A 118,826-nucleotide genomic window follows, 5' to 3' on the forward strand; every position below is an offset into this window, starting at 1 on the left:
AATCTGGGCACAAGTCAGGCAGCCACTGCCGCTGCAGCATGACTCACTCGACGGAGTTCAGTGCTACCAACTGAACCACTCTCGGGCTCTAAAGGAGACCCCCAGCCGGTCTCCGGCCCAAATGCGTCCGGCTACTAAAACCGTAGACCGTACTCTAACGACCAGAAGTACCTCCCTGTGCGCGTTAACCAACAACCCCCTCGCTACCGATGGTCTTGCGTTTCAGAACCAACACATCAACGATGCTCTCGCCAAACAGGGGGCGCTGTCAGGGGCACCCTGGTCCTTTGACCCCACCCAGCTTGCTGAGCCCCACCCGTTGTCAGTGAATGCTATTACGCGCTCTCGTGCGGCTGCCGAGACCGACGCCCCAACGTCCTCGCAGGTCATCGCACCGGTAAAACCCGCTTTCATCGACAATGACCCAATAACGTTAAAAGTCTCCTCTGACTTTGCCTCCACACCCAGCCATCTGTTCGCTGCCCGTCGCTCATTACAGATAGTCAAGGGCACCTTGGTCCATGGTTCTGCAGACTCCCAAACGCATGCGTTCGTTGTCCCACAGAACCAAAGGGGGGTGATACTGGCACATGCCCATGACGCACCCTGCGCCGGACACAGAGGAGTCAAGGCCACAATGACAGCTCTACAACAGATTGCATACTGGCCACACATGAAAAAGGACGTATCAGACTACATAAAAGGATGTCTAGTCTGTTGTCAGTTCCAACCTTCAAATCCAATACACCGAGCACCTTTACAAAAGAGAGGAATCACTTTTCCTTGGTCCGACCTCCAAATCGACTGGGTCGGACCCCTAACCAAGTCCACCAGAGGAAACAAATATTTCCTCACAGTGACATGCGCGTTCACAAAATGGGTCGAGTGTCTACCGGCACCAAGAGATACTGCAATGATGACAGCATTTCTGCTCATCAACCACATCTTTTCGAGGTTCGGCTTACCGACTCGTATCAGCTCCGACAGAGGAACTCATTTCACCGCTAACACGATGAAACAACTCTGGCAAATCCTTGGGGTCAAAGCCAACTTTCACATTAGCTACCACCCTCAGTCCTCGGGACAGGTGGAACGGTCCAATCGCACAGTGGTAGAAATCTTAAAGAAAAAAAAAAAAAAAGAAATATGTGTCTGCCAACCAAAAGGACTGGGACGTCAAACTTCCCCGATTTCTAATGGCGATCAGGGCAACACCCAGTAAATCAACCGGCGTCCCACCATTTGAAATGATGACGGGCAGGCAAATGACTTTACCCACACACCTTCTGTACCAACCAGGACAAGCTAACATCGCTACCGCTTACACCACTCACCAATACATGACTGATCTTGAGAACCACCGCCGAGCTACGTTCGCGTTCGCTCAAAAACACCTCAAAGAGAGCGCGAAGGGCCGTAAAACCTACTAGGACCAAAAAGCCTCACAAGAGGAACTACAGGTGGGAGACCGCGTCTGGTATTATAGCTTTGCTCCGCCCGCCGGCAAAAATGATCACCATGTAACCAAACTGGTGAAGAAATTTCTTCCCAAATGGACAGGACCCTACCTGGTCACCGATAAACTGTCTCCAGTGGTGTACCAAATAAAGATTCCGAGCACAAAAACCGAACCAAAGCTCAAATGGGTTCACCGAAACCAGATTAAGCTACACCAAAACCAACAGACAAGCTGTCAACCGCGAGCTGAATAAACCCTACAAGCCGAGAGATAGCATCCCTAATTAACGTACCAGTCGTCACGTTCAATAACATCTACCACCTCAAGGACGACATAAACTAAGAACTAGGAACTAGAATCCACTACGCTATCTGGTCCCACCGAGGACACACCTGAGGGTCAGGACTTAACCGTGCTGGTTGATCCGTAAACTTCCAATCAGCCATCCCATTGATCAGGCCCCAAACATTAGCATATCTAACACCCTGCTACCGAGACCACCAACTCGTCTCATTATATAGGCACAGGCCTAATTTAGTTAGAGCAAAAGAAAGCCCTTCTTTTTCTCTCATTTAGTTTAAGCTCCCTTAGGGATTTATTTTTGTGTGTTTAGATTTGATTCTTTTATACCCTGCATGCTTTGTCTTTGTCTTATTGATGTGCACCAGGAGTAACTGACCGATACCACGCTATCTATGTGTTTATGTGTACACTTTTATGTTACCCCATCCTGCTGATCCCAAATTACATGTTCGCACCGAGCATTGTTGAGGGACACATAGTAACATATAGTACACACACCTAGTCTGCCTCCCTGGCCCACGGGCGCCCACTGCCAAGCGGCGCCCCAAAATCGACTCCATGGTCGCCCAACTCCTACCTCCATGGTCCACGGGCATTAACACCAGGCAATGCTCCAACACCAGCCACCAAGGGCTTCAGTCTTCAACTCCCAGGGGCTCCAGTCTTCAACCTCCAGGGGCTCCAGTCTTCAACCTCCAGGGGCTCCAGTCTTCAACCTCCGGGGCTCCAGCCTCAACCACCAAGGGCTCTAGCTTCAAACTCCCAGCGTTGCTTCCAGTATTGACTTCCTGGCAATGCTGCTCGTCTCAACGTCAAGGTGAGAGTGATTTCCCTACCTGACAGGGGAAAACACCTCCAATTGCCAACAAAGTACGTTGGACTTTTATCACTCCTGAACTTTCGCCAAGGTGTGTGAGGACCTCAACACACCTTTACCTGTTTCCAGTTTTCCTCAACTTGAAGGTTTGTTCCCTCTTTTGTTTCCTCAAAAGAACTATTTGATAAGAGCTTCAAAGCATTGAAACCTTATCAACAGGGGGATTATGTAGGGAACTAAACCACATCAAGCGTAAGGACCCCCTTCCTAGCAGGAATTAACCAAGGAGCCTGTTTCTTTATCACGACCTGTTTACACAACAACTGCCCCCGCAACTTTGAGATGCATAGGTAACCCCACTATGTGGCCTTTGAACTCAATAACGGAGCCGCAAAGACTGACCCAACTCTTTGAAGTATTCAGTACGAACTCTTTTGTTTACGACTCCCCACAGGGGGATCTTCTCCCCCTTCCTGTCCGAACAAAGGAACAGGAGAATCCAAGAACAGTTTGTCTCCTGTATCACCTCTCTGCTACATTACGATCAGGGAAACAGTCAGTCAATGTTTACATGCTAAGTTTTCAAACTCTGGGCTCCGACCCCCTGCAGATGTTGCCACCTCCCGAACCCACACCACTGGTTTAGGACGTTGGAATAACCCTAGCTCTCCTGCTCAAATGAGAACAAAAAACATGTGCTTGGCTGGAAAGTCACAAAAGAAAGGATTATTGTTACGGGTTCCTGCAGAAATTGAAATTGCAAATATTGTCTGTTTGATCCTACTCGTTTCATGTAATTCATTAACCAACAGAATGCTATTTTAAAGTGTTTATCATTTAAAAGTGCTTAAAAATACCAGAAAACATCACAAAAGTTAGTTTGAGGTATCTACTGCAACCATATACAGGTAAAAGCCAGTAAATTAGAATATTTAGAAAAACTTGATTTATTTCAGTAATTGCATTCAAAAGGTGTAACTTGTACATTATATTTATTCATTGCACACAGACTGATGCATTCAAATGTTTATTTCATTTAATTTTGATGATTTGAAGTGGCAACAAATGAAAATCCAAAATTCCGTGTGTCACAAAATTAGAATATTGTGTTAGGGTTAAATTTTGAAGATACCTGGTGCCACAAACTAATCAGCTGATTAACTCAAAACACCTGCAAAGGGCTTTAAATGGTCTCTCAGTCCAGTTCTGAAGCCTACACAAACATGGGGAAGACTTCAGATTTGACAGCTGTCCAAAAGGCGACCATCGACACATTGCACAAGGAGGGAAAGACACAAAAGGTTATTGCTGAAGAGGCTGGCTGTTCTCAGAGCTCTGTGTCCAAACACATTAATGGAGAGGCAAAGGGAAGGAACAACTGTGGTCAGAAAAAGTGTACAAGCAATAGGGATCACCGCGCCCTGGTCAGGATTGTGAAAAAAAACCCATTCAAGAATGTGGGGGAGATTCACAAGGAGTGGACAGCTGCTGGAGTCAGTGCTTCAAGATCCACCACCAAGAGACGCTTGAAAGACATGGGTTTCAACTGCCGCATACCTCGTGTCAAGCCACTGTTGACCAAGAAACAGCGCGAAAAGCGTCTCACCTGGGCTAAGGAAAAAAAGAGCTGGACTGCTGCTGAGTGGTCCAAAGTCATGTTTTCTGACGAAAGCAAATTTTGCATTTCCTTTGGAAATCGAGGTCCCAGAGTCTGGAGGAGGACAGGAGAGGCACAGGATCCACGTTGCCTGAAGTCTAGTGTAAAGTTTCCACCATCAGTGATGGTTTGGGGTGCCATGTCATCTGCTGGTGTCGGTCCACTCTGTTTCCTGAGATCCAGGGTCAACGCAGCCGTATACCAGCAAGTTTTAGAGCACTTCATGCTTCCTGCTGCTGACCTGCTCTATGGAGATGGAGATTTCAAGTTCCAACAGGACTTGGCGCCTGCACACAGCGCAAAATCTACCCGTGCCTGGTTTACGGACCATGGTATTTCTGTTCTAAATTGGCCAGCCAACTCCCCTGACCTTAGCCCCATAGAAAATCTGTGGGGTATTGTGAAAAGGAAGATGCAGAATGCCAGACCCAAAAACGCAGAAGAGTTGAAGGCCACTATCAGGGCAACCTGGGCTCTCATAACACCCGAGCAGTGCCAGAAACTCATGGACTCCATGCCACGCCGCATTAACGCAGTAATTGAGGCAAAAGGAGCTCCAACCAAGTATTGAGTATTGTACATGCTCATATTTTTCATTTTCATACTTTTCAGTTGGCCAACATTTCTAAAAATCCCTTTTTTGTATCAGCCTTAAGTAATATTCTAATTTTGTGACACACGGAATTTTGGATTTTCATTTGTTGCCACTTCAAATCATCAAAATTAAATGAAATAAACATTTGAATGCATCAGTCTGTGTGCAATGAATAAATATAATGTACAAGTTACACCTTTTGAATGCAATTACTGAAATAAATCAAGTTTTTCTAAATATTCTAATTTACTGGCTTTTACCTGTAGTTAAGAAGAGGCATAACATGATTTTTGACATTTATGTTTATGAGTAATTACAAGTAAAATTCATTAACCGGTTCCTAAAGTGTTCCTAGGATATTTTCCAGTCGTGTTTGGTATCAAACTCTTTCGTAATACATGATATTTCAAGATATGATGTTGAAAAGATGTTTTGAAATATGTGGAATTAATTATTAGGCCTCCTCCATGAACCGCCACCTTAACGTGATGGAGGGGTTTGAGTACCCGAATGATCCTGGGAGCTATGTTGTCGGGGGCTTAATGTCCCTGGTAGGGTCTCCCAAGGCAAACAGGTCCCAGGTGACAGGTCCGACTAAGAGAGGTTCAATAGCCTAATATGAAAGATAAAAATCAAAGGCAGTTCACGTCGCCCAGATTGGCGCTACCGGGGCCCCACCTTGGAGCCAGGCCCGGGGTTGGGGCTCGAGTGCGAGCGCCTGGTGGCCGGGGCTTTGCCCACGGGCCCCGGCCGGGCAGAGCCCGAAAGGACGACGTGGGCCCACCCTCCCGTAGGCCCACCACCCGCAGGAGGGATTATATGAGGCCGGTGCAGTGTGGATCGGGCAGTCGTCCAGGGCGGGGGCCTTGGCGATCTGATCCCCGACTACAGAAGCTAGCGTTAGGGACGTGGAATGTCACCTCTCTGGCGGGGAAGGAGCCTGAGCTTGTGTGCGAGGTGGAGAAGTTCGGACTAAATATAGTCGGTCTCACCTCGACACATAACAAGGGCTCTGGAACCAGCCTTCTCGACAGGGGTTGGACTCTCTTCTACTCTGGAGTAGCCAATGGTGAGAGGCGCCGGGCCGGGGTGGCTATACTTCTTGCCCCCCGACTTAGTGCCTGTACGTTGGAGTTTACCCCGGTAGACGAGAGGGTAGCCTCCCTCCGCCTTCGGGTGGGGGGACGGATCATGACTGTTGTTTGTGCCTATGGGCCAAACAGCAGCTCGGAGTATCCACCCTTCTTGGATTCCTTAGAGGGAGTACTGGAGAGTGCTCCTTCTGGGGATTCCCTCGTTCTACTGGGGGACTTCAACGCTCACGTTGGCAGCGACAGTGAGACCTGGAGGGGCGTGATTGGGAGGAACGGCCCCCCTGATCGGAACCCGAGCGGTGTTTTGTTGTTGGACTTCTGTGCTCGCCACAGATTGTCCATAACAAACACCATGTTCAAGCATAAGGGTGTCCATATGTGCACTTGGCACCAGGACACCCTAGGCCGCAGTTCGATGATCGACTTCGTAGTCGTGTCATCGGACTTGCGGCCGCATGTCTTGGACACTCAGGTAAAGAGAGGGGCGGAGCTGTCAACTGATCAACACCTGGTGGTGAGTTGGCTCCGATGGCGGGGGAGGATGCCGGTTAGACCTGGCAGACCCAAACGTATAGTGAGGGTCTGCTGGGAACGCCTGGCAGAGTCTCCCGTCAGAAGGAGCTTCAACTCCCACCTCCGGGAAAACTTCAACCATGTCTCGGAGGAGGCGGGGGACATTGAGTCCGAGTGGGCCATGTTCCGTGCCTCTGTTGCTGAGGCGGCTGATCGGTGCTGTGGCCGCAATGTAGTCGGTGCCTGTCGTGGCGGCAATACCCGAACCCGTTGGTGGACACCGGGGGTGAGGGATGCCGTCAAGCTGAAGAAGGAGTCCTACCGGGCCTTTTTGGCCTGTGGGACTCCGGAGGCAGCAGACAGGTACCAACGGGCCAAGCGGAGTGCAGCCACGGCGGTCGCCGAGGCAAAAGCCCGGACATGGGAGGAGTTTGGTGAGGCCATGGAGAACGACTTCCGGACGGCTTCGAAGAGATTCTGGACCACTATCCGGCGTCTCAGGACGGGGAAGCAGTGCACCGTCAACACTATGTATGGTGCGGATGGTGCGCTGCTGACCTCGACTCGAGACGTTGTGGATCGGTGGGGGGAATACTTCGAAGACCTCCTCAATCCCACCGACACGCCTTCCAATCAGGAAGCAGGGCCCAGGGACCCGAGAGTGGGCTCTCCTATCTCTGGGGCTGAGGTTGCCGAGGTGGTTAAAAAGCTCCTCGGTGGCAGGGCTCCGGGGGTGGATGAGATCTGCCCGGAGTTCCTCAAGGCCCTGGATGTTGTGGGGCTGTCATGGCTGACACGACTCTGCAATATCGCGTGGACATCAGGGGCAGTGCCTCTGGATTGGCAGACCGGGGTGGTGGTCCCCCTTTTTAAGAAGGGGGGCCGGAGGGTGTGTTCCAGTTATAGAGGGATCACACTCCTCAGCCTCCCCGGTAAGGTCTATTCAGGGGTACTGGAGAGGAGGGTCCGCCGGATAGTTGAACCTCGGATTCAGGAGGAGCAATGTGGTTTTCGTCCTGGCCGTGGAACTGTGGACCAGCTCTACACCCTCAGCAGGGTCCTTGAGGGGTCATGGGAATTTGCCCAACCAGTCCACATGTGTTTTGTGGACCTGGAAAAGGCATTTGACCGTGTCCCTCAGGGATTCCTGTGGGGGGTCCTCCGGGAGTATGGGGTATCGAACCTCCTGATAGGAGCTGTTCGTTCCCTGTATGACCGGAGTCAGAGTCTGGTCCGCATTGCCGGCAGTAAGTCGAAATCGTTTCCGGTGAGGGTTGGACTCCGCCAGGGCTGCCCTCTGTCACCGATTCTGTTCATAACTTTTATGGACAGAATTTCTAGGCGCAGTCAGGGCGTTGAGGGGGTCCGGTTCGGGGGCCTCAGTATTGCATCACTGCTTTTTGCAGATGATGTGGTCCTGTTGGCTCCAACATACCGTGACCTTCAACTCTCACTGGATCGGTTCGCAGCCGAGTGTGAAGCGGCCGGAATGAGAATCAGCACCTCCAAATCCGAGTCCATGGTTCTCGACCGGAAAAAGGTGGAGTGCCTTCTCCGGGTTGGAGATGAGGTTCTGCCCCAGGTGGAGGAGTTCAAGTACCTCGGGGTCTTGTTCACGAGTGAGGGAAGGATGGAGCTAGAGATCGACAGGCGGATTGGTGCGGCATCTGCAGTGATGCAGAGTCTGCACCAGTCCGTCATTGTGAAAAGGGAGCTGAGCCAAAAAGCAAAGCTCTCGATTTACAGGTCGGTCTACGTTCCAACCCTCACCTATGGTCATGAACTTTGGGTCATGACCGAAAGAACAAGATCACGGGTACAAGCGGCCGAAATGAGTTTCCTCCGTAGGGTGGCTGGGCTCTCCCTTAGAGATAGGGTGAGAAGCTCAGTCATTCGGGAGGGGCTCAAAGTAGAGTCGCTGCTCCTCCGCATCGAGAAGAGCCAGATGAGGTGGCTCGGGCACGTAATTAGGATGCCCCCTGAACACCTCCCTAGTGAGGCGTTCAGGGCACATCCCTCCGGAAAGAGGCCCCGGGGAAGACCCAGGACACGCTGGAGAGACTATGTCTCTCGGCTGGCCTGGGAACGTCTCGGGGTCCCCCCGGAAGAGCTGGAGGAAGTGGCTGGGGAGAGGGAAGTCTGGGCCTCCCTACTGAGAATGCTGCCCCCGCGACCCGGAAACGGCTAAGCGGGAGAAGATGGATGGATGGATGGATGGATAATTATTAGGCATTCTTTTATGTTTAGGTACTTCCTTTGTTGTCTGTCATTCCACTCACATACACACACTTGAGACACCCACAAGCTAAAAGCAGAGACATTGACCAATCACCGATATGATCTCAGAATGATCAACCAAGACACCTCCTCCAAGAGGCGTCTCCAAATTCTTTTTAAAAAAGGATGCGCTGCTCGAAAACTTCAGTTTTTGGGACGCTGGCGTTTCAATACTCAACGCGTTTCCCTTCCCACCTTTTCATTTATTTCATTTTATTTTTAGTTGAAACAGTTAGATTTTTGGAATGAACAGCTGCTTGGTTCGGACAAATCCAGCCTCTAGTGACGTGCGTAACAGCCGAAAGGAAGCCCGGCCTGCGACCCATTGGGGTAAGCCACGAGCCATCCTCTAACCCAGTTGCGAAGGCTAAAACCGCCTGGATCGGCTGAAGGGGCTAATCTGTTGAAATGCAACATAACTCAACGGTGGCACGTCCTGCTGCATTGCTTCAAACAGCACCTCCAGGTCCAACCCTGACATCATCTTCAAGGTACCTGAATAAATTTCATCAGCAACTTCATCCACAATAGATCACATCCATACTTCCATAACTACAAACTTACACACACAACATGTTCCACACAGTTCATCTCATTCATGTTTGTTCGTCTCCCCTGTCCGTCCTCCTCTCTTTGTTATGAGCTCTCTTTATGATTTTATTCTTTGATTTTATGATCTTATTATTCGAATATGTATCCTGCATTTTTATTCAATATTTAGTAGACTAGCATCCTCCTAGACTAGTGATTTCACTTTATTACATATAACCCTCACTTTTATTAGCCTAGAAATGCATTTTATCGTGATTTAATTATCCCATTTCAATTGATATTTTGACTGTGTTAATTGTTGACTTTGGAATAAAAGGTTAAACATAATCTTTGATTCCTCTGATTCATTAAAGCTGTGATGATGGTGTAGATTTGCCGTGATGAGATCCTTTCTTATAAACTAGGTAAACTGGCAAAGGCAGCGTCACAAATCTTCCCTGAATGAACCTATTCAGGGATTTAAACTTCTTTTTAAGCACAATATTGATGACTCAGGTCCTCACAGGTAAAAATATGTAAAGCTTATTAAAGGGAAACATGTCTGAGAAGGCCTTAAGTCAGGGGTCACCAACCTTTCTGAAACTGTGAGCTACTCCATTGGTATTGAAGAGTCTGAAGGGCTACTAGTTAGAAAAGCACTTCTTAAATACTAAATATTCACTGTTTCACTTTAATTACAGGGTAAAATAATAAGGAAGATTAGCAATAACTTAACTTTCTCCTAATTCATGCAATTGTTTCATTACATTTCATCCAAATGTATCATCTTCCTATTTTAACAGCCACTTAATAACAACTTTTACCTAATCGTATGGCATGTAACATTTGTAAAATGTAACAATTGTTATTTTATGAAAATCAAAATGAGTTTGAATCCTGGAAAGTAAATCAGATTTTAAATGGAGCTCATTGGTGACTAGAGCTCCTGAGGGAACCTCACATGATCCATACAGGCTCCCTGGTACCCACGGGCCCCGTGTTGGTGACCACTGCCATAAGTCTTTTAAATAATCAGGTTAATCTTACTGCTGTGATCTAAACCTGTAAATGAGGTGTAATGTGTCTTAGCTTCCACAGCTTTCATTCACTTTCACACCAGTGTAGGTTTCCCTAAGTTTACATTATTTCTGTACTTCCCTGCTTTCATAATTATTTATGTATAATATATATCATCAGAGTCCAAATCCTTTATATTGTCACTAAGCACATGCCACATACACACAATGACATTGTGGTTGGACGGCTCAGCTTCCAGGAAATGAAATACACAATTTAGAAAAAAATAAAAAGACAGTAGGAAAAAAAAAGTCAGAAATAGTCATAAAGTATGAAGACAATATTTAAATATAAACCTTTCAAAAGGTAGAAGCAGTACAGCCAAGATGGCTTTGTACTGAGTGTGCAGAGCAAAGTGTGTGTGTGTGTGTGTGTGTGTGTGGGTGAAAATAGTTTAGAAATACTAATTGACTTCTCCAAGCTCAATGTCGTTTGCTTGGTGTTCCTCGTTGGTTGTCATCACAGACATGTAGAATCTTCTGAACATGGAGCACCGATGTGACACAATATATGTTGGTTAATTCTAAGAAAAACAAATGCAAGTATTTTGATGTCTCAACATGATGAAAAATTTACCTGATTTCCTTTCTCTTGCATAGACACACCAGAGCAACAAAGGCAATGACCCCCACCACAAGTCCAATGGGCAAGAGGATCTTAAGTAGGAGATGGTTTCCTGAAAACAAGTTTTCCAGGTAAATACCACGAGGTAAATACTTGATGAACCACATATTAGAAAAGTTATTTTTGCTCAAATGCAGCAACTTTAAGTATAAATGTCGTCGATCAGAATCTTTATGTGTTCCAGTCTATGACTCAGTTGTCACCACTACCACTTAATGACCTCTAACATGAACTGCGTTAAATATCCAACATTTCTTGAAAACAAAAAAATGAAAGATTTGGTTGAAAATCAACTTTTCTTTTTAGGTTTATTTTGTATTTGTGGTTTTTTGTTTTGTTTTTGTATTTGTATTTTTAAATGAACCTCAATTTAAAACAATACACAACCAACAGTGAATAATAAAGCTTTGTTAGTAATTTGTGTAAAAAATATCTTTCGTCATTCATATCATAGCCTCAAACACATGTAATATTCATTTATGAGTCATCGTCATTTCGGAGATTTCAGCCAATCAGCGTTTGCATATGATGATGTCGTCACCTCAGGATTACTCTTGTTATTATATATCTGACACTCAGGTAAAACATTAGTTTTGTCATGTTATGACTATGTAATGTCATCAGACAATGAAATGAAACATCTTCAAACACACCCAGCTAATCTGGAACGCTTTATTTTCACTGTGGCTGGAGTCAGTTCAGCTCATTCATAACAATGTACTGGTTCATTTAAATCACTATAATTTAACCATTACAATACAACTGGTTGTTAATGATTTACAACATGACTGCTCAGGTTGCTTAGTTGAATTAAACTATTGTGATTAAACCAAGATGTTTCTGATCAACACTGTTCAGCCAATCAGGCAACAGTTTTTAACTTCAATTAACCCTTTAAAGTCAGATTTTTACTGGTGAACTGGTTGGATATAAAATCATAATGAGAAAAATACTCATTAGGTTGGTGGTAGTAATTTTTCATCATTTCTGCATATTTAAACATTAATTTTTGGATTTGTGTGGTCCTTATTTTCAAGATAAACCACAGAGTAATCAAAGGGTATGATCATCTGATCTTCATCCCATTCTCAAAAGTTAAAAACCACTCTTCCATTTTATCAAAATGTAATGTAAAGATGGAAAAAACAAGACTTTCATTACTCTTTCCTTACTTTGATGCACAGTGGAGGGAGTGGGTTTGGGGCTTTGATCCACAGTGGAGGGAGTGGGTTTGATGCTTTGATCCACAGTGGAGGGAGTGGGTTTGATGCTTTGATCCACAGTGGAGGGAGTTGTTTCACTACAGCTGACTGTAAAAGAAAAGACCATTTTGATATTTAAATTGTGAGGAGCAAACGTTCACTTCAGCAGAATAAACTGTAACAAAGGCAGAAAAGCAAAGAAGAGCCAAATACTCACTGTTACAGTGTACTACAGTTTCATTCCCCTAAGACACAAGACAACAGAATATAATGTTAGCAGGTGAGAAACCTTTCACACAGCTCTTTGTTTTACTGAATAATAAATACCTTTGAGATGGAGAACAACGTGATCCTAATATATGTAAAACACATCGTGGTTGTGATTCCTTTGATGGTATGATTTCTCACGTAAGGGAGTTTTTTTCCGTTCAGGTTGGCGATAACAAAGTCCTGAAATAAAGGTAAACACTAAGTGTTAAACATGTCATATAACAAATTAACTTCATCTCTTAATAATACAATCTATCATAATCTATGATGATATTAAATAGAATTTTAATCACAAAACAATGTTTCTAAAGGTGTATGTGCTGCGTTCAGTGCCAGCTATTTTCAGAATTTCTACCCCCCCCCCCCCCCCCCCCCCCTCTGTGCCAGCCGTTTTTGAGCATTTTTACTGATTTTTAAAGACCCACAGAATATTTTGTAATACGACAATCTGAATTCTGACACCAAATTCTGAAAGACTAATTACATCTGCAGTTGAAGAGGCAAATACGACAAAAAATATGTTCTGAAAAAATCTATTAGTGACTTTGAAGCATTTTTTTTTTGGTTTTATGGACACCTCGACATTGGTTTCCTTCTATAAAACTACAAAAACACTGAGATGGCTAAATTATTATTATTTTGCTATCTGGGTCAGAGTTGAATGGATTTCTTACTGTATTTTGGCCTTCCTCCAAGTCTCTCCCCCCCCGTCATTCCCCACACACGCAACTTCTCCCTCCTCCGAGTGTCAATGCTTACCCTGTTTTTTGATCATTTTATCTCACCATCGCTACACACTCCAATAGTCCACTTAGTTCTACACATGCTCTGGTTGGGTGTGCGCTGCTGTGAACTTCAGCATCAACTCTCGTAGCGCCATTTTCTGTCTTGTAAACTCCTTTCCTCTCTCTCTAAGTTCTGCCCAACACGGATGATCTGTCATTCAAAGGTGCACTGCTGCCACCTACATGTCACCTATTGTTTTGCTATCTGGCTGACAGGCTTACTGTATTTTGTATCTACAAACAGCACGCAGACAGCAAAATCCCGAATGTCGAGACGAAATGGTGAACAATGGCAGTGTTTTTGGCTGTACCAATCGGTCAAAGAGTGAGACACATTTGGAATTTTATAGATTGCAAAAATCACAACAAATCAGAGAGAACAATCTCACAAGTTATCAGAGGAAAGGAGGCGCTTGTGGCGAGCAAAGCTAAACCAGGATCTATGAGGTTGTTTGTAGACCTGCTGCTTTATCTCCAAAATGTCGACTTCCGGGCTGATGACACGCCATGAAAACCCTCTATTGATGAGGGACCTCCACCAGGGTGTATTGTAGTAATCTCCATGATTAAACGCAAATGACGAGTTTTCTCGTCAATGGCACTGAGTGAGTTAAGGATTCATAATCTCCTTTTCTGAGACACACATTCACTATTGTTTGAAATTAAATGCATGACTTACGTTTTCAAGTTCCCATGACACGTCCCAGTTGGTGGGTTGGGCAGCCAAAAACCCCTCTGGGTCTAACAACGGGTACTGTGTGAGACCATCCATCTGATAGGGATGGCAAGATGGTGGCTGTTTACATTGTACTACTATTATAAATAGTAGAGAAAGACAACCTGCAAATAAAGGCACACGGTACATTTGTGTGTTAGGCAGTGTTGGGTACGTTACTTTAAAAAAGTAATTACTTACAGTTACTCACTACTTGATCCAATAAGTAACTGAGTTAGTAATCGAATTACTCTATAATAAAAGTAACTCATTACCAAGGAAAGTAACTATTTGTGTTACTGTTGCTAAAAAAGTTGCTATATGTCAAATAATTCAGATTTTTTGTGAGGTGCTTCATTAAATTTGAGTTGCTTACAACGAATGTGGACAAAGTCTTCTCTCCTGGATATAATGAACACTTCACATGTACGTTCTTGTTTTTGACCACAATTAATTTAAAGTAGTGTTTGTATCGCCACCTTAAAAATGCCAACTTTTCATCGGATTGCTCAACGCTCGCCATCTCTGCTGCGTCATCAAATCTGTAGTGGTTGTGTGTTTTTACACATGTGCTGGCACATGTGTAAAAACACTGGCTCTGATTGGCTACCATGAAACATGACACCGCCTTAGCCAATCATCATCGCCCACCTTATTTTAAACCCACCTCCTCACTACAGCTGCGTATGAAGCCAGGGGTGCTTTTGGATCACAGTTTATTCAATAAACACCCAACCATCGCTCCGGAAAACCTAATTAGATCTGACGCTAAAATCTCAGTTATTAATCTAACAGAACGTGAAACTGTGTCTCATCCTGCTGCTCTTTAGGAAGATAAACTCTGTGTCTCATTTTACAACGTATTTACACCAGTTCTTAGTTTTTTTTTTTTTTTTTTTTTGCCAGAACGTCTTCATTCATCCTTTCTCTTCTGAGTTGTTTCTGGGTTTTTGCCGCTGTCAGCACTAATCTCGCGAGAGCTGCCACCAAGCCAGGCCATTTCAGGTGGAAGTTATCGCGAGGCTAGTGACGCCGTTCACTTTAGTAAAGCATCTTTGAATTATTATTAAAATACGGGATATTTACGGGAAAATAATAATACGGGAAGATCGCGGGAAAGAGGGGAAAATACGGGAGTTTCCCGGCCAAAGCGGGATACTTGACAGGTATGCTTTAGAATGTCTTGTGTGTTGTGTTCCAGAGTGTTAATAACAACTTTTAACTAATCGTATGACATGTAACATTTGTAAAATGTTATTTTATGAAAACCTATTCAGGGATTTAAACTTCTTTTTAGGCACAATAACACACACGCGCACGCACACGCACACGCACACGCACACGCACGCACACACACACACACACACACACACACACACACACACACACACACACACACACACAATGACGTTTGAATGAAACCCGAACACAAGAGCGTTTATTTCCTTCTTGTTAATCAACTAAAACTCATTTTTAATAAATATACTCACAGCAAGTGGCGAAGTTCATGTCTTTGCACAGTTGTAAGAACCAAATGTGTCCGTCAGAAAAGTCCAATAATATATGTTTGCACAGCCGGAGCAGCGAGAAACCAGCTCAACAAAATACAACCACTAACCTCCACCGTCGCACACGTTTTGTTTCATTCCGCCCCATAAAGCTTATATATACACATTGGTCTACGTCACGGGGGGCGTGACTGGAGGAAAACAGCAAATCAAAATCAGAATCAGAATCAGAATATTCCATTATTGATCCCAGGGGGAAATTGCTTTTGTTACAGCCACAGAACACATCACAAATGAAAGAAAAAAACGTTAACAAAGACAAAAGAAAGAATAAACAATAAATAAGTGTAGAATTAAGTAAAAGTACTGTTAAAAATAGGGATCAGAAACACACACATTACAGTGGTAAAAAAAAGTAGGATAGATAATAATAATAATAATAATAATAATAATAATAATAATAATAATAATAATAATAATAATAATAATAATAAGAATGGACATAAAATAAAGTTTTATAGGATTCCAGCGGACACAAAATACGTCACAATGTTTAAAAACAATCAAATGTAATACTTTATTTATCTCAGGGGGAAATTACTTACTTACTTTTGTGATTTTATCATCAATTAAATACTTCTATGAGTTAAGTAATCCCCTCCATAGAACATAAAACCTTTAAATAGCATTAAATACCATTAAATAGCCTAAATGCCAAATATAGTTGTTGAACTGACATTGATTTCACTGTATGGATATTAATATTCATACAATAACTGAGTTAGGGATTTCACACTGAATCTTAACACATTGTAACACAATCAATGGATACCGTGAACATGTTGATATAAGCTGGGCGTCCTGACAACTGGTGACGTAATAAATTTAAGAATGTGATTGTAATAAGATCTCTGGAACCTTTTGATGGAACTCTTACGTCATGTTTGAGTGAATGCTGCCACCTTGTGTCATCATTTTTATAAAGTTTATTTAAAAAGGAAAAAGATACTCAGCATTAAGGTTGTTGACAGTAGCAGATTTGCATGTTCTCACTGAGAGTTCTTGGAGTTTAGCTTCACTGAACATGTGTTTGGGTTTTCTTTGATGTTATCATCACCCACAGGAAACCAAAACATGCTGTGCTGCTATTTGCAGTAGTTTTTAGGGTCTAATGATGGTCTTAACACAAATTCGGTTTTTTTTTGAAATTTTTGAAAAAATATGCCTAACTATAGCCTTACTTTTGATTTTGGGTGATTTTTGTTTTTTGTCATTTTTTGTGCCTTACTGCTTTCTTTGCCCTGTTTAAGTATGTGCATTATATTTGCAGTAGTTTTTAGGGTCTAATGCTGGTCTTAACTCAATTTTTTTTTTTTTTAATTTTTTGAAAAATATGCCTTACGATATACTTACTTTCAATTTTGGGTGATTTTTGTTTTTTGTCATTTTTTGTGCGTTACAGCTTTCTTAGCCCTGTTTAGGTATGTGCATTCAATTTGCAGTAGTTTTTAGAGTCTAAAAACTACTGCAATAGTGGTCCTAACTCAATTTTAATTCTTTCAAATTTTTGAAAAAATATGCCTTGCTATATCCTTACTTTTGATTTTGGGTGATTTTTGTTTTTTGTCATTTTTTTTCCCCTTAGTGCTTTCTTAGCCCTGTTTAGGTATGTGCGTTCAATTTGCAGTAATTTTTAGGGTCTAATGGTGGTCTTACCTCAATTTTATTTTTGAAAATTTTGAAAAATATGCCTTCGATTTTGGGTGATTTTTGTTTTTTGTCATTTTTTTCCCCTTAGTGCTTTCTTAGCCCTGTTTAAGTATGTGCATTATTTTTGCAGTAGATTTAAGGGTCTAAAGATGATCCTAACACAATTTTATTTTTTTGAAATTTTTGAAAAAATAATCCTTGCTATAGCCTTACTTTTGATTTTAGGTGATTTTAGTTTTTGTCATTTTTTGTGCCTTACTGTTTTCTTAGCCCTGTTTAAGTATGTGCATTTTTATTTGCAGTCGTTTTACGGGTCTAATGATGGTCTTAACTCAAGTTTTTTTTGCATTTTTTTTGAAATTTTTTGAAAAAAATATGCCTTTCTAGATTGATTTTGGGCGATTTTTGTTTTTTGTCATTTTTTGTGCCTTACTGCTTTCTTAGCCTTGTTTAGGTATGTGCATTATATTTGCAGTAGTTTTAAGGGTCTAATGATGGTCCTAAATCAATTTTACTTTTTTGAAATTTTTGGGAAAAAAAGCCTTGCTATAGCCTTACTTTTGATTTTGGGTGATTTTTGTTTTTTGTCATTTTTTATCCCAAAGTGCTTTCTTAGCCCTGTTTAGGCATGTGCGTTCAATTTGCAGTAGTTTTTAGGGTCTAATGATGGTCCTAAATCAATTTTACTTTTTTGAAATTTTTGGGAAAAAAAGCCTTGCTATAGCCTTACTTTTGATTTTGGGTGATTTTTGTTTTTTGTCATTTTTCGTGCCTTACTGTTTTCTTAGCCCTGTTTAAGTATGTGCATTATATTTGTGGTAGTTTTAAGGGTCTAATGATGGTCCTAACTCAATTTTATTTTTTTGAAATTTTTGAAAAATATGAAATATAAAAAACGGAGGTATGGTTACAGTTAGGCATAAAAATATTTTATTTTTATTTTATTTTTAAGTAAGGCTATGGTAAGGCATAACAATAAAAACATTTGGATTTTTTTTTACCTCCAATTTTTGGTATTCATAATATTTTCACCATTTTTATGCCTAACTATAGCCTTACCTAAAAAAAAATATTTTTCAAAATGTTTATGTTTTCAAGCCGAGAAAAAAAATATATTTTTTTTCCACAAAGGCATCTGTATAAAATAGAAAAATGTGTCAAAATGTTCATTTATTTAAATAAAATAACACAAATAAATTCAATTCAAAATAAAAAATCTCTAGCTCTAAGTAAAGCTACATTTATAAACTCATGAAATAACTGGCATTTAATGTTGTTTTTACACACATGTAAAGATACTGCAAAAGCATGTAAAGTGTTCCATATGTAGTATCTTTACACAGAGGTGTATAAAGTACTGAAAGTCATAGACTACTTGAGTAAAAGTAAAAAATCTCTTGTAAAAAAACAACTTAAGTAATAATAATAAAATACACCAATGACAATATGACTTGAGTAGGTCTCAAATTAGCTGTTATGTTATTTACTTAACAATCAAAAGTACTGTCTTTCAAAGTAACGTGTACCTTTAAATTCCTACAAAAAAAATAAATAATAAAATATTTATTGACCTTTTTTATTAGAACATCATTATATCAACAGCAATGATTTCTTTGGGTATGGTTTTGACATCACGCGTATGTATTAAGGCAGTTTATATAACTGCGTCTTCAACTACATCAAGTAAAATGTAAACGAACAGAACATTTGTTTTTCACATTTTCAATTATTTTCTTGTAAAATCCAGAAATACTGTAACAAATTGGTAATGGTTTTGAATACAAGGTGGAGCTGCAGGTCTAACTCTTCACCTTTGCCTTTATTCTTGTAACTTCCTCCACTTACTGTAATATCTTTTAATGAGTAGAGCTCAAAAGTGTTAGTTACCAAATAAATTCACATTTGAATTAAACCTGAAATTGAATCAAATGTAGCAGTGACTGTGTTAAAACATGACAAGCTGATAATCAGATTAAGCTTTGATTGAAGAGAAATATACATTACCACAGAGTTTAACGTTATACAACCACTTAAACTAATGGGACACTAACAATACGAACAATAAAAAACAGCTTGTTATACAAAAATAAATTAAATTGAGTTAAAAAAAAAACAAGTGACCACAAGTATTTAGATTTTCTTTCCACCCCCTAGAAGTGTCCAATAACAGAAGGTCCTTAATGTGAACATTTATTTTATATCAACAAAGAGATCAAAATGATCTTGTGAACTGATTTTGTCATCATCTTATTTAATGAACCAGATGTAAACACAGATAAGGAATTGTTAAACATGCTACTGTATGACATCATTCAGGCGTGGTCACCTCAAAGAGCAACTTATCAAAGCAGCGTACACACTTTGTTGAAGCCTTTTGTTTATCCGTCACCGCTTGTAATGTTACATCATTCTGCTGAATATTAATATCCATTCACAATATTTTCTGTCTTCTATTGGATCCAGGAGTGATTTATCCAAGATGTGTAAAGTTTGACCTACAGCAGCTTTTTTGTCCCGTGTACCCCCTTTGCATGTTTGTCAAATCATGTGTAGCCCCTCTTCATATCATAAGTACCCTCACCATAATTTTATTTGTGGAACAGCGGGCTCTCTTAAAACCCTAAATGTGTCTACAAATTCAAAACAATGAGTGGAATTTAGTTAAACTACTACTTTTATGTAATTACATCCTTAGTAATTTAATTTAATTTTTTTTTTTAACAAATTCAACACAAACAGGATTATTTTACGCTGCAGAGGCCATTTTGTCACACTTCTGACAATAGAAGACAATAACTATGTTTTACAAAAGAAACTGTATTTACTTGTTTGTGCATGTGTGTGATTCGGGCCTGTGTGTGTGAGAAGCATGTCCCTAAAATAATAACAGAGTGTAACATAATTTCCCTTCAGGGATTAATAAAGTAATTAAAATAAATTTAAAAAAAAAATTACATTTCCTTGTTATTTTTAAATTAATTGTTAAATCTTTCCGAGTACGTCGTGCAATGTGCTCCTGTACCCCCAGGGTTACACGTACCCCTGTTTGGGAACCACTGACCTACAGTAAACAGACTGTCAGTAGAAGGATCCCACACCACAAAGATTGTACCTTATGAATGAACTTAACACTCTGTCTGCCAGGCTTGGTTTCAAAACCATAAACGTGGTTTAAATATAATCTGCCAAGGTGTGAATTGACTTCAGGAGTGATTATAGTCATTTAAGTCTGAGCGTACACAGTCAAAGCATGTGGATCTGATTCATTATGAAATAAAAAAGGGTAGAAATATAAACAAATACCAAAGCAAAGTTTTTAACCCTGTGCAAAACACTGACAGATCAACAAACTGTTGTTGTAAGTAACCCTAATGATAAAAAAAATCACTCCAAACATGTGTTTCCAGTTACATGAAGCTGTTTTAGTTACAATAGATGATGATGACACAAACAAAGCTACTACTTGCGTGTTTTTACATTGTTGAATGTTGCATCATGCCCTAAAGGCACTGGTTCCTGACCTTTTTTGGATCGTGACCCCATTTTGACCCACTTCTTTTTCTACGATTAATTTTTGATCATGTTTTTACAAATACTGTATTTGTTACAAATACTGCATTTTATTTGAATGAGATTTATATTTGACAAAGTGAACAGATGGAATCCATTGTTTTAAGATTGTTTTAAATTGAAAAAGAATAATATTTAAAACCTTTCAAGAATGTATTTTTATTCATTAATTTTATGTTTTTTTAATCAATTACTAGACATTTCATGCGACCCTATTTAAACTCCCAACCCTGAGGTTGAAAACCACTGCCCTAAGGTGTTTTGATTGGCTCAGGCCTGTCACACCATGCTTGATACTTCTTGTCTCGTGTTAATATTTTAAAAAGGAAGTCATCAAAGCAGCCTGACTCATCATCACACGTGCCTTCATCTGATATACACACCACTCTGGTAGTTTATTTACATCCTGTTGCATCAGCCTACAGTGAAGACTGAGACAGCAGAAGTTCATTATTCCTGTATGGGGGGGGGGGACTGACCTATCCTTACCATTCATCAACTCAGGCCACCTTCCCTTGGCCACCTCAATAGGCTTAGAAAGATCAGCAGATAATAAACCCCACCCTTGTTTCCATGGGAACATACAAGTTTAAGTGCAATAATTTTTACCTCAGACTAATGACTAATGTTTTATGTTAGTGTTTAGACAAAAACAGAGGAAACTGATTGTAGGAAATCAAAGCTGAAATGCAGCCTGGAGTAAACATTGTAAGATTTAACCCACAGTAACACCTGTTTATGAAAGGAGGAGTGAGTAAAATACATAACACAACTTGTGTTAGCTTTCTGTTAGCATCTCTTATGATAACAGATCCTCAATCAGCTGCAAAATACACTAAAAATGTCTCCAGCATCTAATTTATTTTGTTGGACTTTCTAATCAAACGGGAATGAAATGGGATGAAAAAAGTGAAAAAATGTGTTGTGACATAATGGAAAACACCTCTGGTTAAGCATTTTACCTTTTACTTCTTATTGTTCAGTGTGGTCTGAACCATAAGGATTCCTCTCATGTCATTAGGTCCACATATTAGTTTAATGTTTTTATTGTTGATTTTTAAACCCTGTTTAACGTTTTAATGCTCTTATTGACTTCTAAACTGTTTAATGCTTTCTGATGCACATTCATTTGCTTTGCAACTTATTAGATATTTAATTATAGGTTTATTTTATTTTTCATACTTGCACATAGAAACTAAATCTGAACAAAAAGCCAGATAGATTTGTCCTACAGTAACCCCAAGTGAGGCAGAAAGACTCGGACAACAGGAAGTTTTATTATGACTAAGAAACAAACGTGGACACATGAATAATGTTAAGCCTTTTAAGGACTGTCACTGCTGGGTTACGTTAGGAAGTTTTCTTTATGATACAATCAAATCTAACGTGATGTGGGACAACGTACAAAAACCTTTAAATCTATGACTATGTTTGAACATGGTTAGAAATAACACACTTTGTGTTTAACTATTCAAATCTGTAATTTCTCAGCATTTAAACTTGTGTAAAAGTTTTACAAAATACCAACTGGTGTTAGATCTGATACTGCTAATGTGTACATACCTGTACATGTGACAATAAATTATAATCTAATAACCTTTAATCCTTAGAAAACTTCTTTTCATTTCTTAAGTGAGTGTTTTGGTAATTTGACTTCAGATTAAGTAGTGGCATCAGGTTATATTTCAAGTAGCGTTCACAGAGCTAAAAATAAATAAATAAAGTGCAGGTAACATTTACTCTAAAACTGTCAGACCACAGGAGAACTAACCCAACCCTGTTTCCATGAGAACACAAGATAAACAACTGCTGTTTTCAGGCATCCATTTTATTGAAAAGTTACAGGTAATCAAAGTGAAACCAAAGACAAGATCTGTGTTACAAAAGTCTTTATCATAAATATTTTTTGCAACATCTATGTATGTAATTATACATTTATACTTTTGCTTAATTGTGACCACCACCAGCCCTCCATAAGGAAGGATAAACTAGACTTTATTAGAAGGAAAAAAAAAAACTTATAAATAAGTAGGACACTGCAAACCACACTATATGATGACTCATCATCTTATCTACACAGAGTTGACCATGTATTCACTACACATATACTGTGTGAGTAAATATATATATATATATTATATATAGTTTACATACTTTTAAATAGGGATGTCCCAATTACCATTTTTGGCTCCTGGTCTGATTTTCATAAGCTTACGGTGCACCCGCTGCTTGTAAGAGTAACAATACTTTTATCTTCAAATACCTCTAATATTGGGTCAATAAAATCAACCCCAATCCAATCAGGACATCCCTACTTTAAAGGCTTTATCTCAATTATATATAAAGTTTATTTATTCATTAAAATGTAGTTTACACAACTCTCCGTTTCTAGCACAGGAAACCTTTCCATTACCACTTTGCTAATATTAGCTAGCTCTTGGCTAGCATGACTCAATGACTGATGAGATCCTTTCTTATAAACTAGGTAAACTGGCAAAGGCAACATCACAAATCTTCCCTGAATGAACCTATTCAGGGATTTAAACTTCTTTTTAAGCACAATATTGATGACTCAGGTCCTCACAGGTAAAAATATGTAAAGCTTGTTAAAGGGAAACATGTCTGAGAAGGCCTTAAGTCAGGGGTCACCAACCTTTCTGAAACTGTGAGCTACTCCATTGGTATTGAAGAGTCTGAAGGGCTACTAGTTAGAAAAGCACTTCTTAAATACTAAATATTCACTGTTTCACTTTAATTAGAGGGTAAGATAATAAGGAAGATTAGCAATAACTTAACTTTCTCCTAATTTATGCAATTGTTTCATTACATTTCATCCAAATGTATCATCTTCCTATTTTAACAGCCACTTAATAACAACTTTTACCTAATCGTATGACATGTAACATTTGTAAAATGTAACAATTGTTATTTTATGAAAATCAAAATGAGTTTGAATCCTGGAAAGTAAATCAGATTTTAAATGGAGCTCATTGGTGACTAGAGCTCCTGAGGGAACCTCACATGATCCATACGGGCTCCCTGGTGCCCACGGGCCCTGTGTTGGTGACCACTGCCATAAGTATTTTAAACAATCAGGTTAATCTTACTGCTGTGATCTAAACCTGTAAATGGGGTGTAATGTGTCTTAGCTTCCACAGCTTTCATTCACTTTCACACCAGTGCAGGTTTCCCTAAGGGGAGTTTAAAAAGTCAGTAAGAAAAGGTCAGAAATAGTCAAAGTATGAACACAATATTTAAATATAAACATTTCAAAAGGTAAAAGCAGTGTGCTGTGTGTGTAATTGTGTGAGGTGATAATAAGTCTATATATTACTATAGATGCATGTACAGTATTGTATCTAAAAAAAAAAAGCCATTTTAAATGTTTTTTTGTTTTTTTTTAAAATGGGCCAAAATATTTTAGAAATACTCATTCCTAATTCACTTCTCCAAGCTCAATGTCGTTTGCTTGGTGTTCCTCGTTGGTTGTCTTCACCAACGTGTAGAATCTGAACATGGAGCATCTATGTGACACAATATATGTTGGTTAATTCTAAGAAAAATAAATGCAAGTATTTTCATGTCCCAACATGATGAAAAATGTACCTGATTTTCTTTCCCTTGCATAGACACATCAGAGCAACAAAGGCAATGACCAGCACCACAAGTCCAATGGGCAAGAGGAGAAATAGACGGTTTCCTGAAAACCAGTTTTCCAGGTAAATACCACGAGGTAAATACTTGATGAACCACATATTAGAAAAGTTATTTTTGCTCAAATGCAGCAACTTTAAGTATAAATGTAGTCGATCAGAATCTTTATGTGTTCCAGTCTATGACTCAGTTGTCACCACTACCACTTAATTACCTCTAACATGAACTGCGTTAAATATCCAACATTTCTTGAAAACAAAAAAAATGAAAGATGTGGTTGAAAATCAACTTTTTAGATTTATTTTGTTTTTGTGTTTTTTTGTTTTGTTTTTGTATTTTTAAATGAACCTCAATTTAAAACAATACACAACCAACAGTGAATAATAAAGCTTTGTTAGTAATTTGTGTAAGAAATGTCTTTCGTCATTCATATCATAGCCTCAAACACATGTAATATTCATTTATATGTGTCATCGTCATTTTGGAGATTTCAGCCAATCAGCGTTTGCATATGATGATGTCGTCACCTCAGGATTACTCTTGTTATTATATATCTGACACTCAGGTAAAACATTAGTTTTGTCATGTTATGACTATGTAATGTCATCAGACAATGAAATGAAACATCTTCAAACACACCCAGCTAATCTGGAACGCTTTATTTTCACTATGGCTGGAGTCAGTTCAGCTCATTCATAACAATGTACTGGTTATGACGGCTGCATTTTAACCATTACAATTAATGCTGTCAATAGATTACAAATTTTGTGCGATTAATTAACTATGCCCTGTGATTAATTCATCTAATCTTTTTTAATCTCACATAAAAATTGCTGAGAAACATCCTAAACTTGAGGTATTTTCATTTAACTAACATTATTGTGGAAGATTCAAACATTTATGTATAACAAAGTGGCTTTATAAAGTAATGTATTGTTTGTTTTAACAGACTTGAACCATTTCCATTCATCTGTATGTGAGACCAGACCCAGGAGCTGCTGACACCTTTAGTTTAGACCAGAGGTCTGCAACCTGTGGCTCCGGAGCCTAATGTGGCTCTTTGACTCTTTTGCAATGGCTCCCAAAAGCTTTAAAAAACTATTGAAATAGTTTTTTTTTTTTTTTTTTACAGATGCTATTAATGATTAATGACATAAAATCAAGATATAACAATTTGTTAACCTAAAATAAGTCACGTTGTGCAATGACTCAGCACCTTCCTACTTAATCTCCTGCCACATCTACAGACCATCAACTGTCTCAATACAATACAATTTAAATGTTTTAAAATATTAAATAAAATGCTCAGGAGCGTTCTCAAAGGTTTTTTTTTTTTTTTTTTAAATCAAAATTTGATGTAAAGATGAAAAAAAGAGACTTTCATTACTCTTTCCTTACTTTGATCCACAGTGGAGGGAGTGGGTTTGATGCTTTGATCCACAGTGGAGGGAGTTGTTTCACTACAGCTGACTGTAAAAGAAAAGACAATTTTGATATTTAAATTGTGAGGAGAAATCGTTCACTTCAGCAATATAAACTGTAACAAAGGCAGAAATGCAAAGAAGAGCCAAATACTCACTGTTACAGTGTACTTCATATAGAATCCCCTAAGACACCAGACAACAGAATATAATGTTAACAGGTGAGAAACATTTCACACATCTCATTGTTTTACTGAATAATAAATATTAAATACCTTTAAGTTGCAGGTGCACGTGATGCCAATATATGTGAAACACATCGTGGTTGTGAGTCCATTGATGGTATGATTTCTCACGTAAGGGAGTTTGTTTCCATTCAGGTTGGCGATGTTAGTGCCCTGAAATAAAGGTAAACACTATCAGTGTTAAACATGTCATATAACATATTAACTTAATCTCTTAATAATACAATCTATCATAATTTATGATGATATTAAATAGAATTTTAATCACGGAACAATGTTTCTAAAGGTGTATGTGATGCATATTAATGATTCATAATCAACATTTCTAAGACATACATTCATCATTTTTTAAATTAAATATATAACTTACGTTTTCAAGTTCGTATGAAACATCACAGTCGGTGGGTGGGGCATTCAAAACCTGATCTGGGTCTGACAACAGGTAGTGTGTGAGACCATCCTTCTGATAGGGACGGCAAGATGGTGGCTGTGTACATTGTATTACTATTATACATAGTAGAGAAAGATAACCTGTAAATAAAGGCACACGGTACATTTGTATGTTAGGTCTATGATAACAACAGAAGATTCTATCTGAGTACAATATGCAGACTGTAGGAATGGCACATGCACTTTTTAAATAACAATAACTTGATTAATTTTCTACTGATTTTCAACAGTTTGGTTTGTTATAGAAGTCAGAGGTGTCGTTATTATAACACTGCACTTATGGTTAATTATGTTACACTTCAGGTCAAAAGTTTGGGATCACCTACTTATTTCCCCATTGGACTTCAAATAAGTATAAAGAACAGACGCACGCACACGGTATTTATGTCAAATCACTACATGAGCTACTAAAACTTAGAATACAGAATGGCAACATGATCTTTTTTCATTTTAATGAAATATTAATTGTAATTATTACATGTTTCGTTTAAACAATCAATGATTCAAAAATATTGTATTATATGAGTAATATTTTATAAATGTGATATTTATTTGCAAAAAAAAAAAAAAAAATACGTACAAGACTTCAAGGTTTCCCTTTACGAACGTCATCACCCCCCCACCCCACCCATCGCTCCGGAAAAGCTCATCAGATCTGAAACATCCACGTAACTGAAACGTGCTTGTAAATAAACATGTTCTTGGATATAAAGCAAAGGCTACAGTCTGGGATTCCCCGTTACTGAACAGATCCACTAAAATCTGAACGTATTCTCTGACTAAAAACTGCAGGTGACATGTTGTCAGAGTTACTTTCTGATGCTTATTTGTGTCCTAACAATCACAATACCTGGATTCTGCAAAACGACTTGTATTAAAAATAAATAAATAAATAAATTTTAAAAAAAACATGTAAATAATTACAATATTTATCAACTTGTTTGTTAAATAAACAATGATCAAAACAAATATTAATATCATTTTATTGTTTTCACGTGTTCTACCGCATTAAAACGCTGGATCAACTTTCTCGTGCTGAGATAAACTCACTGATGACTCAAAGTTATTCAATTTCACACCAGTTCATTCAACCACAATCACAACTCTTTACAATGACTCTAAAGTTTGAATGGAACCTCGACACGAGAGCGTTTATTTCCTCCTTGTCAATCAACTAAAACTTATTATTAATAAATATACTCACAGCCAGCGACGAAGTTCATGTCTTTGCACCGTTGTAAGAACCAAATGAATCCGTCACAAAAGTCCAATAGTATATGTTTGCAAAGCCGGAGCAGCGAGAAACCAGCTCAACAAGATACAACCGCACAGTGTTGTTTCATCGGCGACCAGGCAGGTTTTATATATAAAACACACCTTGGGTCACGTCACGGCAAACAGACCGGAAATGCCGCAGGCGACTGTGGAGGCGGTAATATTACAGCTCTAAAATAATAATAATAATAATAATAATAATAATAATAATAATAATAATAATAATAATAATAATAATAATGGACGTAAATTAAAGTTTTATAGGATTCCAGTGGACACAAAATACGTCACAATGTTTACAAACAATCAAAGGTAATACTTTATTTATCTCAGGGGGAAATGACTTACTTACTTTTGTGATTTTATCATCAATTAAATACTTCTATGAGCCAAGTAATCCCCTCCATAGAACATAAAACCTTTAAATAGCATTAAATACCATTAAATAGCCTAAATGCCAAATATAGTTGTTGAACTGACATTGATTTCACTGTATGGATATTAATATTCATACAATAACTGAGTTAGGGATTTCACACTGAATCTTAACACATTGTAACACAATCATTGGATACCGTGAAAATGTTGATATAAGTTGGGCGTCCTGACAACTGATGACGTAATAAATTTAAGAATGTGATTGTAATAAGATCTCTGGAACCTTGTGTGAACTGTTACGTCATGTTTGAGTGAATGCCGCCCCTGGTCCTGACGGCATCCCAGGGGCGGTGATTAAAGCATGTGCAGACCAACTGACAGGGATCCTCACCACACTCTTCAACCTCTCCCTGACACATGCCACCATCCCCACATGTCTGAAGGCCTCCACCATCGTCCCCATCCCCAAAAAACCTGCCATAGACAGCCTAAACGATTACAGACCGATTGCTCTGACGTCTGTAATCATGAAGTGCATGGAGCGATCAGTTTCTCAGCACATCAGAGACTGCCTCCCTCCCACCTTCGACCCACACCAGTTTGCCTACAGGGCAAACCGATCCACAGAGGACGCCATCGCCATCACACTTCACACAGCGCTGAGTCATCTGGAGAACAAGAAGAGCTATGTGAGGATGCTCTTCGTGGACTACAGCTCAGCGTTCAACACAATCATTCCGGACATCCTAATGACCAAACTGTTGAAATTACAGATACCTCTCCCCACCTGCAACTGGATTAAAAACTTCCTGACGAGCCGCCCACAGTCTGTCAGACTCGGCCCCCACCACTCCTCCACCATCACACTCAGCACCGGTTCCCCTCAAGGCTGCGTCTTGAGCCCTCTACTGTACGCCCTGTACACCTATGACTGCTCTTCAACTCACCCAACCAACCGCATTATTAAATATGCGGACGACACCACTGTGGTGGGACTCATCCGAGGCGAGGATGAGACAGCGTACAGGGCCGAGGTAGAGGAACTATCACGCTGGTGCTCAGCAAACAACCTGACCCTGAATATCCAGAAAACAAAAGAACTGATCATGGACTTCAGGAAGATCAGACAGGACCACACCCCCCTCCTCATAAATGGAGAACAGGTGGAGACTGTCACCACCTTCAGGTTTCTGGGCACCCACATCTCTGCTGACCACTCCTGGACTGTCAACATCAGGGCCCTAGTCAAGAAGGCTCAGCAGCGGCTACACTTCCTGCGTGTCCTCAGGAAGAACCATCTGGACACGAAGCTGCTGTTGGCCTTTTATCACTCCTCTGTGGAGAGCGTGCTGACATACTGTCTGGGTGTGTGGTACGCAGGCTCAACAGTCAAGGACAGGAAGGCGGTGCAGAGGGTCATTAACACTGCCCAAAAAATCATCGGCTGCCCTCTGCCCAGCCTGGAAAACATCGCCACATCCTGCTGCCTCAGGAGAACCAAGGCCATCACAGGAGACCCCTTACACCCTGCTCACCCCCTGTTCGACCTGCTGCCCTCTGGAAGACGCTACAGGTCAACAAAGTCCCACACATGCAGACTGACAAACAGCTTCTTCCCCTGGGCCATACGGACTGCAAACACCCATGGATACACACACACACACTCACTCAGGAACAATCTCCCATAACCCCCCCCCCCCACACACACACACACACACACACACACACACACACACACACATACACACACACTTTAGCACTAAACACTACAGCACTTTAAACTGTTATTTATTCTGTAAATTACTCACCGATGTCTCGTTTTAAAATTTTTATGCCGTGCGTTGGTTTTTTATCATCTTTGTACATATTCAATGCCTTGTTGTTGTTTTTGCTCCTGTCTTTTAATTCTATGCTCTGTGGTGTACTGTAGCTCTAAGCTTCTATTCTATTGTATTCTATTCTATTCTATTCCATTTATATAAAGTTTATTTAAAATGGAAAATGGAAAAATACAATGAAATGATCGTGACCCCAATTTGATATCGAGAATTTCTTCTCTTGTTTTTATAGAGTTAGTTTTTGATCATGTTTGTTATACTGCTCTACAAATAAATGGTACCCAGCATTAGTGACAAATACTGTATCTGAGTACTACTGCATTTTATTTTAACAAGATTTATATTTGACAAAGTGAACATACAGAATAGTTATTTTAAGATTGTGTGTTTTAATTTGAAAAAGAATAAAAATTAAAACATTTCAAAAATGTATTTTTAATCATTTATTTTTATTTACTTTTATCAGTTACTAGACATTTCAGGTGACCCTGTTTAAACTTCAGGCGACCCCACATGGAATCCCGACCCCAAGATTGGAAAACACTGCTCTAAGTGTTTTGATTGGCTCAGGCCTGTCAGACATGCTACTATTTAACAAAGGAAGTCATCACAGCAACCTGACTCTATGACTCAAAGATACAACTTTCCCTTGATATGTCCTATGGACTCAGACACATTTATTGTGTATATGATTATTATTTGCCTCCTTCTTTTCTCAGTAAAACATGAACTTATCACCAAAAAAAAACCAAAACAAAACATAAACTTATCACACGTGCCTTCTACTCTCTCTGTGCTGCTCTGGTATTTACATAGAGATAAGCTGTTGCATCATTTTACAGTGCAGACTGAAAAAGCCCCTTTTCATGCAGAATTCCAGAGTTAATTATTCCTGTTAGGGAGAGAATCATTTTTACCATCCAACTCAAGCCACCTTCCCTTGTCCACCTCAATAGGCTAAGAAGAATCAGCAGATAATAAACCCCACCCATGTTTCCATGGGAAAATAGTTTAAATGCAAGAATTTTTACCTGAGACTAATGACTAATGTTTTATGTTAGTGTTCAGACAAACAGAGAGGAAACTGATTGTAGGAAATCAAAGCTGAAAAGCAGCCAAGAGTAAACATTGTAAGATTTGCCCTACAGTCATCCCTGTTTATTAAAGGAGGAGTGAAAGACTGAATTGAAGTGAAAGTCCTTTGATTTTGAGAATTGGTCAATAGTCCCAATCCGATACTTAAGATAAAGAAGAGCAAAGAAACGGATCCAGGATGTCCCATAATTATTTCATTCACTTATTTTAAGATTCAACCCGAATCAAAGCACTTATGTGACGTAGCTTGATCAATCAAGCAATACATTAAAAAAAAAAACTTTAAACTTTAGTGCAAGATTAAATAATATTAAATAAAAATGTCCAATATAAAAATGAATAGTTCCTCATCTTAAAATACCCAACACGCATGTTAACAAATAAAAGTGCCACAGTGCTGTAAAGTAAGGCCAGTAATGTGCTTAAACTGCACTCTTAATGCTTACTCTCCTCATTTAGTTTCACAAATTGAAATGTATGTTTTTCTTGATGAAAAGTATGAAAACTTCATTTTGTTGGCATTGCCGGTGCAGAGCATGTCAAACATTAGCTGCTTACCAAATAAAGTGTGTGAGATCTGCAGATAGAGGTAGATTTAGAACACACCTGCACTTCCTGCTGTAGGTGCTTGATATATAGGAAATACTGCAGTAGACTGACTTAGGATGGTCTATTCCAGGGGTTTCAAACTCATTTTAGTTCAGGGGCCAAATACGGAGCAGTTTAATCTCTTCTGGGCCACAGATTTTATGCAGGAAAACAAGAAATTTCAACATTATTGTGCCCTAGTTCATGCTTCTACGTATACATTAAATACAAAATACGTAAGAAACCGACAACTTTCTAGCAATAAGTGATAAATATCAGTCCCAACAGTATCTTCACTTTAAATTTCATAGATCTTGTGACCAATTACTATTTAATTAAGGGAAATATTATGAAATAATTGGAGGAAAAATTAAAGATTGTGCAGAGCACACAAACATCTGTGCGTAGTGCACACACACACTAGCATCAGGCTAGATACCAGAGAGGCTAACGATACGTTTGGTCTCTTCCAAACAGAACAAATGTCTTCATTCACAAACGTCTGAGAACTTTGGTCTAACTCTCCACCTCTGCTCTGCGACCAAACAACAGACAGGGCTCCTCTTTTTGACTCAAGTTCTTCTTTATCATCATGTTCTACCAGTTCTGCAACTTCAGAGGTTTCTCATCTATTTGCACTGTAACCAGAGCGCTACTGTTTACCTTCATAGTGCAACATTGAAAAGGCTCCGGTCTGACGCGGCACAGCGTTCTGAACGTTGTGTAATCCATGTACCGGTACGGCGGTATATTAAAAATTTATATCATAATGAAAATATATACATGTATTTGGTATAAACCGATATACCGCCCACCCCATAATGATAATAAATATACATATATATATTTGAGTCCTGATCAGGAGATAACGTCAGATTCCGATCGAGTCTGAAACCACGTGATAGGAATCGGGACATCCTTACCGCTAATGTGTACATACCTGTACATGTGACAAATTATAATCTAATAACCTTTAATCCTTAGAAAACTTTTTTTAATTTCTTAAGTGAGTGTTTTGGTAATTTGACTTCAGATTAAGTAGTGGCATCAGGTTATATTTCAAGTAGCGTTCACCGAGCTAAAAAAACAAACAAAAAATATCATCAAAAGTGGAGGTAATATTTACTCTAAAACTGTCAGACCACAGGAGAACTAACCCAACCCTGTTTCCACGGGAACACAAGATAAACGACTGCTGTTTTTTCAGGCATCCATTTTATTGAAAAGTTACAGGTAATCAAAGTGAAACCAAAGACAAGATTTGTGTTACAAAAGTCTTTATCATAAATGCCATGTTATACATACGATTAATCATTTTCATTAAATGATTTTTTTGCAACATCTATGTATGTAATTATACATTTATACTTTTGCTTAATTGTCACCACCACCAGCCCTCCATAAGGAAGGATAAACTAGACTTTATTAGAAGGAAAAAAAAATAAATAAACTTATAAAGGAGTAGGACACTGCAAACCACACTATATGATACATCATCATCTTATCTTCACAGAGTTGACCATGTATTCACTACACATATACTGTGTGAGTAAATATATATATTTTATATAGTTTACATACTTTTAAATAGGGATGTCCCAATTACCATTTTTGGCTCCTGGTCTGATTTTCATAAGCTTACGGTGCACCCGCTGCTTGTAAGAGTAACAATACTTTTATCTTCAAATACCTCTAATATTGGGTCAATAAAATCAACCCCAATCCAATCAGGACATCCCTACTTTAAAGGCTTTATCTCAAATATATATATATAGTTTATTTATTCATTAAAATGTATTTTAGCACAGGAAACCTTTCCATTACCACTTTGCTAATATTAGCTAGCTCTTGGCTAGCATGACTCAATGACTGATGAGATCCTTTCTTATAAACTAGGTAAACTGGCAAAGGCAACATCACAAATCTTCCCTGAATGAACTTATTCAGGGATTTAAACTTCTTTTTAAGCACAATATTGATGACTCAGTTCTTTACAGGTAAAAATATGTAAAGCTTGTTAAAGGGAAACGTGTCTGAGAAGGCCTTAAGTCAGGGGTCACCAACCTTTCTGAAACTGTGAGCTACTCCATTGGTATTGAAGAGTCTGAAGGGCTACTAGTTAGAAAATCACTTCTTAAATACTAAATATTCACTGTTTCACTTTAATTAGAGGGTAAGATAATAAGGAAGATTAGCAATAACTTAACTTTCTCCTAATTCATGCAATTGTTTCATTACATTTCATCCAAATGTATCATCTTCCTATTTTAACAGCCACTTAATAACAACTTTTACCTAATCGTATGACATGTAACATTTGTAAAATGTAACAATTGTTATTTTATGAAAATCAAAATGAGTTTGAATCCTGGAAAGTAAATCAGATTTTAAATGGAGCTCATTGGTGACTAGAGCTCCTGAGGGAACCTCACATGATCCATACGGGCTCCCTGGTGCCCACGGGCCCCGTGTTGGTGACCACTGCCATAAGTCTTTTAAATAATCAGGTTAATCTTACTGCTGTGATCTAAACCTGTAAATGAGGTGTAATGTGTCTTAGCTTCCACAGCTTTCATTCACTTTCACACCAGTGCAGGTTTCCCTAAGTTTACATTATTTCTGTACTTCCCTGCTTTCATAACCCTCTTATTTATGTATAATATATATCATCAGAGTCCAAATCCTTTATATTGTCACTAAGCACATGCCACATACACACAATGACATTGTGGTTGGACGGCTCAGCTTCCAGGAAATAAAAAACACAATTTAGAAAAAAATAAAAAGACAGTAGGAAAAAAAAAGTCAGAAATAGTCATAAAGTATGAAGACAATATTTAAATATAAACCTTTCAAAAGGTAGAAGCAGTACAGCCAAGATGGCTTTGTACTGAGTGTGCAGAGCAAAGTGTGTGTGTGTGTGTGTGTGTGTGGGTGAAAATAGTTTAGAAATACTAATTCACTTCTCCAAGCTCAATGTCGTTTGCTTGGTGTTCCTCATTGGTTGTCTTCACAGACGTGTAGTATCTTTTGAACATGGAGCATCTATGTGACACAATATATGTTGGTTAATTCTAAGAAAAACAAATGCAAGTACTTTCATGTCTCAACATGATGAAAAATTTACCCGATTTCCGGTCCCATCCATAGAAGCACAACAATGGCAACAATGACCACCACCACAAGTCCAATGGGCAAGAGGAGAAATAGACGGTTTCCTGAAAACAAGTTTTCCAGGTAAATACCACGAGGTAAATACTTGATGAACCACATATTAGAAAAGTTGTTTTTGCTCAAATGCAGCAACTTTAAGTATAAATGTAGTCGATCAGAATCTTTATGCCACGCGATGTAAAGTGTTGCAGTCTATGACTCAATTGTCACCACTGCCACTTAATTACCTCTAACATTGAAAGATTTGGTTGAAAATCAACTTTTCTTCTTAGATTTCTTTTTCTTAAATGAACCTAAATTTAAAACAATACACAACCAACAGTGAATAATAAAGCTTCGTTAGTAATTTGTGTAAGAAATGTCTTTCGTCATTCATATCATAGCCTCAAACACATGTAATAATCATTTATGAGTCATCGTCACTTTAGAGATTTCAGCCAATCAGCGTTTGCATATGTCGTCACCTCAGGATTACTCTTGTTATTGCCGCTCAAAAAAAAAAACTTTCATTACTCTTGACTTACTTTGATCCACTGTGGAGGAAGTGGGTTTGATGCTTTGATCCACAGTGGAGGGAGTTGTTTCACTACAGCTGACTGTAAAAGAAAAGACAATTTTCATATTTAAATTGTGAGGAGCAATCGTTCACTTCAGCAGAATAAACAGTAACAAAGGCAGAAATGCAAAGAAGAGCCAAATACTCACTGTTACAGTGTACTTCATATAGAATCCCCTAAGACACCAGACAACAGAATAAAATGTTAACGGGTGAGAAACATTTCACACAGCTCTTTGTTTTACTGAATAATAAATAATAAATACCTCTGAGTTGCAGGCGCACGTGATGCCAATATATGTGAAACACATCGTGGTTGTGAGTCCATTGATGGTAATATCTATCACGTAAGGGAGTTTGTTTCCGTTCAGGTTGGCGATATTAGTGGCCTGAAATAAAGGTAAACACTTTAAGTGTTAAACATGTCATATAACATATTAACTTAATCTCTTAATAATACAATCTATCATAATTTATGATGATATTAAATACAATTTTAATCACGGAACAATGTTTCTAAAGGTGTATGTGATGCATATTAATGATTCATAATCAACATTTCTAAGACACACATTCATCATTTTTTAAATTAAATACATGACTTACGTTTTCAAGTTCGTATGAAACATCACAGTCGGTGGGTGGGGCATTCAAAACCCGATCTGGGTCTGACAACGGGTAGTGTGTGAGACCATCCTTCTGATAGGGATGGCAAGATGGTTTACATTGTACTACTATTATAATTAGTAGAGAAAGACAATCTGTAAATAAAGGCACACGGTACATTTGTATGTTAGATCTATGATAACAACAGAAGATTCTATCTGAGTACAATATGCAGACTGTAGGAATGGCACATGGCACTTTTTAAATAAGAATAACTTGATGAATTTTCTACTGATTTTCAACAGTTTGGTTTGTTATAAAAGTCAGAGGTGTCGTTATTATAACACTGCACTTATAGTTAATTATGTTAGACTTCAGGTCAAAAGTTTGGGATCACCTACTTATTTCCCCATTGGACTTCAAATAAGTATAAAGAACACACGCACGCACACGGTATTTATGTCACATCACTACATGAGCTACTAAAACTTAGAATACAGAATGGCAACATGATCTTTTTTCATTTTAATTAAATATTAATTGTAATTATTACATGTTTCGTTTAAACAATCAACGATTAAAAAATATTGTATTATATGAGTAATATTTTATAAATGTGATATTTATTTGCAATAAAAAAAAAAAAAAAAATACGTACAAGACTTCAAGGTTTCCCTTTACGAACGTCATCACCCCCCCACCCCACCCATCGCTCCGGAAAAGCTCATCAGATCTGAAACATCCACGTAACTGAAACGTGCTTGTAAATAAACATGTTCTTGGATATAAAGCAAAGGCTACAGTCTGGGATTCCCCGTTACTGAACAGATCCACTAAAATCTGAACGTATTCTCTGACTAAAAACTGCAGGTGACATGTTGTCAGAGTTACTTTCTGATACTTATTTGTGTCCTAACAATCACAATACCTGGATTCTGCAAAACGACTTGTATTAAAAAAAAAAATAAATAAATAAATTTTTAAAAAAAGTAAATAATTACAATATTGATCAACTTGTTTGTTAAATAAACAATTATCAAAACAAATATTAACATTATTTATTTATTGTTTTCACGTGTTCTACCGCATTAAAACGCTGGATCAACTTTCTCGTGCTGAGATAAACTCACTGATGACTCAAAGTTATTCAATTTCACACCAGTTCATTCAACCACAACCAAAGTCACAACTCTTTACAATGACTCTGAAGTTTGAATGGAACCTCGACACGAGAGCGTTTATTTCCTCCTTGACAATCAACTAAAAGTCATTATTAATAAATATACTCACAGCCAGCGACGGAGTTCATGTCTTTGTACCGTTGTAAGAACCAAATGAATCCGTCAGAAAAGTCCAATAATATATGTTTGCAAAGCCGGAGCAGCGAGAAACCAGCTCAACAAGATACATCAGCTCCACCGTCGCACGCGTTTTGTTTCACCCCCCCATAAAGTTTATATACACACATTGGTCCACGTCACGGGGGGCGTATCTGAACAATAAGATTCAGATATTTACAAAAATAATACAAATATAGAAATGTGATTTAGATATGTACAACAATCAAGCTGTGAAGTTACAGAGATAAATTATACAGTTTGATCGCCACAGGCAGGAATGATTTCCTGCCTGTGGCGATCTGTGGAGCACCGTGGTTGCATCAGCCTAGTGTCCTAGTTCCTAGTGTCGCTTTGGGGGGTTTGCTGGTATAACTCCTTTCGATACACGGCAACACAGGAAAGTTCTTTTTTGGAAAACGGGCGTTTATTGATGCCTCCTTCTTGCTTATACACACCATCCACGCCGTGAGAACTTAGAAAAATACAGTACAATACAGTACGTCAGACATTGTTTTGCATCAATAAACACTTTGAAAGAAATCAAATTACAAAAATACAATACCTCGTTGGCTGCTTGTAACAAAAGGAGGTTCTAACAGGGATTTGCTTGAAGTTTCACACAACTCAATGAACTAATTTAAATCTTTAGAGGAGCTGAAGACAACGTGCTCATACCTCCTCCTTTCAAACATGTTCTCCCCTCTTATCAGTCCGTGGGGGCGCAACATTACATCACTCGTTCCGCCGGAGCTCCGCAAAACAGAACCGAGCTCGGTGTTTGAGACCATGCGTGATAAACAATCGGTAAACAACAAAAAACAAACAGAGAGCAACTGATGCAGCGCGGAGACACGAGCTGCGTTCAGGAACGGCTCGGACAACGCGGCACCGTCAGAGGAGGAATTTACACTCACACATTTTGTAATGATATTTTATAACTTTGCTCATCATGAACTTAGTTATTGATATTTATTTATTCCACGTATTTAAAGCATTTATATGACATGTACCCTATTTAAAGTACTCTCCTTTTCAGCAGCAGTTACAGCTGGAGAGAAGCATGCTTTCATCAGCCCAGAATTCTCCCAGCTTCCTACCGCCTGCGTGTGTGTAGGTGCTGGTTTTACTTGTGACTAACTTAGAATAAAAGACAATTAGCAACACCCATGTCATCTTTCCTTGAGGCTGATCATTAAAGAACTGGGAAGGTAGAGGGAACAAAAACCTTACAGTCCACATACTAGTTTAATGTTTTTATTGTTGATTTTTAAACCCTGTTTAACATTGTAATGCTCTTATTGACTTCTAAACTGTTTCATGCTTTCTGATGCACATTCATTTGCTTTGCAACTTATTAAATATTTAATTATAGGTTTATTTTATTTTTCATACTTGCACATAGAAACTAAATCTGAACAAAAAGCCAGATAGATTTGTCCTACAATAACCCCAAGTGAGGCAGAAAGACTCAGACAACAGGAAGTTTTATTATGACTAAGAAACAAACGTGGACACATGAATAATGTTAAGCCTTTTAAGGACTGTCACTGCTGGGTTATGTTAGGAAATTTTCTTTATGATACAATCAAATCTAACGTGATGTGGGACAACGTACAAAAAACTTTAAATCTATGACTATGTTTGAACATGGTTAGAAATAACACACGTTGTGTTTAACTATTCAGATCTGTAATTTCTCAGCATTTAAACTTGTGTAAAAGTTTTACAAAATACCAACTGGTGTTAGATCTGATACTGCTAATGTGTACATACCTGTACATGTGACAATAAATTATAATCTAATAACCTTTAATCCTTAGAAAACTTCTTTTCATTTCTTAAGTGAGTGTTTTGGTAATTTGACTTCAGATTAAGTAGTGGCATCAGGTTATATTTCAAGTAGCGTTCACAGAGATAAACAAAAGAAAAGTGGAGGTAACATTTACTCTAAAACTGTCAGACCACAGGAGAACTAACCCAACCCTGTTTCCACAGGAACACAAGATAAACAACTGCTGTTTTCAGGCATCCATTTTATTGAAAAGTTACAGGTAATCAAAGTGAAACCAAAGACAAGATCTGTGTTACAAAAGTCTTTATCATAAATATTTTTTTGCAACATCTATGTATGTAATTATACATTTATACTGTTGCTTAATTGTGACCACCACCAGCCCTCCATAAGGAAGGATAAACTAGACTTTATTAGAAGGAAAAAAGGAAAAAAAAAAACTTATAAATAAGTAGGACACTGCAAACCACACTATATACACAGAGTTGACCATGTATTCACTACACATATACTGTGTGAGTAAATATATATGATATTATATATAGTTTACATACTTTTAAATAGGGATGTCCCAATTACCATTTTTGGCTCCTGGTCTGATTTTCATAAGCTTACGGTGCACCCGCTGCTTGTAAGAGTAACAATACTTTTATCTTCAAATACCTCTAATATTGGGTCAATAAAATCAACCCCAATCCAATCAGGACATCCCTACTTTAAAGGCTTTATCTCAATTATATATAAAGTTTATTTATTCATTAAAATGTAGTTTACACAACTCTCCGTTTCTAGTACAGGAAACCTTTCCATTACCACTTTGCTAATATTAGCTAGCTCCTGGCTAGCATGAATCAATGACTGATGAGATCCTTTCTTATAAACTAGGTAAACTGGCAAAGGCAGCATCACAAATCTTCCCTGAATGAACCTATTCAGGGATTTAAACTTCTTTTTAAGCACAATATTGATGACTCAGTTCTTCACAGGTAAAAATATGTAAAGCTTATTAAAGGGAAACATGTCTGAGAAGGCCTTAAGTCAGGGGTCACCAACCTTTCTGAAACTGTGAGCTACTCCATTGGTATTGAAGAGTCTGAAGGGCTACGAGTTAGAAAAGCACTTCTTAAATACTAAATATTCACTGTTTCACTTTAATTAGAGGGTAAGATAATAAGGAAGATTAGCAATAACTTAACTTTCTCCTAATTCATGCAATTGTTTCATTACATTTCATCCAAATGTATCATCTTCCTATTTTAACAGCCACTTAATAACAACTTTTACCTAATCGTATGACATGTAACATTTGTAAAATGTAACAATTTATTCATTTTATGAAAATCAAAATGAGTTTGAATCCTGGAAAGTAAATCAGATTTTAAATGGAGCTCATTGGTGACTAGAGCTCCTGAGGGAACCTCACATGATCCATACTGGCTCCCTGGTGCCCACGGGCCCCGTGTTGGTGACCCCTGCCATAAGTCTTGTAAACAATCAGGTTAATCTTACTGCTGTGATCTAAACCTGTAAATGGGGTGTAATGTGTCTTAGCTTCCACAGCTTTCATTCACTTTCACACCAGTGTAGGTTTCCCTAAGGGGAGTTTAAAAAGTCAGTAAGAAAAAGCTGGAAATAGTCAAAGTATGAACACAATATTTAAATATAAATATTACTATAGATGCATGTACAGTATTGTATCTAAAAATAAGCCATTTTAAATGTTTTTTTTTTTTTTTTTTAATGGGCCAAAATATTTTAGAAATACTCATTCCTAATTGACTTGTCCAAGCTCAATGTCCTTTGCTTGGGGTTCCTCGTTGGTTGTCTTCACAGACGTGTAGAATCTTAACATGGAGCATCTATGTGACACAATATATGTTGGTTAATTCTAAGAAAAACAAATGCAAGTATTTTCATGTCTCAACATAATGAAAAATTTACCTGATTTCCGTTCCCTTCCATAGACACACCAGAGCACCAAAGACAACAATGACCACCACCACAAGTCCAATGGGCAAGATGATCTTAAGCAGGAGATGGTTTCCTGAAAACAAGTTTTCCAGGTAAATACCACGAGGTAAATACTTGATGAACCACATATTAGAAAAGTTATTTTTGCTCAAATGCAGCAACTTTAAGTATAAATGTAGTCGATCAGAATCTTTATGTGTTCCAGTCTATGACTCAGTTGTCACCACTACCACTTAATCACCTCTAACATGAACTGTGTTAAATATCCAACATTTCTTGAAAACAAAAAAAATGAAAGATTTGGTTGAAAATCAACTTTTCTTTTTAGATTTATTTTGTCTTTGTGTTTTTTTGTTTTGTTTTTGTATTTTTAAATGAACCTCAATTTAAAACAATACACAACCAACAGTGAATAATAAAGCTTTGTTAGTAATTTGTGTAAGAAATGTCTTTCGTCATTCATATCACAGCCTCAAACACATGTAATATTCATTTATATGTGTCATCGTCATTTTGGAGATTTCAGCCAATCAGCGTTTGCATATGATGATGTCGTCACCTCAGGATTACTCATGTTATGACGATGTAATATCATCTGACAGTGAAATGAAACATCTTCAAACACACCCAGCTAATCTGGAATGCTTTATTTTCACTATGGCTGGAGTCAGTTCAGCTCATTCATAACAATGTACTGGTTATGACGGCTGCATTTTAACCATTACAATTAATGCTGTCAATAGATTACAAATATTGTGCGATTAATTAATTATGCCCTGTGATTAATTCATCTAATCTTTTTTAATCTCACATAAAAATTGCTGAGGAACATCCTCAACTTGAGGTATTTTCATTTAACTAACATTATTGTGGAAGATTCAAACATTTATGTATAACAAAGTGGCTTTATAAAGTCATGTATTGTTTGTTTTAACAGACTTGAACCATTTCCATTCATCTGTATGTGAGACCAGACCCAGGAGCTGCTGACACCTTTAGTTTAGACCAGAGGTCTGCAACCTGTGGCTCCGGAGCCTAATGTGGCTCTTTGACTCTTTTGCAATGGCTCCCAAAAGCTTTAAAAAACTATTGAAATAGTTTTTTTTTTTTTTTTTACAGATGCTATTAATGATTAATGACATAAAATCAAGATATAACAATTTGTTAACCTAAAATAAGTCACGTTGTGCAATGACTCAGCACCTTCCTACTTAATCTCCTGCCACATCTACAGACCATCAACTGTCTCAATACAATACAATTTAAATGTTTTAAAATATTAAATAAAATGCTCAGGAGCGTTCTCAAAGGTTTTTTTTTTTTTTTTTTTAAATCAAAATTTGATGTAAAGATGAAAAAAAGAGACTTTCATTACTCTTTCCTTACTTTGATCCACAGTGGAGGGAGTGGGTTTGATGCTTTGATCCACAGTGGAGGGAGTTGTTTCACTACAGCTGACTGTAAAAGAAAAGACAATTTTGATATTTAAATTGTGAGGAGAAATCGTTCACTTCAGCAATATAAACTGTAACAAAGGCAGAAATGCAAAGAAGAGCCAAATACTCACTGTTACAGTGTACTTCATATAGAATCCCCTAAGACACCAGACAACAGAATATAATGTTAACAGGTGAGAAACATTTCACACATCTCATTGTTTTACTGAATAATAAATATTAAATACCTTTAAGTTGCAGGTGCACGTGATGCCAATATATGTGAAACACATCGTGGTTGTGAGTCCATTGATGGTATGATTTCTCACGTAAGGGAGTTTGTTTCCATTCAGGTTGGCGATGTTAGTGCCCTGAAATAAAGGTAAACACTATCAGTGTTAAACATGTCATATAACATATTAACTTAATCTCTTAATAATACAATCTATCATAATTTATGATGATATTAAATAGAATTTTAATCACGGAACAATGTTTCTAAAGGTGTATGTGATGCATATTAATGATTCATAATCAACATTTCTAAGACATACATTCATCATTTTTTAAATTAAATATATAACTTACGTTTTCAAGTTCGTATGAAACATCACAGTCGGTGGGTGGGGCATTCAAAACCTGATCTGGGTCTGACAACAGGTAGTGTGTGAGACCATCCTTCTGATAGGGACGGCAAGATGGTGGCTGTGTACATTGTATTACTATTATACATAGTAGAGAAAGATAACCTGTAAATAAAGGCACACGGTACATTTGTATGTTAGGTCTATGATAACAACAGAAGATTCTATCTGAGTACAATATGCAGACTGTAGGAATGGCACATGCACTTTTTAAATAACAATAACTTGATTAATTTTCTACTGATTTTCAACAGTTTGGTTTGTTATAGAAGTCAGAGGTGTCGTTATTATAACACTGCACTTATGGTTAATTATGTTACACTTCAGGTCAAAAGTTTGGGATCACCTACTTATTTCCCCATTGGACTTCAAATAAGTATAAAGAACAGACGCACGCACACGGTATTTATGTCAAATCACTACATGAGCTACTAAAACTTAGAATACAGAATGGCAACATGATCTTTTTTCATTTTAATGAAATATTAATTGTAATTATTACATGTTTCGTTTAAACAATCAATGATTCAAAAATATTGTATTATATGAGTAATATTTTATAAATGTGATATTTATTTGCAAAAAAAAAAAAAAAAATACGTACAAGACTTCAAGGTTTCCCTTTACGAACGTCATCACCCCCCCACCCCACCCATCGCTCCGGAAAAGCTCATCAGATCTGAAACATCCACGTAACTGAAACGTGCTTGTAAATAAACATGTTCTTGGATATAAAGCAAAGGCTACAGTCTGGGATTCCCCGTTACTGAACAAATCCACTAAAATCTGAACGTATTCTCTGACTAAAAACTGCAGGTGACATGTTGTCAGAGTTACTTTCTGATACTTATTTGTGTCCTAACAATCACAATACCTGGATTCCGCAAAACGACTTGTATTAAAAATAAATAAATAAATAAATTTTAAAAAAAACATGTAAATAATTACAATATTTATCAACTTGTTTGTTAAATAAACAATGATCAAAACAAATATTAATATCATTTTATTGTTTTCACGTGTTCTACCGCATTAAAACGCTGGATCAACTTTCTCGTGCTGAGATAAACTCACTGATGACTCAAAGTTATTCAATTTCACACCAGTTCATTCAACCACAATCACAACTCTTTACAATGACTCTGAAGTTTGAATGGAACCTCGACACGAGAGCGTTTATTTCCTCCTTGTCAATCAACTAAAACTTATTATTAATAAATATACTCACAGCCAGCGACGAAGTTCATGTCTTTGCACCGTTGTAAGAACCAAATGAATCCGTCACAAAAGTCCAATAGTATATGTTTGCAAAGCCGGAGCAGCGAGAAACCAGCTCAACAAGATACAACCGCACAGTGTTGTTTCATCGGCGACCAGGCAGGTTTTATATATACACACACCTTGGGTCACGTCACGGCAAACAGACCGGAAATGCCGCAGGCGACTGTGGAGGCGGTAATATTACAGCTCTAAAATAATAATAATAATAATAATAATAATAATAATAATAATAATAATAATAATAATAATAATAATAATAATAATAATAATAATAATGGACGTAAATTAAAGTTTTATAGGATTCCAGTGGACACAAAATACATCACAATGTTTACAAACAATCAAAGGTAATACTTTATTTATCTCAGGGGGAAATGACTTACTTACTTTTGTGATTTTATCATCAATTAAATACTTCTATGAGCCAAGTAATCCCCTCCATAGAACATAAAACCTTTAAATAGCATTAAATACCATTAAATAGCCTAAATGCCAAATATAGTTGTTGAACTGACATTGATTTCACTGTATGGATATTAATATTCATACAATAACTGAGTTAGGGATTTCACACTGAATCTTAACACATTGTAACACAATCATTGGATACCGTGAAAATGTTGATATAAGTTGGGCGTCCTGACAACTGATGACGTAATAAATTTAAGAATGTGATTGTAATAAGATCTCTGGAACCTTGTGTGAACTGTTACGTCATGTTTGAGTGAATGCCGCCCCTGGTCCTGACGGCATCCCAGGGGCGGTGATTAAAGCATGTGCAGACCAACTGACAGGGATCCTCACCACACTCTTCAACCTCTCCCTGACACATGCCACCATCCCCACATGTCTGAAGGCCTCCACCATCGTCCCCATCCCCAAAAAACCTGCCATAGACAGCCTAAACGATTACAGACCGATTGCTCTGACGTCTGTAATCATGAAGTGCATGGAGCGATCAGTTTCTCAGCACATCAGAGACTGCCTCCCTCCCACCTTCGACCCACACCAGTTTGCCTACAGGGCAAACCGATCCACAGAGGACGCCATCGCCATCACACTTCACACAGCGCTGAGTCATCTGGAGAACAAGAAGAGCTATGTGAGGATGCTCTTCGTGGACTACAGCTCAGCGTTCAACACAATCATTCCGGACATCCTAATGACCAAACTGTTGAAATTACAGATACCTCTCCCCACCTGCAACTGGATTAAAAACTTCCTGACGAGCCGCCCACAGTCTGTCAGACTCGGCCCCCACCACTCCTCCACCATCACACTCAGCACCGGTTCCCCTCAAGGCTGCGTCTTGAGCCCTCTACTGTACGCCCTGTACACCTATGACTGCTCTTCAACTCACCCAACCAACCGCATTATTAAATATGCGGACGACACCACTGTGGTGGGACTCATCCGAGGCGAGGATGAGACAGCGTACAGGGCCGAGGTAGAGGAACTATCACGCTGGTGCTCAGCAAACAACCTGACCCTGAATATCCAGAAAACAAAAGAACTGATCATGGACTTCAGGAAGATCAGACAGGACCACACCCCCCTCCTCATAAATGGAGAACAGGTGGAGACTGTCACCACCTTCAGGTTTCTGGGCACCCACATCTCTGCTGACCACTCCTGGACTGTCAACATCAGGGCCCTAGTCAAGAAGGCTCAGCAGCGGCTACACTTCCTGCGTGTCCTCAGGAAGAACCATCTGGACACGAAGCTGCTGTTGGCCTTTTATCACTCCTCTGTGGAGAGCGTGCTGACATACTGTCTGGGTGTGTGGTACGCAGGCTCAACAGTCAAGGACAGGAAGGCGGTGCAGAGGGTCATTAACACTGCCCAAAAAATCATCGGCTGCCCTCTGCCCAGCCTGGAAAACATCGCCACATCCTGCTGCCTCAGGAGAACCAAGGCCATCACAGGAGACCCCTTACACCCTGCTCACCCCCTGTTCGACCTGCTGCCCTCTGGAAGACGCTACAGGTCAACAAAGTCCCACACATGCAGACTGACAAACAGCTTCTTCCCCTGGGCCATACGGACTGCAAACACCCATGGATACACACACACACACTCACTCAGGAACAATCTCCCATAACCCCCCCCCCCCCCACACACACACACACACACACACACACACACACACACACACACACATACACACACACTTTAGCACTAAACACTACAGCACTTTAAACTGTTATTTATTCTGTAAATTACTCACCGATGTCTCGTTTTAAAATTTTTATGCCGTGCGTTGGTTTTTTATCATCTTTGTACATATTCAATGCCTTGTTGTTGTTTTTGCTCCTGTCTTTTAATTCTATGCTCTGTGGTGTACTGTAGCTCTAAGCTTCTATTCTATTGTATTCTATTCTATTCTATTCCATTTATATAAAGTTTATTTAAAATGGAAAATGGAAAAATACAATGAAATGATCGTGACCCCAATTTGATATCGAGAATTTCTTCTCTTGTTTTTATAGAGTTAGTTTTTGATCATGTTTGTTATACTGCTCTACAAATAAATGGTACCCAGCATTAGTGACAAATACTGTATCTGAGTACTACTGCATTTTATTTTAACAAGATTTATATTTGACAAAGTGAACATACAGAATAGTTATTTTAAGATTGTGTGTTTTAATTTGAAAAAGAATAAAAATTAAAACATTTCAAAAATGTATTTTTAATCATTTATTTTTATTTACTTTTATCAGTTACTAGACATTTCAGGTGACCCTGTTTAAACTTCAGGCGACCCCACATGGAATCCCGACCCCAAGATTGGAAAACACTGCTCTAAGTGTTTTGATTGGCTCAGGCCTGTCAGACATGCTACTATTTAACAAAGGAAGTCATCACAGCAACCTGACTCTATGACTCAAAGATACAACTTTCCCTTGATATGTCCTATGGACTCAGACACATTTATTGTGTATATGATTATTATTTGCCTCCTTCTTTTCTCAGTAAAACATGAACTTATCACCAAAAAAAAACCAAAACAAAACATAAACTTATCACACGTGCCTTCTACTCTACTCTGTGCTGCTCTGGTATTTACATAGAGATAAGCTGTTGCATCATTTTACAGTGCAGACTGAAAAAGCCCCTTTTCATGCAGAATTCCAGAGTTAATTATTCCTGTTAGGGAGAGAATCATTTTTACCATCCAACTCAAGCCACCTTCCCTTGTCCACCTCAATAGGCTAAGAAGAATCAGCAGATAATAAACCCCACCCATGTTTCCATGGGAAAATAGTTTAAATGCAAGAATTTTTACCTGAGACTAATGACTAATGTTTTATGTTAGTGTTCAGACAAACAGAGAGGAAACTGATTGTAGGAAATCAAAGCTGAAAAGCAGCCAAGAGTAAACATTGTAAGATTTGCCCTACAGTCATCCCTGTTTATTAAAGGAGGAGTGAAAGACTGAATTGAAGTGAAAGTCCTTTGATTTTGAGAATTGGTCAATAGTCCCAATCCGATACTTAAGATAAAGAAGAGCAAAGAAACGGATCCAGGATGTCCCATAATTATTTCATTCACTTATTTTAAGATTCAACCCGAATCAAAGCACTTATGTGACGTAGCTTGATCAATCAAGCAATACATTAAAAAAAAAAAACTTTAAACTTTAGTGCAAGATTAAATAATATTAAATAAAAATGTCCAATATAAAAATGAATAGTTCCTCATCTTAAAATACCCAACACGCATGTTAACAAATAAAAGTGCCACAGTGCTGTAAAGTAAGGCCAGTAATGTGCTTAAACTGCACTCTTAATGCTTACTCTCCTCATTTAGTTTCACAAATTGAAATGTATGTTTTTCTTGATGAAAAGTATGAAAACTTCATTTTGTTGGCATTGCCGGTGCAGAGCATGTCAAACATTAGCTGCTTACCAAATAAAGTGTGTGAGATCTGCAGATAGAGGTAGATTTAGAACACACCTGCACTTCCTGCTGTAGGTGCTTGATATATAGGAAATACTGCAGTAGACTGACTTAGGATGGTCTATTCCAGGGGTTTCAAACTCATTTTAGTTCAGGGGCCAAATACGGAGCAGTTTAATCTCTTCTGGGCCACAGATTTTATGCAGGAAAACAAGAAATTTCAACATTATTGTGCCCTAGTTCATGCTTCTACGTATACATTAAATACAAAATACGTAAGAAACCGACAACTTTCTAGCAATAAGTGATAAATATCAGTCCCAACAGTATCTTCACTTTAAATTTCATAGATCTTGTGACCAGTTACTATTTAATTAAGGGAAATATTATGAAATAATTGGAGGAAAAATTAAAGATTGTGCAGAGCACACAAACATCTGTGCGTAGTGCACACACACACTAGCATCAGGCTAGATACCAGAGAGGCTAACGATACGTTTGGTCTCTTCCAAACAGAACAAATGTCTTCATTCACAAACGTCTGAGAACTTTGGTCTAACTCTCCACCTCTGCTCTGCGACCAAACAACAGACAGGGCTCCTCTTTTTGACTCAAGTTCTTCTTTATCATGTTCTACCAGTTCTGCAACTTCAGAGGTTTCTCATCTATTTGCACTGTAACCAGAGCGCTACTGTTTACCTTCACAGTGCAACATTGAAAAGGCTCCGCTCTGACGCGGCACAGCGTTCTGAACGTTGTGTAATCCATGTACCGGTACGGCGGTATATTAAAAATTTATATCATAATGAAAATATATACCGGTATTTGGTATGAACCGATATACCGCCCACCCCATAATGATAATAAATATACATATATATATTTGAGTCCTGATCAGGAGATAACGTCAGATTCCGATCGAGTCTGAAACCACGTGATAGGAATCGGGACATTCTTACCGCTAATGTGTACATACCTGTACATGTGATAATAAATTACGATCTAATAACCTTTAATCCTTAGAAAACTTTTTTTAATTTCTTAAGTGAGTGTTTTGGTAATTTGACTTCAGATTAAGTTGTGGCATCAGGTTACATTTCAAGTAGCGTTCACCGAGCAAAAAAAACAAACAAAAAATATCATCAAAAGTGGAGGTAATATTTACTCTAAAACGTCAGACCACAGGAGAACTAACCCAACCCTGTTTCCATGAGAACACAAGATAAACGACTGCTGTTTTTTCAGGCATCCATTTTATTGAAAAGTTACAGGTAATCAAAGTGAAGCCAAAGACAAGATCTGTGTTACAAAAGTCTTTATCATAAATGCCATGTTATACATACGATGAATCATTTTCATTAAATGATTTTTTTGCAACATCTATGTATGTAATTATACATTTATACTTTTGCTTAATTGTGACCACCACCAGCCCTCCATAAGGAAGGATAAACTAGACTTTATTAGAAGGAAAAAATAAAAATAAAACTTATAAATAAGTAGGACACTGCAAACCACACTATATGATACATCATCATCTAATCTTCACAGAGTTGAACATGTATTCACTACACATATACTGTGTGAGTAAATATATATATTATATATAGTTTACATACTTTTAAATAGGGATGTCCCAATTACCATTTTTGGCTCCTGGTCTGATTTTCATAAGCTTACGGTGCACCCGCTGCTTGTAAGAGTAACAATACTTTTATCTTCAAATACCTCTAATATTGGGTCAATAAAATCAACCCCAATCCAATCAGGACATCCCTACTTTAAAGGCTTTATCTCAATTATATATAAAGTTTATTTATTCATTAAAATGTAGTTTACACAACTCTCCGTTTCTATCACAGGAAACCTTTCCATTACCACTTTGCTAATATTAGCTAGCTCTTCACTAGCATGACTCAATGACTGATGAGATCCTTTCTTATAAACTAGGTAAACTGGCAAAGGCAGCGTCACAAATCTTCCCTGAATGAACCTATTCAGGAATTTAAACTTCTTTTTAAGCACAATATTGATGACTCAGGTCCTCACAGGTAAAAATATGTAAAGCTTATTAAAGGGAAACATGTCTGAGAAGGCCTTAAGTCAGGGGTCACCAACCTTTCTGAAACTGTGAGCTACTCCATTGGTATTGAAGAGTCTGAAGGGCTACTAGTTAGAAAAGCACTTCTTAAATACTAAATATTCACTGTTTCACTTTAATTAGAGGGTAAGATAATAAGGAAGATTAGCAATAACTTAACTTTCTCCTAATTCATGCAATTGTTTCATTACATTTCATCCAAATGTATCATCTTCCTATTTTAACAGCCACTTAATAACAACTTTTACCTAATCATATGACATGTAACATTTGTAAAATGTAACAATTGTTATTTTTTGAAAATCAAAATGAGTTTGAATCCTGGAAAGTAAATCAGATTTTAAATGGAGCTCATTGGTGACTAGAGCTCCTGAGGGAACCTCACATGATCCATACGGGCTCCCTGGTGCCCACGGGCCCCGTGTTGGTGACCACTGCCATAAGTCTTTTAAATAATCAGGTTAATCTTACTGCTGTGATCTAAACCTGTAAATGGGGTGTAATGTGTCTTAGCTTCCACAGCTTTCATTCACTTTCACACCAGTGCAGGTTTCCCTAAGTTTACATTATTTCTGTACTTCCCTGCTTTCATAACCCTCTTATTTATGTATAATATATATCATCAGAGTCTAAATCCTTTATATTGTCACTAAGCACATGCCACATACACACATGACATTGTGGTTGGCCGGCTCAGCTTCCAGGAAATAAAATACACAATTTAGAAAAAAATAAAAAGACAGTAGGAAAAAAAAAGTCAGAAATAGTCATAAAGTATGAAGACAATATTTAAATATAAACCTTTCAAAAGGTAGAAGCAGTACAGCCAAGATGGCTTTGTACTGAGTGTGCAGAGCACAGAGTGTGTGTGTGTGTGTGTGTGTGTGTGTGTGTGTGTGTGTGTGAAAATAGTTCAGAAATACTAATTCACTTCTCCAAGCTCAATGTCGTTTGCTTGGTGTTCCTCGTTGGTTGTCTTCACAGACGTGTAGAATCTTCTGAACATGGAGCATCTATGTGACACAATATATGTTGGTTAATTGTAAGAAAAATAAATGCAAATATTTTCATGTCTCAACATAATGAAAAATTTACCTGATTTCCTTTCCCTTGCATTGACGCACCAGAGCAACACAAAGAGAACAATGACCCCCACCACAAGTCCAATGGGAAAGAGGAGAAATAGACGGTTTCCTGAAAACAAGTTTTCCAGGTAAATACCACGAGGTAAATACTTGATGAACCACATATTAGAAAAGTTATTTTTGCTCAAATGCAGCAACTTTAAGTATAAATGTCGTCGATCAGAATCTTTATGTGTTCCAGTCTATGACTCAGTTGTCACCACTACCACTTAATTACCTCTAACATGAACTGCGTTAAATATCCAACATTTCTTGAAAACAAAAAAAATGAAAGATTTGGTTGAAAATCAACTTTTCTTTTTAGATTTATTTTGTTTTTGTGGTTTTTTGTTTTGTTTTTGTATTTTTAAATGAACCTCAATTTAAAACAATACACAACCAACAGTGAATAATAAAGCTTTGTTAGTAATTTGTGTAAAAAATATCTTTCGTCATTCATATCATAGCCTCAAACACATGTAATATTCATTTATGAGTCATCGTCATTTTGGAGATTTCAGCCAATCAGCGTTTGCATATGATGATGTCGTCACCTCAGGATTACTCTTGTTATTATATATCTGACACTCAGGTCAAACATTAGTTTTGTCATGTTATGACTATGTAATGTCATCAGACAATGAAATGAAACATCTTCAAACACACCCAGCTAATCTGGAACGCTTTATTTTCACTATGGCTGGAGTCAGTTCAGCTCATTCATAACAATGTACTGGTTCATTTTAATCATTATAATTTAACCATTACAATACAACTGGTTGTTAATGATTTACAACATGACTGCTCAGGTTGCTTTGTTGAATTAAGCTAGTGTGATTAAACCAAGATGTTTCTGATCAACACTGTTCAGCCAATCAGGCAACAGTTTTTAACTTCAATGAACCCTTTAAAGTCAGATTTTTACTGGTGAACTGGTTGGACATAAAATCACAATGAGAAAAATACTCATTAGGTTGGTGGTAGTAATTTTTCATCATTTCTGCATATTTAAACATTAATTTTGGGATTTGTGTGGTCCTTATTTTCAAGATAAACCACAGAGTAATCAAAGGGTGTGATCAGCTGATCTTCATCCCATTCTCAAAAGTTAAAAACCACTCTTCCATTTCATCAAAATGTAATGTAAAGATGGAAAAAACAAGACTTTCATTACTCTTTCCTTACTTTGATCCACAGTGGAGGGAGTGGGTTTGACGCTTTGATCCACAGTGGAGGGAGTGGGTTTGACGCTTTGATCCACAGTGGAGGGAGTGGGTTTGGGGCTTTGATCCACAGTGGAGGGAGTGGGTTTGGGGCTTTGATCCACAGTGGAGGGAGTGGGTTTGCGGCATTGATCCACAGTGGAGGGAGTTGTTTCACTACAGCTGACTGTAAAAGAAAAGACCATTTTGATATTTAAATTGTGAGGAGCAACCGTTCACTTCAGCAGAATAAACTGTAACAAAGGCAGAAAAGCAAAGAAGAGCCAAATACTCACTGTTACAGTGTACTACAGTTTCACTCCCCTAAGACACAAGACAACAGAATATAATGTTTGCAGGTGAGAAACCTTTCACACAGCTTTGTTTTACTGAATAATAAATACCTTTGAGATGGAGAACAACGTGACCCTAATATATGTAAAACACATCGTGGTTGTGAGTCCTTTGATGGTATGATTTCTCACGCAAGAGAGTTCATCTTCGTTCAGGTTGGCGATAACAGTGCACTGAAATAAAGGTAAACACTAAGTGTTAAACATGTCATATAACATATTAACTTCATCTCTTAATAATACAATCTATCATAATCTATGATGATATTAAATAGAATTTTAATCACAAAACAATGTTTCTAAAGGTGTATGTGCTGCGTTCAGTGCCAGCTATTTTCAGAATTTCTACCCCCCCCTCAGTGCCAGCCGTTTTTGATCATTTTTACTGATTTTTAAAGACCCACAGAATATTTTGTAATACGACAATCTGAATTCTGACACCAAATTCTGAAAGACTAATTAAATCTGCAGTTGAAGAGGCAAATACGACAAAAAATAAGTTCTGAAAAAATCTATTAGTGACTTTGAAGCATTTTTTTTTTTGGTTTTATGGACACCTCAACATTGGTTTCCTTCTATAAAACTACAAAAACAACACTGAGATGGCTAAATTATTATTATTTTGCTATCTGAGTCAGAGTTGAATGGATTTCTTACTGTATTTTGGCCTTCCTCCAAGTCTCCCCCCCCCCCCCCCCCCCCCCCCCCCCCGTCATTCCCCACACACGCAACTTCCTCCTCCTCCGAGTGTCACTGCTTACCCTGTTTTTTGATGGTTTTATCTCACCATCGCTACACACTTCCCATGAAACGTCCCAGTCGTTTGGTTGGGCAGCCAAAAACCCCTCTGGGTCTGAAAACGGGTAGTGTGTGAGACCATCCATCTGATAGGGATGGCAAGATGGTGGCTGTTGACATTGTACTACTATTATAAATAGTAGAGAAAGAAAACCTGCAAATAAAGGCACACAGTACATTTGTGTGTTAGGCAGTGTTGGGTACGTTACTTTAAAAAAGTAATTACTTACAGTTACTCACTACTTGATCCAATAAGTAACTGAGTTAGTAATCGAATTACTCTATAATAAAAGTAACTCATTACCAAGGAAAGTAACTATTTGTGTTACTGTTGCTAAAAAAGTTGCTATATGTCAAAGAATTCAGATTTTTTGTGAGTTGCTTACAACGAATGTGGACAAAGTCTTCTCTCCTGGATATAATGAACACTTCACATGTACGTTCTTGTTTTTGACCACAATTAATTTAAAGTAGTGTTTGTATCGCCACCTTAAAAATGCCAACTTTTCATCGGAATGCTCAACGCTCGCCATCTCTGCTGCGTCATCAAATCTGTAGTGGTTGTGTGTTTTTACACATGTGCTGGCACATGTGTAAAAACACAGGCTCTGATTGGCTACCATGAAACATGACGCCGCCTTAGCCAATCTTAACCCACCTCCTCACTACAGCTGCGTATGAAGCCAGGGGTGCTTTTGGATCACAGTTTATTCAATCAACACCCCACCATCGCTCCGGAAAACCTAATCAGATCTGACGCTAAAATCTCAGTTATTAATCTAACAGAACGTGAAACTGTGTCTCATCCTGCTGCTCTTTAGGAAGATAAACTCTGCGTCTCATTTTACAACGTATTTACACCAGTTCTTAGTTGTTTTTTTTTTGCCGGAACGTCTTCATTCATCCTTTCTCTTCTGAGTTGTTTCTGGGTTTTTGCCGCTGTCAGCACTAATCTCGCGAGAGCTGCCACCAAGCCAGGCCATTTCAGGTGGAAGTTATCGCAAGGCTAGTGACGCCGTTCACTTTAGTAAAGCATCTTTGAATAATTCTTAAAATACGGGATATTTACGGGAAAATAATAATACGGGAAGATCACGGGAAAGAGGAGAAAATACGGGAGTTTCCCTGCCAAAACGGGATACTTGACAGGTATGCTTTAGAATGTCGTCTTGTGTGTTTGGGTGCCTCAATAGGAGGAATAATGTAAACTGGAATATTTGCATTTCCTGAAGAAAAAGCAAGTGAGGATGCATGTGCTGTCCCGCGTCGCACTGCATTAGCATAGCATTAACGCGGTAATAACCGGTAAAACCAGTTGGAAGTCCAGTTTATACAGTATTATGTGTTAAGATCCCAGTAAGGAGGGAAAAACCATTAAAACCAGTTAGAAATCCAGTTTACACAATAGTATGTGTTACATTCCCAGTATGGAGGGAAACACCAGTACCACCAGTTAATACAGTAGCATATGTAAATTCCCAGTATGAGCTGAAAGTGAACAAACAGCTGAACATGTCAAAGTTTGAACGGTGGAAATCGGTTGAAAAATGGCTGAGTAATTAACAATTTAAGTTTTAAGTGTGAAATGAGAACCAGCAAACCCCACACAAAAGGAGGATTGGTGATGAAGAGGAGGGTCGATGATGAAGAGTAGAATTTTTTGAAACATGTTTGAATGGTGAAAATCCGTTGAAAGGGTTGAAATGAGTTGAAAAGGTTGAAAGAAGTTGTAATGGCTTGTTGGGAATAGCTGGACATGTTGAATGGTTTGGATCGGTTACAAAATGGCTGACGATGAGGGCTTAAAAGTTCCAATAAGGGGGAAAAAAGGATTTGCCCCACAGTAACACCTGTTTATCAAAGGTGCATTACCACTTTGCTAATATTAGCTAGCTCTTGGCTAGCATGACTCAATGACTGATGAGATCCTTTCTTATAAACTAGGTAAACTGGCAAAGGCAGCATCACAAATCTTCCCTGAATGAACCTATTCAGGGATTTAAACTTGTCTTTAAGCACAATATTGATGACTCAGGTCTTCACAGGTAAAAATATGTAAAGCTTATTAAAGGGAAACATGTCTGAGAAGGCCTTAAGTCAGGGGTCACCAACCTTTCTGAAACTGTGAGCTACACCATTGGTATTGAAGAGTCTGAAGGGCTACTAGTTAGAAAAGCACTTCTTAAATACTAAATATTCACTGTTTCACTTTAATTACAGGGTAAGATAATAAGGAAGATTAGCAATAACTTAACTTTCTCCTAATTCATGCAATTGTTTCATTACATTTCATCCAAATGTATCATCTTCCTATTTTAACAGCCACTTAATAACAACTTTTACCTAATCGTATGACATGTAACATTTGTAAAATGTTATTTTATGAAAATCTATTCAGGGATTTAAACTTCTTTTTAGGCACAATAACACACACACACACACACACACACACACACACACACACAAAAAAAAACACACACACAAAAACACACACACACACAAAAAACACGCACACACACAAAAACACACACACAATGACGTCTGAATGGAACCCGAACACGAGAGCGTTTATTTCCTCCTTGACAATCAACTAAAACTCATTATTAATAAATATACTCACAGCAAGTGGCGAAGTTCATGTTTTTGCACCGTTGTAAGAACCAAATGTGTCCGTCAGAAAAGTCCAATAATATATGTTTGCACAGCCGGAGCAGCGAGAAACCAGGTCCAGCTCAACAAAATACATCAGCTCCACGCACGCGTTCTGTTTCATGCCGCCTCATAACGGTAATACATTGGTCGACGTCACGGGGGCGTGACTGAGGCAAACAGCAAATCAGAATCAGAATCAGAATCAGAATCAGAATCAGAATATTCCATTATTGATCCCAGGGGGAAATTGCTTTTGTTACAGCCACAGAACACATCACAAATGAAAGAAAAAAAACGTTAACAAAGACAAAAGAAAGAATAAACAATAAATAAGTGTATAATTAAGTAAAAGTACTGTTAAAAATAGGGATCAGAAACACACACATTACAGTAGTAAAAAAAAGTGGGATAGATAATAATAATAATAATAATAATAATAATAATAATAATAATAATAATAATAATAATAATAATAATAATAATAATAATGGACATAAATTAAAGTTTTATAGGATTCCAGTGGACACAAAATACGTCACAATGTTTACAAACAATCAAAGGTAATACTTTATTTATCTCAGGGGGAAATGACTTACTTACTTTTGTGATTTTATCATCAATTAAATACTTCTATGAGTTAAGTAATCCCCTCCATAGAACATAAAACCTTTAAATAGCATTAAATAGCATTAAATAGCCTAAATGACAAATATAGTTGTTGAACTGACATTGATTTCACTGTATGGATATTAATATTCATACAATAACTGAGTTAGGGATTTCAATCAGCGTCTTCCTTAACACATTGTAACACAATCAATGGATTCCGTGAAAATGTTGATATAAGTTGGGCAACTGATGATGTAATAAATTTAAGAATGTCATAAGATCTCTGGAACCTTGTGTGAAATGTTGCGTCATGTTTGAGTGAATGCTGCCACCTTGTGTCATCATTTATATAAAGTTTATTTAAAATGAAAAAAGATACAAAGCATTAAGGTTGTTGACAGTAGCAGATTTGCATGTTCTCACTGAGAGTTCTTGGAGTTTAGCTTCACTGAACATGTGTTTGGGTTTTCTTTGATGTTATCATCACCCACAGGAAACCAAAACATGTTGTGCTCTATGTCCCTTCCTTTCTTCACTATCACTAGGCAAATGTTGAGTTGAGGTTTTGTTTATTCAGACAAGCTTTTCAGGAATTTTTATTCTCCCGACATGTTTCGACTATCAACTGCCAGTCTTCGTCAGAGAACTTTTGCTGATTGCCTTTGATTGTTCCTTTGATGTTTCACTTAACTTCACATCACTAGGCCTTCAAAACCACTATTTGATTACCCACCATGAGGACATTGGAGTCGTCCATTATCACCAGTATAAATCCTGACTAGTGAACCAGAAACAGAAGTAGAAATACTCAGATGTAAAAGACTCACATTTTGGTTTTATTGAGCATTGACTAAATGTAACTGCTTGGTTAACATCAAAGAAAGAAGGCAAAACTACAGTGGAGTAGAAATACTAAAGTCAGCATAACATTTGTCCAGTTTGGATACCAAATAAAACAATGCACACAAATCAACTTTTTATTAAATGTTTGTAAATTAATTTAAGTTAAATTCTTGTGTATCCAAATGCTACAAAAAAAAACAAAAAAAAAAAAAAAACACTGGGAGCCGTCCCTGAAGAAAGAGTAAACCCAGAAAGGTAAAAAGTAACATAACATAGAAGATGTTTGAGTGTGAGTACAACACCAGCAGCCTCTGCTTTGTGACTCTGATCCTCAGGTGAAGTTTAAAATTTGATGACATAACTTAAAAATCTGTAAAAAATACAATGAAATGATCGTGACCCCATTTTGATATTGAGAATTTCTTCTCTTCTTTTTATAGAGTTAGGTTTGATCATGTTTGTTATACTGCTCTACAAATAAATGGTACCCAGCATTAGTGACAAATACTGTATCTGAGTACTACTGCATTTTATTTTAACAAGATTTATATTTGACAAAGTGAACATACAGAATAGTTATTTTAAGATTGTGTTGTTTTATTTGGAAAAAGAATAAAAATTAAAACATTTCAAAAATGCATTTTTAATCATTAATTTTTATTTCTTTTTATCAATTACTAGACATTTCAGGTGACCCTGTTTAAACTTCAGGCGTCCCCTAAGTGTTTTGATTGGCTAAGGTCTGTCAGACCATGCTTGACACTTCTTGTCACATGTTACTATTTTACAAAGGAAGTCATCACAGCAACCTGACTCTATGACTCAAAGATACAACTTTCCCTTGATATGTCCTATGGACTCAGACACATTTATTGTGTATATGATTCTTATTTGCCTCTTTCTTTTCTCAGTAAAACATGAACTTATCACCAAAAAAACAAAAAAAAAACAAAAACATAAACTTATCACACGTGCCTTCTACTCTACTCTGTGCTACTCTGGTATTTACATAGAGATAAGCTGTTGCATCATTGTACAGTGCAGCCCCTTTTCATGCAGAATTCCAGAGTTCGTTATTCCTGTTAGGGAGAGAATCATTTTTACCATCCAACTCAGGCCACCTTCCCTTGTCCACCTCAATAGGCTAAGAAGAATCAGCAGATAATAGACCCCACCCCTGTTTCCATGGGAAAATACAAGTTTAAGTGCTAGAATTTTTACTTCAGACTAATGACTAATGTTTTATGTTAGTGTTTAGACAAACAGAGAGGAAACTGATTGTAGGAAATCAAAGCTGAAAAGCAGCCAAGAGTAACTGTAAGATTTGCCCTACAGTCATCCCTGTTTATTAAAGGAGGAGTGAAAGACTGAATGTGTCATAAGTTTAAAAAAAACAGACACAAGAACTTTATGACATCAAATGGTACTTGAGTTTATTTATCTCTGAGATAAAGAACTGGGAAGGTAGAGGTAACAAAAACCTTAAACTGTTTAATGCACATTCATTTGCTTTGCAACTTATTAGATATTTAATTATAGGTTTATTTTATTTTTCATACTTGCACATAGAAACTAAATCTGAACAAAAAGCCAGATAGATTTGTCCTACAATAACCCCAAGTGAGGCAGAAAGACTCGGACAACAGGAATTTTTATTATGACTAAGAAACAAATGTGTTCACATGAATAATGTTAAGCCTTTTAAGGACTGTCACTGCTGGGTTATGTTAGGAAGTTTTCTTTATGATACAATCAAATCTAACGTGATGTGGGACGACGTACAAAAAACTTTAAATCTATGACTGAACATGGTTAGAAATAACACACTTTGTGTTTAACTATTCAGATCTGTAATTTCTCAGCATTTAAACTTGTGTAAAAGTTTTACAAAATACCAACTGGTGTTAGATCTGATACTGATAATGTGTACATACCTGTACATGTGACAATAAATTATAATCTAATAACCTTTAATCCTTAAAAAACTTCTTTTCATTTCTTAAGTGAGTGTTTTGGTAATTTGACTCTTCAGATTAAGTAGTGGCATCAGGTTATATTTCAAGTAGCGTTCACAGAGCTAAACAAAAAAAACCAGACCACAGGAGAACTAACCCAACCCTGTTTCCATGAGAACACAAGATAAACAACTCCTGTTTTTTCAGGCATCCATTTTATTGAAAAGTTACAAGTAATCAAGGTGAAACCAAAGACAAGATCTGTGTTACAAAAGTGTTTATCATAAATGCCATGTTATACATACGATATGAATAATTTTTTCACCACAATTTCATATCATTAAATGATTTTTTTCTATGTAATTATACATTAGCTTGATTGTGACCACCACCAGCCCTCCCTAAGGAAGGGTAAACTAGACTTTATTAGAAGGGGAAAAAAAAAAAAAAAAAAAAAACTTATAAAGGAGTTGGACACTGCAAACCACACTATATGATGTATCATCATCTTATCTACACAGAGTTGACCATGTATTCACTACACATATACTGTGTGAGTAAATATATATATTATAATATATAGCTTACATACTTTTAATTAGGAATGTCCCAATTACCATTTTTGGCTCCTGGGGCCTCATTTATAAACGCTGTGTACATACAAAAGAAAGCGTACGCCACATATAAGCAAAGTTTGGGATTTAAAAAAAAAAAATTAAAACAAACCCTGAAGAGATAATGTGCGCCCCTCCTCAGCATCTCTGACCCTACCGTACGCACAAAACCATGAGAAACGGGAAACTCAGACGCCAATAGGAGAAAGATGAAATTAAAGACAGGTCTGTGAAATTAATAGTTTGTGTGAAATAATCGAACACATTGAACATTTCATGACACATTTAAAAGATGCATTTGCAAAAACGGAGGAAAAAAAAAAAATCATACTGACGCCCGCAGGGAGTGAGTGACATGCGCGCACCTACAAATACAGTTTAATATTAATAATTGGAATCAAAATCACATGATCATTGCTTAAAACTGCCGATCGACCCCACCCCTGTTTCAATGGAAAAATACAAGTTTAAGTGCAAGAATTTTTACCTCAGACTAATGACTAATGTTTTATGTTAGTGTTTAGACAACAGAGAGGAAACTGATCGTAGGAAATCAAAGCTGGAAAGCAGCCAAGAGTAACCGTTAAATTTGCCCTACAGTAACCCCAGTTTATTAAAGGAGGAATGAAAGACTGAATGTGTCATAAGTTAAAAAAAAAAAAAAACAGACACAAGAACTTTATCACATCAAATGGTACTTGAGTTTATTTATCTCTTCATTAGGTAACCATATATTTAGGGTTAGGGTTTTCAATTACACATGTTCAATTACGATTACTGTGAACAGCATTTTTTCCCAATTAAAATTAAATATTTTTTTTTTATCCTTAGAAAGTCAATTACAATTATGTTCTCAGCTAGTAAAGGTAAATTACAATTACTGAGCCTGAAATAAATAACCTAATAAAAGTTAACCTTCCTCTGGTGTTAGCTTTCTGTTAGCGTCTCTTATAACAGGTCATAAATCAGCTGCAAAATACACTAAAATATCTATCATCTAATTTTTTTTCCTATCGATTGGTTACCTTGTTAGGCTTCCTAATCAATGAAATAATAGGTTTTAATATTTGGTGTGGGTGACTGAACCTTTTTGTGTCTATTAAAAAAAAACAAAACAAAAAAAACATTTTTATAGATATTTTATGGTAATTACAACTAGAATGTTTGCATTTCTTGAAGAAAATAAAAGTGAGGATGAAGGTGCTGGCCCTCGTCACAGTACGCTGCATTAGCCTAGCATTGGCATTAATCTATCATTAGCTTAACCTAACAATAGCTGATGTTGGCAATAATGTTGAAATGGGTTAAAAAAAAAAAAAAAAAGTTGAAAGGGGTTGAAAAAGCAGAAATGGGTTGAAAAGATTGAAAAAGTAAAAATGGGTGTTTGACCAGAGTTCTGCTCTTGTTACAGAATCCAAACCACAGAAACATTGTGTTTATCTGAAATGTGTTGTGACATTTTACCTTTTACTTCTTATTGTTCAGTGTGGTCTGAACCATAAGGATTCCTCTCATGTCATTAGGTCCCAGTCCTGACTCTCACATGAGAAGTGTGATATTCCATTGTTCCTAGTGTTGCTTTGGGGGGTTTGCTGGAGAGAAGCATGCTTTCATCAGCCCAGAATTCTCCCAGCTTCCTACCGCCTGCGTGTGTGTAGGTGCTGGTTTTACTTGTGACTAACTTAGAATAAAAGACAATTAGCAACACCCATGTCATCTTTCCTTGAGGCTGATCATTAAAGAACTGGGAAGGTAGAGGGAACAAAAACCTTAAACTGTTTAATGCACATTCATTTGCTTTGCAACTTATTAGATATTTAATTATAGGTTTATTTTATTTTTCATACTTGCACATAGAAACTAAATCTGAACAAAAAGCCAGATAGATTTGTCCTACAATAACCCCAAGTGAGGCAGAAAGACTCGGACAACAGGAATTTTTATTATGACTAACAAACAAACGTGGACACATGAATAATGTTAAGCCTTTTAAGGACTGTCACTGCTGGGTTATGTTAGGAAATTTTCTTCTCACAACTATATCTATCACTGAACCCAGATGACTATGGTCCCATTGAGGTGTTGTGTGACTGTTTAGAAAAAGTGAACTTCAGGATGAGTGAAAACTTCCTTCAACTAAACCATGACAAGATGGAGGTGATTGTCTTTGGTAACATGGAAAAGAGGACTGCTGTCAGCAAGTATCTTGAGTCTCGATCTTTAAAAGCTAAAGGCCAAGTCAAAAACCTTGGTGTTCTGATTGACTCAGATCTTACATTCAGCAGTCAGATCAAATCTATCACAAAAACAGCCTTCTACCACCTAAAGAACATCTCCAGAGTGAAAGGTTTAATGGCTCAGAAAGATCAGGAGAAACTGGTCCATGCTTTTATATCCAGCAGACTGGACTATTGTAATGGTCTTCTGACAGGAGTCCCCCAAAAGAGCATCAAACAGCTACAGCTGGTTCAGAACGCTGCAGCTCGGGTCTTAACCAGAACAAAGAGGTCAGAGCACATTACACCAGTTTTAAAGTCTTTACACTGGCTCCCAGTCAGCCTCAGAATAGACTTTAAAGTTCTGCTGCTGGTGTATAAATCTGTGAATGGGTTTGGTCCAGAATACATCAGTGACATGTTAGTCAGGTATGAACCCAGCAGGTCTCTCAGATCTATGAACACAGGTCAGATAGTGGAGCCCAGAGCTCACAGTAAACATGGTGATGCTGCTTTTAGTTGTTATGCTGCAAAGAAGTGGAACAAACTGCCAGCAGAGCTGAAGTTAACATCCAATGTGAACATTTTTAAATCAAAGTTAAAGGCACTTTTTTTCTCTACTGCGTATGATTGAGAGGGAGATTTTTAGTCATGTTGTTGATGTCATGATGATTTTACTGATGATTTTAATTGATTTTACTGATGATTTTAATTGATTTTACTGATGATTTTAAATGTTCTTATTGATTTTAAACAATTGAATGTTTTATCATGTAAAGCACATTGAGTTGCCTTGAGTATGAAATGCGCTATACAAATAAATTTGCCTTGCCTTGCCTTGCCTTACACATATACTGTGTGAGTAAATATACTGTATATATTATAATATATAGTTTACATACTTTTAAATAGGGATGTCCCAATTGCCATTTTTGGCTCCTGGTCTGATTTTCATAAGCTTACGGTGCACCCGCTGCTTGTAAGAGTAACAATACTTTTATCTTCAAATACCTCTAATATTGGGTCAATAAAATCAACCCCAATCCAATCAGGACATCCCTACTTTAAAGGCTTTATCTATATATAGTTTATTTATTCATCAAAATGTCTTTTACACAACTCTCCATTTCTAGCACAGGAAACCTTTCCATTACCACTTTGCTAATATTAGCTAGCTCTTCACTAGCATGACTCAATGACTGATGAGATCCTTTCTTATAAACTAGATAAACTGGCAAAGGCAGCATCACAAATCTTCCCTGAATGAACCTATTCAGGGATTTAAACTTCTTTTTAAGCACAATATTGATGACTCAGTTCTTCACAGGTAAAAATATGTAAAGCTTATTAAAGGGAAACATGTCTGAGAAGGCCTTAAGTCAGGGGTCACCAACCTTTCTGAAACTGTGAGCTACTCCATTGGTATTGAAGAGTCTGAAGGGCTACTAGTTAGAAAAGCACTTCTTAAATACTAAATATTCACTGTTTCACTTTAATTAGAGGGTAAGATAATAAGGAAGATTAGCAATAACTTAACTTTCTCCTAATTCATGCAATTGTTTCATTACATTTCATCCAAATGTATCATCTTCCTATTTTACTAGTCACTTAATAACAACTTTTACCTAATCGTATGACATGTAACATTTGTAAAATGTAACAATTTTTATTTTATGAAAATCAAAATGAGTTTGAATCCTAAAAAGTAAATCAGATTTTAAATGGAGCTCATTGGTGACTAGAGCTCCTGAGGGAACCTCACATGATCCATACTGGCTCCCTGGTGCCCACGGGCCCCGTGTTGGTGACCACTGCCATAAGTCTTTTAAATAATCAGGTTAATCTTACTGCTGTGATCTAAACCTGTAAATGAGGTGTAATGTGTCTTAGCTTCCACAGCTTTCATTCACTTTAACACCAGTGTAGGTTTCCCTAAGTTTACATTATTTCTGTACTTCCCTGCTTTCATAACCCTCTTATTTATGTATAATATAGATCATCAGAGTCCAAATCCTTTATATTGTCTCTAAGCACATGCCACATAGACACAGTGACATTGTGGTTGGACAGCTCAGCTTCCAGGAAATAAAATACACAATTTAGAAAAAAATAAAAAGACAGAAGGAAAAAAAAAGTCAGAAATAGTCATAAAGTATGAAGACAATATTTAAATATAAACCTTTCAAAATGTAGAAGCAGTACAGCCAGGATGGCTTTGTACTGAGTGTGCTGTCTGCAGCGCAAAGTGTGTGTGTGTGTGTGTGTGTGGGTGAAAATAGTTTAGAAATACTAATTCACTTCTCCAAGCTCAATGTCGTTTGCTTGGTGTTCCTCGTTGGTTGTCATCACAGACGTGTAGAATCTTTTGAACATGGAGAACCTATGTGACACAATATATGTTGGTTAATTCTAAGAAAAACAAATGCAAGTATTTTCATGTCTCAACATGATGAAAAATTTACCCGATTTCCGGTCCCATCCATAGAAGCACAACAATGGCAACAATGACCAGCACCACAAGTCCAATGGGCAAGAGGAGAAATAGACGGTTTCCTGAAAACAAGTTTTCCAGGTAAATACCACGAGGTAAATACTTGATGAACCACATATTAGAAAAGTTGTTTTTGCTCAAATGCAGCAACTTTAAGTATAAATGTAGTCGATCAGAATCTTTATGCCACGCGATGTAAAGTGTTGCAGTCTATGACTCAGTTGTCACCACTGCCACTTAATTACCTCTAACATTGAAAGATTTGGTTGAAAATCAACTTTTCTTCTTAGATTTATTTTTCTTAAATGAACCTAAATTTAAAACAATACACAACCAACAGTGAATAATAAAGCTTTGTTAGTAATTTGTGTAAGAAATGTCTTTCGTCATTCATATCACAGCCTCAAACACATGTAATAATCATTTATGAGTCATCGTCACTTTAGAGATTTCAGCCAATCAGCGTTTGCATATGTCGTCACCTCAGGATTACTCTTGTTATTGCCGCTCAAAAAAAAAAAAAAAACTTTCATTACTCTTTCCTTACTTTGATTCACAGTGGAGGGAGTGGGTTTGATGCTTTGAACCACAGTGGAGGGAGTGGGTTTGATGCTTTGATCCACAGTGGAGGGAGTGGGTTTGATGCTTTGAACCACAGTGGAGGGAGTGGGTTTGATGCTTTGATCCACAGTGGAGGGAGTTGTTTCACTACAGCTGACTGTAAAAGAAAAGACAATTTTGATATTTAAATTGTAAGGAGCAAACGTTCACTTCAGCAGAATAAACAGTAACAAAGGCAGAAATGCAAAGAAGAGCCAAATACTCACTGTTACATGGTACATCATTTAGATCATATAGAATCCTCTAAGACACCAGACAACAGAATATAATGTTAACAGGTGAGAAACATTTCACACAGCTCTTTCTTTAACTGAATAATAAATATTAAATACCTCTGAGATGCAGTTGTGCATGATGCCAATAAATGGAATACATTTCGTGGTTGTGAGTCCATTGCTGGTAACATTTATCACGTAAGGGGGTTTAGAGTCGTTCAGGTTGAAGATATTAGTGCCCTGAAATAAAGGTAAACACTATAAGTGTTAAACATGTCATATAACATATTACCTTCATCTATTAATAATACAATCTATCATCATTTATGATGATATTAAATAGAATTTTAATCACAAAACAATGTTTCTAAAGGTGTATGTGATGCATATTAATGATTCATAATCAACATTTCTAAGACACACATTCATTAATGTTTGAAATTAAATGCATGACTTACGTTTTTATGATGAAATGAAACATGACAGTCGGTGGGTTTGGGATCCAAAACCCCCTCTGGGTCTAACAACAGGTAGTGTGTGAGACCATCCTTCTGATAGGGACGGCAAGATAGTTTACATTGTACTACTATTATAAATGGTAGAGAAAGATAACCTGTAAATAAAGGCACACGGTACATTTGTATGTTAGGTCAATGATAACAACAGAATATTCTATCTGAGTACAATATGCAGACTGTGCATATTGGTGAATAATATGAATAAAATGTGTCTGAGGAGGTGTGTCAGCAGCATATGTCTGCATAGAGAGGCCTCCTGTTACACAGTAGATGTTTTAATGCAGATCAACCTCTCAGTGACTTTCACTTAATGATCTACATCTACAATGTTATAAAGAAAATTACCGTTATCACAAAAAAAAGACGTAAAGCAACACAACATTAGTAATGATGTGAACACCTCTGTGGTGTTACTAATGTTAGGGTTTATTAAAGTGTTCAGGTGGGCGGAGCCAGGTAGAAACCAAGGGTTTCTTTGATAAAACCTGCCAGCGACCAGGTTTAGTTCACGGACAATGTTGCCATGGTAACATACTCAGAAGAACATTCCTCGCGTTTAGGAATGAGATACTCAGAGTTTCCCTCATTTGAGCCTGAACATACTCAGAGTTTGAACATAACCCGCTTTATGGAATAAACCTCAGGTGACATGTTGTAAGAGTTACTTTTTAGATACTTACTTGTGTCCTAACAATCACAATACCGAGATTGGGATCAACTTTCTCGTGCTGAGATAAACTCACCAATGACTAAGTTATTCAATTTCACACCAGTTCATTCAACTAAAATCACAACTCTTTACAATGACTCTAAAGTTTGAATGGAACCTCGACACGAGAGCGTTTATTTCCTCCTTGTCAATCAACTAAAACTCATTATTAATAAATATACTCACAGCGAACGACGGATTTCATGTGTTTGCACCGTTGTAAGAACCAAATGTGTCCGTCAGAAAAGTCCAATAATATATGTTTGCAAAGCCGGAGCAGCGAGAAACCAGCCCTACAAAATACATCCGCCACTTCCAGACGACACTCGAGGTATTTCACAATGAAAACTTGCTGCACTGTGTTGTTTCAGCGCCCCTTGAACCACGTGACGAGTGGAGTGTTGGGAGAAATCAGGAAATGCCACTGTGGAGCATAGACATTATATACGTAGACGCATGCTTTTTTTTTTATTGAACAATTTCAAAATTACAAACACTCGATGAGGATAAAGCATCGACTGCTACAGCCCACTAGAGCGGTGTGCCATCTTGGACCGGTAGCAATCACTCCTACAGTGTATTACATCTGTAGAGGAATGATGTGTTTACACTATTAAAAGTTGCTCAATTCTAAAGCAATTTACACGGGGTTTGTTTGTAACAAACGTCAGACATGATAGATAGATAGATAGATAGATAGATAGATAGATAGATAGATAGATAGATAGATAGATAGATAGATAGATAGATAGATAGATAGATAGATAGATAGATAGATAGATAGATAGATAGACGCCGCATTAACTGCTGCCGCCCACTTGTTAGTTGCGTCAACAGGGCGGCCATCTTGGAAAGGTGCTACTGGCTCCTACAGTGCATTAAATCTATAGAGGAATGTGCTACACTATTAAAGTTGTCATAAATCACTCAATTCTCAAGCAATTTTCACGGGGTTTGTTTGTAACAAACGTCAGACATGATAGATAGATAGATAGATAGATAGATAGATAGATAGATAGATAGATAGATAGATAGATAGATAGATAGATAGATAGATAGATAGATAGATAGATAGATAGATAGATAGATAGATAGATAGAAATAGAAAAAAAGGAACCCAGAAAACGTTCAGATGTGCTCAGGTTTTCATTGACAACATTGTTTAAGGCTATACATTCCAAGCACCTTGTATCATAGTGTGACGTTTTTAAAAAATTAAACAGTTTGGAAATCGGTTCAAAATTTAACGGATAATTCTACTTAGAGATTGAGAAATACCTCTATATATATATATATATAGAGAGAGAGAGAGAGATAGAGAGATAGAGAGATAGAGAGAGAGAGAGAGAGAGAGAGAGAGAGAGAGAGAGAGAGGGTTTTCAAGGCGCGTCATCAACCCGGAAGTCGCCATCTTGGAGATAAAGCAGCAGGTGTACCAACAGCACACAAATGAGCAAATCCCGAATTTTGAGAGGAAATGGTGAACTATTGCCGTGTTTTTGGCTGTACTAATCGGTCAGACTGCGAAAAACTTGGAGTTTTATAGACTGCCAAAAGTTAGAACAGATCAGGGAGAACAATGTCTGTATTTTATAGCCAGTAGTTCTACATCAGGAGAGCAGTGACATGAGACCAGCTCACTGTTGTTGCACCAGTTGTTATTGGTGTATATGCAAACACCGCGGCCCTCATCTCTCGTCTTGCATGTCTATCCAGCTTCAGGTAGTCCAGTTTGTTCTCCAGGGAGCGGACATTAGAACGCAGGATGGAAGGAAGCGGCGTTCTCTGAGGATTAGCTTTTAGCTTTGTAGCTAGCCCCGCTCCTGCTTCTGATCACACCGCTGGTACGAGGCTCCGCTGCTTCACAAGTCAATGAATGTAGCCAGCTAGCAATCCGAGGCTTTTTAAATTTTTAATCTCCCGACATGTTTCGACTATCAACTGCCAGTCTTCATCAAAGGAGTTTTGCTGATCGCCTTTGATGGTCCCTTTGATGTTTCACTTGACTTAACATTACTTGGTCTTCAAAACCACAATTTGATTAGCTCTGCCCTGGACATCTGAGTTGTCCATTATCACCAGTATAAATCCTGGCTAGTTAACCGGAAACAGTAGAAATACGCAGATAAAACCAAAATGTGAGTTTTTTCATCAAGCATTGACTAAATGTAACTGCTTGGTTAACATCAAATAAACAAGGCAAAACTACAGTGGAGTAGAAATACTAAAGTCAGCATAACATTTGTTCAGTTTGGATACCAAATAAAACAATGCACACAATTCCACTTTTTATTAAATGTATGTAAATTAATATAAGTTAAATTCTTGTGTAACCAAATGCCTCACAAAAAAAACCACTGGGAGCCGTCCCTGAAGAAAGCGTAAACCCAGAAAGGTAAAAAGTAACAAAACATAGAAGATGTTTGAGTGTGAGTACAACACCAGCAGCCTCTGCTTTGTGACTCTGATCCTCAGAGGAAGTTTAACATTTGATGACAGAACTTAAGAAAACTGGAAAAATACAATGAAATGCAACAACTGTGCATATGGAAGTTGGATCATTGAATACCGAGATGAAAACATTAGTTTTGTCCAAAAGTGGAGAGTGAGCAGAGGCACTATACTCTATATACATAAAGAACTTAAAGTTATGGAGGAGAAATTCGCTTTAGTGAAATGTGTGCTTTGGATGAGCAGAAATGCCGAGTGCAAAAATAGTTTCTGCAATAGAAAAAAATACGATTGTCACTTTGTTCACACAGTTTTTGTACACAAACAAACACTCATTGACCGACACGTGTGTAAGTCTTCAAAGCTTCCGATGTTAAATAAGACTGCTCATTCTTAAAGCATGTATTCATATTTAAAACTGCTCATTGGAGGATTTTACATCTAAGGAAATACATTAAGTGAAGCACCCTTTATTGACCTTCAACCTCACTATGAACTGACTCATCCTTCCCTTTGTAACTCTCACACACACCGTTTTTAAATGTACACAGACACAACAACAAGAAGACAGACACTGACGGGACTGCATGGGATTCCTTATAAAAAAAATAATAAAAACAAACAGTGGGTTTCTATTGCTTTGGCTTGTTGCAGAAGAATCCTGCTGGAGCTGTTCTTCTGACGGACGGTGCAGAGACGTCACGCAGTCACGAGAGAGTGTCAGGAAAAGGCCATCAGCGTCTGTTCAGCTTCCACTAACTCTCCGCATCCGTCCTTGCTTTGTTTTTGTCTTTTTGTGGCAGACGGTTCAGGTTAGAAACCAAACGTGTCTTTTTGTGCAGAGAAGTCCATCTCCTCTTGGTCCCATTTGCTCGGAGACAGGCACTCGTCAGTGTTGAAGTCCTGAGGGTTTACCCCAATGTCCAGCACCTGGGGGTTACTGCGAGACTCAGCGAGTCTGAGGGAGAACAGGAGAGAAAAACATCACAAACTACAATTAAACCTCTGTCATCATTAAACAGGGACAAGGATGGGCAAAAGAATTAGAACAAATATCCGCCTGCCTTTTTTAGGTCGCACTTTCTAGAAAAACAGTGACACCTAGTGGGAATATTGAGTCAAAGCATATTGAATGGCTGACCGTTTTATTCAGATTTTTCTGCCATAACAAAAATACATTTTAATATTGAAAGGCAAAATAATTATTGCACATTAAAATATGAAAGATAATGCAGTTTATAAAATATGTATATAGATTCTTGTTATTCATGTTTCATGCATTTATTTCCATTTATTATTGTGTGAAATGCTATTCTCCTTTATTCTTCTGCTAATGTATAAACCAAATTTCTCCACTGTGGGACAAATTAAAGTCTTTTATCTTATATATTTAAAAAAAAAAAAAAAAAACTGTATAACTCTGATTCAGCTATTTAAAAATCATTAGATGAGAATTAATAATTTTACCAAACTGTATCGGAATATATCCATGTGTGTCCATTGGTGTCCTATAGACTCCATTTCCTGCAGTGTGTCATAATATCCTCAGTGGTCACATGTTGAGACGAAAGAACCACCTGTGACATCATCTGTTATTTGATACGATACGATCTCTGAGGTCCGTTTTGGATCCTGGTTTAAATCTCGTTTGCCCATCCTTATCAACACACAAACTTTAAAATGCAGAAATCATGTGAACTGTTCCTACTAATGACATGGACTTGATCAAGAATGGCCTGAGAGGAAAATACAATGGCTTGAACACAGTGTGGACATGTTAGACCTACATGTGAACACACACATACACATACACACACACACTCCACAGTCATTAATGATGCCTCAGAGTTGATAGCGTGAGGACGTGGACATTCTGAAAGTGACTTTTAAATGGTGAAATTAAACAAAAACTAGATTCTCTTGTTTTTCGTCCCGTGCGGCTGCGTGATTTCTGTGCGTCGGGGAAACATAATCAGAGCACGCGTGGGTTTTTCACACAGATGATGGAGGTGGATGGTTGGTCAGGAGAGGAATGAGGCATCAGTGAGGTGATTGAGTTACCTGAGTAGGATTCAAAGCTATCCAAACTGCGGCTGAGGGGCGCAAAGGAAACATCACAAGTCAAAGCAAAGACTCACAAACTGCAACGTCCACAGGTCAGCAAATCTAATATATCCATTAATAAAGGCAATTAAAAACCCATGTCATGAGGAGTCAGAAACAAACGTAATGCATTCTAGGACGTTTCTACTTCTACATCTCTTACAGGTGACGTTTGGCAAGTTGTACTTTGTCAAATAAGCACATATTATTTCAAAGTTGAACCTTAAGATCAATTATTCAGCATTTTTGGTAATTACTTCAAAACGAGGATCTTCATTCTTGGTCCTGGAGAGCGACAGTGCTGCATGTTGCTGATTAATATGTGATGATGCAGCTCTGCTGAAGGCTCAGTAACAATGACTCATCACTTTCAGCTATGTTGAAGGAAAAAAAAACAGCTAAAACAAGCAGGACAGCAACCCTCCAGGAACAAGATTGATATAAGATTACGTGTGTTTCTCTGTACGATCACGTCCAGTAGATGGATGTACAGAAGTGTTTTTACTTTATTCCCACTGTATTTCCTTGTTTCCTTGGTAAACGAGCAGGACAATGATTCACTTGACACCATTTTTGTTGTAGTTTGTTGGATATCCCAGTATTCCCGTGATATCACCTCACTCCACAAGACATTTAATTTCGGCCGAATTCGGATCTTTCCGTGTGAGCCCCCCAAAAAAAAAAACATCTGCCATTGTTTTGTGAAATGTGTTCGGAAGTCACTGTGGTGCAGAATGGTTGGCAGCAAACTCAGACATCACAGTTTAAGAAAGAAGTAAAAACACTTCCATGCATCCGTTTACAGGACCACTTCCCACAATGCAATGCGCAAAACATTTCTAAAAACGTCAATAAGAGCGTTTACAGTGGAGATAAACACAAATGTTTCAGCGGAAATTTCCACTTTTTACATTTTTCAAGCAAATTATTTTGAATTAATTGATGTATGAAGCATATACACTGTCTTTATCTGATTAATAAAAAAAAAAAGCAGCAGCTTTAATTAATATGAGGTCACTCATTTTTGCAACTCCAGTTGTTTGTCTACAATCTGAAAAGAGCGACATAAGGTAATAAGCGTTTATTAGACCTAACAAAAAAAAACAACTTGAATTTCTTCTCCATTCTTAAATTTAACAAGAGCTCTCAGCGAGCGCAAACATCTGCCACATGCCAAATCTCCCCTTTGCCAGATATTGGCAGTTATCTGGATCAATGATCCTGATCATGGTACTTGATCATCCACACTTTAAAGGACTGGAAGATATTTCTATTCCCATTAATAACGATAGAGTAGCTCCAAATGTATGGGCACCCCTATTTTCTTGAAAAATCGCTGTGAAATGGACAATCCCAATCAGATTCAGACAAAAGTTGGTGGGGTAAATGAGGAACCAACCTGACATAATTGAGTCAAATTTCATAAAGATTGGTCAATTACAAAAAATTAGCAAATTAAAAATATTCAGAAATTGTTTATTTAAAAATCTGAGACTTATAACTTAAAAGAGAAAATGAACTTCTGGACGGACAACAACAAAAAAAAAGCTTTAGTTTGTAAAACAGTTTGTGCATTGAAATAGAAAATAAACGTCTGAATTTAAAGCAATCTAAACATAACTACATAAAGTTTATCTTGTCAAAGTACAAGTGTTAAAAGGATAAAATTGTAAATAGGCGTGTATATACTTGTGTATGTGTGGACAGATGAATGTAGAGTGGATCACATGAATTGTATAATTATATAGATACACATCAATTAATGATGTGTTGTATATACAGTATATACTGTATGTATATTGATAGTGTAAATAGGTGTGTATTATAAGAAGATTATATGCATAGTGCTAGATATTACAAGGGGTAGGATCATACAGGCTTCATGAGCAGGATTTTTGTACCATTTATTCTTTCTTTGCCTTGTTTGATTATTACTATTATGATTACTACTATTATTATTATTATCATCATGTTTTTCTTTATACTTTTCTCTGTTGTGCTCAAGTTCGAAAAAAAAATTAAATCAACTCAAATCAAATGATGAGAGATAGGGACTTTTACATTATTCAAACTGATCCAGAATCAGTATAATTATCCAGATCCCCGACACATTTCAATTGAATCTTCCATGGTGTAAAGTCTATACATATACATATATATATATATATATATATATATATATATACACATATATATATATATATATATATATATTTTATTTTTTATTTTTTTCTTCATTTTGTCAAAATCCTTAAGTACTTTTGATGTAATCCTGCTAACAGAAAAATACTCTTAGGCTGAGGTAATAAAAATATTTGCCACAAAGCAGTGCCAGCAGAGGGCAGCAAAGACTCATAATCGTCCTATTAAACTACAGCAGAAACAAACTTGCTAGCTATAATCCCAGACTAATGCATGAAAATTATTTATATACTCAGAAATTTAACACGACCTGTCAGCTGAGGTAGAAAATAAATGACAATATCATCGGTGATGCTGCAAACTGAAGGGGACACTAAATCCTCATTCAGCTTAAACGGCACAATCAGCTCCTCCTAACTGAGGCCGATGTCAGCTCTGCCCCTTAAATTATTTACTCACGTCTACAATCAGACGCTTTTCTGTGATTAAAGAGGAAGCTTCACGCATAAACAGTGACAAAGTAGCGATGCTGGGGTGTAATTACAGAGCGCACAGAGAAATAATCATCTGATAATAGGGTTTCAGTGGCTTCTTGGTGCCTGATTACTGACACTGGAACCAACCTGTGCTGCATCTGCTAAAGAGGGTTAATGTAGCGCTACAGGGAAATTAAAGAATATAGGATGACACAGATGCAGTTTGTTTGGGAGGTGACCACCACAGCTCATTCTCTGATTCCTGAATGAAATCATTCATCACAGACGCCTCACCTCATATGTGTCTGCAATATCTGCCTGTGAGCATTTATTCCACTGCAGTAAAAAATACAGGACAAGTCTGAAACGCGGCTCCTCCGTAGGAACCAATTCTAATCTGAGACTCCCTGACCTCGTGTGAAATCAGTGTGTGATACGAAGCAGGATGTGGGCTATAAAAGCAGCCCAGACAGACAGCAAGACAGCGTCAGGCTGAGGGAGGGGCTTTAGTCTGCAGGTAAACAGTCCCCAAAGAGCAGCAGAGAGAGACTGGAATACAAAAACACACATCTTACCTTGAGAAAGCCTCGTCCAGACCGTCCTCCAGCTCCTGTTACACACAAAACACAGACGGGTGAGACTGGATCTGGACAGAAGATTCAGGAAACGGATCAAGGGTGGGATTGTGTGGATTTTGGCTTTGTACAGTACAAAATCTATTTCTAAAAAAGAAAATAATTCTGTTAATAAACACGTCAGAGGGGAAACAACTGATCACCATGGGTGGACTGGGACAAAACTTCAGCCCTGGCATTTTGTGTCCAGACCAACCCATTACATTATCAGAGGACACCATGTAGAAGCTGTTATTAAGTCAGTGATGCTCAACATGTGGCTCTTTATTATTATTCCCCCAGAAAACCTTAAAAGTTGAACACGTTTTAACCCCTTTTTACTTATTTACATTTAGCAACTTCCTTTGTCACATTTTTGCCCCTTTTCAAAAAAAATTCTATTTTTTCAGACTTTAGTTTCCTTTGGCCAATAAATATCCCTTATTTCCTATTTTTGTCCATTTTTGCAAGTTCTTTTTGATACTTTTATCCAAATTTCATTCTCTCTTTTATTTTTTTTGGCCACTTTTCATCTAAATAAGCTAACTTTTGCCCAATACATACCAACATTTTTGCCCATTTTCACTATTGTTTGCCACAATTTGCCATTACATACCACCTGGTTCCTCTTTATTTGCCCATTATTTGGCCACTCTTGAATGCTTTTAGCCCATTTTAGTCATTCTACACTCTTTTACACTCTTGCCATGTTTTTGCCACTGTTGGACCATTTTTGGGCACCTGTTACCATGTCTGCCTACACTTGCTCGTCAAAAAAAAACATAACTGACCGGCCCACTGCCCGGTATGCCAGATGGCCAGTCCATCCGTACAGACGGCCCCTGTTAAAGGACATTATCAACTGTTGTACAGTCAGTAAACGACTCACCTGACTGCTGCTATTATTTGTCAAACAACAGACAATAACAAATAAAAGACAGCTGGACACAAGTGAGTTTATAAAAACAAACCCTGAGCTTATGGTGGAGGGACAGTGGTCTTTTTATTCCATTTAAATTAAGGAACACTGTCAATCTATCAAAGCTATTGCAGCAGTCAATCCTACAAATCTACAACAGCACATGATGGTGTTTAAAAGATGCAGAACATCAGAGGATAAATACAGGACACGATCATAGTCTCTGGGATGAATCTTCATTGTAAGGAAACAAAAAAACGCAGAGCTGATGTAATTCTTTCATGTTTTTGTTATCGAATCATTTTCCATAATGTGATTCATGAATAGAATGAAAAGGAAATCGACTCGAGCAACAAGTGATGTAGCAAACCTCTGTTGTTGCTTTGATGCTCAGCCCTGATTCTCTGTTGTGTGTAAGATGAAGCAAACCCAACACAGCCCTGTGACCATTAGATAAGGCCAGCGCGGTTCAATGGGCCATTGTACAGCCTTTGAGGCCACGCCCCTGAATACAGCAGCTACTCTGCCTCAGCGCTCCATTCATTCCTCTGCTGAAGCCTCCTGTCTTACCCAGACTGTGTTGTTCTCTGTTGGGTGATCGTGTGCCGTCAAGGCCCCAGAGTCTCTCTGCTTGGTCCCCGAGTGGACATGAGCCGCCTTGGCTCCTTCAGCCAGATCCAGAAGAGTCCCAGTGGCCACTTCTATAAAGGAAACAACACAAAAAGTCTAACTTAACACTACATTACATTTATAAAATGCTTTAAAGTTGCAGAATGTAAAACGCTGATATATGAGCCTCATATCTACAGTATCTCATTCATCTGGCCATCTGTAGGTTGTCACTTAGTGATAAGTGAGCATTCAGTGACCCCCACCAGACTCTAATGAACTGTAATTAGATTGGCTGGTAATGGCTTTGCCTGATGATTAATGTGTGTCAATAGTGTGTGTGTGTGTGTGTGTGTGTGATTCTTTGGTTAACGTGGTCAATGAAAAACCACCTCAAGCTCTCTTTACTATCGACCTAACCTGAGTGTCCTTAGACGACCTTTGAGCCAGTGTTAACGCTGCTCTAAACGATAATTCATCAGATAAAGACACAGTGTAGACATAGTGTAGTTGTCATAGTTCAATAAATTGAATATTTGCCCAAAAAAAAGATATCAGATGTTAAAATTGTCACTTGTAAGTTTGTTTTATTCTCCCCTGTAAACACTTGTTTATCGTCATCGTCTCAAAGGTTTCGCGCATTGCATTGTGGGATGTGGAGTCCCGTAACAGATGCATGGAAGTGTTTTTACTTCATTCTCACAGTGAATTCTTGTGTTTCTTCGTCAAATAAAGACAGTGATTCGCTTGACACCAGTTTTGTTCCAGTTTGTTCCCAGTATTCCCCTTGACATCACCTCACTTCACATTCAATTATCGTCCGGATTCAGATCTTTCCGTGTAAACCCTAAAAGAAACATCTGCCATTATTTTTCCACTGCTGTGTCTCATGCAGGCCAAGTTCCCTTTGCTGACACAGGAAGTAGCGTTTCTATTTTAGAGCTGTGAGACTCTGACAGAAGAGAGAGAGTCCATGGTATCTAGTGACGTGTTAAATGCTGACTCATCTCTGACAAACCTCTGATCCCCTGAGCCTCTGTGATGTTCTGTGATGTTCTGTTGGATCAGCCTAAAGCTCTGCTGTGCCCGATCCTGGATTTGGGACCAGCTGGTGAAAACCTTTGGCAGGAGAAGTTGTTTAACCTTGAAAGGCCACGGGTTTTATCTCTGAAATACGCATTAGTGAGACCTCTCTAAAATACTGGAACATCTGAACGCATCACCTCCTTTATCTATTCATCCTCAGCTGTGAGGATGCTGTATATATGGAGAGAAAGCTAATTATTTCATTTACTAAGCTTCTACTTTATTCTTTGCCGCATTCCTGCAGGACTGATGCTCTCCAGGAACCAAGTCCGACACCCAACGTCCACATAACTTTTCTTTAACAACATGACTAGCTTTATTGCACTACTGTAGAATGTATTGGGCATGGGTCTGCAACCTGCGGCTCTGGAGCCTCATGTGGCTATTTGACTCTTATGGCTCCCTATAGTTTTAATAAATATATTATAATACTGAATTGTTATTTCTTACAGATGATATTGATGATTAATGACATTAACTTCAAATAAACTTATGGCAAAACAATTTGTTAACCTAAAAATAAATCAATTTGCTCAATAAGTCAATAAGCCACCTTCCTACTTCACCTTTCCTTGCACCTGTGGCTAATCTTGAGTTTTAAATCCCTGCTAAGATAACTAAACTAAAAAAAAAGAGATGTTATATGTGTGGGTAAAGATTTATTTAACTGTCAACATGCCGACTTAATATGCATCCTTGATTATGTTGGAAGAAATTAGCATGTGTTGACCGACATGATCACGTGTTATATTTTGTAGCCCTTCAAATCCATTAATTCATCAAATTATTCAATATTATTTTAACTGTATAATATTTTATACATTGAATTGTCTTCATTAAGAAGTTTTTTTTTTTTTTTTCCGGCTCTGGATTAACTTTAATCCAGTTGAGATTAGGCAAAATGGCTCCTTTAAGAGTGAAGGTTGAAGACCCCTGGTATAAGGTGTGTGACGGTCCCAGTTTTTCATCACCATATAAACCGATTGATTGAAAATTCGTCACAGGATTAAACAAAAACTGCAGTGTTTTACTCTTTTGAACCAGAAAGCCTTACAAAAAACCATTTCCTGGCAAAATGAGACACAGAGATCAGAAGAATCATATTAGTCTAAAAAAAACATGCCTCTGCATCCAAGTACAGATATGTTAGGCCTTCTCACAGGAGGGGATCATCCTTCAAACGCATGTTCGCTGGGATTTGCTACACATTCAGGGTCACAGACCTCGTTTCTACAGCGTTGGTGGAGATTTGGACCCTGGCTGCAGATCACTTGTCTCAGCCAAAGGATCATAATAAGATCACGGAGCACATATCTCTATGTTATGAGTTTCCAGGCTGTCCAAAACAGCAACCTCTGACATTTCAGGCTACAGAAAAAAAACTAACAAACATCAAAACAGTGAAACAGCAAAAAGACGCACAAATACAATGGAAAAACTAAAGTAGCTCTGACAACAAAATGCTTCTAGTTGTCTTTTCTTCTGTCTCATGGACAAAACATTGATGGGAAAATGCCTGCAGGCTCAGTTAGACACTGTTTAGTGGGAGTCTAACAGAACAATCAGGGCATAGAGAATGAAGGCCATGATTGAATAGTCTGTTTGTCTGTGGCCTGATTTAAATCAGTGATGGTTAAATGTCACAGCGATATATTTGTTTTAATAGATCCACAGAGCAGCAGTGCAGCTTTGATGGCTCAAAATTATGCACATCATTATCATTATTATCTAAGCTAATCAACATAAAATGTCATTTGCTGTTGATTTCAAAAGGAAAAGTGACATTAGGGCCGTCTGCTGACCTGCAGTCCAAAAACAGGTCAACGTTTGACAAGTGGGTGAAGATTCCTCCTTTCCCAGAGAAGACAATGGCTGTCACAGACCGAGGGGAACAGGCGCATCTCACCCGCACTTTCATAAAAACAAAAAATAATTCCTACCATTTTTTGGAGTATTCTTTATTCATCCAATAAAGATGAATGGATGAACAGAGGGATTTATTGCTGAAAATGTATTGGTCCATTTAGAATGATTGAATGGTGAGCAAGCCAATCACAGGCAGCCATTTGACAAAGCTGCTGTTCCGAGAAGATAAACAAGGTGTTAACAGTGATGAGTAAAGTGACAAAAAATTAGCAACAGAAAGCAAAAATTGGTCCAAAAGTGGCAAAATTGTGGCAAGAAAAGAGCAAAAAAGTGACTAAAATGGACCAGAAGCAGCCAGGAGTGGCAAAAAAAATTCCCAAAAAGAAGAAACAGGTGGTATGTAATGGCAAAGGGTAGCTTAAATGTGGCAAATAATAGTGAAAAAGGGCAAAAGTGTAGAACAAAAAGAGGGAAAATGTAGGGAAAAAAGGAAACACGTGTTGATTATTGAGCAAAAGCTAGCTTATTTGAATGAAAAATGGCACAAAAAATGGTTAAAGGACAAAAATTGAATAAAAGTGTCAAAAAGCACCAGCAGCAGATATTTATTGGCAAAAGGAAGCTAAAATCTGAAAAAACAAAACAGCTGTCAAATGTTTGGGGAAAAAGGGCAAAAATGGGACAAAGGAAGTGTCAAAAATAGTCAAAGAAAAAGGTAAAAGGGGTCAAAAAGTTTCCCCCTTTTACGGTTTTCTGGAGGAATAATAATTACAATTAAAACAAAGAGCCACATGTTGAGCATCACTGACTTAACAACAGCTCTATCGTGACTTTTGTAAATTAATTTAATAAACTAAATTGGGAGTCGACGGTTGCCTTACACTTAGAACACCCCCTGAAGGGGAGAAAGCAGGACGTGACTCACCTCCTTCCTTTAGACTGCCTGAGCTGTCCGACTGGGAGCTGCTGGCCCCTTCACTGTCAGACCCCGTCTTTGCCCGCTTCTCCTTCTCTGTTCACAGAGAAAAGAAACAAAACAACAACCGTAATTGTAACTGTTGCAATTGTATCTGTCTTCAGGCAAAAGCTGCTGCTTTTAAATAACCTGCAAACTCCCAACAGACACAGTTTTCCCCTCCACATCTATCCCTTTAATCTGCATTTCAACCCAGAAAGATCACAGCCACAGATTTTGATTTACCTGCATCCTTTGACAACATGATTTCAAAGCTGCAGAGTGAGCGCTGCAGCATGTTGCACAATGTAAGGTGTCCATATCCACAACAACCACATTCTTGCTGCAACTCATGTTGTCACGTCAGACTCTGACAGAATTGAACACTGTCTTGATAAATATATATTCAAGCAAAACAAAGGAAAAAAAAAGAAAAAGTTTACATTAGAAAATGTGGTTTGGATGAATTTGTCTCCTGCTCCCCTGACATACTTTTACACTGTCACTTGTGGTGTTGACATAGTTTAGTCTATCTTTCACTGCGTACTTAGATGTTATACAGACTCAAGAGTAAAAAAAAGGAACTAAGCTCACATCAATCATTAAATTGATAGTTAAACAAATGTATCTCTTAAAAAAGTTTTAAAAAAAAACTATTTTATTTAAAATTTTAACAATAATGTAAAAACTGGATAGAAACATTGGAGTATTTGATGACAACTTCCTGCCAGTCTCAAACAGCCGTTCTTATTAAATGAACTGGGACGCTTTCTTTCACTTCCTTTGCACTCTGAGTAATCTGATAAAGAATATACCAACTTTAATCAGAATAAGTGAACTTTAAATATGGATGAATTAATTGAGAGATTGATTGCTAATAACAATCAACAGTAAAAGAAATCTTAAAATGTCCAACCCAAAAATGTAAAAACAGCTGCTGCTCTTTATTAGGAGCAGAGGCAAAAATCTGTCACACAATATGAACCAATGCTGGGAAATCCTAGTCCTGGAGGGCTACTGTTCTACATGTTTAGATCCAACACAGCTTTGATATGATGTGAACCCACTTCTAACAAAACAGCAATTTGCTCTTCAGATCCAGGCAAGTTCTGCTTTAACAAGAAACATCTCCACTTTGGGGAAAAAAACGTCTTTGTTTGCAATATTGACAGTGTTTCGAAACTCTCCAACATCGAGGAGGAACTGAAAGTTTAAAAAGATAAAAAAAAAAAATCAGAAACTCCCACAAAAAACACAACAGCTTTGAACCTTTATAATATGCAGTGAACCCCATCACTGTCAATGAAATCCACATTTCTCTTTCATACAGTGAGAAGAAATCTGTATTTCATCATCTCCCTCCAAAATAAAAGCTTCCCTAGAGTGTAGGTAGCTAAGTGTTCAATTCCCCGGGGTCTCATTTTGCCTGATGTGTCATTTTCAGACTGAAAACCGGATCACTGGCTATCAACACTGATATGGAAGGCTGTCAGTAGCTTCCTGTATCATTCAGAGTGAATATTTTATAAATACAGATTTAGAGGCTGCTAGGGTATCCAGGAATATGTGGGTGACCATGGAGATCCACTGTGTGCAAACTAAACAGACCCAACAGTGAGTCCTGGGGTGTTTTGTAACTTTAATGAAACAGATAGGGGGAAAATTCTCCCTAGGAGCAAAATCTTTCTTCATCTTCTGCATTACAAGAGGGAACCATGACTTCCATCACCCCTCACAACCTCGACAAAGCAAAAAAGAAACAGCTCATTAAAGAAAGGCGGATACTACGACTGAAAGGGGAAAAAAACAGAAGGAATGAAAAATACATGGAGATAAAAATGAGTTAACTGAACACGTTTTGATATTCAAGTCAGAAATATGGGAGAAACTGAGACAAGTTCAAGGCTTTCCCTTGATCTTGAGAGGAAAATTTCCCTTCAGTGAAAATGTTCCCACATGAAAACAATCCAATGCTTTGGTTGGATGTAAGCGTGGTTATCTAAAGGGAAGGCTCTGAATGCAACAGGATCAATGACACTGACTCTTTCTCTGCTGCACACACACAATTATTTACAATTACTCCCAACCAACACCCCCCCTCTGCCCCACCTTTCTCTGCACTGTCCCTTCCCCCCATCAAATCTACAGAGGAAAGTGATGCTGAGCACTGTGAGCAGAGGAGAGAGAGTGTGTGTGTGTGTGTGTGTGTGTGTGTGTGTGTGTGTGTGTGTGTGTGTGTGTGTGTGTTTGTTGACAGATGTGAGAGAAATCAGAGACGACCATCCAAGTCTAAGCGCTGCACATGTCAAAATGAGAATGCTGAGCTGCTGTTACACAGTAAGAAGCTCGATTACACTAGAGTCATGCGTGCATTAAATCACATGTTCTGCTGAGCTGTGCTTATGCAGCACTTTGACTGTAATACGTCCCAAAGAATGAGAGAGCACTGTATATTCTCTGTAGTTCACGTGTGTTACCATATTTCAATGACTGTGTAGAAGTATGAGGCAACACCTACAACCAATTTAAAAAGTATGTCTATTTCCTTTTGTGGGGTGGTTTTGTGGATCGATTAAACAAAGTATAAATATAAATGCACTTTACTGTACAAAAGTACAGAAATGAGGAAATCTCACAGATGTTGATGGCGCATGTTCATTTTTGTTTGTATTGTTTTGTTTTTCCTAATAGCTCAATTTGAGTATTTATTTGTATTGTCCATTTAGTTTATTTCATTGGATTCTTAATTTGTTAATGGTGAAGAATGGGGTAACCTAGGCTTCTTCCTATGCCTCGTCAAACAAGTCTAATGTGTATTATATTGAAATTGAGTTCTTTATTCATTTTCATCTATTTTTTATGATATTCATTTGTTGGAATAATGAAAATCAAGTCGCAGTCTCACACCACAGTGCGTGTCCAAACTGTAAAGTGCACGTTTCCTGTTTAACACAGCAACACTATGTGACTCTTTATGGGTGTGTAACATGTAAAAAGGTGAAATCAATAATATGGTGAAGTTCACACACTCTAAATTTCAGCCTTATATTCTCAACAGACAAAGACATGTGAGGTAAAGCTCTTCAAAGCCTAAATGAATTTAGGGGAACTTTAAACTTTAAAGGGTCTCCTCTGCCTCAGGTCATCTCTTAGCTCGTCTCCTACTCTGTGTCTATGTCAACACAAAGATTATTCTTTACTTCTGACTGGGTTTCCTGTTCAAAAGTGGGCTTATTAAAATAAAACAGGACTCTGTGCGGCCTGAGGAAGGATTTAAATACTAGAGAGGCTTTTTCCTCTTTGTGTGAGAAAACAGGAACAAGCAAGAGCGTCAGAGTCAAAAAAAAAAAAAACAATCTCTTGCGTTTCACATGACCTCTGCAGACAGTGCGTGGATCAGAAGGGGAAGGAAGACATGATGTACTGTTGGTTAGACTGTGAGGTAAAGGATGATAAAGTGTGACAAGAGAAAGAGTTAAATATATTTCAATATACACACCTTCCTTAGCAGCCTGCCAGAACTCAAACGCCACCCTGAACGCCTGAGCCACCGTCAGGGTCACCGCCTGGGCCTGTAAGACAAGATAAAGGGATTCATATCACACGTCCTTGCTTGGAAGGAAACTCTAGCAGGCAGTCTGAGACTGTTACACAAACAGCGACAACACCAAACAGGAAGGAAGCAGATTACCATGTCGGTACTTGAAAAAAGGGGAAGAAGAAGAAGAAAAGGACCTGTTAACGTAGTTGGGAGGATGCGTGACCTTTTGACTACAGCTAAATGAGTGAGGGGAAGGAAGAGGAGGGAGTGGCACGATCTGAATAAACCTCCAGATATGCTGGGAATGCTAAATGAGGGATAAAAGAATCACCGCCCTGCATGTTCTCATCATTTCTTTCTCATGAATTCATGCCTTGAACATTTGAACAAATGTTTAACATGCTTACTCCCTGGTTTGAAAACATGCATCATGGTAGAATCAAGGGCTGGTTATTTCCAAATAAATAGGAAAACCAAGTAGAAAGTATAGTCAGTTCAAACTCTAAAAAGCCCCAACGATATCTTAATACAATCTTTGTCCACTCTTTACAACCCACTTTAGATGGTTTCTGGTTCTCTGGCATGTTCAACAGTACAAACCTAAACAGCCCAATAAACCAAAGTTGACCTAAGAGACGAGGAGAATAACATGCAAACAGACATACTTGCTCCTATTGTCTGAAACTCCCTCCCAAGAACTAATAGTAACTGCACCAACCTCCTCTTTCAAATCACTTCTCAAAACTCACCTGTTTCACTCAGCTTTTAACATGTAACTATCTACTCACAGATGTCTGTTTCCTGCCTTTTTTCTACTAATGTTCTTTATTTTTTCTGATTTATATTTGTTCATATTCATTGCTGTATTTGCTGTTGTTGTTTTAACCTGTAAAGTGTCTTTGATTTTCTAGAAAAGCGCTTTTAAATAAAATGTATTATTATATTATATTAAGATAAGATTAGATGTCCTTTATTCGTCCCACAAAGGGGAAATTTACATGGACCTGTACACAGTACAGATATAAAGAGTATTATACTGTATATTATTGTTTTTTGGGAAGATGCAGGAGGCAACCTTTTTCAACTTTTTTCGACCTTTTCAACTTATTTAACCTTTTTCAACCATAATGCTAATAGTCAGCTATTGCTAGGTTAATGCTAATGCTAGGTGAGTGCTAATGCTAGGCTAATGCCAATGCTAGGTTAATGCTAATGCTAGGTGAGTGCTAATGCTAGGCTAACGCCAATGCTAGGTTAATGCTAATGCTAGGTTAATGCTATTGCTAGGCTAATGCTGATGCTAGGCTAATTCTAAGCTAATGCCAATGCTAATGTTTGGCTAATGCTGATGCTAGTCTAATGCTAACATTAGACTAATTCTAAGCTAATGCCAATGCTAGTGTTTGGCTAATGCTGATGCTAGGCTAATGCTAACACTAGGCTCATTCTAAGCTAATGTCAATGCTAGTGTTTGGCTAATGCTGATGCTAGGCTAATGCTAACACTAGGCTAATTCTAAGCTAATGCCAATGCTAGTGTTTGGCTAATGCTGATGCTAGGCTAATGCTAACACTAGGCTAATTCTAAGCTAATGCCAATGCTAATGTTTGGCTAATGCTAAGCTAATGCAGTGCAATGCGGGCCAGCATCTGCATCCTCACTTGCATTTTCTTCAGGAAATGCAAATATTCTAGTTATTATTATACTTACAATTTTCCTCTTGGGGCAGAGGAAGGCGTGACACTCCAGAGTCTCATTATGCTGGCTTTGGACAATGTAGGCAAACACTTTGTCATGCATCTTGTCCGCAGTGCAATAAGATATCCTGAAACACACACACACACACACACACACACGGGCCCACGTTTGAATAGACTTTAATAAAATCTAAACATCATCAGAGGTCCACGGAGGGACCTGCTGGGAAACTATCTGCAATAAACCCCTAAGCTAGTGCAGCAATCTGATTTAAACTCTTTAATCTAGCATTTCTCCAAAAAAAAAAAAAAGCATTAGGGAAAAATCCCTTTTCTTAAATCCATCTGCAGTGGTGATCTCAGTGCCACACAGTCCAGCTGTGTCTGAGTGCAAGTACACAACCAGGCAATGTCTGATTTTTAACAACACGCCCTGTTAGTTAGTAAAATACTAGGCAGCATAGGAGTATGATGTCTAAATCTTATGTCTTTGTAACAGAATATTATGAATTGCCTTTATGCAACCCTGGACAGTGGAGACAGTTTGTCAGAAACACAGGTGAACATGAACCTTGCGTATTGGACTAAAAATGATGCGAAGTTCCATCCCTTTGTGATACGTGGAGTCATGAATGTGGAATTTTTGAAAAACCAAAGCACGATTCATGAGCTCCAGGCCAACAAAGGTGAGGCTTGGAGTGTGCAGGCTGTGGCAGGCAGGAGAGATCTGAAGGTATGCAATCAAGGACTTAAGAAAGAGACAGACACACACTGATAATGCAGCAGTTAATGTTGCCCTCTACACAGAAAGTGGAGGCTCACCTGTAAATGGAAATGTTCTCCATTAGCTGGTTTGAGGCACTGTCGTAAAGGATGATTCCTCGAGGAGACACGGTCATGGCCACTTTTTGGAGTTTTTTACCACCGGCTTTGGCCTAAAAATGAGAGAATAGAAGGTGACACAAAATCAAAGAAGAACCATTTCAACTTCAAAATATTAGCTGAAACCCAATGTGAGAATTATAAATCAGTGACACAGCAACACTAACAATTTAAGTTTTAATTGCCTGAAAATATGCTTGGTTCAGTAAAGCAGATTTCCTCAATCCTTTAGGGTTCAAAGATCATTTAAAAGGGGAACAACATGCAGAGGAACCACTTAGAAACGTCCCACTTATGCATTGTGGCTTTTCACATACATAACTCTGCACTTTATTCATTGAGCAACTTAACCAATGGTTGACCTTTCAAGTCCCCATCCCCAGTTTTGGAAATAGTATAATAACATTATTTAAGACTATAACAAATACAAATTGCACAATTACCATATTTAACCAAAATAACAATCCTCTTTAAGCAGCCTGGCAGCCTTTTCATTAGACACCTGCACTGAATGCCGTCGCATTAGTCCAAATCAGATCGGCCGTCCTCTCAATAAATCACAGAACAGTGTGAGTCCCACCCTCCTGCAGCCACTAACTTCATTACCTACTGAGCTGCCAGAGCCAATAACATAAGACATCTCTAGCATGATAAAGCTGGATGAGCCACACACTTAGCAACAGCGTCGCCACTGATTGCATCATTCTCCAAATGTCAACCTGTGCCTCAGGGTCTCTTCTGTACACTGAGATGTTGGGTCATAAAAGTGACAGGAAATCACAATGTCTGGAAATCACGAGGTGAGGTTTAAGAGTGGGGGGGAGGGGCGACAGCCCTTGTTTTGGTGAGCAGTTTAAAGTGAGGTCAAGGACAGGGAGTGGACTGGCAATCTAGCATACCGGGTATTGTCCTGGTGGGCCGTCAACCCGAAGTGGGCCGGTCCGTCTGCAAACTGTTTTTTTTTTTTTTTTTGATGAGCGAGAAGAGGTAGACATATTAATAGATGGCCAAAAATGGTCCAAAACTGGCAAAAACATGGCAAGAAAAAAGTGAAAGGTGACTGAAATCAACCAAATGCAGAGTGGCCAAAAAATGGGCAAATAAAGAGGAACCAGATGGTATATAATCATGGAATAAGGTAGCTTAAGTGAGCAAAATACATCAAACAATTGTGAAAAAGGGCAAAAATGTAGGGAAAAGGAAACAAGTGGAATTTATTGGGCAGAAGTTAGCTTATTTGGATGAAAAGTGGACAAAAAAATTTAAGAAAGGACAAAAATTGGATAAAAGTGTCAAAATGAACTTGCAAAAATGGACAAAAAGTAGAAAAAAAAGGGGTATTTATTGGCAAAAGGTGGCTAAAATCTGAGACAAAGGAAGTTGCAAAACGGCCAAAGGAAAAAAATAAAAAGTGGTTAAAGTGTCCCCCTTTTAAGGTTTTCTGGGGGAATCATAATTAAAATTGAGGCATAAAGAGCCACATGTTGAGCATCACTGACTTAGTAACGGCTTCTACGTGGTGTACACTGATAATGTAGTGGGCTGGTCTGGACAGAAAATGCCAGGACCGAATTTTGGTCCCAGTCCACCCCTGGTCAATGTTCTCTCATCTTCAACTGTTTGTGCTGAGGCTCACCGTGGTTACTATCCTCTTGACAGCAGCTGCAGACAGTTCTTCTCCTTTGGGCTGCTCCACCATGGTGACCCCGAGGTATTTGAGCTGGAACACCATGCCCTCCAGCAGGGTTTCTCTCGTGTCCGACCAGTTCTCCGGAAGCTCTGGAAAAAGAGACGCGACACTTCAGCAGTGGTGCGATTTGTGCTGCCAGGCTGGATGAAAAGCTTCTCTCACACATGCCGGGACAGCGCGAACTCACTGTGCTCACTTTCCTGCTGTTAAACTCAGCAATATTAGACATGACAGAAGCTCAACACTGTCCTCATTCCAGATAGTTAAACACACATGCTTGCATATTGACAAAGGCAAACATGTGCTTTCTACTAATGGTGGGCGACATATCAAGCTTGTTCCACGCAAGATATATGAAATGACTATATCGCAACTATCAAGTACAAATTGTCACATAAATACTTTGCTGTCAGCTGGGACTCTTTCACGCTCCTTTCACACCACGCTGCGTAATACCCCGTCCATCCAGAAAACTCTGCTACATATTTGTGTATGCATCAAAAATTGTGATAATTGTTGAATAATCGAATCGTGAAGTTCCTTACATGGCACATCACTAATATAAGGGGCTACTTGAATCACCATATTGGTGTCATTTTATGCACCAAAGGATTGAATTTAACATTCGTGCAGTGATTGAGAGGAGAAATTAAAATATTGAGATAAATATCGTAGATTGTGATTTAGCCTAAAAACATCGCGATATTGGTTTTAAGCCAAATCGTGCAGGCCTACTTTCTACACAGAGAAGCGGTCGAACCTTTACCTGGATTAGTGATGCCAAAGCAAAGCTACATTGTGTTTTCGAACGAACAAAAACACCATCTTCACTTCCTGTGGGATCAAGCTCACTACCTTTTGTCAGCTGATAGATGTCATTTCTTCAACCAGTCTTGGACCAAACTTGGGCCTCAGTATGATGTATCTAGTTCATCAATGCATTTAGGCTCTCATCTTAGCAACCTTTAGCTGAATGTTTTTGCCTTTCTTTTTCTTAGATGGCCAAACTGATGAAAGTCCTAAAAACTGATGACAAGTTTACAGATCTCTCTGTTGTCACAACAAACAAACCCAACAGAACCGAGTGCTGCGAGTTCAACTCCATTGATTGTTGCTTGCAGGTGTAATCCCTAAGGAAATTAGACTTAAACTGAGTTATTTATCTGTGATACTTAACAACCAGTGGAAACATCTGATCCACGACAAAGCTCTTACTCATTGCGTCTCTTTAAATATCCTGTAATCAGTACGAGAGACTTTCCAAAGGCTTCGATTGAAGAAATTACTCGAGCGGTAAAATGTCTTCATGGCGCTTTGACTAGGCTACTGTAATTATCAATCAGGATGTTACTCAATCTGAACCATCCTTGGAAGAGTCCTTGTTTGGGTTGAGAAACACAACAATTAGTTTGTGGGCTGAATGAGTCACCCGCCAAATTCCCAAAAACTAATACCACCTGAGCACGTAGCTCCAACATGCAACTTTCAGGCCTTAAATTATTTGTCTTAGGTACACAGCACACCTCCAGAGGTTTAGCACAGTTCAAGTATTGACAGGCCGGGGCTGTTTTTGAAGTAGCCAACACATTTTACTACACAAAAGCTGCTGCTCTTTTCTAAAATATGATGGTTTTATTTTCCATTGAGTAAATTCATTTTTAGATCTCTCACATCCACATCATGCACACTGGAAATGTCAGACCTTGGGTTTAGGAAGCATATCATTTGGGGAATATGATCTGGCAACAGCAGCAGAGACAAACCTTTAATATCCTTTTATTTTTAGAACTCAACAAGACGACTGTGCATGTAATGGTATAAATACAGCTACAGCTAAACCTACACTTAAGTAATGGGTGTTTCCCCACTGGGAACACCCACTCTGAGGTCAAGGTCTTTGGTGTACAGATGGGACTGCTACATTAGTGCCTGGATAAGTAACACCCTTACTGTAATGGAATCACTAGTGCAGGATCACAAGCTACAACTCATGACCGGAATCAAGTTACTAAGCGGCCCGAGTGGACTATAAATGTCTATTACGAGGCGCAGCCCCTCAGAATACGGCACAGGTTCGTTGGTATTGTGTCGTCTTTGGAGATCGCCTGCATTTAAAAATGAGCACTTTGCTCTATGGCTTATAATGGTGCTACAGAGCTGGATCTTCAGAGATGCCTGGAAAACACTCGCAGCGATCAGAGCTTTATCAATCACATGTATAGCAGGCCTTTCTACATCAGCTGCCCATTCTGGTGGAAGCATGAAACAAGACTCTGGGGAGAACCAGCCATTCATCGGCCTGCAGAGACTGAAGATTCCTCTCTGCCTCTTCCCCAGAGAAACGGAAAAGAGCCTTGAAAGTACAGACTACACACATGAGGGGAGATTAGCTGTCAAAGCTGTTGAACTTGAAAGAGCAATAAAACAACAGCTTTCATCAAATGCTGACATGATGGCAGCTCATTGTTGCAACGCATGAACCACTGCTATTTTTAGACTGGTGCACATACCCACAGTCCTACTTTGTATGCTGTTATGATCCTTTTTTCATACTGGTCACATTTGCATTGAGAAGAACCTACCCCCTCTGCCTACTATAACCACCAGCATCAATCCCCCGTCCTTTGCTGCAGCTGTGCTTCTGATTACAGCGAACTTCAAAGGCTTCTGGGCTACAGGGGAGCGCAGGATGGTCAGAGAGGGCGGCTCGCCTCTGTAACACAGCTTGTAAATAAACCATAGATGAGTGAAGGTCAACAACAAGAGCACAGTAATCTGGATGGTGGAGGTTCACAGCTGGTGGCCAACATCAAGCATTGGAAGATTTAATCAAATAGTCATCTTTGAAGAAACAATGCGAACAACAAAACCTGAACATCGCACAAACTCAAGAGTCACTGTTAATATAACACAAAGAGAGGCAATCATATTCACTTTACTCCTCCCAAATTACAAGCTGCAGGACACAATTTTGTATGGCTCATACATTGAAAAATTATTCGCTTAAAAAAGATCTAAAAGGTTGAAATTGCCGCTTGAAAGTTTGTTTCCATTCCACCGTAAACACTCCATTTGTTGATATCTTTGTAAAACTTTCATGCATCACATTGTGGTATATAGTGTCTCGTAGATGCAAGTTTTTTTTCCTTCATTCATGATTTCTTGTTTCTTCACCAGACAAGAAGGACAGTAATGGCTTGACAATTTTTACTCTGTCTGCAAGACATTACATTTCGGCAGCATTCATGTCTTTTCCTGTTAATCCCGAAATAAACAGTCACCATTATTTTGCCACAACTTTCAGTCAGTAAAACAGTACAAATTTGTTGGGAAGTCTCTTTAGCAATGTTGTAGGGGGAAACACAAGAAATAATGGTAAGAATGAAGTAAAAACACTTCTATGCATCCATTTACAGGGCTCCACATCCCACAATGCAATGCACAAAACTATCCAAAGATGTCAACAAACCTAGTGTTTACAGTGGAGATGAAAACAAACTTTCAAGGGGCAATTTATGCCTGTTTCCTTTCTGTTTGGAGTGAATTATGTTTGATTCATTGATCTATGAGGCATATACTATGATTTTTATCTAATAAAAATGATTGTGGGTAGCAGCTTTAATGACTAATTATTTAACTGATGGTTATGAATTTGTACAGATAATCAAATTAATTATTTAAGACATTTAAAAACAAATCCATCTCTTTTTGTTCTGCCTGGCCTTATCCATCAAGGGGAAAACCTTACAGCCCTGTTTAGGCATCCTAGTATTAATAAAAGTAAAAAAAATGTCAATCAAAAAAAATTGTGAGCTGGAATCCAGACAGCTCTCTCGACAGAATACTCATTTCATCCAAATTGTCAGCCTCTCCTTAAAGACTCAGTCTGGGAATTTAATGACCTGACTACAGATTGGGACAGTGAAGATGCAAAAGGAGATTTGGAAAGAAGGAACAGCAGATGGGATCACATAAAATACTCATTTAGGGGTATGTGCAGCATTAGAGGGAAAGATGCTGGTGGATCCTTTGACCTAGCTTACAGAGAGGAAATGAAGCAAGCAGTTTGAACGAGGTAAAGGTCAAAGAGGATCACTGTTGTTTTTGGGAGCAGTGACATTAATGAGGAGTTTGGAACTGTTTGCCTTTGACAGAAAGGGAAGAAACACCAAAATAAAGTCAAGACCATGACTCAAACTGGGAAAAATAAGCACAAAAATAAGCAACAGTGACAGCTTTTTGACAATGAGTCAAACACCAAAGAAGAAGTTTAGTTGGGGGACAAATGTTTCCTTGATTAAGAGATGCACACTTTGTGAATAACAAATGTAATGAGCAATTACAGAGATGCAACACTTTGGAAACAGCTCAACAGCCCTCTGCTTGACAGCGTGTAAGGGCTAAATAATGCAGCTAATGCTTCAGTGACGAAGGCCACAGGCACAAAAACACAAGTCAGAGCCATCTGACAACTCTGTAGTTTTATTACTGCAATGCAGCTCCATCAAATCCAACATTCACAAACCTCTGGAAGGGATGGAAGTGCCTCAAGGAACACAGGATATAACAGGCCAAAAGAAATGAAACGAGAGATGAATAAAAGGCTAATACACATCATCTTCACAGCAAGTACCCTCTACTCAGCTCAAATTCAAATTTGAATGCGAAAAAGTGAAGGTGTTATTTTCCAATTATTGAGTCACCCCAACATGATTACCAGCAACCGTAAATGCCAAGATGAGTAAAATTGAAAGATGCTAAAAAGTTCTTTCACATCCATCGTTTTAATAACATCACATATGGGACACCAGATCAGATCTGGAAGGCTGTGAGTACATGAGTAAACCACAGTTGCAGCAACTTGCTCTTCCAACATAAGTAGCAATCTTTTCAGTGCTTTGGGTTTTGATTAAAGGGCAAAATCAATAATTGTCTTGAAAAACTATAGACAGAAAAAGGACTGTTCATTTAATTCTTATTTAAAAGGCAGTCTGTCCTGATAGTAGCTCAATAGTATACAAATGTACATTGAAGAATGAGGTGCAATGTTCAAAGCTGTGACTTATTCATTGTTTTCATCAGCCACCTGTATATACCTTCTTCATCAAAGTAGAAAAAGAGGAAATGACGGTCTAAACCATCGGCAATGACCAGGAAAAAAACAATCTGCCTAATAACAAGGACATGTAAAATTCTTGATGTGCTTCGGCAAGGGTTACTGGGAAAGTTCAGTTCTGTAGCTGCCTTGGAGATGGCCTCATGAGAATCTGTGTTATTTGTTGGATCAAGTTAATGAGATCAGCTCCTCAGGAGGACGGGCAGGTTTGTTCAACTGTGACCCTCAAAAGATTAACATCCAGCAATGAGATCAGCATTGTTCTGAAACCAAACCCTGCTGTGATGCTTTTCAAAAATTTCAAATATTTAAAAGTAAGAGAGAAGAGGTTAATATGACCACTCATAATTTTGTAGAAACAATATCACTGCAGAAACAGATCCTTACACGAACATTCAGGGAGTAAAGGTTATGTTCATGTTCATTCTGGTAACAACAGACCCCAATAACAGCAATTTTGGTCACTTTTAGTAGTTAAGACAACTGGACTAATGTTACAGCGTTACACCAATCTGATCGACTATATCGGATTGGCCGATATTTTGCATTTCATGCAATTAATGTGATCGGCTGTAATGTCCTAATTTGCCGATCCGATCAATGACGTCATTGTCGTGATGAAACTTTCTTTAGATGCTCCCATTGAATTGTTTTATCAATCTCATTTACAAGAGCTGTTTGCTTTACGTGACACGGTTTTATTTCACACACACTCTGACAACAAATGTTATGTTCATGTCTTGTATGGAAATTCTTCAACTCTTCCACTCCCTCGCAGTCACAAGGCTGCGTTTAGGTCCCAAAACATAGGACCGTTTGATTTTCCGTCAACCTGTATCAGGTAGTACCAAAGGAATTTGGTCGGTACCAAAAAAAAAACCAACCTGAATTCATATGATCAGATCAGTGATCGTTTTTTTAGACTCGCTGATCGGCCCAAAAAAGCCTAAAGAGGGGAAACATCTTCAAGAAAAACTTCCTAGTCCAGTTGCATCAACTAAGCGACCAGAATCAAGGTTTCCAGTCTAAGAAGCTTTGTTTCTACATTAAGTTCAACCGTTGCTTTTTCTCGACTATTTAGATTTTGCGTTGTGCAACACATGCTGGAGCAGAAAGACAGACCAAATGCTTAAAAGCCTTAAAACTGGGTCACTATATCCTAGATGACAGAAACGCTTGTCGCCATTTATTTGGAAGGTGGACAAAAGTGCTGTTTGTGACTGAAGAGGGCAACATCCACATTCCTCTCTGTTTCCAATATTGTTGACAATAGACTTGAGCAGTATCTTATCAAATGTGCTTTAACACATAATCACAAATGTTTTGGTGAGGTATTTAGGGGATGTTATCTGGCTTACCAAAAGAGCACCCCACTGAAATATAAAGCTTATCTTTACCCAGATTGCATCAAAAAATAAATATTTTTAGTTATTGGCAAGATTTTGAGCTTTCAATAAGAATGACATCAACCAACTCTGAAGAGTACTTACAGTAATCTTTGTCATATCAGTCACACCTCGGTACTTTCAATATTTTTGTCTCCTCACGTGAAGCAACTATATTTCCTGAGGGGTTCAAAGTCCCATAACATATGAACAGTAGCTATTGTATTCCGAGAGTTTAGTCATTTTCCCCTTTGCATCTAATTATGTTGTGTGTTGGCGGATCTTTAGCTCAGAGTAGTTATTTCCTATTAAAAGGAAGGTTTTCCTCTCTATTGTTACAGGTTGTCAGACCACCATGTGGAAATTATTTGACCAGCAGTTTCAATCATCCTGATTTTGTACGTCATCCAGGAAGGAGTTGTCAAAGGACCATTTTATATCCATATTGCTTCCAGTTATAAGAGTTGTGCAACAAAAAAAATCCACCATAAAGTAATTCACATGCTCTTGTTTTTGGCACCAGTAAGAAGTTTTTCTTTGAAAACTACTTTCGTCTGCCTAGTCAAACAAACTTGATATATTGAGAAGAGATGCAAGCTGCATGTGCACAAGTGTCTCCAAATAAAACACAGCTTCTTTACACTTCCTCTATGCAGGTCATTTGAGTGTTGCACTCAATTGGTTTCAGACCAGCAGGTTTACTGCTGCGTTTGGCCTTTTTATGACATTTGTTTAAAAGGGAGAAATATCTAAAAGATCAATGTTTGCATGGCATTTGAGTCGAGCTGAAAGCAGTCATCGCTGGTCATGTATCCTCAGCTATTTTAGGCCTCAGCTGACCGATGCCTGTGGTGAAATGACCCCCTCCTACCTTTTAACAACACATGAACCAAAAAGAAAGAAGTCTTTTTTCCTGCAGTATCAGGTTCCAATCAGGACACTTTGGGCTAATTTAGAAACTGCAGACTCAGATGAGGGGAATTGCCTGAAGCGCTAGAAAGAGACAAAGCGCACACAACCTCTAATTATGCCTGAAAAAAGTTATGTTCGGCACTTTTGCAGCCGAGATAGCCTGTAACCAGGTTATTCATCAAGCGGCCTGTGTGTTCCATTGAAGTAGATGACTTCAGTACAAGACGGAGATAGACATGAGCCTCCCTGATTTCAAACAATGGTATTTATGAGATAAAGCTGAAGCAGACGACTGTTTGGAAAAGATTACACATGACAGCTGCCATTGTCCGTCTCCTCCTGCTACAATGGCAACATCCATACATTGTGTCTTGTTGGCTTCTGTGGAAATTCCTTTACATATTATCAAAGACCTGGGTCAAAGTGCCACAGGGCACATACAAATAAAAACATCTGACACTGATTGAAGATGTGAAGCACATGCTGGTTCAGGAATGAAACATCAATATAAATTAAGTTGAGAGCAATACTGCTTTTTCTTGTTAACTAAAGCTTCAGATTTTCTTAAACATCAATAATTTAGTGCTTCGGAAGATCCAGAGGATGTATTCTGCATGTATCTACAGGTCATCAAGGTTTCTCGTCTTCTGTACCCCCTAAGCCTTTATTCCTATCCATGAATACTGCCTTGTCTTTGGTGTATATCGTTTCTGTGTCGTTCAAGACAAAACATTTAGTTTAAGGCCTTTTTGAAATGTATTACCAATAGGAGGAAAAACTGGTGCATATGTACCTTGTAGAGGTGTCTCAATACAAGTTTTTCCCTTTTTCCAATATGATACCGATATTGGATCCTTGAGTATTGGTTTTTTTTTTTTTTTTTTTTTTTTTTTTTTTTTTTTTTTTTTTTTTTTTTTTTTTTTTTTTTTTTCTCTCACCTTGTTTGCACATGCTGTTGAAGGTTAACACTACAAGAAGTGCAATCTTTTAACAGCAATGCATATTTTATTATTGCAATTAAATAAATGAGTTTATTTCATTGCATAATTGTGACCATCACCAGCCCTCCCTAGGGAAGGGTAAATACTTTATTAAAGGGAGGATGTAAAAGAGAGAGGGCAGTGTTACACCAGGGTGAGGGGGGTGGGGGGGGGGGAGTTAACAGGGAGGAGGGATACAAGATAGGAAAACGAATGGGTGGGGAATAATCAATAAGTTTCAAGTGATGTGATGTGAAATTGTGGTTGTGTATATTGTGCTTATTGTTGTGTTATCAAGCCAGTCTGGTGACCAGTGTGCGGCTTAGGAATAATGGTGGTGGCTGTGAGCAGAGGAGGAAGTGAGTGGAAGTTACATAAAACAGGTATTTGGGAACAACGTGTCTATGGTTGAGCCCAGTATGAGTGTTATCCCACAGCCCGAGGCCAGTGCGTCCATGACAAATGTGATTCCAAGAGCCGCTACTGCAAAACCCATGAGCCGCCCCCGGGCCCGAAGAAGCAGTCGGGCCAGCAGAAAGAGCGAGAGATCTAGGGGCCCCCGGCGACCACCCCACGGCCAAGCAGCCCCCCGAACGCCCCCAAGGTCCCAAGCCGAGAGGCTGCCATTGCCCCCCCCATACACACCCGAAAAGCCCCCAAGGAGCCAAGGACCAAGCGCACCACGCCACCGACTCCAACCCCCAACCCCCAGGCCCCCCAGCCCCCCACCCCCCCACCACCACCCACACCCCCGCGCCCAGCCCCCCGAGGGGAGGGCCCAGAGAGCCCCCCGCCCGAGACCCCAGCGGAGGAGCCAAAGCCCACGCCCAGCAGACGACCAGAGCCACGCCGAACAGGCAGCCGGCGGGCACCCGCCGGTGAGCCCAGAGCCAGCAAGGACCCGACCCCAGGCCAGGAGGACCCGGAATGGATGCAGCACCAGGAGCAGCCCGCCCAGGGCGAACGACCACACCCCAAGCCGCATAAGGCACCAGGGGGCCGCTGGGAGTCCCCCCGCCAGTCCCCAGGCACCCCAACCCAGCCCCCCCGGGCGCCCCAGATGCTGATGCCGCCCGCGCCACGAGCTTCAGTTCTTTAAAGCCAGGGCCCCCTCCAGAGGCCAAGCCAGACCGCCCCGCCGGGATGTGGCCCCCTAATCCCACCCCGACACTCTGCCTCACGGGGGACTGCCCAAGCAGGGGCCGCACCAGAAGGTATGCAAGGGCGCGGCACGCGCCACCCGCCCCAGAAGACCCCCGCCAGGACCGGCCCGGCCAGCCGGCCAAGCACCCCGGGCCCCAGGAGTACCCCCAGGGACCAGGACCCCCCAAGGGCAAGCCCCCGGGCCAAGCCCCCCGGGACGCGCCCCCCACCCCAGCCCAGGTCCCGGCCACAGCCCAGCAGGACCGCACAGCCCCAGACGGCACAAGGCCAGCAGCCCAGGGCCCGCCGCCCCCCGGACAGCGCAAGCCACGGGGCAGCGCCCCCCGCCGGCCCGCGAGCAACCGGCGACCCCCACCGCGGGGACGGAGGCACCCCATCGGCACACATCCAGCGCGGGACAGCAGCCCCCAGCCAAAGATGCCCCGGACCCACCCACCAGTCCGCAGATGGCAGGACATACCCACCAGGCGGCCGAAAGCAACCTCAACCATCGGAACAGCTAACGCCGCCCCCCCAGTAAACAGCATCATCCCGAGGCGCCAAACAACCCTGCCCCAACCCCGGTGAGGACACCAGCACCCCCCCAGCACACCCACCCCCCAAACCGGCGAGGCAGGCCGCCCCGGGCCCGCACACCGCGGGGCCCGCCCCCAAGGCCACCAGGAGACAAAGCAAGCACCAAGCCACACCCAAGGGGGAGAGGCACCCCCGCGCCCCACCCGGCCGACACAGCCCGGAAAGACCCCGCAAGGAGAAACCCCGGCAAAGCCCCCCCGAGACCCACCGCCACGCCCGACCGCACCATCTTGATGTGCTTTTACTCTATGCAGTGGCCCAGCCACCAACAGAGGGGCCAGGCCCCCACCGGAGAGGCCCAAATATGTGTACCAACCCACCACCCTGTTATGGTGCCTCTCCATTCCCCAATGGAGAGGCACTTCCCGATCCCCTGTGTGAATGTGTGTGTTTGGTGAATGTATGGGGTGTAATTAAAAGAAGGGGGATGGAGGGGAGCGGTGCTCCCCCTCCAGCCTCTGTGGATTTATGTGTATGTGGTGTAATAGGCCGGAGGGTGTAAATGATGATACACCCTCCGGGGGGTGACATGTTGAGATGCGATTAAAATTGGAGGGATTAGTAGGGCAACTAGAGGTGGGAGGGCCGCCCCCACGCCACTACATAGTAACACAGGTGGCGGGCCCCTCCACCCCCAGCCCCACCATCCAGCCCCCCAAGGGTTGGGTATTGGTGTGTGGTGCATTTAGTGAGTGAGCCAGACCAGCTGGGAGTGGGGTGAAGTGAACATGTAGGAGGCCTGTCCAGTGTGAGCCGGGCCCGTCCGCGTGGCGGGCCACGCGAGAGGGTAGATGGCGCAGACGGGCAAGTGGCACTGCGGGCCCCGGAACAGCACAGCCGGAGACCCCCCCCCACGGCACCCCCCAGACCGCGCCGGCCCCGCGGAGCACGGCGACACCCCCCACCCCCGGGTACAGCCAGGCACCAACAACATCCCCCGGCGCCCCAGGGGGCGACCCCCGCCGCCCGCCGGCCCGGAGCAACGCCACCCCGCCACCAAGGGGAGCGGCCGAGCAGGGGGGAGGCCCATGCCCGCACCAGGGGCAGCACAGGCCCACCCGGCGCCACGATACAACACTCTCCACCGGGAGGCGGCCCCGGCCCCCCCGACGAGAGAGGACGCCATCCACCGCCAAGCAGGGCCATCCCGCCAGCCACGGACCGGCAAGCCAGAGTACCGAAGCACCCCCAGCCCGGAACCGCCCCCCCACACCAACGGCGCCAATAGAGCCCCCCCCCCCCCCACGGAGGCAATCCCCGACGACCCACACACCGGCACGAGACACCCCCCCGACGCCAGCACACCCCGAACAACAGCGGGCCCAAGGCCACCAGCCCCGCCCCGCCCAAGGCTGCGCAGCGCCGCCACGAGCCGCGGCCGGTCCCCGGGCAGATGGCCGGAGAGCACCTCCCCGGACACGTAGCCCAAGGATCCGCCCCCGGGGCACCCCCGCCCCGGAATCGCGCCCACGGCGCCCGGTGCACCCAGCCAGCAGACCAGCCAATCCCAACGCGGATCCACCGGGCCAGGAACCACGCGCCGCGCCCCCGCACACCCGCCCAATACGACCCCCGGGGAGGCCCCATAGCACCCCTCACCCCACCCCCTAGCCATAACGTCCACACCCCGGCCATCGCGGTCGTACAAAAAGCCCCCGAGGGGGCCCCGCCTGGCTCGCCGCGCAAGCGACATCCCTAGCAAAGGTGCGCCCCAGGGAGCCAAGCCAAGGACCCGCAAGGGCCAACGGAGCAACCCACAGCCACACCCCGCCACCCAGCAACCCAGGAGGCAATCGCCGACCCCGGGCAGCAGCCACCCCCAAAGCTACCCCCACCCCGGATCCCCCCGGACCGGAGCCAAGGACCCCACCACCCCAGGCCCCCCAACGAGACCACCCCCGAGCCAACCCACCCGGCACGGCACCGCCCGTCCCCCAGGCGGGAGCCACAGCCCCCCCACCAGTGCCCCAGGCCAACGGGAGCCCCCCAAACCCAACCCCACAGGATGGCGGGCGCAAGAGCAAAGGAGGAGGAGGGGGGAGGACGAGACAGGGGGACAGGGAGCAAGGGGAAGGAGCGGCAGGGGAGCACGCAGGGCCCCAGCCCCAGAGACCAGCCAGATGCGCATGCAAGGGGCAACGGCGCCAAATCAAACAGCCCCGGGACCCCGTGAACACCCAGAAGGAATGCACACCCGTGCTGAGGCAACAAGGCACCCCGGCAACCCACCCCAGCCCCCCTGACCAAGACCACCCCAGAGGCCCAAGGCGGCCCCGGCCTACAGTTGGGCTAGTGCGTTAGTAAAGAGTGGTGCTGGCAGTCGCTTGCAGGCTAGATCATCAGGCTTTTAAAAATTTAGATTTAATGCAATTAAAAAAGGAGTCCAACGCTCCTCAAAGCACGTTATTTTTTTTTGTTTTCTGAGAGCAGACATCTTTTCCATGGAAATAAATTCTGTGAGGAGATTTTGCCATTGGTTTATGTTTAAGGATTTTTTGTCTTTCCAATTTAGTAATATTGTTTTTTTTGCAATGGCTAGTGCCGCAAGGATTGATTGTGATTGGTTTGCTGGAGGTTGAAGCATTGTCAGGTCTCCAATCAAACAAAGATTTGGAGATAAAGGAATTCTGTAGTCCAAAATGGAGGACAGTTTTTCAGTGATTAGAATCCAAAAGTGTTGAACTGGGGAGCAAAGCCATAAGGCATGTAAATAGGAATCCGCTGTATTCTGGGTGCACTGAGAGCAGATGTCTGTTGCTGAGAAGCCCATTTTATGCATTTTCTGTTGGGTAATGTGGGATCTGTGGAGGACCTTGTATTGAATTAGCTGAAGGTTTGTGTTTTTTGTCATCTTAAAAGTATTACAACAAATTTCTGCCCAGAAATCAGTGCTCGGGGTGATTGAGAGTTCGGCCTCCCACTTCGCGATTGGTAAGTAATTACAGTTAGTGTTCGAAAGCGCTCTGTATATTTTTGAGAGTTTTTTTGATTTTGTTGAGATTTTTTTCATATATATAGCCAGTTCTGGAGGTTGTAACGTAGTTAAGTCTAGTGGAGTGGTTTTCTTTATTGTCTCTGTTACTTGTAAGTACTGTAGAAAGTTACTTTTATTTATATCGAATGCTTGGGTTAGATTATTATATGACCTGATCTTGTCATTTTCAAAAAGGTCTTGGAGATGAGTGATTCCACTCTCTTCCCATGTCTTCAGATAGAGTGGTGTTTTTTTATTTTTAAAGTCGGGGTTGTGCCAGATTGGAGAGAGTATACTAGTTTTTAATTGGCTATTTGTGATGTCCAGGGCTTTCCACCATGCAGTCAGTGTGGAGGCAATTAGTGGGTTTTTAAAGCAGTTGTGATGTTTGAGGGTCGCAGTGATAAAAGGGAGATCAGAGAGTTTAATGTGTTTGCAGTCTAACTGTTCTATTTCTAGCCAGGTGTTGTAGTATTCTTTTGGATTTAGCCATTCTGTTAAATATAGTATTTGGTTTGCTAAGTAATAATGCATGAAATTAGGGGCTTCTAAACCACCCTCGTCTTTGTTTTTTTGAAGGGTAGAAAGGCTTATTTTAGGTTTTTTATTTCTAGTATAGAATTTTGTAGTTGTAGAATCTAATCTTTGAAACCATTGTTTTGGTGGTTTCAGTGGTATCATTGAGAACAAGTAGTTTATTTTTGGTAAGATTTTCATTTTAACTGAGGCTATCCTGCCAAGTAGTGAGATGGGGAGATTGTTCCATCTCCGCAGATCTTCTGTGACTTTGTCCAACATCGGATCATGATTTAGTTTAATTAATTCATTTAAGTTTGGTGATATATTTAAGCCTAGATATTTAATTGTATTTGTGGTGGAGGGGTGTTGTGGATTTTGGTGTTCAGGATTCCAAGAGTTTTTTGTCAAAGGGAGGATTGATGATTTTGTCCAGTTAATGGAATAGTCTGATAATTTAGAGAAGCTGTTTATTAGATTAAATACTTCCTCTAAAGAGGATTGCGGTTCTTCCAAATAGAGTAAAATGTCATCCGCGTAGAGATTAATTTTGTGTTCTGAGATGGATGAGTGGATTCCTTTAATAACAGAGTTCTGACGTACAGCTGCTGCGAGAGGTTCAACGAATATTGCAAAAAGCAAAGGTGAGAGTGGACAGCCTTGTCTGGTTCCCCTCTGCAGTGTGAAGCTTTGGGATGTTATTTTGTTTGTGGTTACTGAGGCCTTAGGTTTATTGTACAGGGTGGAGATCCATTGTATGAATGATTCTCCGAAGCCAAATTTGCCAAGGACAGTTAGGAGGAATGACCAGTTTACTCTATCAAATGCTTTTTCTGCATCGAGTGACAAGATTATTGTTTTCTTTTTAGAGTTCTGTGCCATGTTGATCACATTAAACAGTCTTCTCACATTGTCTGTGGAGTGTCTATTTTTAATAAAACCTGTCTGGTCTTGGTGTATAATTGACTGTACTACTTTCTCTAACCTGGATGTGAGTGCTTTGGAAATAATTTTTAAGTCTGTGTTAATAAGTGAGATGGGACGATAGCTTGAGGGTAATATGGGGTTTTTGTCTGGTTTAAGTAACAATTTAATGTTCGCTGTATTCATGTGACCTCCTACATGCCCTTTATTTTTGATCTCTGTTACTACTCTGAAAAATAGTGGAGCCAGCATTGACCAGAAATGTTTAAGGAATTCAGCAGGGATCCCATCTGGACCTGGTGCTTTGCCTGTTGACATGCTATCTAAAGCATTTTGTAATTCTTGTAAGGTTAATGGTGAGTCTAAGGTGGTTTTCTGATCTATAGTGAGCTGTGGTAGGTTTAGTTTATTAAGAAAGGTTTTAATATCTTCAGGGTCAAGGTTTAAATTTGATGAGTATAAGTTTTGATAATAATCATGAAAGATGTTATTAATGTCCTGAGGTAAGTTTAAAGTTTGACCTGCGTTATCAGAAATTGCTGCTATAAAGGAATTTTCTTTATTATGTTTGAGCTGATTTGCTAAATATTTGCCTGATTTATTATTGTAGTCAAAGTTTTTGTATCGTAATTGTTGCAAAATGAAGTCGGTTTTTTTAGATAAGATGATATTCAGATTAAGTTTTGTATTTTGGAGTTTTTCCCATAAAAGTTCAGAAGGGTTAGCTGCGTATTCTTCCGTAAGTTGAGTATTGGTTGATGCCACTGTTGATAGGATTTGATATTAGCACCAATCCTAAATACTTTTATTTCTTATTTTGTTGTGTAGAATGATAGAAAAGGCTTGATCAAGTGATACAATTCAAACAGAGGAAAACAGTCTGCAACAGTAGGTATAAGAAAAACACTATTTACCAATGGGTTAGGGCGCACGGTGGCTTAGTGGTTAGCACGTCCGCCTCACAGCAAGAAGGTCCTGGGTTCAAGCCCTGGGGTGGACACTTGGGTCCTTTCTGTGTGGAGTTTGCATGTTCTCCCCGTGCTGCGTGGGTTTCCTCTGGGCTTCCTCCCACAATCCAAAAACATGACTGTAAGGTTGATGGGAGTCTCTAAATTGCCCATAGGAGTGAATGAGAGAGTGAATGGTTGTCTGTCTGTGTTGCCCTGTGATGGAGTGGCGCCCTGTCCAGGGTGTACCCCCGCCCAGCGCCCTATGAGAGCCGGAGATTGGCACCGGCAGACCCCCGCGACCCTGATAAACGGGAATAAGCGGGTATGAAAATGGATGGATGGACCAATGGGTTAAATACATTTTAACCTTGAACACAAATTATCTACAAGTTATGCGTCGGAGTGAAAATCTGTTGTTTGTGTAATGTTATGTTTTTTATTGTCGTTTAATGCTTTCTTTTGCACTTTAAAGCACATTAAATTGCATTTTGTATGAAATGTGCTATACAAAAACATTTGCTTTGCCTTATATTACAAATTTTAGATGCCGGCATATACAGTATGCATTTTTAACGGATTGGGACACCCTTAGTTCCTTGTACAGTCTCTTGTTTACGACACACTTCTAAAAAAGTTGCCCTGACCATGACTGCAGTCATTGCTTCATTGAAACAAATGATACCATAAAACATAAAGTTAGTTTGGTTTAGTCAAACCTGCTTTAAAAAAAACAAAAACAAAAACAAAGAACAGGGCACACGTGGAAAAAACCCGCGCAACATCGAAAAACAATTTTGCTTGGTTGAGGCAGAGGTACTACACAGGCTAAGAGTCTTACAGCTGGTGTCTGACTGAGACCCAAATCTTACTCTGTGCAATAAAAATTGATCGTTACAGCCAAATTTGAAGCCACTCCATGAACTATAGAACATTTGGAAGGTAATACAGAACCAAAAGCTAAAAACCAAATGATAACTAAATCATTGTCCATCAAGTCAGTGTTCAGATCACTCAAATAAGAAACATTCCGACATCTAGCATTCACACAGATGTAGGCGAGATGCAACAATCTGACAATACCGACATTAATCCCCCTCGGTCCCAGAAATGTCATCCAGAGCAATAATTTAAATAATGTGATATGAGGAACAAGGTTTAATCCAAAGATGGTAAACTTGAAGATTTTGGAGAACAAAATACCAGAAAAACTTTTACACAAGCATCTGTTTAAGAAAGTTTGTTCAGCATTGCACGCTCTGTCGTAGGGAAGAGAATGTTACCTCATCTTTTCCGGCTGAGTTCCTTTCTGGAGGCCAAACACTGAGAATGCATCCAAAACACATCAGAATGTGGTGGAACACATTCACATAGAGAGGTTACCACATTAGTGGCTACAGTAACGTCTTCAGACTGAATACATGTGCACCTGTAGAGTGACTCATATTTGCTCAGCAGCTCATAACTGATTAACGTCAGGAAGTGTAATTAGTACACGAGGTGTGTTTATACAGTGATCTCACTATGTGTGTCCATGTCCATCCCTGTTGCTGGGATGGACATGGACTTCCACAAAGACATATGTTTGAAAGAGATTACATCAATTATTCCTAACCAGGGAGCGGAAGTGCGGAGACACTGACACACATTAATCTTAGTTAAACAAAAGCTCATTCAATGAAAACCTAGAAAAGTGGGTTGTTGTTTTTTTTTTAACATTTTCTCATTCTTATTTTTTTCAGTTCTACTTAGGCAGTGTCATTTTTCCAGTTTTTCAATATCTTTCCAAGATTTTTTATTTTTTATCATTTTACATCATTTTTTATTTTGAACTAATTTTGTTCATTTTTGTGTACAGACATTTCCTATTTTGTATGCGTTGCTTTTCAAATTTCTTTCAAAATAGGAATCAAACTTTACAGAATCAACTTAAAGGATCAGCAATTGTTTACCACTCAGACTTCAGATAAAAAATTGCAAGGATAATACAGTCATTGAGCTAATATTCAACTTCTGCCTATTTCCACAAAATTTCATTTGACGTGTTTTACAGCTCTTACATCAAAATCAAAGGCAGTGTTTGCCCTGCAGGAACACATTAGGGATACACCCAGCTCTCTGACGGTAGTTAACCCAGCTAGCTAACTGCTAGCTGGGTTTCCATTACAGATTTTCGCAAAATAAAAGCAATATTTCCAAATGTCTACAAAGTATAATTTCGCTTTGAAAATGTTTCCACTGAATGTCGTTTTGGGGAGGCGCCTTGTAACTCCCGTCAAATCTCAACCCGCGAGACTTCGCAGCAGGAAGGTGAACACTCATAACCTCCTAAAAAAAAAAAACTTTGTTTCACGTCTAATGTGGCACTAATAATTTTAAAGTATAATTGTAAGAAATGTCCCGATCTCCTTTTCTGTTTACACATACTGCGCCATGTTTACTCAGAGAGAAGTGGTCATGTGACCAAGTACGTCACGTTCTGTGACGTGTATTTGCAGAAAAAGTGTTTCCACATCGTTTTTGCGATACATTTTAACATTGAAACGTCTGAAATACCCCCTCATGAAAGCGCAAAATGTTTTTAGCTATATTTTAGTGTTTTTCCAAGGTGTTTCTATTACCAGTTTTTATTGCGCTATTTAGATTTTACGCATTTCCAAGGGTAATGGAAACACAGCTAGAGACTTCCCGAAATGGTATCTTTGCAGTTTTGTCAGATGAAACCAGAGACGACTAAACATCAGAATCGGCACCAAGATTAATTCCTGGCAGAGAAAAAAAGTGCGACTGTGCGACCCGGTACACGAATGACACGCTGCACTGAGCGACCACACACAAAGTTGACCTAAAGATCCGGAGGATTCAAAAAGGCTGTAAATCAGTGAGACCTTTACAGCTCCATAAAGGAATCCTGCAGAAAGCAATCTCATTTAATGCTGCCAGCTGACTCCAAACGCAGTCAGTGCAGGTCGTTTTGTCAGATATGTGACAAACATGAGGTCTGTGGTACAACATTGGCCTATCAGAGGATTTAATTTAATTTGGCCCAAAGGATGACTCCATCATGGGTCGGCTGAGTAGACTCAGATATTTTGATGCTACAATATCGTGGAGTATCGGGGGGTATCTCACTTGTCTGCAGAAGGGGATTTACTACCTCCCACACTTTTTACTGATTGCCACTGAAGAAGAACAACAGTAGCTTTTATGACCTAAAAAATTAGGCTATTTGGATAAAATAGGAGGGCAGCATGGAGGAGCAACCTGTTGACTCAGCACTATCGGGAAACAAAGACTCATTTAATAGAATAGAATAGAATATCCTTTTATTGTCCTTGTACAGGGTACAACGAAATTTGAGTGCAACTCCAAGGTGCCAGTGAGAGAAAAAAAATAAATAAATATAAAACACAGCAAAAACAATAAAAAAATTTAAATATGACACAATAATATGTACCGACAAATACCCAGATAAATACACAGATAGCAGCTTGAATGTACAGATCTACAATAGCAGCAATATGTTTTATTGCACAAGATCAATATGATCAGTATGTGTGAATAACAGAACAACGAGTGCACAAGGTAAAAAAAAGAAAGACTTATGTCATGATTATTACAATGAAAACATGACACCCAAGTTTAATGCACACAACCCAAACACCGACAGAGGGAGGAAAAGAATACAGCGCTGATGGATCCCAGTAGAGTGAATAAGTTGCTTTGACAAGACACAGACAGACAGACAGACTTAATATGTCTGTAAGAAAAAACTGAAAAGTTGCAAAATTAGTCAACAATCTAAATCAGGGTTGGACTCAATTACATTTTTCAGTAACAACTACATTTTCAATTGTTGATGTTCAATTACAATTCAATTATGCTTACAGAGACCAGCATTCTTTCCAATTACAATTAAATTACAATAGTTTTTCTATCTTCAGAAAGAAAATTACATTTACATTCTCAATTCCCAAAGTTCAATTACTATTAATCACAATTACTGAGCCTTTAATAAAGAACCCCATAAAATGATAACAGGTCCTAAATCAGCTGATCAACAAATATCTATCATCTAATTTCTTTACTTTTTTTTTTTTTAAATGGGAAAATGTTGGAAAGCTTGATATGAAACATATTTTAATAATTGTTAACTATCGGTACATATGTGTAGAACTGTGACATGGTTCTCCAGTTTTGTGTTAAATGACAAGTTTTGTAGAATTTTCATAGCACTTACAAAGTGAATTATCTAAACTCAATTACAACTTCATTACGATTACAACAGCAACAGATTTTTTAAATTACAATTACGTGATTACATTTATAATTGAGCCCAACCCTGATTTAAATAGTTACAAGTTTCCAGATGTTTTTATTTACCATTTTCTTTCTTCCAGACTAAAATTTTTTATTTTTTTTTTAGTCAATAAACATTCTGTTCAACATGCTCCTCCAAAGCACTTCCAAACCCCTCTTGCTTTGTGGAATGTTGCATTATCCTGTTGAAGTAGAGCATCAGGGAATGACGTATATATTAAAGGAATTTGCCGAGCAGATTCTGACAATTCCCAGCATTACGCAGCTTCCCATGGAGCATCCTGCTGCCATGTGTTCCCACTCCCTCGTCTAATTCATCTAAAAGAAAGTGTGATTTAATTATCAGATCGAACAACCAGACCAGCCTTCACTCCAAACACCAATGAGCCTTGACCGCCTTCGACGCCGTGGTTGATTTACTGCTTTTTAGCCATTTGAGCACTTTTGATGGAAACCAACAGCTGACAGCCCACAAAAAAAAAAAAAAAAAAAAATCATGTTCTGCAGGAGCTCAATTACAATGTCATAGTGGTCTTTTGCGAATAACTTACTGACAGTAACATGAGCCTTAGTTTCTGTAATTCCTTACATCAGCTCCACACATAACAGGACAGCTAAAGTAAAGTAAAGTAAAGTAAGTAATATTTCATATATTCATTGTTTAGCAACGTGGGCAAATATAAAAACTGACTTTTAGGACTAATGGTTAAAGGAGTGTTTTTGAAATACTCATATAACCAATATTATTCCAAATGGTTGAATCATCATAGCTTAAAGCAACCACGCCCATGCAAGCAATTTTTCAATGGGCTGAGAAGTTCCAATTATAGTATCCGTTATATCACCTCGTATCACCTTTGACTTGATGTGACGTGTTTGTGACACAACGCGATGCAGAACAAATGATTATCACCTTAAATGCACTATTCCTGTAGTTAACAGAGTTGAGGAGGAGAAGAAAGTGACTCAGCAGCTCTGGTGAGTGAACCAGCAGAATTACTCCGCTGCTGCCGCTGTGATGAACACAGCCTGAAGTGCTGAGACGAACTCACAATCACAATAGCCGCTTAAATATCCATGTGTTTTACTGTAATGTGCAGTTTTTTTTGGCTGAAAACAATAACAGTGTGTGGATAGCAAAAAATAATAATTTGGTGATCACTGATCTCCCTCACTAGAGCAAGGCATGAAGTCAGCGTCTACAGACACGCCTACTCATGAATATGCATAAGTAGGCCCTAAAACAGCCTGTTTTCAGAACTGCTCAGAAAGTCACTTTTCAGAGGGATAAAACTCTGGAAAACTGGCGAGTTTGGGAAAATAAACTTCAAATACTATGTTGTTTGGGTTCTTAGAACAAATGGAGATGGGTGAAAAATAACACAGGACCTTTAACTAACACTAAAGCTTACATTTAAATGTTCTAAATTGCACCTGTGCTTATTTAAACTACAATAACTACAAATAAAGAAAATCTAAAAATATACCTGGATTAAATCCTTGATATTTTTGCAATTAAAACTTTGAAATAAGCCCCAACTGAAAGACACAGTGTAATGTAAGGCATTATTACAATACAATTTAACTCATGCTAAATACAGTGTACACATGACAGCAGAGGGCTGCAGAAACATTCCCCAGTCGAACTTATAATTACATAACATACAAAGAAAAAGAAGAAGGTGGAGCCACTTGATCACAGACAGGAAGAAGAAAACTTGTAATGTGTTCTAATGGTAAGATGTGATGTCTGTCACTCAACATCTGTCAGGGTCAATTGTAATTGTAGTTGCGTAACTGGTAATTGATTACAAGTATGACATAATTATATTTGTAATTGACAAAATATGTTGCTGTTGTAATCATATTTGAATTGTAATTGTGTTCAGATAATTGACTTTGTAATTGGCATTAAAATTATTTGTGGGGAACCATATAACAGTTCTGTGGCGTACACATACAGTATGTAGTTAACAATTAAAAAAGGCTCAGACACCCACACCAACAATATTAATAGAACATTTTTTATGGATGAGGAAGCCTAACAAGGTATGGGTAACAAATGTGATTTTTTTAGTGTATTTTAAAGCTGATTTAAGACATAAGAGATGCTAACAGAAAGCTATTACAAGAAGAAAGTTGAGTTTTATGGGGTTATTTATTAAAGGCTGAGTAATTGTGATTCATTCCAATTGAGAATGTAATTGTAATTGACTTTCAGAGAGAAAATAATAATCGTAACTTTAATTGTAAGTGGAAAAAATGCCAATAATCGTAATTGAGGTTAGGGCTGGGTGATAATGACCAAATCTCTTATCTTGATATTTCTTCTCAAAATGGCGATAAATGATATAAATCTCAATATTTTTAACTCAATAAAGTCTGACCAGAAAGACAATTGTGGGTTAGATTTGCTGATGAAAAATGCCACACAGGAACATTTATTAACAAACAGCTGCACAAAATGTCCCAATTTTGTCTTTTCCTTCTTTAAGGGACAGCACATGTGAGTGAGTTCTGTAGTGTGGCTTGTTTAGGAGAAGGTCTGGGTTAGGACTCAGAAATCCATCTAACTGTCCTTTTCATGCCGTTCTGAGAAGTAGCGAAAGCAGCGACTCCTAAAACAAGTATTTTCATACAAAATAAGCTATAAAATAAAAACATTCATATAGGCAATATTCTATTATTCTACATCGCCAAAATAGAAAACTCGATATATTGCCCAGGCCTAATTGTAATTGACCCCAACCCCGTCACCAGCTTCCAGCAGCAGCTGACCAGTCACTCACTGGTTCCCTGTTATCAACCCACGCCCAGCCCCTCCAGTGTGTGTGTGTGTGTGTGTGGGGGGGGGCAAACAAAAGCATTGATTGCACTGTCTGGCACGTGTAACGGGGCTGCCAACTGCATCACTCTATGTGATATCAAAGCTATTGAGATGTGTGAGGAAGGAGACATTTCATCTGCTCCATGTGAGCAAACATCAAAGCAAACACGAGGAAACCACACAAATGATCATGATCAACAGCCTGGGCGATGACACCCAGAAGATGAAGTCAGCCTGACCCCACAAACACCACTAATAATGAGGATGTGATAGAAAAACATCCATTAGACTCAAAGAATCTCCAGCCGTTCCTTAATACAGCCACCCCGTTTTCCACGCTCAGCATTGCCTAGCAACAGAGTGTTGCTAGGATTGTATGGGGCTTGACAGGAAGACGACTGCCGTTTTGGATCCCCTGGTGGTCGTGTTACCTAGTGACCAACTTCCTTTAGTTGCATTTTGGTGACAGCTTCAGTTGAACAATGACAAAAACGTTGCGTTGCAACTCATTCATGTACGTTTACACATGTCTTTGAATGCATGCATTTTTGAGAAATTTGCAAATATATGCAATGTCATGTGAAAGTATATCTTTTATATTTTTTGAATAATACTGCCTAATTCAACCAGACTACAAATAAGACGTTGGAAACAACACTGGCCAACATTTAAATGTATTGTGCCGAAACTGAAGAGCAATTGTTCATTAAAGTTGATGTGTTTGAAACAGGAAATTTGGCATTGGAAAGGTTTCAATTATGGGACGCAACAAGGAGGAAAAATAACTAAAATTACTGCTATTAATTTTGTTTTTAAGGTTAAAAGACTGATGTCAAACAGATCTGATAGAAAAGGGTTCCATAAAACAGTAGTGTACTTAATTTTTTTTCCACCTTGTTTTACCCACTTTAATCCACTTCACTACAGAACGTAAACACGTGAAAACAGTATTTGGTTGAGACTCACAGCAATAGATACTCCATTATTAATAAAAATCCACAGATAACATGGCTAATTTAATAATACTGTTCCAATTCGAGCAAAAACAGCAAAGTCACCTTCACAAAATTAATTTGAGAACGTTTTATTGTTTATATTAGACCTGGGTTTTCTGCTACTATAACAATTTCCTGTTCGACAGTGGAAGTTAATACCAGTTGTCTCTCTATTACAAATGATGTATAATGAATATAATACATTACATCTTAACATGACTGTATTTGCAGTGTAATGGTCATGTTTCCACTTAATTTTAAATAAATTGTTAAAATTGGATGTTTGTGTAACCATGGTAACAATACAGTTCACTTTTCTCGTGGAGTTGGACAATGGAATTAAGATTTAAATTACATTATTTCTGGATAAAAACACTGTAGGTTTAGGTTATGGGACAAACTCAGCTGTGCTCACGCGCAGCTCCGTCCACCACATTCACTGGTGTCTGTTTATTATTATCACATGTAGTGTAATAAATGCAAAAAACGATACTAACATTTAAATGTGACTCATTTGGATACGGTAGCCCCGGGACCGGCTCTACGCAGGGGCAAGAGGGGGCAGCGCCCCCACAAATAAATGTCTTGCCCCATCAATTCAAAGATTATGATTCCTCACTCGGGACCGTGACAAACACCGCAACGGCCCTGTCAGGCCGCCGCAGCACTCAGGTGATTGTTCACCTTTTTTTCATTTTTTTTTTTTGATTGGCCACCATTTAGGGAGACGGAAACAGCCACTACTGTTTTCACTCCCATCTGACCCAAATAGTTTCACCAAACGACAGAGGACCCCACGGCCCCTCCCTCTGGGTGAACTCAACACCAAAATCAAAATCATCCAATTAAGAGATGTGTTATGTTGTTGTTTGATAAAATTTAAATGAATATTTCATTTATTTTATTTTTATTTTTATGTTTCCCCCCCCCTTGAGGGATTGCCACCTTATTGTGGTCAGGGGGTTTGCATGCCTCAACAGTGACCTTAATACCAGCAGGAGCTTAGTCTTAGGTGGGACACCCAAGTTGGACAGGTCTGAAGGTCTAAGTGCAATCTACTTCTCTAGGTTGGGGTTGGACAAAAACAGAAGCTAACAACTAGGGCTGGGCGAAGAAAAATTCGAGTTTCGATTAAATTTTCATTTTTTTTCTTTAATGCACTTAAAAATGACTGCAGACATCAGATATATTGTCAAAAGTGCAACTTTATTGCTGTGATTGTCCTCAAGAGTTAAAATGCATAAAACAATCCCAAAATCAAAAGTAAATGAGGCTCTGTCATTCAACAATTTCGAGTTTTAACCCAGGGTTTAGCAAAACTGCAACAGCAACTTCACAGTAGCTTCAATTTTCGGATTGAGAAATCAGATAACTACATATTTTATAACATATAACATTACAGTTACAAAAAAATATAATAAACTCTTCCCTGAGCATCTCAGCATAGTGCGAATAAAAAACTGAGCATGCCTGTGGCACACATATAGTTTACACAAAGGGTAAACAAATGTAAACAAAGAGGGGGCTGGCTCACATCGGAACGCGAAAAAACTGTGGTAGGAAAATAAATAAATAAATAAAATTAATTATATATATAGATTTTTTTTTTTTAAACTAAAATTTGCAAAATAAAAATCGCTTTTATCTACAAATTCGATTAATCGATTTTTTTTTTTTTTTTTTTGGACAGCCCTACTAACACCCAATTCAATGAAGAAAACACTTATTATAAACACAAGGGAAACAAAGTGCTGGAGCATGATGTGCACATATCTCCCCCCCCCCCCCCCCCCCCCCCACCTTATTATTTCTGACTGACCCCTCATATATATGCCTGCCTACAACCAGCCCTGAGTAGCCCTGTCGTTGGTCACCAAACAGCATGGAAGCCAGTATGTTAGTAACACCTTCTACACAATCCCCAGCGGAGGCGTGAGCTCCTAAACACAGCCGCTGTTTGACGTCTCAAACCGGGTTAACCACCACGGAGACAACGTGGCACACAACAACCACTTAACATTTCACGGAGACTCTCAAACTTTAGTTGGTTAATGAGCTTTTGTAAGTAAAGTTTGAGCGTCATGTTACAAAAAAAAAAAAAAAAAAACCCAGAGGACTTGTTTAACACCTGGTCCTGGTCTGGAGCTGTCAGTAGCGGGAATGGCAGCTTTAAGCCGCTGCTGTGGCTCCATTCACGTCCTGACTCCTGACAGTAGCAGCTGTGCACTTACTTTTATGTCTCCCCGCACTCCACGACTGTTTAGCGATGCTAGGGCTCCGTATTATCGCCCTGCCGGCGGATTTAAGCGCGTCCATGCCGCGGTCCAACTGTGGGGCGAAGAGCCCGACGCGTCCGTCCGTCCTCAGCCCGAAACCTCGGCCCGGTTCAGCGCAGCTCTCTCCGGTATAAACTTAGTTCGGCTTCCCCTCTCCGCACACACAGGATTATCATGTTCGGCCCCCTGGGCGGTGCTGTGTATGTAAATAAGCGGACAACTCGTCTTGCATGACGCCTGTTTCTATAGACTCCAGTGCTGGGTGTTTACAGCTTACTGGTGTCACGACGAAAAGTCACAGGCAGCCAAATGGTGACTCATCCGCGGGAGTGCGCTCAAGTTTTTCCACTTGCATGCTTTGATCCTTTTGGTAATATATTAACCACTTTCACTGGAAGAGATGATAGTAACAGATAGGGCAATACATTATCACCCCTTCTCTAATAGTGTGCTGTGCAGGACCTCTGAAGGTGTACTGTAGTATCTGGTACTTTATCATGCAGACAATATGAAGAGTATAATATAGTAGGGCTGGCACGATATACTTTTGTTCTGATTCAATTTGATCATACTTTGGTTGTCAATATTATATATATAATGACTCTAGAAGTATTACGATACAATATTAAGGATTGTTGCAATTTTAATTTCATATTTTCTCTTTTTATTTTTAAATGTATACGCTTACATTTGTGTTGAGGCATTAGCCACAATCAATATATAGTCTGCCTGAGGATTAAGTCGTTCTTGGTAAGTGATTACCAAGAACGAATTATGTGGCCTTATGTGTCCAGTCCTGTGGAAAACGACCCAACTTTGCCTTGGAAACTACGGGGTGCCGATTGTAAAGTTGTGAGTGCTAAAATAAACAGCAACTGTTTGCAACATTTAGCAACAAACCACATTTAAAAAATGGATGCAATTTTTAATTTTTTTTACATTACTTTTGACCAGATTTACAGCAATATTTGTGATATTTGCTTTTCTCGTAAAATACGTCAATGTCAAATCTAAATCTAAATGTTTAATATTAAATCTAAATCTAAAAAAAAAAAAAAAAAAAACTGAAATTGTGTTCAGAACAACCTAAGAATGTTTTAACCAGAGAGACAAGCTTTGATGTAAATTTTCTGTGTTCAAAACAGGGGACGGGACTTAGATAAGCAAACTGCTTCTCTCTTCTCCTTTTTCAGAATGTACAAAAAACAAAAACAAAAAAAAAAAGAATAACAAAACTTCTGTGAATGCAAACATGTCGGAAATAAACTGAATAAATTTAAAATAAATTAAAAAAATGTCACAGGTGACACTAAATGTTTAGCTAATATGCAAATACACCGGAAGTACCAAAATAAAATCTCATTCACATTAGATTTAACATTTAGATTTAACATTGACATATTTTTACAAAGAAAAAAATAACACAAATTTCACAAAAAAGTCACATTAAAACTTTTTTTTTAACGTGGCTTCTTGCTAAATGTTACGAAAAAGTTGCTGTTTATTTTATCATGCACAACTTTACAATCGGTGCCCCATAGAAAACATTTTTTTTTTTGTCACAACACCTCACCTGCGTTCAAAGATCTTGAAAAATACACATTTTTTAAATAGTCCTAAACAAATGAAAAACACATAGGCCTTCAGTGTACAATAATTAAAAGTCAAGCTTCTCACAACTCTTCAATTTAACTATAATATATATATATATATATATATATATATATATAGTATATAATAGTTACTGCTTATAAATCTGACTCTAGTTCAAAGTGCTGAGGATTAAAATACTGACTAAATGTGTTATGTTGTATTCTGATTGTTTTATTTGAACCCAGATCTCTGAGATCTCTCGCTCATAACTAGTTAAATCTTTTCACTATATACACTATGGAATGGCAGACAGTTTTTGGTGTGGAGTTATCCTCAAAGTGTTACTTATTAAAGCACCTGCGTGTGCTGACAAACACAAACAAAGAGCAACTATCACTGACACTGACATTAAGAATGTAAACTCAACTGACGGTGATTCACTCTGTTTAAATCTTTGCCCACTGTGTGAACAAGTCACCTGCAAAACATCTCACTTTTCTAGTTTTCAAGAAAGGACGAGTGCAACAGGCTGGAATGTCCCAGAGGACATATTAGGCAATCCTGCTGCTTTCTGCTTAGCATTGACTGAAGAAGCTCAATTAAAAACATGAGGTTTTTCTGACATGGTCAGGTCAGACAGTGACTATAAATCAAATAAACTTTATTTACTGTATGTAGCGCAAATTACGACAAAGTCATCTCAATGCGCTTAACAAAATATAAAATTCATAGTAAAAAGGAAAAAACCCAACAAGATCCACGTGAACAAGCATTTAGCGACAGTGGGAAGAAACAAACCCACGTTTAATAGGAAGAAATCTCCAGCAGAACCAGGTTCAGAGGTGGCAGCCATTTTCTTCGACTGGTTGGAGTTAGTGTACAGAATTAGGAGAGCAGAACATGATAGAGAGATGGAACATCAGAGTGTCCCAGACTAGCCGAACCACAAACCACCAATCAGAGACTGTCATCTCCAGCTTCAGACACCTGAAACAGAAAAGAGAGAGAAGGGCGAGGAGAAGGCACTGACTGCAGAAAAACATGATACAGTAATACAGTGGAATGAGAATGAATATGGGGTGAACATCAGTGTAAATGGTGTGTAAGCAGTATGATGGGTTATGCAACGAGGTTCAGAAGTAGGGGGTGGTCTACAACCTGGCACAACTGTGTCTAACTGGACATCATCCCATCACAACCCATTAGAGCTATGTGTAGATGGTGGATCATGTTTCAATATAATGTTGGTGTTCTACTATATAATCTTAGTTTTAGGTTTAGGGCTTTGTTTCTAGTGGTTAGGTTAACGCTATTATACGGTATACGCCTTAGCAAATAAGTAGGTTTTAAGTTTAGCTTTAAAGGTGGAAAGGGTAGCAGCCCCCCCCCCCCGTACTAAGACTGGAGCTGGTTCCAAAGCGAAGGAGACTGGTAGCTGAACGCTCTGCCTGCTGTTCTACTTCTAGACTATAGCCTTTGAAACATAAAAACACGGCGTATAGTACAAGTAAAGGTGAAGTCACGGCGCACACTTAAACACCAATCTGCAAAGTCACTGGATGATGAGCAAGAGAAACAGATTTTTGGATTTAAGATTGAGTGACAAACTCAGGAAAATCCTGTTGAATGTGTCATGAATGATGAGTTTTACACTAACAGTTGGATTTATTGTAGATCTGTGAGAGCTGCTGCCATCATTAGGGGACGCATTGGTAAATGTTAACTGCTGAAATCATTCAACACAACATACTTCCCTCTGCCAAACAGCATAGAGCCAAATTACAGCTGGCATGGTGATAAAAAGCAGAAAATAATGTAGCTTAAATGGGGTGCCGAATGTAAAAACTGGGTCACCTTTTTCATAGCCGACATATTTTGAACATTCATCTGAGACAGAAATAAATGTGAAACAGCATGTTCTATATCGTTAAAAATGTAAATGTTAAATTAAATTAAATTAAATTAAATTTAAATCTAAAAGTTAAATTGGTCACCAAGTGTAGAGCTAAACGTTCAGAAATTATGCAAAGTGGGCAGTTGGCGACCGATGTATCATTTACATTTAGATTCATTTTTCATGTTTACACATTTTTAACAATGATATATGCTGTTTTAAATTAATTTGTCTGAAATGAAAGAAAAATGAGCTAAATGTGAGGAAAGTGAGCTTAATGTTAAAAAACATGAAGGCTATGAAACAGTGACCGAGTTTTTACATTCAGCACCCCATAGCTGTAATAGTCCTGAATCCATTTAAGCAGCAAACATGACAAGAGGATGATTTCCCACATTTGTTGGCTACAGGTTAAAATGAAACACTCATGTATGTTTGGGGAAGCCTTGTGTGTGTATCAGGGTTCTGAGAGCTACCTCCATGCTGTGTCCTTGACCAAGGAAACTTCCTTCCATCCAAAACGATTAAAAAAAACATCAGAGGAATAATTGTTCCCACCAAATGTACAGGAGCCCATCATTTCCTTTCATCCCATCTCTTAAGGTCAGAGGTCATCTGAGCATCGAGGCTCTTTGATGGTGGACATGTCTGAAGGTGAACTGTAGACTGAAGGACACCCTTCCCTCTGCTGACATTAAAATGAAGGGCACTCCTGTCTTTTTTTAGTCTATTCTCATCTTTTATTCGACGCCCCAGTATCAAACTGTGTTTAAACTGGCTTCACTGGACATTCACCCCTTCCTTTTGTCCGCTGTAATTGGATTTTCTGAAGAAGAAAATAGGGGATTATGGTTCTTGACAGAGTTAATAACCTAAGCTTGTGTCTATAGAGATGATCCCGTTTAACTGGAGTTAAGTTGATGTACACTGCCTCCTAGTGGTGATCTTTAGGTAGTGTGACTTTGGCCTTTTTGAATCAAAACACGAATGCATGCATGCTTTACATTTTTTAACATGTTGC

At 39.0% G+C, this 118,826-nt stretch overlaps 2 protein-coding genes and 1 long non-coding RNA gene across 4 annotated transcripts; all 3 read right to left on the reverse strand.

Annotated features, from left to right (window-relative positions):
- Nucleotides 1–34,827: 34,827 nt before the first annotated feature.
- LOC114456147 (uncharacterized) lies at nucleotides 34,828–42,759 on the reverse strand. Its single transcript, XR_003672801.1, has 3 exons — nucleotides 42,658–42,759; nucleotides 42,477–42,548; nucleotides 34,828–34,869 (listed from the first exon to the last, which is right to left on the reverse strand). It is a non-coding gene; the product is annotated as an uncharacterized LOC114456147 (long non-coding RNA).
- A 20,860-nt stretch (nucleotides 42,760–63,619) lies between these two features.
- LOC114456145 (uncharacterized) lies at nucleotides 63,620–67,746 on the reverse strand. Of its 2 annotated transcripts, none has more exons than XM_028437722.1 (7): nucleotides 67,562–67,746; nucleotides 66,607–66,699; nucleotides 66,266–66,388; nucleotides 66,140–66,176; nucleotides 65,860–66,030; nucleotides 65,284–65,374; nucleotides 63,620–65,201 (listed from the first exon to the last, which is right to left on the reverse strand). In XM_028437722.1, the coding sequence occupies exons 3-7, from the start codon at nucleotides 66,284–66,286 to the stop codon at nucleotides 65,111–65,113; spliced, it is 411 nt and encodes a 136-aa protein (XP_028293523.1). In that variant the 5' UTR covers nucleotides 66,287–66,388; nucleotides 66,607–66,699; nucleotides 67,562–67,746; the 3' UTR covers nucleotides 63,620–65,110. The 2 variants fall into 2 exon arrangements, with proteins under 2 accessions (XP_028293523.1, XP_028293522.1); XM_028437721.1 differs by having other exon boundaries at nucleotides 66,607–66,761.
- Nucleotides 67,747–69,650: 1,904 nt separating this feature from the next.
- ldlrap1b (low density lipoprotein receptor adaptor protein 1b) lies at nucleotides 69,651–114,603 on the reverse strand. The gene is made up of 9 exons (XM_028437720.1): nucleotides 114,274–114,603; nucleotides 88,353–88,495; nucleotides 86,657–86,769; nucleotides 85,848–85,962; nucleotides 84,096–84,168; nucleotides 80,567–80,653; nucleotides 76,651–76,781; nucleotides 75,123–75,157; nucleotides 69,651–70,784 (listed from the first exon to the last, which is right to left on the reverse strand). The coding sequence occupies exons 1-9, from the start codon at nucleotides 114,356–114,358 to the stop codon at nucleotides 70,640–70,642; spliced, it is 927 nt and encodes a 308-aa protein (XP_028293521.1). The 5' UTR covers nucleotides 114,359–114,603; the 3' UTR covers nucleotides 69,651–70,639.
- Nucleotides 114,604–118,826: the final 4,223 nt, after the last annotated feature.

The sequence above is a fragment of the Gouania willdenowi genome, chromosome 22 (genome assembly GCF_900634775.1).
Source record: "Gouania willdenowi chromosome 22, fGouWil2.1, whole genome shotgun sequence".
Classification (NCBI taxonomy): domain Eukaryota; kingdom Metazoa; phylum Chordata; class Actinopteri; order Blenniiformes; family Gobiesocidae; genus Gouania; species Gouania willdenowi.

Coding starts and splice junctions, on each gene's coding strand:
- LOC114456145 (XM_028437721.1), bottom strand. Junction 66,389..66,606: donor TTTCATTTCATCATAAAAAC/GTAAGTCATGCA, acceptor CCTTTATTTCAG/GGCACTAATATCTTCAACCT. Junction 65,375..65,859: donor TCCCTCCACTGTGAATCAAA/GTAAGGAAAGAG, acceptor ACTTGTTTTCAG/GAAACCGTCTATTTCTCCTC.
- ldlrap1b (XM_028437720.1), bottom strand. CDS start 114,358: ATGGACGCGCTTAAATCCGCCGGCAGGGCGATAATACGGAGCCCTAGC. Junction 85,963..86,656: donor GAGAACATTTCCATTTACAG/GTGAGCCTCCAC, acceptor TGTGTGTTTCAG/GATATCTTATTGCACTGCGG. Junction 76,782..80,566: donor AGGCAGTCTAAAGGAAGGAG/GTGAGTCACGTC, acceptor TTTCCTTTATAG/AAGTGGCCACTGGGACTCTT.